The sequence below is a fragment of the Cornus florida genome, unplaced genomic scaffold (assembly GCF_030987335.1).
Source record: "Cornus florida cultivar Cherokee Brave unplaced genomic scaffold, ASM3098733v1 CherokeeBrave_3.0.0_Hap2_Chr09, whole genome shotgun sequence".
NCBI classification, from domain to species: domain Eukaryota; kingdom Viridiplantae; phylum Streptophyta; class Magnoliopsida; order Cornales; family Cornaceae; genus Cornus; species Cornus florida.
The window spans coordinates 61,292,450-61,436,628 of record NW_026775579.1 but is presented as its reverse complement, the minus strand read 5'-3'; the positions used below and the strand labels follow the sequence as shown (position 1 = coordinate 61,436,628).

The following is a 144,179-nucleotide window of genomic DNA, read 5'->3' as shown; positions in this document are numbered from 1 at the left end:
CTGCCGGGTATGGGGGAGAGGGAGTTCTCGTTGAATCCGGGCCCGTTTAACATGAAGGAGCACGTGTTGATTTCGATATTCGCCAATGCCGGTGCCGGGTTCGGTAGCGGAGCGGCTTATGCGGTCGGTATTGTGAATATCATCAAAGCTTTCTACCATAGGAAAATCTCTTTCTTGGCTAGTTGGATTCTTGTAATCACCACTCAGGTCTCTCTCTTTCTCTCACTAATTCAGTATATAAACGGACCTACCTATATATGTGTATACATGTGTATCTGTATCGGCCGAGTATATAATCGGCAGAACCGACTGATTTGTACAGTTATTTGTCCAACATTTATAGGTGCATACATGCATATATATAGAGTATATAATCGGCAGAACCGACTGATTTATACAGTTATTTGTCCAACATTTATAGGTGCATACATGCATATATATATACTGGTGTTTCTATATTCTGGTAAACCTACAATGTTTGTTGTTTATTGGCTAACATTGTTTAACAGACAAACTCTTGAAACTTTTTTTTTTCTTCTTCTGATTTTAATTATATCTTCTTAATTTTTAAATGAATAATGATAGATAATTTAGAGTCGGATAAATTCAAATCTTAGCACAGGTTGATAATTATTATTTTAAAATTAAAATCATTAATAATTTTATAATAACTTCTGTTGCACTTCAAATCATTATTTTTCTAGTATAAAAATTAATCCCATATATATGACCGCCCCATTTAAGGCACTTTTCAGATTTTCTGTATCAAATGATTCAACTCTGTAAATTCTATGTAAATATAATAAGGAAAATACTCAAATCTTCACTATTTTTTATTTGGTAATTAAATATTACATGATAATTTATTATTAATCCACATAGATTCTTAAGTATTGTCCATATATATATATATATACACAAATTGACACAGGGTATTTATGCTAACATGGGCCCATGTGCAGGTGTTGGGATATGGTTGGGCTGGAATTCTGAGGAAGTATGTGGTGGATCCGGCCCACATGTGGTGGCCCAGCAGTCTCGTTCAAGTGTCTCTCTTCAGGTAATAACCTCAACACGGGGTCGTTTAGAACATCCAACACAAAATAAGTAAGAGAACAATTTTGTGTTTGCACTTTGCTTTCGAGAGCATTTGGTTTGACATAGAAATCGAAAAAAATTTAGTTAAAAGTTTGATTTCAAGACACTAATTTGGTGATTCAAAATGCAACAATTGTTTATTTGTGTTTTTGTGTGGTTAATTTAGGTAGTAAATTCTAATTAAAGAATTCTATTCCTGTTCCATTTCCATTTCCATTTTCATTTCCATACTAGATTTTTTAATATGGAAAATATATATGTGTAAATATATATGTACATGTGTGTATATATATGTATATATATTGCTAGGTTTGATTACTTTATATCGTTATTTTTTTTTTCGGAAAGTACTTTATATCGTTATTTTCCTTTTCTATCCTGATGACATGGGAGGTTCCATGGATGATGGACCTGTCATTGGGCAGCCACTTTGGCATCAAAATGGGAGCTTTCCAGAATAAGGCAAATGGACCTCCAAATTGAGGTTTCTTTATATGCTTAGATGGGTCCACAAATTAAATACTCCATTTGGTATTTTTTTTTTTTTTTATATAAGTAATGTTATTATGAGAGTTGACAAGTGCTCAATATTTATGAATATAGACATATTTAACCAATGAATAGAGACTTATTTTTGAAATTTGTGTAAAATAAGTCATTTAAGAACTCTTTTAATTCATTGCTTAAATAGGAAGAAAATCACATCTTTATTTAACCAATGAATAGAGACAGTTTTATAAGATTTGTGAAAAAAAAATCATTTAATAACTCTTTTAATTCATTGGTTAAATAGGAAAGGGCATATCCTTATTTAATCAATCAATAGAGACAATTTTTGAGATTTGTGAAAAAATAAGTCATTTAATATTTTTTTTAATTCATTGGTTACATTCATTGAATAGGAGAGTATCCTTATTTAACCGATGAATAGAGACGATTTATGAGATTTGTGAAAAAAGAAGTCATTTAATATATTTTTTAATTCATTAGTTAAAAAGGGGAGAATACATCTTTATTTAACCAATGAATAGAGACAGTTTTTTGAGATTTGTGAAACATTAGTCATTTAATAACTTTTCTAATTCATTACTTAAATAAGGAGAGCAAATCATGGGATGACACAATTGCATCATTATTTTTATATTGGAAATGATTTTGGGCCTTACCAAATATACGAAAGTGGGACCCTACACTTCCTTATCTCTTACATTAATGACCACTCACTGCCTGACTCTTCGGTCCAAATATCTACTCTTTGAAAGAACTAGAAAACTCAAAAAATAAAAATTTGGGCCAAGAATATTAAAGAAACAAGTTTTCATGTCCAATGCAGTTCCATGTAACTAGGTTTGGCTTTCCTCCTTCACAAGGGGTCTACTAGGCCATGGCCCCACTAAAATTTCGAAAAGCAAAATCTTACAAAATCATTAGTAGTTGTGAAAATAAATGAAATCAATTTAATTGATAAAATTGCAAGAGAAATGAAATCCAATAATTTAAGCAGCTTTCAAATTCAAAGTTCAAGTCTATGAATTAAAATGTATGATCCCCAACTTAACTTTGTTTATGAATTTCCTTGGTTGGGTACATATTTCTAATATTTTCGTGAAAATTCGACTATGACTGCAGATTCTACAAGTACAACTACTAGGTTCCAATCAAAATATCATGCAATAACTCTTCTCTAACACAAGTTATGTACTCATTTGTGATCACATTGTACTTTGTTGTTTTGCTCATGTGTAGCATGTAAAAGTTTTTATTTATTTATCCTGCACTTTATGTGAAAACATTTTTTAACATCACTGCCTTTATTTCACAAGAGATGATCTTTTCCAGTAGAGTGTGCTTTTGATGTCAGCATTTAAGCAGGGAAAACACACACACACACACACAACTGACTGCCTGCCAGTTGTGGTTTGACTGCGGCACCCTAGACAGAGTGGAATGGAAACGTACGATTCATGTATCCGGCTCCAAGTAGTTGGGAAAAAGGCTTGTTGTTATAACTGACTGCCAGTATTTTGATTATATATTTTGCAGGGCTCTTCATGAGAAGGACCATAGGCGAATGACACGTGGGAAGTTCTTCTCAATTGCACTAATCTGCAGCTTCTCCTGGTACCTCTTCCCTGGCTACCTCATCCCCATCTTGTCAAACATTTCTTGGGTCTGCTGGGCATTTCCAAAGTCGGTAACAGCTCACCAGATTGGATCAGGCATGCGTGGACTTGGTCTCGGGTCCCTGACCCTTGATTGGTCAGTCGTCGCCTCATTCCTTGGCAGTCCTCTTGTCACCCCATTCTTTGCCATTGCCAATGTCTGTGTAGGGTATGTTGCAATAATGTACGTGTTACTTCCTGTAGCCTACTGGGGATTGAACCTATACACGGCCCAAAATTTCCCCATCTTCTCTTCACATCTATTCAGTGCCCAGGGGCAGATATATAATGTATCAGCCATTGTCAATGACAAGTTCCAGATAGATTATCCAGCATATGAGCAGCAGGGACGTCTCTACCTCAGCACGTTCTTCGCTCTGACTTATGGCATTGGTTTTGCTGCTGTTGTAGCGACACTCAGCCACGTGGCCTTGTTCAATGGAAAGTAAGTAATGCAGAACTGTTGAATTTAGTATAGGGTTCATTACCTAACTGGAGAAACTTTATAGGGTTTCATTCACAAGCTGTTGTTCTTGTAGACATGCAATGCTGCCTGCTATGTTGTGAATTTTTGTTACCATAGAATAAATATTTTCATAATACAAAACAAAGGACTTATGGACTCATCTTAAATTCTATAGGAACACAAAAGATGATGTACTTTTGACAAAAAACCAGGAAGTCCTCTAAAGAAATTGCTTCCATAGAATACTTTTTATCAAGCTAATCTTTTGGAAAAGATTTTTCTTTTACCAATTATAATCGTTTATACATCTTTATAAAGACAATATCACATCTAAGATTATCAAGACTTATTATGTTGGTCCTCTACTCTTGTTTTTGCAAGGCTAATGAGTAGTTTCTGGCATTACCTTGGCACTCTATTTGTGGGACTAATATTCATTTTACTAGCATTATATCTACTTTATATGAACATATGCAAATTGATGTGCTACACTACATAGGGAGATCTATAACCAGTTCCGAGCTTCATACGGTAGGAAGAGTGACATTCATACAAAACTGATGAGGAAGTACAAGGACATACCTAACTGGTGGTTCCACCTGATGCTTGGAGTGTCATTGGTTCTCTCTCTCGCTCTTTGCATCTTCATGAATGATCAGGTTCAAATGCCATGGTGGGGACTCGTTTTTGCGTCAGGCCTTGCATTGATTTTTACCCTCCCTATCAGCATCATAACTGCAACAACTAATCAGGTAACAAAATTGAATTGGACCCAATACTCTTCTTACAAACTTATTTCTGCAATGTAATTTTTAAATTAGTGGGCGGTTCCTTTAACGTTCTTAAATGTGTGAAGAAAATTTTCTTATCAACTAATATGTGGGCGGTTCCTCTAACGTTCTTAAAATTTACTTCACTTTTGACGCCAGACACCAGGATTAAATGTCATCACAGAGTACATCATGGGTGTCATTTTACCAGGAAGACCGATAGCCAATGTTTGCTTCAAAACCTATGGCTATATAAGCATGAGTCAGGCGGTCTCATTTCTCAACGATTTCAAGCTGGGGCATTACATGAAGATTCCACCAAGGTCAATGTTCATAGTTCAGGTATAACCTCTTTTTGCAAAACCATTATTACAGGAAAGAAAAATAAAGCAACTACGAAAAAAAATGAAAGAAAAATAAATAAAGAGCGGTCACAACATTTTACATTCTGTTTTAGGAACACATTAGTTTTACAATGAATGAGTTTTAAACCTGATGTAATAGCACATCATTATCTTGTGGCTAAATAGATTTGACAAAAATTTAACAGTGCAGTATACTTGAAAAATTAATTTCTAATGTGTGCGAGACAGCACTAATTGGACAGTGTGGTAGATTGTTTTAATTGACTGGTATCAATTAGCAATTTGGTGTAGGCATAGAAGAGTCAAAAACTCGTTAGCTTGATCTTTTCTTTCTTTCTTTTTTTTTTTCCCTGGTAAAACATGTTTTTTTTTCAAATATTTTAGTCTCTGATAGTTATCAAAAAATATATATATATCTTAGTCTCTGATGAATGATAATCTAATTACCTCTTCACATTAGTGTGTGGGAACTATATTAGCTGGAACAATTAATATTGCAACGGCGTGGTGGCTGCTGACAAGTGTCAATAACATATGCCAAGATCAGCTTCTCCCTCCCAACAGTCCGTGGACATGCCCTGGTGATCGTGTCTTCTTTGATGCGTCGGTCATCTGGGGTTTAGTGGGACCAAAAAGGATCTTTGGGAGTCTAGGAAACTATGGTGCTCTCAACTGGTTCTTCCTTGGAGGTGCCTTGGGACCTCTTTTGGTATGGCTGCTACATAAAGCATTCCCGAGTCAGCAATGGATCAAACTGATAAACCTTCCAGTACTTCTCGGAGCAACAGCTGCAATGCCACCGGCTACAACTTTGAACTTCAATAGCTGGATCTTCTTTGGGACGATCTTCAATTTATTCGTTTTTAAGTACCGAAAGGGTTGGTGGCAGAGGTACAATTATGTTCTTTCAGCTGCCATGGATGCTGGACTAGCTTTCATGGGGGTGCTTCTGTACTTCTCACTGAGCATGGAGGACATAAGCATATCGTGGTGGGGCGCTGATGGTGAGCACTGTAAACTCGCTGCATGTCCAACTGCCAAAGGTATTGCTGTTGACGGGTGCCCAATATATTGATTCTTATTTCAGTCACACCACCAAATTAGCCCAAGGTTTGCTTAGATTCTAGGATATTCATTGATAGAAGTAAGTTTCTTCTTAGAATGTTTTTTCGTTTGTTGTTGTACTGCCCATAATGTTAATGTTGGTGATAAATTGAAGATTTATATGAAGAAAGATTTTTCTATGGCATTCCTTTTGCTCTGTAACTTGTTGCATAGAGATGGAAATAATCTGCTGTATTAGTATCACAACTATATTAACACAGCTGTTACACAGCTGTTACAACTGCAACGATAGATATCCAATATTTCTGGTTGAGGCCTATTCATTACAATGGCACATACTTCAGCCCAGACACCTTCTGACCTCGGAGTTGAAGTTCTGACTTTGTCACTTTGCCAATGAAGATTGCACGATTTTGTGCTCCACCTTGTGAAAAATTTGGCGCGGTTTTGAAAAATCCGAATGTATATAATCAATAATACCTTTGCTAGTGTTTGATCCCATCTTGAATCTACTGTTAGACTGCTTCCAATATACGCAGTAATCGAAGAAAGATCAATCATATCTCAAGCCCCATAGCCATAGCTTCTTGTCTAATCTATTCCAGATTCTACAAATGTGCTTCCAACCAGCTTGTAGAAAATTTGAATCTTCTGTATTTCAAGATCATCAAGTCCTTTTTTACTGGTTTTCATTGTTCATACTTTTACTAAATAGGTAAAATTGACCAGCTTAACAAAAATTAAATTCTTCTTTGGTTACTACATATACATTACATATTGGAAGCACCACCACTTTTAAATACATACAGAATGTGTGTCTGATATTTTAGACACTTAACACAAGTTTGAACCTAGGTCACACAATTCTTTTAAAAGGGTGCCACTCTCGCACTCCACGCGCTCTCGCTCCTGCTACCACAGTGCTTACGCTTTCGCAAACTATCCGTGTGACCAGGGACACGGATCTAGGAATTCATATGGGGGGGGGGGGGCAAATTTAAATAGAGGGGTTTTTCATAATTTCAGTGGGGGCAATTTCAAATTTTTTTGTTATAAATGCAAAAAAGTATAAATTTAGAAGTATAAAATGTAATAATAAAAAATTTCAGTGGGCATAAATCTGTGCCTGCGTGTGACATAAGTTTGAACTCCTTTAAGAGTGTAACTCATCCTAAAAATCATAACAGTCTGTATATAATGTTTTCTATGCAATGCCTATACAATTTGTATCAATAACTTGTTATAAGCAAAAATATATAAATATGAAACATGGTCAGATGCAAAAATATGTTTCCACAACTAGTACTAACGTTGATGTTTCAAATTCCTCTAAATCCCAAGAGGTTAGTTTAATGACGAGGTTCTTCACTCACATCCTCGAAGTTGAGAGTTCAATTCCCTTTGGAGCCACCCCAGGTAAATTTTCTAGTAATTTTCGGGTACATGTGGAACGGTTAATTGCATATATTCGGTGATAGATTATGGGGTGCTCTAAGAGGCCAGACACTACCATCGTGAAAAAAATAAAAAGAAAAAAGTATTCCACTAATTATTATACTGACCTTGCACCCCATTCAGAGCTTTTCAGGCACGAAACAGTCTTATGCATGCATGCATTGCATTTCCACTTGATCTGCCAATCTCCAGGAGAGCACACAAGGCATGAAAACACACACAGAATTAAGAAAGCAAGTTAAACACATGGCCATTACTGGTTAAGGTCATTTGAGGACTTTTCAGCAGGGAATTTCTCCTTTTCACTTTTTCACTATTTCAAGAAAATAATAATGTTGTTTTCTTGATGTAATATTGAAGACAACCAAGGGTGTTTTGGACATTTGAAGAGAAAATTTGTTGCTGTTTGGACCTTATAAATAACAATCAACCTTTCAGCTCTTTCAAACTCAGAAGACCTCATCTTGTAGGTAAAATGCATGACCAAATTTTCATATATACATCACTTGTATATCTTCTACTGTATGACCAAATTTGTATATATACATCACTTGTACTCTCTCTCTCTCTCACACACGCACACACTTTCTCACTCTCGCTCTCTCTCTCTCACACACACACAAACATACACATTATAATTACAAATAATAAGTGGCTAGACATAGATGCTATTACAACCATTTAGTAGTATTACAGTGTGTGCTCTAACATAATGTTTCATATGAAAGAAATATAAATTAGTAATTTTATTTTCAATTTTTTTTTTGGGGGAATATATTTATTTTATTTTCAAAAAAATAGTGTTTAATTTTATATACACTTATATAGTGGGTAATTTGCAAAGTAAGGAATGGAGAATCACCAAGAACTAGAATTGGCTGAAGCACAAAGGACTGCAATAAGCGAAGACCTTGTCACGGCAGCCAAGCAGCAACTACAGTTTCTTGCAGCCGTTGATAGGAACCGCCACCTTTATGATGGCCCTGCATTGGACCGTGCCATATATAGGTAAGCACCCCAACAAATTAACTTATTTTTTGTTCGAAAAAAAAAATCTTATTTAAGTTAATTAGAAATAAATATCCTGGAGGGAATTATATATTTTCCCCTATATTCTCAAATTTTAAAAAGTTTAATGCATAAATAAAAGCACTTAAGGTGCAATGTCAAATAATTATATGGTAGTTATTGTAGGACCAAAAGACCAGAGTAAGAACTTCTGAAGTCTTATATGTATGCATTTATAAGGCCAATAGTTCTTGGTTATATACAATTATTTATAATATCCATTTATTTGGAGGTTCACAGATTTAAGTTGTGTTTTGAAAAATATATGCAATTTTCAGGTACAAATTCTTTTGGCTTCCCTTACTAGCCAAGCATTCTGAGTCTCAGTTTTCGGAAGGCCCTTTAGTTGTGCCTCTTGATTGTGAATGGATCTGGCATTGTCACAGGCTCAATTCAGTACGAGAACATACACATATGATTTAGTTCTTGTTACATGGGACTTTTGTGCTAAGTTTACTGATTCTCAGGTACGCTACTTGACCGATTGTAAAGAACTATATGGAAGGATCATGGACAATCGGAATGTTGTATCCTCTGTTCATGGGACTTTTAAGAGGCAAACTGAAGAAATCTGGAACATGATGTATCCGAACGAACCATATGAGCTCGATTTGAGTGGCAACATGGAAACTGTTGCTGAAAATAAAGTGGGAGCTTTAAAAAACACCAAGTATGATCTGGTTTCAGCTGTCAAAAGGCAAACTCCTTACTACTTCCAAGTAACAACATAGTTTTTTAAATTCTCTTTATAACAATATGGAAGATCTACACAACTATATCTAATTAACGAACTTGAATACGTGTTTTATTGATTAGCTTCTTCATTTCAAGTCTAAACATAGTTGTTCGCTCTTGATTTTTGCTTAGTGATGTGATTGTTATCTTTTTCAACCACGCCATCCTTCCATCTCTCCAATTGATTTACCTACTTTATGTATGTGTGTGTACAAATATGTCAATAGGTTTCCAGGCCATGGATGAAGGATGATCGGTTTCTTAAAGGAGATGTGGCACGATATAAGGGGTTTCTGCATTTGATCAAAAGAAACGGAGAGAGGAACATTAACCGCTTCCTTGTGCCAACTTATGATATTGACCTTATTTGGAACTCTCACCAATTGCATCCTGTTTTTTATTGTAAAGATCAAGTGGCAATACTCAGTAAGGTGCTTCAGCATAACGACACAGATTCTGATAGGACTAAAGGTAAGAAGCTCGATGTTGGATCCAATGAAACTGCCAAGCAGTGGGAGGAGGCATTTGGTTCGAGATGCTGAAGGGTAGGGGCGATGTATAGAGGCAGTGCTCCATCTCCTCTCACCATCAACTTGTGTGCATTAAGCAATGTGGGCAAGAAGCTGGTTCAGTCCATTAAGTACCAAGATATGATTCAATTACCCAAGAAAATGCTCGTGGAGGTTGCCTCGAATACCATCTACTTTATTTTCAACACAACAAAATTAAATTTTAGACTTCGAGAGGAAATACTAATTCAAGGCCAAAGAAGAGCATATACATGTTCGCATGCACACAAATAAAAATATAGTTGCTTATATAACCTTAGCTTGCCAATAAAATCTGTCAGATATAAAGGATAATGAAGTTATGCCTTCAAATTCAAAGGGCATGTTATGGTGCTATTTTATATTCTGTAAGATTAATCATCCTGGCTAAGCTTTCTACAGCATAAGGAGATTAATCCTGAAATGATCCTCAACATTACTTAATTGAAGTTGTTCAGCCTGTGCAAAGAGTACATTTTTTCGTTCTTGAACGGTTTTAAACAAATTTATTCTTCCTACTTATGTTTGAATATGAATTTAATTTTAATTTTGTTTTAATGTTTGTAGTTCTTTTTCTCTAATTATCATTCAGGTTATGCTGGAGATTGTTGATGTCAGGAACTTGCCAGCTGGGCATACAGGAAGCCTCATCCTCTACTTCAGTAAGAAACAGTCTGATCTATTCTTCAACACCTGGAGAAGGTTAAGCATTTCATGTGAATCAGGAAAGAAACAGGTTGCGGATTTCCAATGCGAACCAAGTGGAGAACTGCTCATTGAACTCGTGTCCTATTCAGGGTTACAAAAAATGTTGGGGACTACCTTGATCTCCCTACAGGACCCCAATTCGATTTCCAAACTATCAGTGGAAAATTGGTTCGAGTTGGTTCCAAATTCTGGAATTGTGGGTTCTAAGCCGATTAGTCTGCAGATTGCTCTCTCTCTTACTACTCCATTCCCGACACCATATGATCTGCACGTGGCTCAGGCATATCGATTCTTGATAAGTTCTTTCTCACCACTAAGTATTGAAAAACTTCAGTATGCTAAGAGTTGGACATATATTGTAGATGAGGCTGACAATGAGATCATCAGCATCCAGATGAGGTGCACGAAACGCCAACTCATAATCATAAACTACTAGAAAATACTTATGATTTCATTGCAGATATTTACATGGAACAAACATTAAGATGAGGAAATTCGAGTTCAAGCTAAAGACTCTACTCTCCGAGACAACATTCTCTGTCGTCTTCTAAATTTACAAATCCAGATATTTCAACCGAGCCTTATGATCACGATCATCTCAACATTCTATTAGACTGTCTTAGCTACTCACCTTTGTTGCGCGCTCACACACACTCAGGTTTCTTTGAATAGGGAATTCTAATGCAAATCATGAGCCCCGCTAAAATTTTGAATTCACTTATTTACCTCTTGAATGTATGTTCATTGTTTAGGGACCCGAAAAAATCAGAGGGGGCAAAAAACAGCATTTCCAAGAAAGAAGTAATCGGTATGACAAGATCTGGCGAAACGCGTGTTCTTGCAGAGTTTGTAGGAGAAGGATGGTTGCTGATGGGCTCTCAATGGTTCTTTCAACTTCAGAGGGAAGTTAGTGAGGAAGATTGTATGTTTGGGCTCATAGGCAATCGAAAGGTTAAGAGTTTATATATACCATTTTTCGCTTGATTTTACAAGCTTGAAATATGGAAAATGTCTCATTTTAAGGCTCATCTCAAGTTGAAAATGCAAATTATGAAAAAGAGTGAAGCAAATTACCTTGAAAACCATATCGTGAAGGGTCCATTTCACTTACTTATTGATGAATTTTTGCCTTAGATGGTCATTTTTCGTGGAAGGAAACTAGACTATGAACTCAACTACCGTGGGAAGGAGAAAAATGAAAGGGACTTTATGACCATAGTTGAATTTTCTGAAGAAAATCCTTATGGAAAAGCAGTGGCTTTACTCAACTTGAAAACCAGTTTTCTCAAGGTACATTGCATATGTTGTTTCTTTATTTTCTCATTCATAAGATAAAACTTGAAGCTAATACTAATTTAGTTGATTCGGGTGATTGATGAACAGGTTGAGGAACAATGGCTTGTATTGCCTGAAATCACAGTGGCTTTTATACTTTCTGACATCTTGAAGAAAGAGGGCTATGATTGTTTCACTACCAAAACAGAGAATTCAAGAGAAATAGATGGTACTTTTGACAAGGATGTTGAAGTGATGCTAAAAGGTGGTTGTGGCCATAAAAATATGGCGAAGTGCTTTAGTGGATGGAATAAAGCTGGTAGTTGCGGTGGCTGTAGAGTTAGCTGTGGTAGTGGAGGAAGTTGTGGAGGAGGAAGTTGTAGGAGTGATGCTGATGGCAATGATAAAATAATGAAGAGCAATAACTCTAGTGGCTGTGCTGCTAGCTGCGGCGCCTCTTGTGTTGAGGATTGAAACTGGTCCTTGTGGTGGCTACCGCGGTTGTGATGGTGGTGATGGCGGTGGCTATCATGGAGGAAGTTATGGAAATGGTGGTGGTTTTCACAACTAATTAGCATAGGGTGTGACACAGATGAGGAAATTGCCACAAAAAATATTATGTCCTATGAAGTTCTGAATTTCAATAAGCTAAAAATGCAACCTTTATGTACTTACTAGTTACTACTATTGCAGTAATAATGAATTTGTTTACATAATAATGCAATTATACTAGTTACTAAAAGTGATGATGTATGAAGCTCTCATTTTAATTAATTCTAAATATTTTATTATAATAATTGTATTTTAATCCCGGCAAATTAAGGGAGGAGAGTCAAACACGGATACACCCGCTCAGATAGCTGAGCTCTCTACAAGATTATTGAGTAATGCTCATGGAACTCTTGAGTAAGCTAAATAACCTGCAGTTCAAATAATAATACAGTTATAAATTGTTTTACATAACAATGCACTTACGATTGTGTGGAGGGAAAATACTTCCCCACCAATAAAAGAATGACACATCAGCATGAGAGGAGACCACCATCTATATATATATATATATATATATATGAAGACTATTCAACTTCCAACTTGGGCTTCAATATGAATAGTGGGCCGGGTTAACCAAGCACAGTGGGTTGGACTCATTAAGAAGGCCTGAGCAAATAGGACTTCAAGCCCAATTACGAGTATACATTATAAACCCATTTTTTGTAACAGTTTTATTAGAAGGATTACTATTGTTGAGGCGAAATTCGCGCAGTCCGATACGATACCGTTTTCCTGCAAGGAAGAGAGGAGAAGATCGATGAACCTTGACGGCACCGGTGTGGTGCCTGCCAAGAGCTCTCCGACGATCAAATTAGTCACGGAGGTCTAAAAAGAAGGCAGGGATTAATAATAGTTTTTACGTCGTACCTTCTTTAATGGCTTAATGCCCTATTTATGGCTGTCGATTGAAATCAAAATTGTTCCGCTGATGTCGATGGTTGACCTTATCTTCCGCTTGTGCGAAATCATAGGAGATTTATTACCAGATTTGTCGGGATATGATTTAATCCTTTTGACCTCCTCCAGTTATAGTAGGATTATTCTTACTTGTTGAACCACGTCAGGTTTGATTTCATTATTCTTGATAATGAAATCTAATAAATCTTATCGAGGGTATGGTAGGTTTATATTTTTCCCTATTAGTTACCCCCCATTCCCAAGCTTGCACGTCTTGCTTTGAGAATGTAATAAATAATAATAATACTTTTTCTTTTTTTCAACCCCGGTGAACAGTACCCGCGGGTACTATTCACGTAAATAGTAACTCAGGGAATTTTTTTTTTTTTTTAATACCCCTGTGAACAGTACCCGCGGGTATTATTCCTGCGGGCACTATTCATGTGAATAGTAACTCAGGGTTTTTTTTTTTTTTTTTTGCACCCGAGGGAACAGTACCCTTGGGGTACTGTTCCTGAACAGTTTTTTTTTTTTTTACCCGAGGGAACAGTACCCTCGGGTACTGTGTATGAACAGTACCCGCGGGTACTATTCATGAATAGTAATAATAAATTTTTTTTTTTGCACCCGAGGGAACAGTACCCTCGGGTACTGTTCATGAATAGTAATAATTTATTTTTTTTTATTTTTTATTTTTTGTGTGCACCCGAGGGAACAGTACTCTTCCTTTTGTAAGGGAATAAATTATACGAGTTTCACTCCTTAATAAGGGAATTGAACTTTACAAGTTTTACTCAGCTCGTCCCTTTAGTAAGGGAATTGAACTTTACGAATTTTACTCAGCTCACCTCTTTAATAAAGGATTTTTATTTACTATCCCTTATTGTAAGGGGATATTAATTATGGGATTCATCAAACCCAGGTCCTTGTAGTACAGGACATTCATTTATTATCCCTTATATTACAGGGATATGGATTACGGGATTCATTCAACCCGGGTCCTGATAATACAAGATACTTATCCCCTATAGTCCAGGGATATGGATGACGGGATTCATTCAGCCCGGGTCTTTGTAATACAGGACACTCATTTACTATTCCCTTATAGTACGGGGATACGGATTATGGGATTCATTCAGCCTGGGTCCTTGTAATACAGGACATTCATTTACTATCCCTTATAGTACGGGGATACTGCACGTTTAAACTAAAAGGAATTTTATTAAAGACCATCATTAAAAACAAAATAACACGTGATGGAGCTACCCTCCATTTAAAATGATTAACTAAGATGCCCCCAGTCTTTATTGTGAATGACTTGATAAGGCTAATTCCAGCCGCGATACAATTTCTAGTCGGTATACTCATCTGAGTCATTCTCATGATATGTGCTGTCACTCTGGCTGAAGAACGATTTCTTATATTTGGTATTATTTTCATCCCTGGCGAGAGATGCTGGCCTCTTCTTGTCCTCTCCTTCCTTCCGTGCACTCATGGTGTCTTCAACGTTGATGTGTTTTTGCGCTCTGATCAACAACTCTATCATGCTGGTGGGAGGTTCTTTTGATAAGGAGAACAAGAATCTGGAGGTTTGGAGTCCTCCTATGAAAACGGTCAAAGCTACCTTGTCGTCCGCCTCTTCTACCTGCAACATCTCTGCGTTGAATCGGGTGATGTATTCCCTAATCGACTCTTCCTTTTGTTGCTCCACGGTAAACAGGTAGGTAGCCGGCCTCCTATGCCTCTGACCTGCAATGAAGTGGCTCACAAACTGCTTACTCAATTCTTCAAAGGTGTTGATGGTTCCTGGCTTCAACTTGTTGAACCAAACTCTCGCTGATCCCTTAAGTGTAGTGGGAAAAGCTCGGCACATGATTTCATCTGGCACAGCGTGTAAATGCATAAGAGCTTGAAAAGTTTCCAGGTGATCGAGGGGATCTTTGGTCCCATCGAAGCTTTCGAACGAGGGCATCCTGAACTTGCTAGGTAGTGGACATTTCATAACGGCGGGGCTGAAAGGCAAGTTGGTCCTTTGTACTAGGTCATCTACGGCGGCAGAACCTTTCCCTTTCATAGCCTGCATTACATCTTCCATTTTCCCCTTGAGATCCTTGATCTGCAAGTCGAGATGGGTAACTTTCTTTGTCTTTTCCTTAAGACAGAAGGCTATGCTTTCAAGAGGTCGGGAACTCCGTAGGAGAGATGGGTGAACCACCTCTCTATGTCGGGTTCCTACCTGGCTTTGTTCTACTTCAGTCTCATTTTGGGGGGAATGATTATCCCTCTCTTCAAGATTTTCATTACCTCCGTTTGGACTTGAGAGATCTTGTCCTGGAAAGTTTTGTTGAGCCGGTGGAACAAGGTGTTGCAAGAGCTTTGCATTTTGCTGGATTAACTGGTTCATACCCTGACTCAGAGTTTGAACCTGTAGCTCCAACGCTGCAAGCCGTGCCTGGTCATTTGGGACGTCCAGGTTTTCACCGACTCTACCCTTTAACCAGATCCCTGCGACAGTGTTCCTTCGGTAACCATACCGGACTGCAAACGTATATACCCAACGAGTAATTAATTGATTCAAGGGAATCGTGATTCCCACAGATGGCGCCAACTGTTGAGGCGAAATTCGCGCAGTCCGATACGATACCGTTTTCCTGCAAAGAAGAGAGGAGAAGATCGATGAACCTTGACGGCATCGGTGTGGTGCTTGCCAAGAGCTCTCCGACGATCAAATTAGTCATGGAGGTCTAAAAAGAAGGCAATGATTAATAATAGTTTTTATGTCGTACCTTCTTTAATGGCTTGATACCCTATTTATGGCTGTCGATTGGAATCAAAATCGTTCCGCTGATGTCGATGGTTGACCTTATCTTTCGCTTGTGTGAAATCATAGGAGATTTATTACCAGATTTGTCGGGATATGATTTAATCATTTTGACCTCCTCCAGTTATAGTAGGATTATTCTTACTTGTTGAACCACGTCAGATTTGATTTCATTATCCTTGATAATGAAATCTAATCAATCTTATCGAGGGTAGGGTAGGTTTATATTTTTCCCTATTAACTATCAAAGGAAACTGAATCATGTAAATCCTGGGACAAGCAATGTGAGTCCTTTTAGGACTCAACCACTTAGGATTTATTATAAATAGAGGCCAAGACCTCGAACAAAAGATATGCAAGCTTTGCATGATCAATACAAGCTTAAGCTTTGAGTTATTAGTTCTTTTTATTTGTTAATTTATGTTACTGAGTGTTGTGTGATATTCTGTTGATTTTTTAAAGCTAATCAAGTTTTTGCATATGATTGTGATCACAATAAAAGTAACACATAAAAGAGAAAAAAAAAATAAAATGTAGCAATTAGAAGCCTATTAGGGTTTCATATCTTAAACTATCCAGACTCCAGAGTTCTTGTCTAAAAAACAGGACCACAAAAAATTACCTTCATACAAGAAAAAGAAAATATCAAGTGTCATCAACTAGTGAAGTCTTAATTACTTGAATTTTCTTTTCTTTTTTATATAAAATATAAGGTAATGTTATAAGTAGTATTTTAAATTGAGTTACGACACTTAATTGAGTAATCATTTAATATATCTAAAATTAAGTACTGAATTGAGTATTTTAAATCATTTAACATTATCTAAAATTACTCTTCAAGAAGTTTTCGGAATATGTAATGTTTATTAATTGTGCAGTGTGTAGTTGTATAATTATGCAAATTGAGAAATGGGATATTTGGTTGTATTAGTTTTATTAGAAGAAGGATTACTATACAAAGAAACTAGAAGAATGATTACTATCCAAGAAAACTGAATCATGTAAATTCTGTGAGGGACAAGCACTGCGAGTCTTTTTAGGACTCAACCACTTAGGATTTATTATAAATAGAGGCCAAGACCTCAAATAAAATATATACATGATCAATACAAGCTTAAGCTTTGAGTTATTAGTTCTTTTTTATTGGCTAATTTATGTTATTGAGTGTTGTGTGATATTCTATTGACTTTTCGAAATTAATCGAGTTTTTGCACATGATTGTGATCACAATAAAAGTGACACATAAAAGAGAAAAAAAAAATGCTAAATAATTGTTCAAATAAAAAAATAAAAACTACTTTAATATAGTATGTGTACACAAAAATTTTGTAAGCCTGCAAATAGAACCAAAATATGGGCAAAATAAAACTTTTATTAATTTATGAATTTGGAGTATAATCCTTTGTAATTGTCTTTACAAAAAGAATGGTCCTCTGATTCGATTTCCGTTTTTGTTGTTGGTTGGATCCAACGGTTGCACGAGTTTGTTCTTGAATCACCGTAGAATTTTATGAAGAACGGCACGTCATTGGATGTGTTTGTTGTTAATCACCGTGAAATTTGATGAAGAACGGCACGACTTTGGATCTGCTTGATGTTCTTCGCTTTTGGGTTTGGATTCTGAATTTGTGTCTCTGACTTCTGAGTCTCTGGATTTCTGAACTTCTGAATTCTGAATTTGTGTCATTTGTTTCTGGACTTCTGAATTCTGAATTTATTTTTGTGTCTGAATTTCTGAACTTTTGAATTCTGAATTTGTGTCTGAATTTCTGAACTTCGGAATTATGAATTTGTGTCATTTATTTCTGGATTTCTGAATTCTGAATTTGTGTCATTTGTTTCTGGACTTCTGAATTCTGAATTTATGTCTGACTTTCTAAACTTTTGAATTCTGAATTTGTGTCCTTTGTTGAATTTGAGGAAGAACGGCACGTCTTTGGATGTGCTTGTTGTTCTTCGTTTTCAGATAGGAAAGAATTTGTTGAATTTGGTGAAAAATGGCACAACTTTGGATGTGCTTGGTATTCTTCACCTTCCGGTTTGTCCTCGAGATTTCTGGCCCTCTGGATTTCTGAGTCTCTGGATTTCTGGACTTTGAATTTTTGTACCATTCTCCCTTCCTCCAGGTCTCTATTTATAGGCTTCTTGGGTTGATAGGATGATAACACGTGTCATCTCCTGAAAATGATAAAATTATAACTGGGCCGGGCCGATTATATTATGATAATTATTCTTAAAAATAATTATTTCAAAAATATTTTATTAGAAATAATTCTCTTTTTATTTAACCATCTGGGCTGGGCTAATTAAATAATTTAACTAAACCAAACTTGGGCCAATTAAATAACTTAATTAAACATTAGGCCTATATTTAATGGGTCCATTTGTCAACACCAAATCCTACTAAAATTTTAGTGTCTATAAATTGCCTCCATTTCGAGTCCCAAGTTTGACAAGATTTGTAGCCTTTTTCAAATGAAACTTGAAGTATCCAACTTTCCTCCTTTTCTTTTCTTTTCTTTTCTTTTCTTTTCTTTTCTTTTTTTTTTTTTTTTTTTTCACGCTTGGTGGATGATTATTATTATTTTTTCTCTCCACGCTTGGTGGAAGATTTTTTTTTTTTTCACTTTCCGGTTTTTTTTTTCTTCGTGTTTTTAGTCCCTCTGGGACCCATTGTTCATTCGGAACGCGTCTAGTCCATAAGGACCCATTACTCCTTCGGAACGCAACTTGTCCGTAAGGACTCATTATTCCTTCGGAACGCATCTAGTCCGTAAGGACCCATTGTTCCTTCGGAACGCAACTTATCCGTAAGGACCCATTGTTTTTTCGGAACGCATCTAGTCCGTAAGGACCCATTGTTCTTTCGGAACGCATCTAATTCGTAAGGACCCATTGTTCTTTCGGAACGCAACTTGTCCGTAAGGACCCATTGTTCCTTCGGAACGCAATTAGTCCGTAAGGACCCATTGTTCCTTCGGAACGCATCTAGTCTGTAAGGACCCACTGTTCCTTCAGAACGCAACTAGTCCGTAAGGATCCATTGTTCCTTTGGTACGCAACTTGTTCGTAAGGACCCATTGTTCCTTCGGAACGCAACTAGTCCATAAGGACCCATTGTTCCTTCAGAACACATCTAGTCTGTAAGGACCCATTGTTTCTTTGGAACGCATCTATTGTTCCTTCAGAATGCATGGAAGATTTTGATTTTTTTTCCATGAAACGAGAATTTTTTTAATCTTCCATGGAACGAGAAATTTTCGTTCCACGGAAGATTAAAAAGATTTTTTTTTTTTTTTTTCCTTTCGGGGGGTGCTAGTCAACCATGGTGTTTTTTAAGAGTTTCAAACCCCATACTATCACCGTTTTGGAGCGAGAACAGACTCTGAGAGGTCATGTCACTAGCACAGACAGTATCATCAGCAACCACAAATCAACTCAGAGAGCAACGAGATATATAGACGCAGGGAGGCTTTACCAACAGCTCAGACAACGTTATCAACACCCGTTGCCAGAGCGTCTTTATCAGCTATGGATCATCCAGAAGCCATTGATAGAGTGAGACCATACTCCGAGAGGTCATGCGACCAGCACAGACAGTGTCGTCAATAGTCACAAATCAATCCAGAGAGCAATGACAAATATAGTCTTCATTAGCCACAGATTAGACAACAACCATTCAGAGAGTAAGAACAAACTCCAAGAGGTCATACCACTAGCATTGTTAGCTATCGCCAGAGCGTCTTTATCAGTCATGGATCATCTAGCAGCCATTGATAGAGCAAGACTATACTCCGAAAGGTCATACCACCAGCATCATTAGCCATTATCAGTTTTAATGATAATTTCAAGCCGAAGCTCCACCAAAAGATCTCACTCAGTGTATAAGTTTTACTTATGCACCAGACACCAGTAGTCACTTGATATGAAGTTACTGAGTTACGCAAGTGTGCTTATGCATATTTGTCTCAAAGATAGAGCTCTGTTGCAGATGTTGTAAGGATGTAACAGACAAAGCTTGTATGTCTATGCCTCTGTGTGGTGATTTGTTTTTACTTCAACAATATCTTGGTGACAACCATGAATTTTTTTCTTGATGCAATACCTAGAAAACCAAATTTCTCTTTTAGCAACACCTCGGTGGCAAGCAATTTTTTTTGTTCGACGATGAGTCAAAATTTGTTGCAGCAACACTTTGGTGATGACCCGGATTCTTCAGTGACGCATTGGCGGCAAGTCAATTTTATTTATTTCTTCCAGCTATACCTCGATGACGAAATTTTTTCCTTCAACGATAGCTCAACGAAAATCTTTTTTAGCAATACTTTGGCGGTGAGCAGAATTTTTCTTGGCACCTACAGTCTGGCGACGAACCAATTTATTTCTTCGCAACTACACTTTGCCGGATCAAAATTGCCTTTGTAGCTACAATTATGGCGAGGGACCAAAGTTTTCTTTGCAACTACACTTTGGTGGCATGCCAAGTTGACAGGTGCGACGAGCACTTTTGATATCATGCGATGAGCACACTTTGCCCCTTTTTTTTTTTAGGTTAGGTTGACTGAACTTGGAACAAACTTCCAAGATGCCTACATATCCTAAACAGGGATCAAGTCATCATGTAGTTCACAAATATTTTTTTTTTGGCGGACAATTTATACTCGTGCCAAGGAGTTTTTTTTTTTTTTTTTTTTTTTTTTTTTTTTTTTTTTTTTTTTTTTCTTCTAGATAGACAGTTTATACTTATATCAAGGAGTGTCAATTTTTTTCAGGTAGACAGTTTAAGCTCATGTCAAGGAGTGTCATTTTTTTGTTTGGGAGACAGTTTAAACTCGTATCAAGGAGTTCTTGATTTTTTTTTCAGGTAGATAGTTTAACCTCGTGTCAAGGAATGTCATTTTTTTTTTTTAGTATACAGTTTAAACTCGTATTAAGGAGTTCTTGATTTTTTTTTTCAGGTAAACAGTTTAAACTCGTATAAAGAAGTTCTTGATTTTTTTTTTTAGGTAGACAGTCTAAACTCGTGTCAAGGAGTATCATATTTTTTATTTTTTTTATTTTATTTTTTGGGAGACAGTTTAAACTTGTATTAAGGAGTTCTTGATTCTTTTTTCCAGGTAAACAATTTAAACTCGTATCAAGGAGTTCTTGATTTTTTTTTCAGGTAGACAGTTTAGACTCATGTGAAGGAGTATCATTTTTTTTTTTTTTTGGGAGACAGTTTAAACTTGTATCAAGGAGTTCTTGATTTTTTTTTTTTTGGTAGACAGTTTAAACTCATGTTAAGGAGTGCTTGAATTTTTTTTCCAGGTAGATAGTTTAAACTCGTGTCAATGAGTGTTTTTGACAGTTTAGGCTCATATCTGGGAGCACTTCGACAGTTTAGGCTCGTATCTGGGAGCATCATCGACAGTTTAGGTTCATATCTGGGAGCATCATCGACTTTAATAACTTTTTTCAACTTTGCAAGAGTCAGACGACAATCCAAACTTATGCTGAAGGGTATGGGCTATCTCGGCGTCACTTTGAGGATTTTTTTCTTGGTTTCCTTGACTTAATGCCCTTTGTGATTTTGCACTTTCGGTTGAAGTCATTGTTGTAACATGACGCGTTTCTTGATGCAAGTCTTTTGAGATGATACTTATAATGAAAGATGAAGTTATTTCGTCATCCGAGTTAGGAAGTATATTGTCTTCTTCTTCGGACTCACTTCTCTCATCTTCTTGAAGGTTGTCGGATATATCAGGAACCGCTTCCCTAGCACCATTATTTTCTATGCTAAGCTCCATGTCGTAGGCTCGAGTAACAAGCTCTTTAAATGTGCGAGGCTTAATCCCTTGTAGGATATAAAGAAACTCCCAGCGCATGCCTTGCATACATGCTTCAACTGTAGAAATTTCAGATAAACGATCCTTGCAGTAAAGACTTAGAGCTCGCCAACGGTTGATGTAGTTAACTACGGGTTCACTCTTCATTTGTTTTGTATTTGTAAGCTCTAGCATACTAACAGTACGACGAGTGTTATAGAAACGGTTAAGAAATTCTCGTTCCATCTGCTCCCAACTATCAATACCTCCAGCTTTGAGGTCTGTGTACCAATCAAATCAAATGCATTCCCTTTGAGGGAATGAACGAATTGCTTGACAAGGAGATCTCCGTCTGTACCAGCATTGCCGCAAGTCTCAACAAAGTGTTCAACATGTTGCTTGGGATTGCCTTTTCCGTCAAACTGTTGAAGCTTTGGAGGTTGATACCCAACCGACATTTTTAAAATGTCAATTATTTCTGTGTAAGGCTTTGAGTACATGCAAGCACTTTGAGGAACGCCACTGTATTGTTCTCTTATGCGATTCATTATCATGTCTTGAAATTGTTGGACAGAAAGTGAGGTGATGGAGACAGCTTCAATTGTTGGATTAGCGGACACGTCATTTTGATTATTAATTAGAGTGTTCTCTGGCATAAAATTAGAATGAGGAATTCGGCCTTTGTTTGACTTAGCATTGTCGTCACGCAATTTTAATTTTTCTGTCAGCGAGGCAATTTTCAGATCTTGCTCCTTGAGAGAGTGTTGTAATCTTTCAATTGCATGGGCCATAGTCGTCAATTGCTCTTCGTCTGAATCTTTTTGGAAGTCATAGAATCTGACGATAAATTTGTTGAGAATTTAATGTAGGAGAAAGAGATGAGAGGCAGGGGATGTCCTACCGAGTGTGCCAGAAATTTGTACACACAAATTTTGTAAGTCTGCAAATAGAAACAAAATATGGACAAAATAAAACTTTTATTAATTTGTGAATTTGGAGTACAATCCTTTATAATTGTCTTTACAAAAAGAATGGTCCTCTGATTCGAGATCCAAGGGCTGCACGAGCTTGTTCTTGAATCACTGTGGAATTTGATGAAGAACGGCACGTCGTTGGATGTGTTTGTTGTTGATCACCGTGGAATTTGATGAAGAACGGCACGACTTTGGATCTGCTTGATGTTCTTCGCTTTTGGGTTTGGATTCTGAATTTGTGTCTCTGACTTCTGAGTCTCTGGATTTCTGAACTTCTGAATTCTGAATTTGTATCCTTTGTTTCTGGATTTCTGAATTCTGAATTCTGAATTTATTTTTGTGTTTAAATTTCTAAACTTCTGAATTCTGAATTTGTGTCTAAATTTCTAAACTTTTGAATTCTGAATTTGTGTCTGACTTTCTGAACTTTTGAATTCTGAATTTGCATCCCTTGTTGAATTTGAGGAAGAATGGCATGTCTTTGGATGTGCTTGTTGTTCTTCGTCTTCAGAGAGGAGAGAATTTGTTGAATTTGGTAAAAAACGGCACGACTTTGGATGTGCTTGGTATTCTTCACCTTCAGGTTTGCCCTCGGGATTTCTGGCCTCTGGATTTCTGAGTCTTTGGATTCTGAATTTTTGTACCCTTCTCCCTTCCTCCAGGCCTCTATTTATAGGCTTCTTGGGTTGATAGGATGATGACACGTGTCATCTCCTGATAAGGATAAAATTATAACTGGGCCGGGCCGGTTATATTATTGTAATTATCTTTAAAAATAATTATTTCAAATATATTTTATTAATAATAATTATCTTTTTATTTAATCATCTGGGTTGGGCTAATTAAATAACTTAATTAAACAGTAGGCCCATATTTAATGGGTTCATTTGTCAACACCAAATCCCACTAAAATTTTAGTGTCGACAGTATGATTTCCTTTTTGAAAAAAACTTTCATCCAATTCAATCAAAACTTATTTTCATATTTCTAATAATTATCTTATTAGACTCATCCATTTTTCGGGTGATTTAACAACAATTGGACCGGATCTATTTATTTTCGAATTGGGCTTGGTTTTGGGCTAAACCTTTATAGTTCTTATTTCATCGGCCCAACACCAATTACCGATCTGAACGAACACAACGTTTATCACACAGTATACAATCAAAAAACTGAAAAAATTGTTCGATTTGTTGTTGTAAAGACTGATCGCTGAGAGAATCAATAATGGTGAAAGCTGTGATCGGAGAAGAAACCCAACTCAAATTGGCCGAAGATCGCCTCAGCCAATCCGCTGTCCCCTCTCAGGTCTCTCTCTCCTCTCTCTCTCTATAGGTAATTGTATACACTCATACATGTATGTTATTGATAATTGGGAATTCTAAAATGAGGGTTTTATTCTGACGCAGGTGGGTCTTGTAATAGGGAAGCTTAGTTCGTCGTTGGACCGGGGTTTTGTGTTCGATTTGATTCCAACACCTCCAAACGATGCTGGTGAGCCAGCTTGTTCAATTTTGGAGAGTGTCAGAGATGACAAGAGAAAGGGAACGAAAGCAAAATCTGCTACCGAATCTTCATCTTTGGTCATCGACAAAGATTGGGTCGTCGAACACGCTCGTCAGGTCTAATCTCTTATATATATATATATATATATATAATTACATTCGCAGAAACACACGAATTGTAGTTTACATTTCTATCTCGGTTAAATTTGTGTGTATAATTGAAATTCTGAATCCAGTGTATATACACACGTAATTTGTAAAAGAAAAGAAAAAGAAATGTATCTTCTATTGTTCATTAGGCAATTTATAATTTCTTTTGAAATTTTAATTAAGGGGTAATCTGTTTTTCATACTTATTTGTTGTTGAACGACCCTCACCCTTAAGCTTGCTTAACTCCGGAGTTTTGATAGGTAAACGGCTTTAAAACGCGATGTGTAGGGTGATGAACCTACATATAGCACTTCATTCTTCCACACCCGTGGGAATTGTGAGCACATGTAGCTCGCACTAGAGGCTTGTCTCTCACAGGCCTGCTCCCGCCCACCGAGCCTCACAAATTTTTTTTTTCTTTCTATTTTTGTATTGCTTTCTATTCCATTATATACAATTGTGTTCATAATAGGAAGGACATGTCTAAATCTGTTGAACATTTCAAATGGCTTCTATCACCTGATTTTGTGAGGATCAAAGCTGTTTATTTGCATTGAATTTGCTGTCTATGTCATTTGTAAGGTTGTAACTGAGCTGAGCTGAGTAGTCGGTTGCTGAGCTTGGGTAAAATAGTTAACGAGCTTCAGATTATGATCAAGCGTGTCTTGTTCATCTCAGTGATGATCTTGAGTGAGTCTCTAACCAATCTGATGTTAAGCTGAGTTTGGTTTGAGCATTTTAAATTAATGAGTTCGAGACTATGATTAAGATTGCCCCAGTTATCTCATGAGTTCATTTCAAACGAGAACTAAGATTATTGCAAGCAAGCTCGAGCCTCGAGCAGCTGCTTTCTTTCACAGTTCTACGTATTTGGCCGAGAAGGAGAAAAAATAAAAAATAAAAAATAAAAAGAAAATCAGAAGGTATTTTACTTGTAATATGGGCTTTTATTGGGTGTTTTAGTATGTTACTAATAATGTGCCATCTGTCCGTTGTCTTTATACCTACTTAACGTGATTATTTAAGTTTGGTGCTTGTGTTATCTTTAACTTACATTACATGTTGATGTTATTGTTCTATAATTTTTCAATATTGCCATCTTATGTAGCATTCAGTAGTACAAATATGGTCCGAATTTAAGTTCGTACTCAGAATTTAGCAGTTTCGTAATTTGATTATGTATGTTCAGGTCTCGAGAATGCTATTAGGTGGCATGAAGGTGGTCGGCATCTATATATGGGTCAACGAAAGCACATTCAAGAATTCTACCCTAATACTCTGCCAGGTGTTATATTCACTAAAAATGGATTACGTTTGTGTCTTTGTGTCTCTTGCTTTAATTTGAATTTGAACAAAACTAAATAATTCAATTCTCCAAATTTAGGCCAGTCCAGGTCTGGCCTGTCTCAAGTTCATGTAGTCTCTGTCCTTGTTAAGTGCTGAGAAATGGAAACCTACATGTGACTAAAATGATAATCACATTATTGGCTCTTTCTTAATTGCTGTAGAACTTTTGCTTTAATTAGCACTTACGGGAACTCAATATGCCTCCAACTTGGGTGAAATTTCTACGTTTATTTATAAATACTGAGCATATCTATTGTCAATTGTAATTGTTCTTGCAGGCTGTGAAAGGAGTTGCAGAAGCAGCACCCTTACTCCAGACGGATGGGGATGGGAGACTGCTTATTCACATCAGTTATAGTCCAAGGAGGTGACTATTAAAGTTCATTTTCATTTTCATCCAAATGAATTCCTTCTATTAAATCATTGATAAAATAATAATAATAATAATAATAATAATAATAATAATTAATTAATTAATTAATTGTGTAGATGGACATGCCGAAATTGCACACTGGCTTCAAATATTACATCAAGCAATCTACACCCTTGTGATTTCAAAATGGGACGGGTCTTAAATTCCCTTCAAAAGTTTAGTTGCACGTACAACTTTGATATGAGGTAACTGTTGTATTTGCATTTACATTGGAAAACTCTTTATTTTTTTTCCTTATAATTGGAAAGCTCCTTATAATTTTTAAATCATGACATTGTTCATCATATATAGCAACTTGATGAGTTTGTTTGCTTTGGTTCTCTGTGGCCTTTGTTTTACTTTTGTTATTTGTCTAAGGGATGTCATAACCAAGATACATACCAATGGGATGGAAAACAAAATATATCTTTTACGTATCCACCCAGTTTGTCAACCTTTTGGGAAATGATACAAAAAAAACCAAGATATGTTTTCAGATTTAGCTATACAATTAAAACCCGTCATTGCTACAAGGTTATATATGAGAGAGAGAGTTCTGTTGTTTGTACCAAGTATCAAGTTGTAATATGTGTTATCTAATTAATTAATTTGATAAATCTTGAACTTAGTTGTATTTTAATTACATAATGAATGGGGAGGCTATCTTATTTAGAAAATTATATATAGGGTACACATGAAATACTAAGTGAGAACATGGGTTAACTTTGTTTTGAGCCAAATCTTACAACTTTGAAAATAGTGAAGCGGTGTGCCCAGGTTCAATTTCGGCAACACTGCCTTTTAGACATTAATACTTTGTTTTTTAGGTGCAATCAAATTACTATTAAGTAGAAACACTATATGATAATGGTACAAAATAGATGATTCTGAAATTCATGAATGATAATTTAGAAGGGGAGCATCTAGGGGTGACAATTTGTGTTGGCCAGTCATAATCGTGTCCTGTCGTGTTGACCTTATAGTATTCTGTTATAGAGGTTATCTAACCCGTTTTAATAATCATGTCAGGAACTCTTGATACAAATACGACTCCTTTTAATAAATTAGTCGTGTAACTCACTACATGACATGACTATTTAATAACCTATTTAACCCGTTTAAATTAAATGAGTCATCTAACTCGTTTATTAACCTTTTTATTAAGTATAAATGCAAATATAATGGAAAAATTATATAATGGATGACTAACTACAAAAAACGAGGACAATTTAGACAATGCAATACGCATATTGGGTTTATATTGAAATAACACAAATGTACATAGTAATCGGGTTGAAATAGATTACGATTTATTCGTGTCAAATAGACACAATTAATTAAATGAGTTTAATTAGGTTAAACAAGTTGAGCCCCAAACACGAACACGACACAATTAATTAAGTGGGTTAAATGAATTGATACGACACAATAAGGTCAACCCAAACCCGCTAACTTTCTGTCGTGTGCGCGGGTCGTGTCGAATTTTGCCAACCCTAGGAGCACCTTTCAATTTGAAGGCAATCAAAAGTTGGCAGCTTTTGCATTCTAATTATTTTTAGTTTCAAGTATATTGCGGTCTATTAGTATGCGCTTGTTTAAATCAATTGTCATGGCTTGCGCAGACCAGGCATCACTTTATCCTCTAGTAAACCTGATTTAACTATGTAGGTATCTGAACAATAAAGATTCCCTCACTTGACTTATGATACATTTCAAAAACCAACATTTTCCCCCCTAGTTGAGACACCAACCAATTTACCTTATGGGGAACTTTAACCCTCGGCTTTCTACTAAAGAAGGTGTGGAAGTACTACTTGGCTTAGGGGTGGCAATTGGATGGGTTTTGGACTGGTCATGAATGGGTCAATAACCCATTATCAGCCCATTCATAGTGGGTCATAATTGGGTTGGGTGTTAAATGGGTAAGTGAACCCACACCCAACCCAGTAACCCAAACATTTTTAGACACAAATTGTCTTGAGTTATTTTTATTGTTGAATAAAAAAATAAAAATAAAAATAAAAATTTGTTCTTACATTAATTTTTTGATTTCAATCATTACAATTTTTTTTTCTTTTTTATTTAATTTTGGGAAAAGTCACTATACAACTTACTCAACAATATTAATTATATATATATATATATATGTTTAAAAAAAGAATTTTGAGCAGAAATTTTAATTAATTGTTGGTCATTTATTTTCATACAATAAAACAAAAGTTTTTTTTTTTTTTTTTGGCCTGCCAAGAATAAAAGAAAACAAGAAACTAAGAAAAATCAAAATCAATGCTGAAGTAAGCCAAGTTCCCCAAAAGTCCCACATAAGATCAGTACACTGAGTCCTCAAAGCCCATTGGCTGAGAGAGAGAGTTATCACAGGAAAAAAAAAAAAAGCAGACTGGAGAGAGAACGGAGGGGAGGGAAGAGAGAGAAAAAAGGGGGAAGAAATGAGAAAACAGAGAAGAGAGAGGAACGGAGGAGAGAGAAAAAAAGGAAAAGTGATAGAATACTGAGGAGAGAAAAAAATGGTAAAAAAAAAGAAAAGAAAGCATAGAGGAGAGAGAAAACGGATGAGTGGGAAGAGAGAAACGTAGGAGAGAGAAAAAAGGGCAAAGATGAGAGAAAATAGAGGAGAGAAAAAAAAGAGGAGAAAAAAAAAAAATGAATACTAGGAGAGAAAAAAAAGTTTTGTTTGAGCGGGTTAAGATGGGTACCCACTCTTTATCCACCATCGACCCTTGATTGTAATGGGTACCCACTTTTTACCCATTACTGACCCACTCACTTAAATTTGGGTGCCCAAATGATTTAATTTTAGTGTACGGGTTTGGGCATAAATTGTCACCCCTAACTAGGCTAGAACCGTTGGCAGCAACCAACAATTTCATCTTTCCCCCTTGGAATTCTATTAACTCCACAAGCAACTGAAGCTATCTAGTTATCTGTTTAATGTCCCAAGTTTACCCACAAAATAATTCATATAAGTTCCTTAGGGCTTCATATTACTCCTGCCTGAGTTCATTTTTTCCCCCAAAGAATCTTGCATTGTTATAAATGTGATAGGCAACACACAAATTATTTTAATTAACCACTGCATCTTGCTACTTACTGTATGTTTACGAAAAGATGCTAATGACTATTTCCTTGTTTAGCTTGAAGCAAAGTATCCACTTGGAACCAAAAAAAATTTCTAGTTCTTTTGGTCTCTGAATATTTTTTAAGCCACCAATTCTAGCACTAAGAAGCTATTTGAGGTTGTTGTGTCTCATGGGTCAACCTATCTCTTCTCAGATTGCCAATATGCCGTGAGAATGCATCAAATATCAGAAGATTGGTTGACATCCTTCGCCATGGAATCTCAAGTCATGCTAAAGAGCTTAAAGGTGCAAAGGCTTTAATTGATGGAAAGTTGGTAAGAAGTACTTCGACATGCCACTTTGGGAGCACTGTTATTGATTGCTAAATATTTTTTCCTTCTACACCCTGGATGTATTTGTGAATTTATTTTCCTGACATTAGTTCTTCTATAATTTTGAGAAAGCTCTGCCAAACAAAATTTGTATGCGTTTCAACTTAACAAACTTTTTACTGAAATTATTACGTCGCCACTGACCTCTCCTGTATTTATAGTTTTACCAATTTTTCACCAAAAAACATGTTTTCTACTCGAGTAACTTGTCAGATCAAGCTAATTACCCCACAAAACCTTAAGCATTTAAGTGTCTTATTAATTAAATTAATTTCCATTAATTAAACCAAAAATAAACCTAAAGTATCACACTAACCATTATCTACTCTGTTTGCTTGCAGCAGAAATAATGTTCAACCTACTATATTACTGTTCTTTTAGTGGACTATCTCTCATATCAGCTTTGCTTAAATATATAGTCTTCCACTCTCTTTTAGGTGCTTGAGGATGAACAGTTATTAGATGGTTTGCATGAAGTTGAATTTCTTCTACCTTTCATGCAAGATGCATCTATGGAAGGTGCATCCTGACTTTTTATTTTTGGATTAGGTTATTCCTTGCTATGAGCATAATTAGTTATTTATTCTAACATTTTATTTGTTTGTTTATTTAACCATTTTATGTAAAGCATGCAGCCAAAAGGAGGTCCTTGGTGTTCTCATCCTTAGTGGCTCCGTGTGTTCTTTTGCATATTTAAATTCAAAAGAACCATTTTCACAGGCTTTGGCTGATATAAAGGTATTATATAACTTACAGTTTTGGCACCATTCTTGATTTTCAATTGAACACTTATTTTTGCTTTTATATTTAGTGGTAACTTAAATTTGCATTGTGTAGTTTGGTTTCTTGAATAATATTTGTACCTCTATATGATATATCATAACTCTGCTCTGTGTTACATGGACACTCCTATTCCCCTAAATGTTCCTGTGTTGACACAACGTATGAGCTATGTGTACGACATGCGTACCCAAACTGACATATGTGTATGAGATATGGAATCCCCCTCTTTCCATTATATTCCTTTTAATTCTATTTTAAAATAATAATAGTAATACAATTAATTTAAATTATTATTAAATAATAATAGTATCAATAGTTACACTTTTATGTAACATATTATATTTTTAATTGACTAAGACGTGTTCACAGAACCTGCATCCAAGTTTTGGACATATTTCAAGTGGAGTTCCAGGCTTCCTGTATCCTAAGATTTGGGATCCAAGTCAGTCCGACACTTGGACACATACCCTCTTCCTGTACTTTTAAGTGCATGAAGTACCCGTGTTGTGACACTTGGGCATGGGTATGGAATATGAGTCTAACATGTCAGGTCGGGTATTACGCTTCTTTTGTTACATCATTGCTTAAAAATGAGTCAAGTGCCCAAATAGAACACTTTATGTTACACAAAAATGGACCATTTACCCTGGCCAAGAGAAAAAATATTAAAAATATACCATATCCCTGTGTCCACTTTGGGATTTGATAAATCGGATGCTTAGACACGTACCTCCATCTGAGTTACATTTGTGTAACATAATTTCATAAAAGATTCCTTTATCCTTGGAATACAGATTGATAATTGTTATTATAGGAGATTTATTGATTCCTTACCATCTAATGTCTTGCATTGCTTATACAATGCCATATCTTTGAGGGAAAATACCAGCCTTTGATTTTTTCCTTCAAAAATTTAGAAATGTTTTGAATGTTGTTTTGCATTACTCTTGAATAATCTTTTCTCCTTTGCAATCATGAACTTACTTTTTAGGGGGACATCATCATGAGCCTGCAAAGTAGACTAGCTGTCATCTGTGATGAGGCGGATGGAGAATCAGATACTATTGTTGATGGTGGCGAGGAAGCAAGCAATGAGATATCAGCTGGGAAACCTATTCCCCAACTCGACCTGCAATTGTTGAGGTGTGGTAGCTCCTCCAACATTTGTATGCTGTTGTTTTTGAATAGATTTAAATGCAAGAACTTGTGTATTGTTGTTTATGTATCACATTTTCTCTATAGTTAGTTTTTCTTCAATCATAAATTAATAACATCGGACCTTTGAGCCTATGAAGCATGGACGCAGGTACAAATTCTTAAAGACAGGATAGGCTGCAATATATGTGTGTGTGTGTAAAAACAAATAATATGTAGTTCTGTACAAATTTGAAGCAATAATGGTAACTACATATATTATGACTAACATTCATTTATAAACAGAAATGGAGGCAAGCTAGAGGTATCCTTTGTGACAAACGAATACGAAATATATTAAAAGGAAAATTCTATAGAAAGGTTATTAGGCCAGCAATATCGTACAGAGCAGAGTGTCGGGCGTTGAAAAAGACACAAATACAACGCATTTATGTAGCGGAAATGAGGATGATACGTTGGATGATACGAATCACTAAAAGAAATAAGGTAAATAATGTACGTGTGAGGGGAACATTAGGTATAGCGCCTATAAATGATTGAATTAGGAAAAGTAGACTTAGGTGGTATGGTCATATTCAACGTAGACCCAATGATGCAGCTATTAAAAGAGGAAGAGTCGTTTGTTTAGAAGGTAAGCGACAAAGAGGCCGACCAAAGCTTAAGCAGGATGAAGGCTTGAATTAATTAAAAACGACTTAAAAAACTTAAATTTAAGAGAAGACATGGTGCATAATAGGAAAGAATGGAAAAAGAGAATTCATGTGGCCGACCCCATTCATGTGGGATATAGGCAAGGATGAAGATGATGATGATGATTCATTTATAAAATAAAAAATAAAAACGACGGACAAGTATTTTATGAATGTTTCAAATAATTTATCTTTCTGGCTTATAATATTATTAATTACATGAAAAAACTTGATAGTTTTGTTGCATGGACATGAATTTTGGACTACATTAGACATGGTATATCATGCTTTTCTCGACAATTATACTATGATATCATAATACAAAGGCTGCATTTTAATGTTCAAGATGCGTGTATTGGATGTGCTCAAACAGAAAATTTTATTTCAAATTATGAATACACTTAGAAAGTACAGAGTGATTGATAATCTTTTATGAAATAAATTAACAGAATATGAAGCATATAGAGAGAGTGACTGATAATCTTTTGTGAAATAAATTCACAGTTGATGGAACAAAATAAAAGCTAATAATCAAATAAATTAAGAAGAGTAGGAGAGGTTTTATTCCATTTAATAAGATTCTTGCGAACACATGCTGTTGATAGTTCATCAATATTTAATTCTGGATAAAATATGTGATTATTCAATTAAATGCATTTGGTTATACAATTTGGATATAATTTTAAAGAATAAGTTTCTCTTAAAGTGGAGTTTACTTTTAAGTGATGGAAACATCACAACATTACACACTTTCAAACAGGTATTAAAGGAGTTTTCTATTTTCATTCAACACGTGAAGTTCATTCCTACAGATTTTCAGTGCTTATTTAAGTTCATCAAACAACATTGGAAAACAAAGACACGGTGGTTGAAAATTCTCTGATATTTGATGAAGATTTTTTTTGGAGTTGTTAAATTACTAGTGTGGCTAGTGAAATAGACCCAATCGAGTGCTTAGAGCGGATGCCACGGAGCTTATTTTCTGTCTATTATTCTTGTTCAATTACCATCATATCCTTAAGCGACTATGCCTAACAAAGGAAAATGAAACTTGCAAAAGGTCCCAAAACATGCTGAAACACCCTGAAACATCTGCAACAATACAAAAGTCCGGAAGTTTTTCTAAAATGAAATAAGTGTAGTTTGTCGTTTTTTATTTAGTAAAATGAAACGTTTTGGCCTACTTCACCCGACACGAGACGGATTTTATAAATATAGCTGTGTAGGACACATTTAAGTTGTTACTATTGTTACACTTTGCCATAGGTTACAGCATTTATAAACCTGCTGTAGTTGTGTAGGAAGCATGTATTCTGCAACAAGGTGTATGCATTATAAATGTACTGTAAGTTGCTATTTTTCAATTCAACTCCACCTTCGCCTGCATTTTCAGCTTCTTCGTCCTGGATAGTTGCTGGGTGTTGTTTTCTCTTAAATGCAATTCAATGTTGAAATCCAAAACATTGCACATAGCTGATGGTTATTATCATTATTGTTAGATATATATTCCCTGGTTTCTGTTGCTGAACTTGAGTTATTAACTGACGGATTACTAATTTATGCATTTGCTAACAGAGAGAATTGCAGTCTTTCATTTCCTCGTAGAGTCTTTGTTCCTTGGTTGGCGGGTACATATATCTGTGATTACTTACAGCCATCTGAGACACTTGAGGTTTGTAATCACAACTTAATGAACAAAACATCTTGTCATCTGCTTTATAGGAATGGAACATTAGAAGCTAAACATTATTGCATGCTGTTCTTGTAGACTTTATAAAGCTAGTTGAAGGAATGAATAGTCCATTACACTTGAGAAAACATATCATTAGTAATTTATTTTTACCATCATATATGGTATGCTCATTGTTCTGTACCTTCTATCAGCACTAGAAAGTACATGGCAGAAATTAATGGATATGTTTCATGCCTTTTCCACCCCAGATTACACGCTAGTATTTGATTGATCTCATTCAACAACGATCACACTTGTTAATAATAGTAATAATGACGGTGATCATTTATCAGCCTTTCTGACCACCATTGGCGTTAATTGTTGCGACTTCTGTAAAGTTGCAACTTTCCCCTCCTTTTAGAGTTAAAGGTATTAGAATTGTATACTGTGACCTCACAGAGCTAGCTTTTAACTTTTAAGTAACCAAAAAACAATGTAGTAATTAAATCTATTTTTTCCTCCTGGGCCAGTAAATTAAATCTTATTTTGTAAAATATTTGACTTGCCGTTCAGGATGAATAAATTATAATTGCACTCCCATCATTAATGTAGTTGTTCTGAGAATAATAGCATTTATTTATCGCTGATTTTGCATCTTATGTGCACCAGGTTCTCAAAGATCACTGTGTTGAGTTGATGGCCATGGAAGCTCCGACAGATGCTTCAACAATCCTGGAACCAGAAATAGTAGCCCGCACTTTGTCCGCCGAATCCTTTTGGGATGTGGCAGTTCCCTTCTCTTCAACATCTAGTCGGGATTGCTCGACTTCAAAGAAGAGCATAACTGATACAAGCAAGGGAAGTGAGAGGAAGTCTATGAAGTCCCCTGATTTTAATATCATGGCTGCCATTGTAATTCTTATCCTTTCTATTTTAATAGGATGGGTGCTGTTTGTAGTCAGGGCATCATAGTTTACAAGTGAAGATTCATCTGGGAGTTTATTTAGTTCTTCAATTATTATTATTATTATTATTATTATTATTTTCTATAAGCTCATGTATGTGTTCATTTCACACTGTTAATAAGATTAATATAAAAACAAGTCTTTTCTTTCTCTGAACACTGAACTCTTGGCAACTGCATGATCAGGCTTTTCCAGTTCTTCACATTTAACCAATCTATATAGGTTCTTTTGGTGATGCCTGTGAAATTTGTGATTTTGTTGAGACCAGTTTGATTCAAATTGCACTACATGACAGCCTACAGCTATATGCGTGAATTTTACTGATCACTCTATATATTTCCTAGTTGGTAAACGTGCACACATGCCTTTATCGAGGCTTGAACCCTTATCTCCCTTTGGGAGGTAAGAGCTTGATACTGCTAGATCACTAGCCGTTGGTCACTCTAAGAATATTTATCTTGTAATAAATTAATAAAATTAATAATGATCATCCATGCATTCCTTTTGTTCTTTAATCATGATCAATCACAATGAAAAACCAGAAGCTTTACTACATCATCTTTCATGTTTATAGAAAGCATGTAATTTCATTATTCAGTTTCCAATATCTGTAGATACACGGTAATGAATTCTCAAAAAGTGGAACAAGAAAACTTGCATAAAACTAACAATCCGAAATCCAGGTGACCCTTAAGGTAACAAGAAAACTCGTATAAAACTAACAACGGGCAGTCTTTTAATTCATATGGTAGTGTACTAAGAAACATAGGTTGATAATCATCTAAAAGAATCGAATACCATATTACTTTTACATGCCTTTTTTATCCAACCTTATAAATAAAAAAAATTGGAAATGCCTAAAGAAAATGGCATTCATATTATAAGATGGAACTATGGCAGCAGATCATTTTGGAGAGGTATATCATGATGAATATCAGCTCCAGTATCCCTATTTCCCACCATTACCAAAGATGTTTATTTAGCCAAGCTAAAATAAAATGAATGAGAAATTCTGCCACAAATTGCAGAAAAGGAAATTCCAAGTTTGGGATTTATTTAGATCTATGCATAGATCAAAAGATTCCGAAAGTGAAGATGGTGAGAAAGGGCAAAATTGGTCCCACCAATTAAGAAATGATATATCCGTTATCCATTCAAAACCATTGGAGGAACTTCGTAACATTTGATTTCTGTGAGTAAGTGTTGTTGTATGATAGCATGTGGATTGATCAAGATATGGCCTCATATAGAGCGGAATGAAAACATAGGATTCATATAGCCTCTGCTCAACTATCAGTGGATGGTATGGTATTAATATAAATAAAAAGTTTTTTCACACTCAATTTCTTTAGAGATGGAACAACAATACTAGACAACTTTTTGTGGCCAAAGAGAAATACTTAAAAGAAAAATTTTCAGAATTTTTTCTTAAAACGAGAAAAAAGAAATGCATATCTGAACTTGAATTGACTATTTTCAAGGCTAGTTGGTTGGTTGGTTGGTTGTTAGTGTTTGGATGAGATCAGCCAGCACACATATCCAGTTATTCAGTATCAATTGAAACTAAAGAAGCCAACAGAACACCTACTTTTTGCACATTTCACTCTTCACCAAAGGATGACAATCTTTTCCAAATGCACTTAGCGTATGAATCAAGAACCCACTGTGGGTAACAACTGCGATCTCCCTCTCTTTCCTTGTCCACAACCTAGACCACATTTTCCAAAAAAATAAATATTAAGACAACAGGAAGAAAAATTGCAAAGGATCCTGTCACAGACTCACAGCCCTCATTTGCTGTTTAACAAGTAGCCAATGGTTGTAATAAATGTCTAGGCACACATATTATTCAACAGAAATTACGGTAAGGCAATACATGAAAAAAAAAAAAAAAAAAATGGGGAATGCCAAGAGATCATGCGAAATTGTGAAACAGTCTCATGCATGCATGCATTGCATTTCCACTAATTAGTATACTGACCTTGCACCCCATTCAGAGCCTTTCACGCATGAAACAGTCTCATGCATGCATGCATTGCATTTCCACTTGATCTGCCAATCTCCAGGAGAGCACACAAGGCATGAAAACACACACACAATTAAGAAAGCAAGTTAAACACATGGCCGTTACTGGTTAAGGTCATTTGAGGACTTCTCAGCAGGGAATTTCTCCTTTTCACTTTTTCAAGAAAATAAAAATGTTGTTTTCTTGATGCAATATTGAAGACAACCAAGGGTGTTTTGGACATTTGAAGAGAAAGTTTGTTGCTGTTTGGACCTTATAAATAACAATCAACCTTTCAGCTCTTTCAAACAAGTCATCAAAGCTCAGAAGACCTCATCTTGCAGGTAAATGCATGACCAAATTTTCATATATACATCACTTGTATATTTTCTACTGTATGACCAAATTTGTATATATGCATCACTTGTACTCTCTCTCACTCTCTCTCTCTCTCTCACACACACACACACACACACAAACATACACATTATAATTACAAATAATAAGTGGCTAGACATAGATGCTGTTACAACCATTTAGTAGTATGACAGTGTGTGCTCTAACACAATGTTTCATACGAAAGAAATATAAATTAGTAATTTTTTTTCAATTTTTTTTTTGGGAAATTTATTTATTTATTTTTCAAAAAAATAGTGTTTAATTTTATATACACTTATATAGTGGGTAATTTCTAAAGTAAGGAATGGAGAATCACCAAGAACTAGAATGGGCTGAAGCACAAAGGACTGCAATAAGCGAAGACCTTGTCACGGCAGCCAAGCAGCAGCTACAGTTTCTTGCAGCCATTGATAGGAACCGCCACCTCTATGATGGCCCTGCATTGGACCGTGCCATATATAGGTAAGCACCCCAACAAATTAACTTATTTTTTGTTCGAGAAAAAAAAAAAAAAAAAAAAATCTTATTTTTTGACTTCTAAATCTAATTAGAAATAAATATCCTGGAGGGAATTTTATATTTTCCCCTATATTCTCAAATTTTAAAAAGTTTAATGCATAAATAAAAGCAATAGTTTTAATGCACTTAAGGTGCAATGTCACATAAATATATGGTAGTTATTGTAGGACCAAAAGACCAGAGTAAGAACTTCTGAAGTCTTATATGTATGCATTTATAAGGCAAATAGTCCTTGGTTATATACAATTATTTATAATATCCATTTATTTGGAGGTTCATAGATTTAAGTTGTGTTTTTACAAATATATGCAATTTTCAGGTACAAATTCTTTTGGCTTCCCTTACTAGCCAAGCATTCTGAGTCTCAGTTTTCGGAAGGCCCTTTAGTTGTGCCTCTTGATTGTGAATGGATCTGGCATTGTCACAGGCTCAATCCGGTACGAGAACATACACATATGATTTAATTCTTGTGACATGGGACTTTTGTGCTAAGTTTACTGATTCTCAGGTACGCTACTTGACCGATTGCAAAGAACTATATGGAAGGATCATGGACAATCGGAATGTTGTATCCTCTGTTCATGGGACTTCCAAGAGGCAAACTGAAGAAATCTGGAACATGATGTATCCGAATGAACCATATGAGCTCGATTTGAGTGGCAACATGGAAACTGTTGCTGAAAATAAAGTGGGAGCTTCAAAAAGCACCAAGTATGATCTAGTTTCAGCTGTCAAAAGGCAAACTCCTTTCTACTTCCAGGTAACAATATAGTTTTTTAAATTCTCTTTATAACAATATGGAAGATCTACACAACCATATCTAATTAACGAACTTGAATACGTGTTTTATTGATTAGCTTCATCATATATTTCAAGTCTAAACATAGCTGTTCACTCTTGATTTTTGCTTAGTAAAGTGATTGTCATCTTTTTCAACCGCGCCATCCTTCCATCTCTCCAATTGATTTACCTACTTTGTGTGTGTGTGTGTAAATATGTCAACAGGTTTCCAGACCATGGATGAAGGATGATTGGTTTCTTGAAGGAGCTTTGGCACGATACAAGGGGTTTCTACATTTGATCAAAAGAAACGGAGAGAGGAACATTAACTGCTTCCTTGTGCCAACTTATGATATTGACCTTATTTGGCACTCTCACCAATTGCATCCTGTTTCTTACTGTAAAGATCAAGTGGCAATACTCGGCAAGGTGCTACAGCATAACGACACAGATTCTGATAGGACTAAAGGTAAGAAGCTCGATGTTGGATCCAGTGAAACCGCCAAGCAGTGGGATGAGGCATTTGGTTCGAGATACTGGAGGGCAGGGGCGATGTATAGAGGCAGTGCTCCATCTCCTCTCACCATCAACTTGTGCGCATTAAGCAATGTGGGCAAGAAGCTGGTTCAGTCCATTAAGTACCAAGATATGATTCAATTACCCAAGAAAATGCTTGTGGAGGTAGCTTCGAATACCATCTATTTTATTTTCAACACAACAAAATTAAAATTTAGACTTCGAGAGGAAATGCTAATTCAAGGCCAAAGAAAAGCATCTACATGTTCGCGTGCACACAAATAAAAATATAGTTGCTTATATAACCTTAGCTTTCTAATAAAATCTGTCAGACATGAAGGATAATGAAGTTATGCCTTCAAATTCAAAGGGCATGTTATGGTGCCATTTGATATTCTGTGAGATTAATCATCTCGGCTAAGCTTTATGCAGCATAAGGAGATTAATCCTGAAATGATCCTCAAAATTACTTAATTGAAGTTGTTCTGCCTGTGCAAAGAGTACATTTTTTTCGTTCTTGAACGGTTTTAAACAAATTTATTCTTCCTGCTTATGTTTGAATATGAATTTAATGTTAACTTTAGTTATAATGTTTGTAGTTCTTTTTCTTTAATTGTCATTCAGGTTATGCTGGAGATTATCGGTGTCAGAAACTTGCCGGCTGGGCATACAGGAAGCCTCATCCTCTACTTCAATAAGAAACAGCCTGATCTGCTCTTTAACACCAGGAGAAGGTTAAACATTTCATGTGAATCAGGGAAGAAACAGGTTGCGGCTTTCCAATGCGAACCAAGTGGAGAACTGCTTATTGAACTCGTGTCCTATTCAGGGTTACAAAAAATGTTGGGGACTACCTTGATCTCCCTACAGGACCCCAATTCGGTTTCCAAACTATCGGTGGAAAATTGGTTCGAGTTGGTTCCAGATTCTGGAATTGTGGGTTCTAAGCCGATTAGTCTGCAGATTGCTCTCTCTTTTACTACTCCATTTCCGGCACCATATGATCTGCACATGGCTTTGGCACATCGATTCTCGATAAGTTCTTTCTCACCACTAAGTACTGAAAAGCTTCAACATGCTAAGAGTTGGACATGTATTGTAAATGAGGCTGGTAATGAGATCATCAACATCCAGATGAGGTGCATGGAACTCTAACTCATAATCATAAACTACTAGAAAATACTTATGATTTCATTGCAGATGTCTACATGGAACAAACATTAAGATGAGAAAATTCAAGTTCAAGCTACGTACTTGGTTATTTGAATTCGCATTTCCATCAAAGGCATATCAATATATGTTTCTGGAATATTAGGCTCTACTCTCCAGGACAACATTCTCTGTCGTCTTCTAAATTTATGAATCCAGATATCTCAACTGAGCCTTATGATCAAGATCATCTCAACATTCTATTAGACTGTCTTACCTACTCACCTTTGTTGCGCGCGCGCGCGCGCGCGCGCACACACACACGGGTTTCTTTGAATAGGGACTTCTAATGCAAATCATGAGCCCCACCAAAATTCTGAATTCACTTGTTTACCTCTTGAATGTATGTTCAGGGACCCGAAAAGATCGGAGGGGGCAAAAAATCGCATTTCCAAGAAAGAAGTAATCGGCATGACAGGATCTGGTGAAACGCGTGTTCTTGCAGAGTTTGTAGGAGAAGGATGGTTGCTGATGGGCTCTCAATGGTTTTTTCAACTTCAGAAGAAAGTTAGTGAGGAAGATTATATGTTTGGGCTCATAGGCAATCGAAAGGTTAAGAGTTTATATATACCATTTTTCGCTTAATTTTACAAGCTTGAAATAAGTAAAATGTCTCATTTTAAGGCTCAACTCAAGTTGAAAATGCGAATTATGAAAAAGAGTGAAGCAAATTACCTTGAAAACCATATCGTGAAGGGTCCATTTCACTTACTTATTGATGAATTTTTGCCTCAGATGGTCATTTTTCGTGGAAGGAAACTAGACTATGAACTCAACTACTGTAGGAAGGAGAAAAATGAAAGGGACTTCATGACCATAGTTGAATTTTCTGAAGAAAATCCTTATGGAAAAGCAGTGGCTTTGCTCAACTTGGAAACCGGTTTTCTCAAGGTACATTGCATATGTTGTTTCTTTATTTTCTCATTCATAAGATCAAACTTGAAGCTAATACTAATTTAGTTGATTCGGGTGATTGATGAACAGGTTGAGGAACAATGGCTTGTATTGCCTGGAATCACAGTGGCTTTTATACTTTCTGACATCTTAAAGAAAGAGGGCTATGATTGTTTCACTTCCAAAATAGAGAATTCAAGAGAAACAGATGGTACTTTTGACAAGGATGTTGAAGTGATGCTAAAAGGTGGTTGTGGCCATGAAAATATGGCGAAGTGCTTTAGTGGATGGAATAAAACTGGTAGTTGCGGTGGCTGTGGAGTTAGCTGTGGTGGTGGAGGAAGTTGTGGAGGAGGAAGTTGTAGGAGTGATGCTGATGGCAATGATAAAATGATGAAGAGCAATAACTCTAGTGGCTGTGCTGCTGGCTGCGGCGCCACTTGTGTTGAGGATTAAAACTGGTCCATGTGGTGGCTACTGCGGTTGTGGTGGTGGTGATGGCGGTGGCTGTCATGGAGGAAGTTGTGGAAATGGTGGTGGTTTTCACAACTATTTAGCATAGGGTGTGATGCAGATGAGGAAATTGCCACAAAAAATATCATGTCCCATGAAGTTCTGAATTTCAATAAGCTAAAAATGCAACCTTTATGTACTTACTAGTTACTACTATTGCAGTAATAATGAATTTGTTTACATAATAATGCAATTATAGTAGTTACTAAAAGTGATGATGTATGAAGCTCTCAATTTTATTTTATTCTATATATTTTATTGTTATTATAGTATTTTAATCCCGGCAAATTAGGGGAGGGGAGTCAAACACGGATACTGTTGACGCTAAAATCGGTTTCTAAAATCCGATCTTAATTTGATGTAAACCGAGCGTGCCAGAACCAAATATTACTTAAATCGAAGTTGTTCAGCCTGTGCAAAGAGTACATTTTTCGCTCTTGAATGATTTTAAACAAATTTATTCTTCCTGCTTATGTTTGAATATGAATTTAATGTTAATTTTAGTTTTAATGCGCGCGCACACACACACTCAGGTTTCTTTGAATAGGAAATTCTAATGCAAATCATGAGCCCCACCAAAATTTTGAATTCACTTGTTTACCTCTTGAATGTATGTTTAGGGACCCGAAAAAATCAGAGGGGGCAAAAAACAGCATTTCCAAGAAAGACGTAATCGGTATGACAGGATCTGGTGAAACGCGTGTTCTTGCAGAGTTTGTAGGAGAAGGATGGTTGCTGATGGGCTCTCAATGGTTCTTTCAACTTAAGAGGAAAGTTAGTGAGGAAGATTGTATGTTTGGGCTCATAGGTAATTGAAAGGTTAAGAGTTTATATATACCATTTTTTGCTTAATTTTACAAGCTTGAAATAAGGAAAATGTCTAATTTTATGGCTCAACTCAAGTTGAAAATGCGAATTATGAAAAAGAGTGAAGCAAATTACCTTGAAAACCATATCGTGAAGGGTCCATTTCACTTACTTATTGATGAATTTTTGCCTCAGATGGTCATTTTTCTTGAAAGGAAACTAGACTATGAACTCAACTACCGTGGGAAGGAGAAAAATGAAAGGGACTTCATGACCATAGTTGAATTTTCTGAAGAAAATCCTTATGGAAAAGCAATGGCTTTGCTGAACTTGGAAACCGGTTTTCTCAAGGTACATTGCATATGTTGTTTCTTTATTTTCTCATTCATAAGATCAAACTTGAAGCTAATACTAATTTAGTTGATTCGGGTGATTGATGAACAGGTTGAGGAACAATGGCTTGTATTGCCTGGAATCACAGTGGCTTTTATACTTTCTGACATCTTGAAGAAAGAGGGCTATGATTGTTTCACTACCAAAACAGAGAATTCAAGAGAAACAGATGGTACTTTTGACAAGGATGTTGAAGTGATGCTAAAAGGTGGTTGTGGCCATGAAAATATAGCGAAGTTCTTTAGTGGATGGAATAAAGCTGGTAGTTGCGGTGGCTGGGGAGTTAGCTGTGGTGGTGGAGGAAGTTGTGGAGGAGGAAGTTGTAGGAGTGATGCTGATGGCAATGATAAAATGATGAAGAGCAATAACTCTAGTGGCTGTGCTGCTGGCTGCGGCGTCACTTGTGTTGAGGATTAAAATTGGTCCTTGTGGTGGCTACCGCGGTTGTGGTGGTGGTAATGGTGGTGGCTGTCATGGAGGAAGTTGTGGAAATGGTGGTGGTTTTCACAACTAATTAGCATAGGGTGTGACACATATGAGGAAATTGCCACAAAAAATATTATGTCCTATGAAGCTGAATTTCAATAAGCTAAAAATGCAACCTTTATGTACTTACTAGTTACTACTATTGCAGTAATAATGAATTTGTTTACATAATAATACAGTTATAGTTGTTACCAAAAGTGATGATGTATGAAACTCTCAATTTTATTTTATTTTATATATTTTATTATTATTATAATATTTTAATCCCGACAAATTAGGAGAGGAGAGTCAAACACAGATACACCCGCTCGGATAGCTGATCGCTCTACAACTAAATTATTGGGTAATGCTCATGAAGCTCTTGAGTAAGCTAAATAATCTCTCTTCCTATTTTTTTTTTTTTTTTTTCCAGAATAAAATAGTCTACATTAAAGAGCAAAAACATTACAATCATCATTTAGAGAAGCAAGAAGCCATTGGGGATAGACATCCCAATCAACTTCCCCACTCTGATTTTGAAATGCAAACCTACTTAAACAGTGAGCAACCTTATTACAGGACCTTAGACACCAACTCAAAACCCACTTAGGATGAAACTTAAGCAGATGTTTAATGTCATCACAAACCATGGCAGCAAGACAATCAACTGGAGTCAAAGCAACAACCCCTTTGCAGTCACCTTCAATAATAATCTCTTCAACATAAACCCATTGTAACAGTAACTTTAAACCTTCCCGAAACATCACCGCTTCAACCATCTCTGCATTCCCCACATACTACATCACAGTGGTAGCAACCTTAACAACTCTTCCATGAGAGTCTCGCAACACAAAACCCCCACCATAAAAGGATTTCCCTGACACAAAGGATCCATCAAAATTTAACTTCAACTTTCGACTATCTAGAGCAATCCATTTCTGAACCAGATTAGAAGGGTCATCCAGATTTGAACTTGGCAACTCCATGGCATTATCTTGAAAAGAAAACCCTTGAAACTCATAAAAATTAAACATAATTTTATCGAGAATTTTAGAAGGTTCCCATCTAACCCCATTAAAACACCAAGAATTTCTAGCCTTCCATAATTGCCAACAAATAAAAGCCCCCAAACTTAACAAATCAGCATAATTTTCCAGTTGAGACCAAAGACAATTCAAGCGGATCTACACTTGCTTCCAAGAAATTTGAGTTTCATCACCAAAATCAAAATGTAGAAGACTAGCTTTCCATACAACCTTTGCAACAGGGCAGAAACAAAAAAAGATGAGCTATAGTTTCCTCTCTCCCCCTGCACAAATTACATTCTGCACACTCCACTAAACCTCGAGAAAATAGATTCTCTCGTGACAGCACTGCCACATGAAAAATTGAATCTTCCTAAGAGTTTGTAACTTCCAAATACCCTTCTATAAAGGAATAAACTCCTGCTCAATGCTACTGCAAGACCTTCTGTCATCAGATCGGGGACAATCAACCAAATCCAAAGCTACCTTATAAGCACTTTTCACAGTAAATTGGCCATCAGAAGTCGGACCCCAAACTTTCTTATCCGATCCACCAAAATTATAAATAGGAATTTTAAGGATCAGCTTTGCATCTCGATCATTAAAAATACGCTTTACTAAAATCTCATTCCAAGTCTTAGTATCATGAAACATCAACTCAGAAACTTTAGAAATATGACTACCATTTTGATTAGAAGAAACTGTAGGAACATTGGGATCAAGTAACCAGTTTTCCTTCCAACAATTTACTGCCTTCCCATCTCCTATACGCCAGCGCAAAGCTTTAGCAACAACACCTTTTACACTAAAAATACTTCGCTAAACCTAGGAAGTTCTAGAACCACAGCCAGATTCCAAAAACCTCCCTCTAAGAAAGTACTTTTGCTTAAAAATCCTGATAAGTAAAGAGTTATCCCCTACTTCAAACCTCCAAGCAAATTTAGCCAATAAAGCCATATTGAAAGCTTCTAAATTCTTGAAACCCAAACCCCCTTCAGCTTTGGAAGCACACATCGTCTTCCAGCTAATCCAACATACTTTTGATTTTTTCAGGGATCCACTCCACCAAGAAGAAATTAACTGACTTCGAATTTGTTCACACAGCTGAATATGAATTTTAAAACACTGAATAGCATAGCTTGGCAAAGAAGCCAAAACAGAAGACAATAACACTTCCTTTCCTGTTTTTGATAACATCTCCCCTTTCAAAACTTGAGCTTTAGCCCCAATCTTCTTAGATAAAAACTTCAATGATGCTAATTTAGAGCGCTCAAAAATAGTAGGTAACCCCAGGTACTTGTTAACCCACCCTGCTTCTTGAATCCCCATAATATGTCGCAAATTTTCTTTTAACTCTTCACAAGAATTAGAGCTAAAGAAAATACCATATTTTTCATAACTTACCATCTGCCCTGAAAGCACTTCATAAATGGATAAAATGGATTTTAAAGTTACAGCTTCAAAAACATTTGCCCTGCAAAATAGTAGCGCATCATCAACAAAAAACAAACGAGTGAAAAGATCAACCCCTCTACCAATTGAAACTCCATAGAGATGCCGTTGCGCTACCGCCTGTTGTAAGAGTAAAGAGAATCCCTCGGTACATAGAAGGAAAAGATAAGGGGAAAGAGTATCGCCTTGTCGAAGACCTTTTGAAGGTTGAAACAAACTTCCACTCTTCCCATTAATCAACACTGAAAAAGAAACGGTTCGGACACAACACATAATCACTTGGATCCATTGCTCTGCAAAACCTATCTTTGCCATCAACCTGTGAATAAAATCCCATTCGACCCTATCATAGGCTCTGGCCATATCCAATTTTAAAGACATAAAACTTGTCTTCCCTTCGGATTTAACCTGTAAATAATGAAGAACTTTATAGGCCAACATCACATTATCATGAATAAGCCGTGAGGGAACAAAAGCACTTTGATTTTCAGAAATTAGAGCCGGAAGAAAAGGCTTCAACCTATTAGCCAACACTTTTGAATAAATTTTATAAATAACATTACAGAGGCTAATTGGGCAAAATTGGGTTATCCGTGTAGGATTTCTCACTTTGGGAATCAAAGAAATATGAGTGTGGTTCATACTCTTGGGAAGGATAGCAGTGGTTAAAAAAGAATTAAAACCATTCACTAAATCAGCTTTAACAACATTCCAGTTAGATTGAAAAAATAAAGGCGTAAACCCGTCAGTTCAAATAATAATATAGTTTTAAATTCTTTTACATAACGATGCACTTACCATTGTGTGGATGGAAAATACTTCCCCAGCAATAAAAGAATGACACGCGAGTATGAGAGGGGACCACCATATATATATATATATGAAGACTATTCAACTTCTAACTTGGGCTAATATGAATAGTGGGCCAGGTTAACCAAGTACAGTGGGCTAGACTCATTAAGAATGCCCGAGCAAATAGGACTTCAAGCCCAATTACTAATATACATTATAAACTCATTTTTTGTAATAGTTTTATTAAAAAAAGGATTACTATACAAGGAAACTAGAGGAAGGATTACTATCCAAAGAAACTGAATCATGTAAATCAGGTGAGGGACAAGCACTGCCAGTCCTAAAAGGACTCAACCATTTAAGATTTATTATAAATAGATGCCAAGACCTCGAATAAAAGATATACATAATCAATAAAAGCTTAAGCTTTGAGTTATTAGTTCTTTTTATTTGTTAATATGCAGCAATTAGAAGCCTAGCCTATTAGGTTTCATATCTTAAACTATCCAGAGGAGTTCTTGTCTAAAAAACAGGACCACAAAAAATTGCCTTCATACAAGAAAAAGAAAATATTAAGTGTCGTCAACTAGTGAAGTCTTAATTACTTGAATTTTCTTTTATTTTTTATTTAAAATATATGGAAATGTTTTAAGTAGTATTTCAGATTGAGTTAGGGCACTTAATTGAATAATCATTTAATATATCTAAAATTAAGTACTGAATTGAGTATTTCAAATCATTTAACATTATCTAAAATTACTCTTTAAGAAGTTTTCTGAATATTTCTTAGGTGTAGTATTAATTTTAAAATTTATTTTTATATGGTAAATAAAATATCAATTTCATCATGTAAATTTTCATAACAACAAAATTTATAAAACATTAATATAAATAATAATAATATAATAAAATAGATTATTGCACTCCACAGTTGTTCAAAGTCCACCTTTGAGGGATGATTATGTCATTTCTTTGATTAAAAAAAAAAAAAAATTATAGTGGAATGTGAAATATTTTTGGGTAGTGTCACTAGTGTTAGTATAACTTCCGTAATAATAAAAATAAATAAAATTACAAACAAAATAACTGTTCAAATAAAAAAATAAAAAACTACTTTAATATAGTATGATTTCCTTTTTGAAAAAAACCTTTCATCCAATTGAATCAAAACTTATGTTCAGATTTCTAATAATTATCGTATTAGACTGATCCATTTTTCGGGTGATTTAACAACAATTGGACCGGATCTATTTATTTTCGAATTGGGCTTGGTTTTGGGCTAAACCTTTATAGTTCTTATTTCATCGGCCCAACACCAATTACCGATCTGAACGAACACAACGTTTATCACACAGTATACAATCAAAAAACTGAAAAAATTGTTCGATTTGTTGTTGTAAAGACTGATTGCTGAGAGAATCAATAATGGTGAAAGCTGTGATCGGAGAAGAAACCCAACTCAAATTGGCCGAAGATCGCCTCAGCCAATCCGCTGTCCCCTCTCAGGTCTCTCTCTCCTCTCTCTCTCTGTATATGTAATTGTATACACTCATACATGTATGTTATTGATAATTGGGGATTCTAAAATGAGCGTTTTATTCTGACACAGGTGGGTCTTGTAATAGGGAAGCTTAGTTCGTCGTTGGACCGGGGTTTTGTGTTCGATTTGATTCCAACACCTCCAAACGATGCTGGTGAGCCAGCTTGTTCAATTTTGGAGAGTGTCAGAGATGACAAGAGAAAGGGAACGAAAGCAAAATCTGCTGCCGAATCTTCATCGTTGGTCATCGACAAAGATTGGGTCGTCGAACACGCTCGTCAGGTCTAATCTCTTCTATATATTTATATATACATACATATATATAATTACATTCGCAGAAACACACAAATTGTAGTTTACATTTGTATCTCAGTTAAATTTGTGTATATAATTGAAATTCTGAATCCAGTGTATATACACACGTAATTTCTAAAAGAAAAGAAAAAGAAATGTATCTTCTATTGTTCATTAGGCAATTTATAATTTATTTTGAAATTTTAAATAAGGGGTAATCTGTTTTTCATACTTATTTTTTTGAACGACCCTCACCCTTAAGCATGCTTAACTCCGGAGTTTTGATAGGTTAACGGCTTTAAAATGCGATGTGTAGGATGATGAACCTACATATAGCACTTCATTCTTCCACACCCGTGGGAATTGTGAGCACATGTGGTTCACACTAGAGGCTTGTCTCTCACAGGCCTGCTCCCGCCCACCGAGCCTCACAATTTTTTTTTTTCTTTCTATTTTCGTATTGCTTTCTATTCCATTATACACAATTGTGTTCATAATAGGAAGGACGTGTCTAAATCTGTTGAACATTTCAAATGGCTTCAATCACCTGATTTTGTGAGGATCAAAGCTGTTTATTTGCATTGAATTTGCTGTCTATGTCATTTGTAAGGTTGTAACTGAGCTGAGCTGAGTAGTCGGTTGCTGAGCTTGGGTAAAATAGTTAACGAGCTTCAGATTATGATCAAGCGTGTCTTGTTCATCTCAGTGATGATCTTGAGTGAGTCTCTAACCAATCTGATGTCAAGCCAAACTCAAGTGCTTATTAAGCTGAGTTTGGTTTGAGCATTTTAAATTAATGAGTTCGAGACTATGATTAAGATTGCCCCAGTTATCTCATGAGTTCATTTCAAACGAGAACTAAGATTATTGCAAGCAAGCTCGAGCAGCTGCTTTCTTTCACAGTTCTACGTATCTGCCCGAGAAGGAGAAAAAATAAAAAATAAAAAGAAAATCAGAAGGTATTTTACTTGTAATATGGGCTTTTATTGGGTGTTTTAGTATGTTACTAATAATGTGCCATCCGTCCATTGTCTTTATACCTACTTAAAGTGATTATTTAAGTTTGGTGCTTGTGTTATCTTTAACTTACATTACATGTTGATGTTATTGTTCTATAATTTTTCAATATTGCCATCTTATGTAGCATTCAGTTGTACAAATATGGTCCGAATTTAAGTTCGTACTCAGAATTTAGCAGTTTCATAATTTGATTATGTATGTTCAGGTCTCGAGAATGCTATTAGGTGGCATGAAGGTGGTCGGCATCTATATATGGGTCAACGAAAGCACATTCAAGAATTCTACCCCAATACTCTGCCAGGTGTTATATTCACTATAAATGGATTACGTTTGTGTCTTTGTGTCTCTTGCTTTAATTTGAATGTGAACAAAACTAAATAATTCACTTCTCCAAATTTAGGCCAGTCCAGGTCTGGCCTGTCTCAAGTTCATGTAGTCTCTGTTCTTATTAAGTGCTGAGAAATGGAAACCTACATGTGACTAAAATGATAATCACATTATTGGCTCTTTCTTAATTGGTGTAGAACTTTTGCTTTAATTAGCACTCATGGGAACTCAATATGCCTCCAACTTGGGTGAAATTTCTGCGTTTATTTATAAATACTGAGCAGATCTATTGTCAATTGTAATTGTTCTTGCAGGCTGTGAAAGGAGTTGCAGAAGCAGCACCCTTACTCCAGACGGATGGGGATGAGAGACTGCTTATTCACATTAGTTATAGTCCAAGGAGGTGACTATTGAAGTTCATTTTCATTTTCATTTTCATCCAAATGAATTCCTTCTATTAAAACATTGATAAAATAATAATAATAATAATAATAAGTAATTAATTAATTAATTGTGTAGATGGACATGCCGAAATTGCACACTGGCTTCAAATATTACATCAAGCAATCTACACCCTTGTGATTTCAAAATGGGACGGGTCTTAAATTCCCTTCAAAAGTTTAGTTGCACGTACAACTTTGATATGAGGTAACTGTTGTATTTGCATTTACATTGGAAAACTCTTTATTTTTTTTCCTTATAATTGGAAAGCTCCTTATAATTTTTAAATCATGACATTGTTCATCATATATAGCAACTTGATGAGTTTGTTTGCTTTGGTTCTCTGTGGCCTTTGTTTTACTTTTGTTAGTTGTCTAAGGGATGTCATAACCAAGATACATACCAATGGGATGGAAAACAAAATATATCTTTTGCGTATCCACCCAGTTTGTCAACCTTTTGGGAAATGATACAAAAAAAACCAAGATATGTTTTCAGATACCGCTATACAATTAAAACCCGTCTTTGCTACAAGGTTATATATGAGAGAGAGAGAGAGAGAGAGAGAGAGAGAGAGAGAGACAGAGAGAGAGTTCTGTTGTTTGTACCAAGTATCAAGTTGTAATATGAGTTATCTAATTAATTAATTTGATAAATCTTGAACTTAGTTGTATTTTAATTACATAATGAATGGGGAGGCTATCTTATTTAGAAAATTATATATAGGGTACACATGAAATACTAAGTGAGAACATGGGTTAACTTTGTTTTGAGCCAAATCTTACAACTTTGAAAATAGTGAAGCGGTGTGCCTAGGTTCAATTTCGGCAACACTGCCTTTTAGACATTAATACTTTGTTTTTTAGGTGCAATCAAATTACTATCAAGTAGAAACACTATATGATAATGGTACAAAATAGATGATTCTGAAATTCATGAATGATAATTTAGAAGGGGAGCATCTAGGGGTGACAATTTGTGTTGGCCAGTCATAATCGTGTCCTGTCGTGTCGACCTTATAGTATTCTGTTATAGAGGTTATCTAACCCGTTTTAATAATCATGTCAGGAACTCTTGATACAAATACGACTCCTTTTAATAAATTAGTCGTGTAACTCACAACATGACATGACCTATTTAATAACCTATTTAACCCGTTTAAATTAAATGAGTCATCTAACTCGTTTATTAACCTTTTTATTAAGTATAAATGCAAATATAATGGAAAAATTATATAATGGATGACTAACTACAAAAAACGAGGACAATTTAGACAATGCAATACACATATTGTGTTTATATTGAAATAACACAAATGTACATAGTAATCGGGTTAAAATAGATTACGATTTATTCGTGTCAAAAAAACACAATTAATTAAATGAGTTTAATTAGGTTAAACAAGTTGAGCCCCAAACACGAACACGACACAATTAATTAAGCGGGTTAAATGAATTGATACGACACAATAAGGTCAACCCAAACCCGCTAACTTTCTGTCGTGTTCGCGGGTCGTGTCGAATTTTGCCAACCCTAGGAGCACCTTTCAATTTGAAGGCAATCAAAAGTTGGCAGCTTTTGCATTCTAATTATTTTTAGTTTCAAGTATATTGCGGTCTATTAGTATGCGCTTGTTTAAATCAATTGTCATGGCTTGCGCAGACCAGGCATCACTTTATCCTCTAGTAAACCTGATTTAACTACGTAGGTGTCTGAACAATAAAGATTCCCTCACTTGACTTATGATACATTTCAAAAACCAACATTTTCCCCCCTAGTTGAGACACCAACCAATTTACCTTACGGGGAACTTTAACCCTTGGCTTTCTACTAAAGAAGGTGTGGAGGTACTACTTGGCTTAGGGGTGGCAATTGGATGGGTTTTGGGCTGGTCATGAACGGGTCAATAACCCCTTATCAGCCCATTCATAGTGGGTCATAATTGGGTTGGGTGTTAAATGGGTAAGTGAACCCACACCCAACCCAATAACCCAAACATTTTTAGACACAAATTGTCTTGAGTTATTTTTATTGTTGAATATAAAAATAAAAATAAAAATTTGTTCTTACATTAATTTTTTGATTTCAAGCGTTACAATTTTTTTTTTTCTTTTTTTATTTTATTTTGGGAAAAGTCACTATACAACTTACTCAACAATATTAATTATATATATATATATATATATATGTAGAAAAAGAGTTTTGAGCAGAAATTTTAATTAATTGTTGGTCATTTATTTTCATACAATAAAACAAAAGTTTTTGTTTTTTTTTGGCCTGCCAAGAATAAAAGAAAACAAGAAACTAAGAAAAATCAAAATCAATGCTGAAGTAAGCCAAGTTCCCCAAAAGTCTCACATAAGATCAGTACACTGAGTCCTCAAAGCCCATTGGCTGAGAGAGAGAGTTATCACAGGAAAAAAAAAAAAAACAGACTGGAGATAGAACGGAGGGGAGGGAAGAGAGAGAAAAAAGGGGGAAGAAATGAGAAAACAGAGAAGAGAGAGGAACGGAGGAGAGAGAAAAAAAGGAAAAGTGAAAGAATACTGAGGAGAGAAAAAAATGGTAAAAAAAAAAAAAAGAAAGCATAGAGGAGAGAGAAAATGGATGAGAGGGAAGAGAGAAACGTAGGAGAGAGAAAAAAGGGCAAAGATGAGAGAAAATAGAGGAGAGGAAAAAAAGAGGAGAAAAAAAAAAAAATGAATACTAGGAGAGAAAAAAAAGTTTTGTTTGAGCGGGTTAAGATGGGTACCCACTCTTTATCCACCATCGACCCTTGATTGTAATGGGTACCCACTTTTTACCCATTACTGACCCACTCACTTAAATTTGGGTGCCCAAATGATTTAATTTTAGTGTACGGGTTTGGGCATAAATTGTCACCCCTAACTAGGCTAGAACCGTTGGCAGCAACCAACAATTTCATCTTTCCCCCTTGGAATTCTATTAACTCCACAAGCAACTGAAGCTATCTAGTTATCTGTTTAATGTCCCAAGTTTACCCACAAAATAATTCATATAAGTTCCTTAGGGCTTCATATTTCTCCTGCCTGAGTTCATTTTTTCCCCCAAAGAATCTTGCATTGTTATAAATGCGATAGGCAACACACAAATTATTTTAATTAACCACTGCATCTTGCTACTTACTATATGTTTACCAAAAGATGCTAATGACTATTTCCTTGTTTAGCTTGAAGCAAAGTATCCACTTGGAACCAAAAAAAATTTCTAGTTCTTTTGGTCTCTGAATATTTTTTAAGCCACCAATTCTAGCACTGAGAAGCTATTTGAGGTTGTTGTGTCTCATGGGTCAACCTATCTCTTCCCAGATTGCCAATATGCAGTGAGAATGCATCAAATATCAGAAGATTGGTTGACATACTTCGCCATGGAATCTCAAGTCATGCTAAAGAGCTTAAAGGTGCAAAGGCTTTAATTGATGGAAAGTTGGTAAACATGCCACTTTGGGAGCAATGTTATTGATTGCTAAATATTTTTTCCTTCTACACCCTGGATGTATTTGTGAATTTATTTTCCTGACATTAGTTCTTCTATAATTTTGAGAAAGCTCTGTCAAACAAAATTTGTATGTGTTTCAACTGAACAAACTTTTTACTGAAATTATTACGTCGCCACTGACCTCTCCTGTATTTATAGTTTTACCAATTTTTCACCAAAAAACATGTTTTCTACTCGAGTAACTTGTCAGATCAAGCTAATTACCCCACAATACCTTAAGCATTTAAGTGTCTTATTAATTAAATTAATTTCCATTAATTAAACCAAAAATAAACCTAAAGTATCACACTAACCATTATCTCCTTTTTTTGCATGCAGCAGAAATAATGTTCAACTACTATATTACTGTTCTTTTAGTGGACTATCTCTCATATCAGCTTTGCTTAAATATATAGTCTTCCACTCTCTTTTAGGTGCTTGAGGATGAACAGTTATTAGATGGTTTGCATGAAGTTGAATTTCTTCTACCTTTCATGCAAGATGCATCTATGGAAGGTGCGTCCTGACTTTTTATTTTTGGATTAGGTTATTCCTTGCTATGAGCATAATTAGTTATTTATTCTAACATTTTATTTGTTTGTTTATTTAACCATTTTATGTAAAGCATGCAGCCAAAAGGAGGTCCTTGGTGTTCTCATCCTTAGTGGCTCCGTGTGTTCTTTTGCATATTTAAATTCAAAAGAACCATTTTCACAGGCTTTGGCTGATATAAAGGTATTATATAACTTATAGTTTTGGCACCATTCTTGATTTTCAATTGAACACTTATTTTTGCTTTTATATTTAGTGGTAACTTAAATTTGCATTGTGTAGTTTGGTTTCTTGAATAATATTTGTACCTCTATATGATATATCATAACTCTGCTCTGTGTTACATGGACACTCCTATTCCCCTAAATGTTCCTGTGTTGACACAACGTATGAGATATGTGTACGACATGCATACCCAAACCGACATATGTGTATGAGATATGGAATCCTCCTCTTTCCATTATATTCCTTTTAATTTAAATTATTATTAAATCTATTTTAAAATAATAATAGTAATACAATTAATTTAAATTATTATTAAATTATAATAGTATCAATAGTTACACTTTTATGTAACATATTATATTTTTAATTGACTAAGACGTGTTCACATAACCTGCATCCAAGTTTTGGACATATTTCAAGTGGAGTTCCAGGCTTCCTGTATCCTAAGATTTGGGATCCAAGTCAGTCCGACACTTGGATACATACCCTCATCCTGTACTTTTAAGTGCATGAAGTACCCGTGTTGTGACACTTGGGCATGGGTATGGAATATGAGTCTAACATGTCAGGTCAGGTATTACGCTTCTTTTGTTACGTCATTGCTTAAAAATGAGTCAAGTGCCCAAATAGAACACTTTATGTTACACAAAAATGGACCATTTACCCTGGCCAAGAGAAAAAATATTAAAAATATACCATATCCCTGTGTCCACTTTGGGATTTGATAAATCGGATGCTTAGACACGTACCTCCATCTGAGTTACATTTGCGTAACATAATTTCATAAAAAGATTCCTTTATCCTTGGAGTACAGATTGATATTTGTTATTATAGGAGATTTATTGATTCCTTACCATCAAATGTCTTGCATTGCTTATACAATGCCATATCTTTGAGGGAAAATGCCAGCCTTTGATTTTTTCCTTCAAAAATTTAGAAATGTTTTGAATGTTGTTTTGCATTACTCTTGAATAATCTTTTCTCCTTTGCAATTGAGGAGGCCGGAAGTGACATGGGCCAGATATGACCCGCGAACATGGCATCCGGTCCGAGCAGATGGGTCAAGCCCATAGAGAAATACTGCCATATGGGCCGAACGCGAATAGCCCATCAAAGATGACCAAAACTCACAGAGGAACGGGCCCAGATCTAGCAGTCCATTAGTGTTTGTAAGTATCTATAAATATGAGAAGTAATGGATAGAGAAAGGGGGAATTCTGTTGAAGTGTAAAAGTTCTAGAGAGAGAAAGAAAATATGAATTTCTTGCATCTTCAATTGGCGCCGTCTGTGGGAATCGTTGAAGATTGATTGATCATTTATCAATATCGCGTGGATTCAGACCAATTCGTGGAGACGAAACTCGATCTTTGGGAGTTGGATCCAGATCTGAGCGATTGTGACCTATTCTGGGGGAATTTTAGTTCCTGTTGCTTTGGCGGAAGTGGCTTCAGATCTACGCAACAACGAGTTGTTCGATTGTGGCCGGATCTGACGGATTTAGAATTCAGACAATTCAGATCTCGTCAACCGCAAGCATAATTCGGAGAATTCGAAACCAGATCTGAAAAATTCGCACTCACGAAGCTCAGATCTACTCACGAACTTGAGATTAATGCCTTTACTCCGTTCAGGAATAATGATAGGTGAAAGCTCCAATCCGATGGAGGCTGTCCAGCAAACGAAGCTTGAGGAGTTGATGAACTTGATCGAAGCTCTCAAAAAAGAGAATGCAGAATTGAAAGCTGGAATGCAACATCAGCAAATACCCGCGGTTCCGCGTCCACTTCCGGCCGGTGAAGGAGGTATTCAATCTAATATCGCACGTCAAGGCGAGCAGGACGAGAACAATCAGTCAGCTCTCCACCGTGATGAAAGAAGGATGGACGATTTGCCGCTAAATGTTCGTCGAGTTGAGGATCACGAAGGATCGACTCACGTTGATCCGTGACATGAGCAGATCAGACAGAACGAAGCCATGACCTTCGATCCGCATCGGGAAAGGTTCAACCGAGAGGAAGTGATAGAGGTTGATCGCCGCCGAGTTGTATCGCCTTGGCAAAGAGAGCTCATTGAGGAACGGTCGTTCGATCCGTCTTACCGGCCCTCCATAGCTACAATCACTCATCGCGGTTCGGAGAGCAGATCTGTAGCTCATAGAGCTACCGCTGGGCTCTAGAGAGAGAATGAAGCACTCCGATCCGCGGCTCGGACGGTTGATTCACCATTCACTGACGAGATCCTGAATGCTCCGCATCCAAGGAAGTTTGCTATGCCAGTCTTTATTCTCTTTGATGGAACAACCGATCTGATCGATCATGTGTACCATATCCAGTTGAAGATGGCCCTGAATACGGAGAACGACTCTTTAATGTGCAAATGTTTCCCTACAAGTCTAGCCGGACCAGTGGTTCAAGAACTTGCCTAGGAGCTCCATTGATAGCTTCCGAAACCTGTGCGATCGGTTCATAAGCCAGTACTATGGGAACAAGCGTCCGTCGAAGGACATCTCGAGCCTATTCACAATGAAACAGCACAAAGATGAACGTCTCCAGGCTTTTCTCACCAGGTTTAATCTCACTAAGAGTATGGTGATCGAATGCCACCCTTCTACAGCGGTTCAAGCCTTCAAGTTAGCCATGACACGTGGCACTCCGTTCCATACCAGTCTGGTAGTGAACACACCGACGACTATGGATGAACTCAATGAAAGAGCCGATGGCTTTGTGCGCCTAGAAGAAGAGGAGGCAGCCAATGCTCGGACAGCGTCGGTCGTGTCGACCAAGGAAAAGTCCAAGGCAAAGATCAGGCAGAAGCAGGCTCAGCCGTAACGTCAGACCTCCTGGAAGGCAGAAAAGAGGTCCAGGGAGGAAGAGCTGATCACTCCGCTGAAGGTCACTCTGGCGAGACTATATCAGGAGAACAAAGATAAGTTTCATCCACCACTGCCAATTAGGCAACCCCTCGAACAGAGGGATCAGACTAAACATTGTGCTTTCCATTCCGATTTCGGTCATCAGACTAACGAATGTAGGAATTTGAGAAGGCAAGTGGAGATGTTGATAGCTAGAGGGGAGTTTGCGAGTTATGTTCAAGGCTCGGCGATAGAGCAGAATCGACTGATGGAGCAAGTAAAAAGGAGTCAGAAACAAAGCTCCCACAATTCACAGCCAGTTCGTATAATCAATGCTATCCACGGTCGACCCGAGCCCAACGAAGATTCAGATGAGCTACTCCGGACGCGCCTACGGCAGGCGCAGATGAAGAAAAGGGTCAGCAGTGTGAATACTTTGCACCAACAGATCACATCGATACAGATAAAGTTCGACAGGACAGACCTGCAGCGTGTTCAAGTCCCCTATGAAGACCCGTTGGTAGTCAGCTTGACAGTGGCGGACTGCCTGGTGCGCAGAGTTCTGATCGATCCCGGAAGTAGTGCGAATGTCATGCCGAGGGACACGTTTGATCGGCTCGAGATTAAACCAGAGAGGCTCAAGCCCACTGGAAATCCCCTGTTAGGATTTGATGGCAAGAGGGTGGAGCCCATCGGAATGGTGGAAGTAGAAGTTCAAGCTGCAGAACGAGCTCTTATGGAAACTTTTGTGGTTGTGGAGATTCACCCCTCGTACAATCTCCTGATGGGAAGAGGATGGATTCACAGAGTCCAAGGTGTACCCTCAACTCTGCATCAGGTCATGAGGTGCCTCGGACCCGATGGAAATAAGGTGATAGACATTCGTGGGGATCAGGTTGCGGCCAAAGAGTGTTATTCCGTCACACTAAAATATGCTGGGAAAGGGAAGGCGCCTGTCCGTTCGGCGAGCCCCAAATAGCAATTACAGGAACCTCCGCCCAAGCAGAATAGGGTGGAGGAGTCAGTTGACTTGACCGAAGAGCCCCTTCTGGATGTGCAGATCGGTCAGTCTAAGCCAGAGCAAACTACCAGAGTAGGAGTAAGACTGACCAGGGAAGAGCAGCAGGAGCTAATTGACTTCTTGTCTCACAATGCCGATGTATTTGCATGGAGTCACCTAGACATGCCTGGAATTAATCCCTCCGTATCCTGTCATTCCTTGAATGTCAATCCCAATTTCAAACCAGTAAAGCAGAAGCAACGAAGATTTGCTCCAGAACGTAACCAAATCATAGCCGAGGAAGTTGATAGGCTGCTCGATGCGGGATTCATCAGAGAAGTGCACTATCCTGATTGGTTGTCCAACGTCGTTGTCGTGCAGAAGAAGAATGGGAAATGGCGAGTATGCATTGATTTCACCAATTTGAACAAAGCCTGTCCGAAGGATAGCTTCCCGCTGCCAAAGATTGATCAAATGGTGGATGCCACCACCGGGTATGAGCGTTTAACCTTTCTGGACGCTTATTCAGGTTATAATCAGATCCCTATGGACCTGGCAGATGAAGAAAAAACTTCTTTTGTAACCGAGCGAGGGACATACTGCTACAAAGTTATGCCTTTCGGACTGAAGAACGCGGGAGCAACTTATCAAAGACTTGTTAGCAAAATTTTCAAGGATCAAATAGGAAAGATTGTGGAAGCCTATATTGATGACATGGTGGTAAAGAGTAGGAAGAAGGATGATCATCTGAAACATCTGCAAGATGTATTTGATGTGCTGAGGCGATATGGGATGAGGCTCAATCCAACCAAGTGCTCGTTCGGTGTGAGTTCCGGTCAGTTTTTGGGACACGTGGTCAACCGCAGAGGCATCGAAGTTAGCCCCGCTCAAGCAGAGGCTTTGATTAAGAATGCCGAGCCAAAGACGATCAGAGAGGTGCAAGCCCTCACAGGACGAATAGCTGCATTAAGTTGATTCATTTCTAAGTTGTCAGACCACTGCAAGCCGTTCTTTGACACGATCTGGAGTCATGGAAGATAGGTCTGGGGGGATGAACAACGACAAGCATTGACCCATTTGAAGGAATATATGCAGAATCCACCAGTCCTGTCAGCCCCGGATCCAGAAGAAAAATTATATCTATATCTTGGAGTATCTAGTGTTGCGACAAGTGCCGTTCTGATTCGTTGCAAGGAAGGGGTGCAACACCCGGTATTTTATGTCAATAAGACAATGACCAAGGCAGAACGAAGGTACTCGAAGGCCGAACGGGTGATACTTTCACTCGTAAACGCAAAAAGAAAGTTGAGGCATTATTTCGAATCCCACCCTATAGCTGTTCTAACAACTTTTCCAATCAGAGTGCTTATGCACAAGCCAGAACTCTCGGGCAGAATGACAAAGTGGGCCATAGAGTTAAGCTCATTTGACATAACGTATGAGCCGAGAACAGCTGTCAAAGGACAAGCGGTAGCCGATTTCCTGCTAGAATGTGACTCTGAGGATACGGAAGAAGACCTTAGATGCGGCTCTTGGAAACTTTATGTGGATGGCTCCTCTAACCAGATGGGGGCAGGAATTGGGGTTAAACTGCAAACCCCAGAGGGTACTTCTTTGAGTCAAGCACTCAGACTTGAGTTCCGAGCCACCAATAATGAAGCGGAATACGAGGCGTTGCTGAATGGGTTAAAGTTGGCCAGAGAGTTACAGGTCAGAAGTTTGACTGTTTATAGTGACTCATAGTTGATTGTTCGGCACGTAAATGGTGAGTACGCGACCAAGAATGACACGATGGAGGCATATCGTTCTGCCGTTCTGCATAAAGCCAAGGACTTTGCAAAGATTGAATTCATACAGTTACCGAGGGAACAGAACGCAGATGCGGACCGGTTAGCATGTAGTGCTTCGAGTTCTGGCGAGACATTGGCGAGGGTGATTCCAATAGGAATACTGACCCAGCCATCTATTTTTGAAGAACCTTTGGACTCTGACCCTTGGCAAGTCAATGTCATACCGTATGAACCGAGTTTGATTGACCCCATCATCACTTATATTCGAGATGGCGTTTTGCCTATACAAAGGGATGAAGCTAGGAAAATCAAAAAGAATGCTGCAAAATACGCCATCGTGCAAAACCAGCTGTACAGAAGGTCCTACTCTGGCCCATACTTGAAGTGTGTCACCCTCACAGAGGCTCAGCAGGTGTTGCGAGCTATTCATGAAGGCGTATGTGGCAATCATTCTGGGGGAAGATCGTTAGCGCACAAAGCAATGACACAAGGGTATTTCTGGCCGAACATGTCAAGAGATGCGGAGGAGTTCTCTCGAAGGTGCGATAAATGCCAACGGTATGGACCATTAATCCACCAACCACCTGAGGAATTGCACGTAATGGCCTCGCCATGGCCTTTCGCGCAATGGGGGATGGATGTGGTCGGTCCTCTGCCAACTGCAAGAGCTCAGAACAAGTATGTGCTACTGGCCACGGATTACTTCACTAAGTGGGTGGAAGCAGAACCATATCCAAGCGTGACTCAGACTCATGTGAGACGATTTATCTGGAGCCATATTATCTGCCGTTTCGGCGTTCCAAGGTCAATAATCATGGATAATGGCACGAACCTCGACAGCAAGCAAGTAAGAGAGCTGCTGGAGGAGTATGGAATTAATCAGAAGTTAGCTGCAGTAAGTCATCCCCAGGCCAATGGACAAGCAGAAATTACAAACAGAACAATTTTCGCCTGCATTAAGAAGAAGCTGGAGGACCATAAAGGGAAGTGGTTGGATGAGCTCCCGAACGTCCTATGGGCTTACAAAACCACTCCAAGGCGGCCGACTGGGGAGAGCCCGTTTGCAATGGCGTATGGTACCGAGGCGGTTATACCGGTTGAGCACTTGGTCCCAACTATCAGAAGCTTAGCATGGAGTCGAAATCAGAACGACAGAATGTTAAGATTGAACCTCGATATGATAGACGAAAAGAGGGACGCTGCAGCAATAAGGTTAGCATCATACCAACAAGTATTGGCGAATAGTCACAACAAAAGAGTGAAACACAGAGATTTTGCCCCTGGCGATCTGGTTCTGAAAAGAAAGGTGGGGATAGTCAAAAAAATGATGCTACCCTGGGAAGGCCCATACAGAATTGCAGAAGTCATAGGGAAGGGGGCATATACATTAGAGACCATGGCGTGAAGGTTGGTCAGCAAGCCCTGGAATGCTACGTCTCTGAAGAGGTACTATCAATAAAAGCTAAGTTTCAGTTTTATTGGATGTTGTTTGTTTTCAATCAAGTACGTATGAATGTGCAAATTCCTGAGATTTATAAAAATAGCTTTCCTTTTCAAAGGGTTTTAAAAAATGAAAAGCCAAGTGGCAAGTGGCATTCTAGCTGAGCGCCAGGCACTTAAACAAGATAAGTGGCAGCTGGCACCATAAGCCGAACGCCAGACACTTGCTAAAAAATGAAAAGCCAAGTGGCAAGTGGCATTCTAGCCGAGCGCCAGGCACTTAAGCAAGATAAGTGGCAGCTGGCACCATAAGCCGAACGCCAGGCACTTGCTAAAAAATGAAAAACCAAGTGGCAAGTGGCATTCTAGCCGAGCGCCAGGCACTTAAGCAAGATAAGTGGCAGCTGGCACCATAAGCCGAACGCCAGACACTTGCTAAAAAATGAAAAGCCAAGTGGCAAGTGGCATTTTAGCCGAGCGCCAAGCACTTAAGCAGGATAAGTGGCAGCTGGCAACATAAGCCGAATGCCAGACACTTGCTAAAAAATGAAAAGCCAAGTGGCAAGTGGCACTCTAGCCGAGCGCCAGGCACTTAAGCAAGATAAGTGGCAGCTGGCACCATAAGCCGAACGCTAAGCACTTGCTAAAAAATGAAAAGCCAAGTGGCAAGTGGCATTCTAGCCGAGCGCCAGGCACTTAAGCAAGATAAGTGGCAGCTGGCACCATAAACCGAACGCCAGACACTTGCTAAAAAATGAAAAGCCAAGTGGCAAGTGGCATTCTAGCCGAGCGCCAGGCACTTAAGCAAGATAAGTGGCAGCTGGCACCATAAGCCGAACGCCAGGCACTTGCTAAAAAATGAAAAGCCAAGTGGCAGGTGGCATTCTAGCCGAGCGCCAGGCACTTAAGCAAGATAAGTGGCAGCTGGCACCATAAGCCGAACGCCAGGCACTTGCTAAAAAATGAAAAGCCAAGTGGCAGGTGGCATTCTAGCCGAGCGCCAGGCACTTAAGCAAGATAAGTGGCAGCTGGCACCATAAGCCGAACGCCAGACACTTGCTAAAAAACACGCACACGACAAAGTTAATATGAAAAAATATTGAAAGTGGGTTTGAACAGAGCGTAGCACAAAAAAAAAAAAGAGGAGAAGAAGAAAAAAAAGAAAAAAGAGTTTTATCATCTCATTCATAATAAGCATTGAGGTTACAAAAAGTGAAGCATTCAAGTCACATAACTACAAAAGAGTATGGAATCGAAGAATCTGGAAGAGCCCTAGCTAGCTGCCTCAGTACCGACAGCCTCCTGGTTGTGCTGATCCACCTCCTCGTTCCCGTCAGCCATCTCACCCTCACGAGGTGGGGAATCGAGATGAATAACAGAGTCGTTCTGCTGGGGCCCAACGTCAGCAGTGACTATGGGAGATACCACAGTTGACGAAGGAAGAGCGATTAGAGGCTGAACGGTAGGAGGAGCTGTAGTGATCCTGGAGGAAGCAATCTCCTGACATTCATCAAATATGTGCTCGGCTTCGGTAGGTTCTGGGTCAACATAGACCCCCAGAGGGTCAATCCCTAGATCCTTATCAATTTCATCCGGAGTTGAGCTGGTCTGGCCCTCAGCCGGAACTCGGTCGGAGAAACCATCTCGGAATCCCTGAGCATATCTAAGAGCTCCAACTCTTGAGAACCGAGCATGAAGAGCCAGCATTCCACCATTCACTCTGCTAATGGTATCAATCAGAGCGTTGCGCTCGTCCAAAGCTCTTTTCTCAAAAGCCATCCGAGCAGACTGCTCGTCAGCCAGAAGGCGCTGGAGCTCTGCCTTTTCATCTCTGATTGAATCACGTTCAGTCTGCCAGACACTCTTCTCAAGCTGGAGGGCATCCTTTTCATCTTGAAGAGAGTCGGTTTCCTTCTTCAGAGCATCTCTTTCTTTTTCGGTTTCTTCAAGTCGAGCCAATATCTCGGTGTTCTTGCTGGCAAGAAGGTCGTTTTCCTTATTAGCCACATCCAGGCTATCAGAGAACTTACGGGCCCTGGCGTTCCCCATTTCCACCTGTTTCTGCATAGCCATCATACCGAACAAAGTCTGCATAGATATGCATGGATACTGGTTAAACCGATCGCCTGGTCGGACGAAGGCAAGAGCAAATAGTATGAGAGGATTCATGAGTTAGAAAATAAAAGTCACCTCCATGGCAGATTGGGGAAAGCGGCTAAACACATCCTTTTGTGACAGACCCTTCGCCGCCTCAAGGTCTTTTGGAGTCCACATGCTCCTATAATACGCCATGGCGGTCTGGCCATCCTTCAACATGGACTCGTTCGGCTTCACGAACGTCCCATCTGTTCGGGTGTATCGAGGAGCCCATGGTGGTAAAACAGGAATAGAGGCAGAAGCTGAAGCAGAAGCAGAGGCACCAGCTGCAACAGGCCCGGAGGGGGCAGGAGCTCTGATTGGGCGATGCAAGAGAGCGCTCGGCCCAGAGACTCGGGTCCTTCTTGTAAGAGATTCCTCCTCAAGGTTGACTCCACCGTCAGGATGAGGTCTTTTGCCTCGTTCTTTGTCCCGAGCACCCCCAGCGGCAGCAGGGGTAGTAGTGATCTGTGGAGATGTGCTCGGGTTGGTAGCAGGGGTGCTGACAACAGGATCAATAGCCACTGTACTCGGGATGGTGTCAGAGATGGTGGCTGAAGAAGAGGCTGATGCAGGAGAGGAGGTTGCTCCAGCAGTAGAAGTGGCTGGGGGAGGATTTTTCCTCCTACCAAAGGAAGGAATCTGAAGCCTGCTCATTGTATAGCCGAGGGATGAGAGCGCTAGAAGGTTGTCTGAAGTGAGGAGGTCTGAGCAAGAAGGAATATCGTTCAGAACGTATTTCTTCAAGTAATTACTCCTATCCCTGCAAACACTGTAGCTCAAGTCATCACAAGGTATGCCTAAGGAGTGACATAAGAAAGTACAAAAGCGAGGAACACATGTTTCGCAGGGACAATCGTTTTTATGAGATTTGAATTTCTTATACGAGGAGACAGAACAGACACCAAAGGCGCTCGGGATTGGGTAATCCTCTGCAGCCGGCGAAGACCAGGCCCCACTAACACCCACAATGTTATCCCTCCAACCCTTTTCAGATTTGATTGTATCCGTACATATGGACATCTTGTCGATAGGGTAGAGGTGGTAGAATGGCTCGTCAGTTCGGATTTTACTGACCTTATAGCAAAGAAGAAGATCTATGAGGTCAAGATCCAGACCTCTGTCACGAATCAACAGTAACATAACGGATATGATTCTAAAGAAATTGGGGTTTACCTGCAGGGGGGATACCCAGTCTATTGAAAACATAGTTAAAGAAGGGATGCAGAGGGAACCTAACGACATTCAGTTGAAGGTTAGTAAATAAAACCTCGCCGGGAAGAAGGCTGACACCGGTCATAATATTAACATCCTTAGGGCAAACCCTAACTTGGATGTTGTCAGGAAGTCTAAGTCTCATACGAAGAACATCTAGATCTACAACCATGGTGGAAGCGATTGAAGGATCTAAAAGAGTAAAAAGAAGTCTGCCGAAAGTAAAAAGGAACAAGACTAACCTCTGGGGTAGAAAGCAACAAAGAGCACTGCAAGATCGCTGGAAGAATGACTCTTGAAGAATTTCACCGGATGAAATTTAGCACTCTTCTAAAAAGATGAGCGAGAGATTTGACTGATGATGGAGAGAGATGGAGACGGTAAAAAGGCATGAAGTGGCATTCTAGAGCCTTATAAAGGCGAAGTGGACCCGAGGGCCGAAGCGTCAAGGAGGCGAGAAGTTTATCGAACCCCGGAACATTGATTCCGGATCCGACCGTCCGTTCCCCCATAAGGGTTTCTCGAGCCGTCAACATCATGATGAGACGCCTTTGATAATTACCCCCTTATTAAACAAGGAGTAATTATGGGGGCAGTTGAGGAGGCCAGAAGTGACATGGGCCGGATATGACCCGCGAACATGGCATCCGGTCCGAGCAGATGGGTCAAGCCCATAGAGAAATACTGCCATATGGGCCGAACGCGAATAGCCCATCAAAGATGACCAAAACTCACAGAGGAACGAGCCCAGATCTAGCAGTCCATTAGTGTTTGTAAGTATCTATAAATATGAGAAGTAATGGATAGAGAAAGGGGGGATTCTGTTGAAGTGTAAGGGTTCTAGAGAGAGAAAGAAAAAATGAATTTCTTGCGTCTTCAGCAATCATGAACTTACTTTTTAGGGGGACATCATCATGAGCCTGCAAAGTAGATTAGCTGTCATCTGTGATGAGGCGGATGGAGAATCAGATACTATTGTTGATGGTGGCGAGGAAGCAAGCAATGAGATATCAGCTGGGAAACCTATTCCCCAACTCGACCTGCAATTGTTGAGGTGTGGTAGCTCCTCCAACATTTGTATGCTGTTGTTTTTGAATAGATTTAAATACAAGAACTTGCGTATTGTTGTTTATGTATCACATTTTCTCTATAGTTAGTTTTTCTTCAATCATAAATTAATAACATCGGACCTTTGAGCCTATGAAGCATGGACGCAGGTACAAATTCTTAAAGACGGGATAGGCTGCAATATATGTGTGTGTATAAAAACAAATAATATGTAGTTCTGTACAAATTTGAAGTAATAATGTTAACTACATATATTATGACTAACATTCATTTATAAACAGAAATGGAGGCAAGCTAGAGGTATCCTTTGTGACAAACGAATACCAAATATATTAAAAGGAAAATTCTATAGAAAGGTTATTAGGCCAGCAATATCGTACAGAGCAGAGTGTTGGGCGTTGAAAAAGACAAATACAACGCATTTATGTAGTGGAAATGAGGACGATACGTTGGATGATAGGAATCACTAAAAGAAATAAGGTAAATAATGAACATGCGAGGGGAACATTAGGTATAGCGCCTATAAATGATTGAATTAGGAAAAGTAGACTTAGGTGGTATGGTCATATTCAACGTAGACCCAATGATGCAGCTATTAAAAGAGGAAGAGTAGTTTGTTTAGAAGGTAAGCGACAAAGAGGCCGACCAAAGCTTAAGCAGGATGAAGGCTTGAATTAATTACAAACGACTTAAAAAACTTAAATTTAAGAGAAGACATGGTGCATAATAGGAAAGAATGGAAAAAGAGAATTCATGTGGCCGATCCCATTCACGTGGGATATAGGCAAGGATGAAGATGATGATGATGATTCATTTATAAAATAAAAAATAAAAACGACGGACAAGTATTTTATGCATGTTTCAAATAATTTATCTTTCTGGCTTATAATATTAGTAATTACATACTTGTCAAAAAAAAATATTAGTTATTACATGAAAAAGCTTGATAGTTTTGTTGCATGGACATGAATTTTGGACTACATTAGACATGGTATATCATGCTTTTCTTGACAATTATACTATGATATCATAATACAAAGGCTGCATTTTAATGTTCAAGATGCATGTATTGGATGTGCTCAAAACAGAAAATTTTATTTCAAATTATGAATACACTTGGAAAGTACAGAGTGATTGATAATCTTTTATGAAATAAATTAACAGAATATGAAGCATATATAGAGAGTGACTGATAATCTTTTGTGAAATAAATTCACAGTTGATGGAACAAAATAAAAGCTAATAATCAAATAAATTAAGAAGAGTAGGAGAGGTTTTATTCCATTTAATAAGATTCTTGCGAACGCATGCTGTTGATAGTTCATCAATATTTAATTCTGGATAAAATATGTGATTATTCCATTAAATGCATTTGGTTATACAATTTGGATATAATTTTAAAGAATAAGTTTCTCTTAAAGTGGAGTTTACTTTTAAGTGATGGAAACATCACAACATTACACACTTTCAAACAGGTATTAAAGGACTTTTCTATTTTCATTCAACACTTGAAGTTCATTCCTACAGATTTTCAGTGCTTATTTAAGTTCATCAAACAACATTGGAAAACAAAGACACGGTGGTTGAAAATTCTCTGATATTTGATGAAGATTTTTTTTGGAGTTGTTAAATTACTAGTGTGGCTAGTGAAATAGACCCAATCGAGTGCTTAGAGCGGATGCCATGGAGCTTATTTTCTGTCTATTATTCTTGTTCAATTACCATCATATCCTTAAGCTACCATGCCTAACAAAGGAAAATGAAACTTGCAAAAGGTCCCAAAACATGCCGAAACACCCTGAAACGCCTGCAACAATACAAAAGTCCGGAAGTTTTTCTAAAATGAAATAAGTGTAGTTTGTCGTTTTTTATTTAGTAAAATGAAACGTTTTGGCCTACTTCACCCAACACGAGATGGATTTTATAAATATAGCTGTGTAGGACACATTTAAGTTGTTACTATTGTTACACTTTGCCATAGGTTACAGCATTTATAAACCTGCTGTAGTTGTGTAGGAAACATGTATTCTGCAACAAGGTGTATGCATTATAAATGTACTGTAAGTTGCTATTTTTCAATTCAACTCCACCTTCGCCTGCATTTTTAGCTTCTTCGTCCTGGATAGTTGCTGGGTGTTGTTTTCTCTTAAATGCAATTCAAAGTTGAAATCCAAAACATTGCACATAGCTGATGGTTATTATCATTATTGTTAGATATATATTCCTTGGTTTCTGTTGCTGAACTTGAGTTATTAACTGACAGATTACTAGTTTATGCATTTGCTAACAGAGAGAATTGCAGTCTTTCATTTCCTCGTAGAGTCTTTGTTCCTTGGTTGGCGGGTACATATATCTGTGATTACTTGCAGCCATCTGAGACACTTGAGGTTTGTAATCACAACTTAATGAGCAAAACATCTTGTCATCTGCTTTATAGGAATGGAACATTAGAAGCTAAACATTATTGCATGCTGTTCTTGTAGACTTTATAAAGCTAGTTGAAGGAATGAATAGTCCATTACACTTGAGCAAACATATCATTAGTAATTTATTTTTACCATCATATATGGTATGCTCATTGTTCTGTACCTTCTATCAGCACTAGAAAGTACATGGCAGAAATTAATGGATATGTTTCATGCCTTTTCCACCCCAGATTACACACTAGTATTTTGATTGATCTCATTCAACAACGATCACACTTGTTTATAATAGTAATAATGACAGTGATCATTTATCAGCCTTTCTGACCACCATTGGCGTTAATTGTTGCGACTTCTGTAAAGTTGCAACTTTCCCCTCCTTTTAGAGTTAAAGGTATTAGAATTGTATGGTTACTGTGACCTCACAGAGCTAGCTTTTAACTTTTTAAGTAACCAAAAAAGAATGTAGTAATTAAATCTATTTTTTCCTCCTGGGCTAGTAAATTAAATCTTATTTTGTAAAATATTTGACTTGCCTTTCAGGATGAATAAATTATAATTGGACTCCCATCATTAATGTAGTTGTTCTGAGAATAATAGCATTTATTTTATCGCTGATTTTGCATCTTATGTGCACCGGGTTCTCAAAGATCACTGTGTTGAGTTGATGGCCATGGAAGCTACGACAGATGCTTCAACAATCCTGGAACCAGAAATAGTAGCCCGCACTTTGTCCGCCGAATCCTTTTGGGATTTGGCAGTTCCCTTCTCCTCAACATCTAGTCGGGATTGCTCGACTTCAAAGAAGAGCATAACTGATACAAGCAAGGGAAGTGAGAGGAAGTCTATGAAGTCCCCTGATTTTAATATCATGGCTGCCATTGTAACTCTTATCCTTTCTATTTAATAGGATGGGTGCTGTTTGTAGTTAGGGCATCATAGTTTACAAGTAGGATGGGTGCTGTTTGTAGTTAGGGCATCATAGTTTACAAGTGAAGATTCATCTGGGAGTTTGTTTAGTTCTTCAATTATTATTATTATTATTTTCTATAAGCTCATGTATGTGTACATTTCACACTGTTAATAAGATTAATATAAAAACAATTCCTTACTTCCTCTGAACACTGAACTCTTGGCAACCACACGATCAGACCCTTCCAGTTCTTCACATTTAACCAATTTATATAGGTGCTTTTGGTGATGCCTGTGAAATTTGTGATTGTGTTGAGACCAGTTTGATTCAAATGCACTACATGACAGCCTACAGCTATACGCATGCATTTACTGATTCACTCTATATATTTCCTAATTGATAAACACGCACACATGCCTCTATCGAGGCTTGAACCTGAACTCCTTTTAGGAGGTAAGAGCGCCTCTATCGAGGCTTGAACCTGAACTCCTTTTAAGAGGTAAGAGCTTGATACTGCTAGACCGCTGGTCCGTTGGTCGCTCTTAATGATCATCCATGCATACGTTTTGTTCTTTAATCGTCACAATGAAAAACCAGAAGCTTTACTACATCATCTTTCATGTTTATAGAAAGCATGTAATTTCACTATCCAGATTCCAATTTCTGTGGATACACGGTAATGAATTCTCAAAAAGTGGAACAAACAAATTAACAATCCGAAATCCAGGTGACCCTTAAGGGCACAGCCTTTTAATTCATATAGTAGTGTACTAAGACACATAGGTTGATAAAATGCTAACCATGTCATCATCTAAAAGAATCGAATACCATATTACTTTTACATGCCTTTTTTATCCAACCTTATAAATAAAAAAATTTGGAAATGCCTAAAGAAAATGGCATTCATATTATAAGATGGAACTATGGCAGCAGATTATTTTGGAGAGGTATATCATGACGAATATCAGCTCCAGAATCACTATTTCCCACCATTACCAAAGATGTTTATTTAGTCACATCACCATCTGGATACTTCTCATTCGCGACATCACTTGGAAGATCGGGTCCACAAGGAATTTTCCCAGGATAATCAGTTGTTGAAGAATCCGACCCTATCATACTGCAGAATGGGAGAAAATAAGTGAAGTGTCATGAAGAAAAGAAAGGAGCAAATTCTCTAGATTTTCCAATGACGTACCTTCTGTCAACAAGGACCAGTGACCGAAGTTCACAATTAGCAAAGCTGAACAAAAAGAATGCGGAAAACATACAATTAGCTATACAGACTGATGATTTTCAGTGTTCATGCAAATGAATAATGTGTGTTGATTGATTCATTACCCTCTGTACACGGGCTTCGTTTTATACCTATTGAAAACTGGGGCAACCAGCCAAAAACGGTTTTTACCGTCGAGTGATAATGACAAATAGCCAAGCTAAAATAAAATGAATGACAAATTCTGCCACAAATTGCAGAAAAGGAAATTCCAAGTTTGGGATTTATTTAGATCTATGCATAGATCAAAAGATTCCGAAAGTGAAGATGGTGAGAAAGGGCCAAATTGGTCCCACCAATTAAGAAATGATATATCCATTATCCATTCAAAACCATTGGAGGAACTTCGTAACATTTGATTTATGTGAGTAAGTGTTGTTGTTTGATAACATGCGGATTGATCAAGATATGGCCTCAGACAGAGCGGAATGGAAACATAGGATTCATATAGCCTCTGCTCAATTATCAGTGGATGGTATGGTATTTAGTATAAATAAAAAGTTTTTTCACACTCAATTCTTTAAAGATGAAACAACAGTACTAGACAACTTTTTGTGGCCAAAGAGGAATACTTAAAAGAAAAATTTTCAGAATTTTTTCTTAAAACAACGAGAAAAAAGAAATGCATATCTGAACTTGAATTGACTATTTTCAAGGCTAGTTGGTTGTTAGTGTTTGGATGAGATCAGCCAGCACATATATCCAGTTATTCAGTATCAATTGAAACTAAAGAAGCCAACAGAACACTTACTTTTTGCACATTTCACTCTTCACCAAAGGATGACAATCTTTTCCAAATGCACTTAGCGTATGAATCAAGAACCCACTGTGGGTAACAACTGCGATCTCCTTCTCTTTCCTTGTCCACAACCTAGACCACATTTTCCAAAAAAATAAATATTAAGACAACAGGAAAGAAAAATTGCAAAGGATCCCGTCACAGACTCACAGCCCTCATTTGCCGTTAAACAAGTAGCCAATGGGTGTAATAAATGTCTAGGCACATATTATTCAACAGAAATTACAGTAAGGCAATACATGGAAACAAAAAAAAAAAAAAAAAAGGAAAGAAAGATACGGCAAAAGGAAATGCAAGGGATCGGGCGAAAGTGTGCCACCAGACAAGTTAAATATGTAAGACAGCATTTGATGTTCCAAAACCTAAAATTCCGTTTGATTCTCCATAGCAATTGAAGGCCCAATATAGTCACAGAATGATGTTAAAAAAAAAGTTGGAACTTCTATAGCAATGATATATTTTATAATGTAATTAACGAATTAGACTGTTTCATATGCCATCTAATACTTGACTAAATATTTCAATTTAATGAACAACCAACTGCTAAGAATATAAAAGAAAATTGCAATGTAAACTCAACCTATGCAATGGAAGCTGGGATTTAATAAGTCAGTTAATGCAATACAAAACCACAAACCAGTTATGACATCCTGTAACTCATTTATGTCACCCATACATCTTCAGAGTGACTTTAGGTAAAGGTTTAGCTAAAAAATAAAAATAAAAATCAATATTTCAGATCCATGTTAGAACTTGTGTTTAAGTACGGTCAAGCTGTTTTGTCTTTCCTGAGATTGATAAAACCAATTTCAAGAATTGAGCACTTGATATATGTCTTGCAATAACTTTCAGTCCTACACATTTTGGTGCAATAGATAAGCCATTACCAGTTCAAAAACTTCATTCCCCTGGCAGCAAGATCCTCATTTTTCTCTCTAACGTCAGCCTTCCACAAAATGTCAGCATCGCTTTCTATCTAAACAAAATTCAATTATTATATGAAAAATGATTTCCAACAACCAGAGCATGTTCCAACTGACTGAAGATAATAATTAAAAATAAAAATAAAATTAAGTCGAGACCAATTGTTAGCAGATTAAATAACAATTATGGACAAGTACTTGCCAGTGAATAATCAATTGCAGGGAAAAGAGACTTATACTCGCTAATGCTTCTCCTCTTATCACATGGATGAACTCCCTGCATTAAAACGACAACATTAAATTAGCTATTCAAGGATTTAGGTGTCAATTAAGAAAGGAAAAAGAGTGAGATCAGAAGACTGAGAACTTCTATTTATTACGTGTTCCACTTATTTCTTTATGTGAGAAATTGGATATCAGGAACTGTGTGCTGAGGTCAATAGTATATAACAATTCTTGTTTCTGTCATACAAGTACTGCAATGAAAAGGTCCTGCATGATATGCAGCACTTACATATATTCACATGCTGCATGGCAGCATAGACATAGCTTAATGATGTACTTGGCTTTACTTAACCAAACCAACAGTAATTTTAAAAGTGTGTTAGAATTATAAAAATAAAAATAAAAAATGAAAACCACAAATACCATTTTAACAGCACCAAGAAACGACTATCTAAAGCAAATAAGCATATATTTGTTTAATGGGAAAAAAGAAATAAAAAACACTGTCAATTACAATTATACCATTCATATAATTGCTTTCAATGTCTATAACATACAACTGCAGTGACTGCTTGGAGATTGGAAGCATTCAATAGAACTATTTTGAGATGTTAAAAAGAGTAGGCAATTTTACTCTCCACACCAACACAGAGAGAGAGAGAGAGAGAACACGTTTGTCAAGTCTACAAACATCAACAAAATCTACAAGTACTAGTACTTCTGCAAAATTCAACTTTGATGCTATAAAGAAATACATTCACAGCCTTCTACAGAACTACACATTCACACTCAAGTGACTCAACACCACAAACAATAGGTTTTATATAAACTCTTAAATTATTTCTATTACATATATTTTCCAAATTTGTAGTAAGTTGATTTATCAACATTTTTAAAAATTTACCATAATTGAAAACTAGGGAACTAATCATTGACTTGACATTCCTGACAAAAATCTAAAGTTTTCATCTTGGATATCCAACAATTCACCAACAAGAATTTCTTCTTGGGCCGAGAGATGGAGAGGTTGCATGTTAGGTATAAATATAAACACACAAACACACACACACACACACATAACTGGCATTGATATTGAATAAGATCAACAAATCCAGATGCAGAAACTAGTTAATCTTCCACTTTTAGGATTAACATAGAATGAATAATTCGGGCATGTGAAAAAAGGAAAATGGTATACTGCTAGTGCTATGGGTTTGAATCTAAGAGAAATTCTTGAAAAATCAAACATTAAAAAGAAATACATAACTTTACAGAGAAGTAGAATTGAATTCTATCTAATGAAAGAATGATGACCCTTATATTTCTTTTTGGTAAGTGACAACCCTTATATTACACAACAACTTGTGTAGAAATTATAGTCATGAATACCAAACAAGAAGTTGATTGAAAATTGAAAGCAAGTCTTATTTTTTTTTATTCAAACTCAAAACTAGAGTTTTATTTTTAAATTTTATGAAGAGATATGTTAAGCCATTGATCAAATATCCAAAACACGCGATATTTGATGTGCACCATATAAGAACCACATAAGTAGTTTGTGAGCGATATTCTTTTTTAATAAGTTAGAGATACCGATTCTTACACGTAGGTTATAGCTCATTTTAATATTCTAAATGTCTAATAGTATTAAAAATATTGAGAATCAAAAATAAATATTTTTTAAGAGATATGACAGGTCTTCCAACCTCAATTGCCGACTCCTCCGAATACAACGTGGTTGAATCACGTTGGAACTCTTTAAAAAAAATCCCGTAAACATCTCTCTCTTCGACTCATTCCCAACCACATTGTATTCGGAGGAGGAGTCGGCAATTGAGGTCGGAAGACCTATCACTTCTCATTTTTTAATTCTAAAATTTTCTTTCTTTTTCTTCCTTTTGGCAATAATTTTGAATTCTCATTATTCCAAATTTGAAACATCACCAACTAATTGTCTAGAAGTTGTATGTCAACAAGTCAAAGGACATTAACAGTGTCTAACTGAACTTCAAAAAGGAAAAATAGAGGATTCAAAGATTATTGTTATCTTTAGTTATAATGCCATTCCTCCCATCCTTTTGGCCATCCACTTGCAGGCCATTCAACTAGAATCAAATCAGTCTTACCAATTGGAGTTCTGTTCCACATCTGATGCCATCCTATCTAATTTAAATCTAAAACATGTCTTCATCAACACACTATAAGCACCATCCTAAACTGATGCCTCAAGTAACAAGACATCTCTCAACAGGTAACGTCCCCACACTAACTATTCCAGTGAGAACTTCAGGACATCAACAAAAGGAGGTAATCAAAGGGAAAATACAACATACATCAAGGGGAAGACTAACAATATCAAGAGTTGTTTAGTTCATTTCTTTTTGTGTAATCTACTTTTGGGTGGGTATCTTCAGGCCACACATACAGCTGAATAAGGGGGTATTTGAAATTTTCATTTCACGAGTTCACAAGTTTTATACATGATTAAAAAAATAAATATTCCACGCAATTTCATAACCTTTATTAAACGCTACATACCAAATGTTCTCTGCAAAGCTCCACTGCTATGAACGGTGGGCAATTTAGACTTGAAATTGCAGGATGGTCACTATACCCAGCATTTGCCACCATTAGTGGAGGTACATCTATCCCATCTGTGTAACCTTCACCTCCAAAAACTCCAACAGCCGTTTGCATGGTCCTACAATGAAGCCATAATCATAACCTATATTACACCACTTCAGGCAATTGAAACATGTAAAATCCATCAAAAGACTGCAATGAGTAAAAGAGCAGCCAAAGAAAGTGATTCATACTAAAGACTCAACCTATTCCACTTTGCAAAAATAAAAAAATAAAAACTAGAAAAAAAACATTGGTCGGATTAAATTATAAAAAATGAATTATTGAAAAGATTATTCCTTCAAAAGCATTCTACAATTTAACAATATAAATTGAGCATGAAATTTACAGTTTTCTTAAAAAGTAAACGATAACTTATAAAAAAATATCAGAACAAGAAAACATGAAGAAGGTATACAAGACCCTCTTGCCAAAGAACAAAAAAAAGTGTAACATTTGACTTTTTTTTTAAATAAAAATTCGCAATGGTATCACAATATTCCAGCAAAGAAATGAATAACATTAATAGAAAACACCATCATACAAACAAAAAAATCTTTCAAATTTACACAGGCAGACACAGGTAGCTCCCCATCCAAATGTTATACATTTAGACACAAATTATAGGTTAATCGCATTAAACTAACACGATTAATTAAATGGATCTAATCTGGTTAAACGGGTAGAGCCCCAAAACACAAACATGACACGATTAATTAAATGGATAAATGAGTTGATATGAACATGATTAAGGTCAGCTCAAGCATGTTAATTTCTTGTCGTGTTTGGGTCGTGTTGGCGGGATCATATCGAATTTTGCCACCCCTAGGAGCACCTTTCAGTTTGAAGGAAATCAAAAGTTGGCAGCTTTTGCATGCTAATTCCTTTTAGTTTCAAGTAAATTGCAATCTATTAGTATGCACTTGTTTAGATCAGTTGTCATGGCTTGAGCAGCAGATTCAGTCCAATTTAATAATATAAAAAGTGAATCAGCAAGTTAGTTAAGATGTTTGTAACATGATATATGGTACAATGTCAATCTTCCTCTATTCATAATGCATTTAATCACTTACCAAAATTATAGATAAAGATTGAAAATTGTTGGAATGGGCTATTTTTATCTTCTGATACTCTATACATACTACTGCTGCTTTTTACCATTTGATCATGAATCGCTTTCCCCAACTCACTTCAATTCTGTAGTTACAGCACAGCATCTCACTTTTGGCTAAGCAAACAGCTAACTGCTTGGCTTAACTCACTTGGTTCAGTTCATTGCAAATCTTAATTACAATGTAAAAGATTCAACAAGAATCAGAAATTGTGACAGTTAATACCTTAACAATGGGGAGGCGATGACTAGTTCAATTTTCTTGGAAAGTCCTGTTGATTTGACATGCTTGCGCAGATTATCAACCTGTAACAATACCACAAAGCTATTATGAAACAATATTTTTTCAATAAAAAGGGAATATTTGAGTCAAGAATATACCACACGAAAAATAGAAAAAACAAAAAACAGGGTTCAGCAAAATTTCTCAGTAAATTCTCTTTGATTAAAAGATGTTTCTACTAAGGACAATATTTGAATAATGTTATAAGATTAACAAAGTGAAGTAGACCATATCAGACTGAGTACCTGCTGCCAGCCAAGAGGGGTAAGTTGTGCATCCATAAGCTCCTCAGACAAGTATGCTTTGTGGTCTTTTTCACCTTCTACATTGTGAATTCCTTGTGCATGCCTCACCTATATGTATTATTTATCAGAACCAAAATTCCTTTGGCAATGCAAATTTTAACGCAAGAACGAGCATCGAGATAAACTATGTTTCAGCGTCAAGTCCACAAACTGCAAGATTTGTTCTACCATTCAAAACAGAAATGAGAATTAAGATACAAAATTGGAACGGACCAGGTGAATAGTTTTACAGCGGTGCAGCGGGTACAAACTTGGTCCTGCAGTGACATCCATGTCTGCATGTGACATAAAAGAAATAATAGGTTATTAAGAAGGTAACAAATGAGCAGCTTTGGACAATGCTAAGTAGATGAAGGAATCATGACATTAGCATTAAAAAGGAAATAACCACACATCCGAATTTCAGGTTCAGAGAAAAAAAAATATATAAATGAATTCCTTAAAGAGGGTGCTAGAAGGAAATATTAGAAGGCAAAGTAAGTGATATATGAGGTTTAAAAGCATGCATTTAGACCATGAAAGAATATGATAGCTGAGAATACAAAGGTCTAACCCGAAGACTTAAGATAAAAAGAAAAAGATTTATGTGAATTAACTTTGTGCATGAGCAAAAAAATTATCACGGTGCATTTAAGGAAATCCAACCAAATTGCAATGTTCAAAAATCTAGAATATATATGTAATACAACAACAATTCAGAATAACAAACCAGTTTGTTCAAGATGGCAAGTGGATTATGTAAAAGCTCCACAAAATACTAATATATATATATATATATATACACTCATACATACATACATACATACATACACATTTATACAAAATCAAATGCATTTTACTAAGAAATACAAGAGTTCTTTGTCACTTAAGCAACATAACCAAGATCATGCTACATGATATAGAAACTAGCACAAAAAAGTCGAAGGAATCCCCATATTGCCAACACATTCCAATTAGAAAAGCAAAACGAACCTCATTTCAAAATAATTAATATCAAAGTCACTAAAAATCAAAATTGATCCAACCAATCAATTATAAACTTCCACCAAATTTCAAAATTATAAACCAATAGAACAGATCAATAAATAAAAATACACAGGCATATAAATATATATATATATATATATATATATATATAGAGGGAGAGAGAGAGAGAGAGATTAGGAAGTGTTACCAGAAAGAGAATAGGAACAGAGAACAGAGAACAGAGAGACGAAGAATTGGTGGTGTGGGTTTAAAATAAGAGGGAAGTTGGAGTTCTAATGCAATGGGGTTGAGGTTGAAAATGCCAAAATGGTACTATAAATATTAGGGGTGGTTATACTTATTAATGGAAAAGAGTTAATGCAATTTGTCATTGTAAGACACTAGCGTGCGCCATGTGTTAATTGGTCCCTCAACATACATAAGGGTCCAAGTCCATTATGTATGTGTGTGTGTGTATATATTAGCAATTTGATCATCTCATGTGCATTGGACAGTTCAGCATATATGAGATCACTCTTGATATATAGTGGACCCCACTACCTGTGGGTGATTTCCACCCTCCCAGTGCACTGGATCGTCTAGTGCGAAAAGGATCTGGATTCATAAATCAGGACCAACGTTAGAAGACCTGTGAGATCTATCTAACAGGATTTGGATTCTTTCTAACAGTTTTTCTCTTCTAGCATCTTCAATGTTTTGGATGTTAATTTTTACGTAGAGGGTGGGCCTTCTTAATTGGCAAATCACCAAACCATTGGACCAGTCATACAAGTCAAGCGGATCAAGTTTTTAAGTCGACAAAAATGGGTGTGGGAGCTTCTTGCCAAAGTTTATAAATTGAGGATGGATTTCCTAGTTAATTTTAATAGTTCAATTGTGAGTGAGTTACTTTAAATGAACCTGATATAATCACAATTGTTGCTTCTAATTTTCAAATTCACTGACCCAAATGGATCCACAAAAGTCCGAGCTAGAGCCTAGAATTACCACATCATTGCAGGCCGAATTTTTACAAGTCTAAGAAAATGATAATCTGTCTCCCCTTTGTGTGCACTCTGGTGGAGTTTCTCTTTGGTACACTCTCTTTGGAGACACTATTCAAATAAGAAATGAACTATAGGGTCTATTCCTCAATATTTATTGCGTGAATGTCATGGATGCTTTTATTTAAATATATTTGAATTAAGATGCAGTTTATTTTACGCAATCCGAGTTATTTAAAATTTCAATGAAAGTAGGCTACTGATGGTTTTGTAGCCTATTGATTAGGATGGTGAATTATTAGTAAATTGGTTTGTGTTAAAGATGAGTCGAGATTTGTACTTGAGGTTTGGTAGAGAGGAGAAGAATGGAAAAACTTCTAAGTAGTAAAAAATCAATATGGTAAATATATAATCACACTTGTTGCATGCCTTGTTGGTCACGTAGAAGCAGTGGGCTAGAATTACATTGTCAAAACTCTTAACAATATATGACCATGTTTACTTTATTGTGAAACTCTGTTTTTGAAGTTTTTTTATTTTGAATTAGATCAGTGACTAAAATTTTATATGCAAATACAATTCCACTAGCAAATGCTAGTTGCATCTTGCAAAACATTACTAAACTCATCACTATAAACTAGACGATCTAGATATATATAGTGAATCAGCTCAACTAATACTAACGAGTATAATAATTTGGTTCAACAATATAGTTGGCATCAACTAAGAAAAAATATATATATAGTTGGCATCATAAATTATGGGCACATCATTTTGCAAAAATAAGCTAAAACCACAAAACCATTGTGTCTTTTTTGGGTTCATATCAAGCCTTAGAAGATAATTTCAAAAGGGATTAACACTGAAAATGAAATTGACGACTAACTACCACTTAACCTCAATTTAGAAAGCAATTGATGGGAATGGTGACTAGCTAGCTACCACTTAACCTAAAAATGAAATTGATGAGTAGGTACCACTTAACCTCAGTTTTCAGAAAGAAATTAATGGGATGGTGGTTAGGATCATTCAATCATATTATTTTTTAGTTAAAATCTGATTTGGACAAACCATAGTGCGGCCACGTCCTTTTTGTGTGCCTGTCATCATCATCAATGCTAATCTTGCCATAATCAAACTCCGACATTTTTTATATAACAAAATTTGGGTCATAGCAAATCATTGTGCATTTAAGGAAATCATGGTGCATTTAAGAAAATCCTATCAAATGGCAATCTTCATAAAAGAAGGAAATCCTCTTACAGATTCAGAATAACAAACCAGTATATATGTTCAAGATGGCAAGTGGATTATGTAAAAGCTCCACAAACTACAAATATATATATATATATACATACAGACAGACACATTTATACAAAATCACATGCATTTTAGAAAGAAATGAGATACTTCTTCGTCGCTCTAAGAAGAACAAATCCAGAATTAGGCAACAAAACCGAGATCAAGGTAAATGATAACCACGGAATGGTCACACATTCCAATTAGAAAGGCAAAACAAACCTCATTTCAAAACAATCCAAGATCAGAATTATCTACAAATCAAAATCGTTCGAAATCACAAAGTTCAACCAAGTTTCAAAATTACAAACCAATAGCACAGATCAATATATAAAAACACATAGACACACACATGTATACGCGAGCACGGATAGATATATATATAGATATAGATATTTGTAGAGAGAGAGAGAGAGAGAGATTAGGAAATGTTACCTGAGAGAGAAGAGGAACAGAGAGGAGAGAGACGAAGGATTGGTGGTGTAGGTTTAAAACAAGTGGGAAGTTGGAAAATGGAACTACTGCTATAACAAGTAGTATCAGGAGGGTTGCTGATACTTATTAATGATGGAATGCAACTTGTCATTTTGAGACGCTGGCGTGAGCCGTGTGCTAACTCTCTCTCCCTAACTATCCAAGTTTTGCAAATTTGTTTATTGGGGGGCTCGGGGCTTCAACAATCTAAGGCCTTGTGAGACGTGGAACTCTCTCTCTCTCTCTCTCTCTCTCTAACTATCTCATGGAACAATGGCAGCAGAAAGTTGAAGGAGTTTTGTCTTTCCTTCCACATTCACTGCTTTGGACCACACGAGAGAGTCCAGGTGGCGATTTGGCTTTTAAGTGTTTTTTTTTTTTTTTTTTTTTGGGAGGAAAACGTAGTGCATCAGCCAACCTGTGAGTGGATCCGGTGCGGTGCAGTGTTGCATCGGACGGCTGCAGTATTGCATGGACGGCTGCGATCGTACTTTTCTCATCACGTTTTACTTTTTTTTGATAGAGAAAATCAAGATATTTACATGTGAATAAATTTGTCGGTAGGATGTCCTTTCGGTATATGCACTTTTTCTCCAAACTTATTTCACCAATAATATATATATATATATATATATATTTAAAAAGGCCCCCGAAATCGGGACGGGTATGAAGAGTCCCGATATACATTTTTTTAAGCAAAAACAATTCAGATTTAAACAAGTTTAAGATAAATTTTGTAAATTCTTTTTAGTATAATCAAATATTTAATAATTATAATAACAAATTTATTGTTAAAATTTAAATTGATTGTAAGAAATAAAAAAATATAATATAAAATATATAATACTTACTAAACAGGGCAGGTTTGGAACCCTGCGCAACCCGTCCCAATAGGTGCAGATTAAATTGACATTATACTTGTAGAAGCATTTTAAAAAATGGTAAGTGTCAATTTGCAAAGCATAAAATATTTACATAGTGTGAAGTGGGTTATGACAAATTATATCAGTCATTCCCCAATAAAAAAATGAGAGACGCGCACAAGTTCATACCGGTCAGACCAACGAGGACACTGAATCCCAACAGAGGTGAACCCGAAAAAGAAGAATGTGCAAAATCGACGTGTTAGGTAGGTCGTGACAATGCATTACAAAAGTATAAAAGATCCAAATCCCATAAGAAATAGGCTGTAAATCTATACCTTATATAGGAATAATTTGATTAAGTACATAGGATTACCAAAGTCCAATGCTATTTTTTCACATTTAAAAATAAAAATTGAAAATTTTAACATTTTAAAATCATAAAGTGGTACGTGTGTTTCTCTTGCCAAAAGTAGAAAATAATAAAGAAAAAAAAAATCATATCATTAAAAATATAATTCATTTCCTTCTTTGACCGTTTGACTAGTATGAGAGTTATTTGCCAAAGTTGTACCAATTTTTTTTGGCATAATGTGAAAAAGTTAATTTTTTTATTATGTTATTTTTTAATGTTCTTAGGAGAATATTAGTATTAATTTAAGTTTATTTTTGCATGTGGAAAAGAAACATATTCATAGTTTTATGCCGTAAAGTGTATATAAGATATTCTAATTGAGAATCTTCATGAGCATACTCATAGATTATTCCAAAAGCATATAGGAAAAATACAATACAAGCATATGGAATTTGTCAGCTTAGCTTAGCTTAGCTTAGCCTTCCCAAATAATGTTGGAGGACATGCATTCACTTTTGTAACCTAAAAAGTACCGCTACTTTAGGAAGAAATCATGGCTCACTCTTCAAAGTTAAACACATGCTATATATATTTCAATATACGTATTTATGAATAAAAATTAATTTTTTATTATTTCGTCAACACTTAAGATCAATATTTCTAAAGTGTTGAATTTTTTCTTTTAAAAAAATTGACATTATATATATATATATATATATATATGTGATCACAAGTGAATCATGCGGAATATCGATATATGTAATATAAAAATTATTACAATAATAACATAATTTTATTTTTAAAATTATTTCAGAGTAAGTCTTAATATATATATTAAAAATGAATTAAAATTATATAATAATATTACTCAATATATTTATATAAAAAAATAAAAAAAATCGCATATCCACCTATCTATGTGTATCGAAAACTATATATTGCAATTGGCAAATATATAATAAAATAAATTATTGTCAGTAATGATTTTTTTATTTTTTCCCGAAATTATCACACCAACGTAAAAACATTTGATATCGGCGCTGAGATGGGCCCGCTCTGAATTTTTTGGGCCTGTTGGGTTGGGTGGCTTAAAATGTTGAGCCCATACAACAATGCTACTTTCTCAGCCCATAAGTCAAGTTTAGGCTTCGTTAATGAGGTTTAGAAAAATGTTGGGCCTATACCTCAATGCCACATGCATCTTCCCCCAGCAGTTTTGCTTCCTAAAGTGCTATACATACTTCGCATAGATAGTCCTCTAGTGACATTTATCATTGGACCCAATTACTTGTAAATTGCAAAATCTCAAACCATTAAAGGTTAAAATGGTCATATGAAAACCTGTAATCAAGAAGGTGAGGGTAGCTGTTACAAAAGGAGTCTTGTCCTCGGATATAAAATGTAATAGATATAAATGGATTGAATGTGTAGCCCCACCTAATAATTTAAATTTTTGGGTCGAATTTCAAAGCACTCGTCCTATTACAATTGGTATCAAAGACAGACTCAATCCTTAATTCGATATCACGCCAAGTTCTCCCGGAACACTTATAATATCAACTTATATATATATATAACAATAATAATTTGTTTTTGTTCTCTCCCATCAAAATAAATTTAAAAAAAAAAAAAAGGAATTTTCTATATTTAAATTTAGAAACTTGTTTATTTTATTATTATATTATTTTTGGGCTCATGTGCATACATGATTTATTTCATTAAGCCTAATCAACATAATTATTTTCAGTGTTACAAGCAAGGGCGGAGCCCTTTGTGGGCCAGTCCAGGTCCAAAAATATATATATTTTTTACTACTACTACTACTACTTCCTACCAGCTGTAGCCCAACCTAAGTTGCCCAATCCATGGTAAATAGCCCAGCCCACTAGCCCAACAAACCAAAACTAATCCTAGAAGAAGACCTAAGTACCTAACCATTCAAGGCAAATACAGATTCTGGAAACATATACACGCTCAGCCGAGACTCTTTATTGGGTATTTGGGTGGAAAGAAACACTAGTATACAAGGGTGGAGCCAGGATTTCAAAGTAGGCAGGGCTAAAGATAAAAAAATTTGAAGAGTACAATAATTCTTATGACAAAAATATGTTATATATATTTAAAAAAAAAACAACAACGATGATGCTCTCATAAATTAAATCAACTACATCATATGCAGCAAGTAACCTGCTGAAGATGAACCCTCCGATCTTTAAGAGAGTCAAATTCATTAACTACTGAATCTATATCAATATCTTCAGCAAGTTCTCTTTCAATGTTGAGAATCATGCAATCTGCAAGAAATTCATCAGCCATCTTGTTGCAAAGTTTAGTTTTGACACGCTTCATTGCTGAAAAAGCTCGTTCTGTTGTTGCTGTAGAAACAAAAAGAGTCAATATGAGACGAATCAATCTATCAATCAGATAATAAGTCTCTCTCTTTCTTGTTTTAGCTAGCATTTTGCATAAATCAGAAATGGTGGACAAATTCTGAAAACTCGGATGATGGAGTACATCAATCTTATAATGTTCCAACTGGCTTTTCAAAGCATGCATCTCATCTTGAAAATCCTTAGGATAAAATTTCTTTGCAAGATCGCAAATATCATCAACTTTAAATGATTTATAAACATCTTTAGGATCCAAAGTTGTGCCAAGAATAAGGAGTTCCACTGTACTTTCAGAGAATCTCTGATTTAACTCCATCAATTGAAAATCTACAGCAGCATTAAAAATATCAACTTGATAGTGATGATTAAATGTAATACTATCATTTTGTTGACAAGAACGACCTGTACCCACCATATAAGAAGCACTCATATCAAGTACTACAATGTCATGTTTTTTACAAAATGATTCCACATTTTGAAAGAAAGTATGCCACCCATTTTCTCTCAAATTTTGAAGGAGTGCATTCGAACTTGAAACTAGGTTCATAGCATTTACAATGTCTTGAGTTTTTTGTTGTAGTGCTTGACAAAGTATATTAATAATTTCCATTATCTCACACAACAAATGCAAGATAAATACAAATTTAAATGGAAACATTGCCAGATAAACGCCTTTTGCTTCCCCACATATAGAATTAGTTGGTCCATTCTTTGAAAGATTTTTAATAATTACACGAGATGGACCAAATAAGTCTATCAAGCTACTAACAGAACCAAAATGAGAGCTCCATGGAGTGGCACCTGCTCGTTGCAAAGTCTTAATCTGATTAGCTCCTTTACCACTCTCAAGTTCACTAGTAGCTAATTTATTAGTAGATAAAATCACTTGAGTTGATTGTAACTCGCTATGACGCTTAGGAGAAGCACTGACAAGATTGACAATAGAATTCAACTTTAAAAAGAATAGCCATATATCTTGCACATCTTTGGATTCAACAACTAATGCTAGTTGTAGTTGGTGAGCAAAGCAGTGTACATAATATGCATATAGATATTCTTTAAGAAACAATGCTTGTAATCCATTCCACGCCCCACGCATATTGCTCACTCCATCATACCCTTGGCCTCGCATATTATCAATTTGGAGATCATAAAGAGTAAGGACATTTGATATTTATTTTTTAAGAGTTAAGGCAGTGGTGCCTTTAATGCCTACAACTCCAAAAAATCGTTATTTAAGCAAACCATTCTTATCAACAAATCTCAATACAATGGCCATTTGCTCTGTATTAGACAAATCTTGTACTTCATCAACCAAAATACAAAATTTTGCATCCCCAACTTCTTCACGAATCTTACGTCTCACCCTATTGCCAAGAATATGTAAAACCTCTTTTTGAACCATTAGCGAGAGGTACTTTGCATTTTTTGGTGCATTTTCTAAGACAACTTCATCAACTTTGTCATTTAACTTTGCTAAATGCTTTATGAATTCAATAAATTTGCCACGATTCAAAGATTCAACGGATTCATCGTGACCTCTAAATGCACATGTTTGGAATGCAAGCCACCGAACACTTTCAATTATTGTCTTAAGGCGTAATCAATTATTTACCACCACATCTCTAGATGATACATTCAACACTCTGTCAATATGTTGCAAATGATTCATTAAAGCATCTGAAGCTCTTACGGCACATAAGTGAAATGAATTAGGACCTCCCACATTTTGCAAAAGAGCACACCTAGGTTCATCATTAACCCTTTTCGAACTATTAAACCCCTCGATAGTAAAAGTAGGACGAGATGGTAGATTAGTTTCAAAGAGAAAACATGACAAACAATATGCTTTATTTTTCTCAGGAGAATACTCAATCCAAGTGAATTTTTTATACCAATTACTTTGAAATCGACGAGATTGAGTTCTATCTTGAGTGGAAGGAAACACATGGAGATTTAGTTGATAAGGTCCCCTTAAGATATAATTTCGTCGAAGCTCAACAGGTTCATTAACGAAGTGTTTCCATATTTGAAGACGCAAGCTAGGAATATTAGTATATTAGAGAAAACATATTGACAGAGTATTGAATGTATCATCTAGAGATGTGGTGGAAAAGAATCGATTACGCCTTAAGACAATAATTGAAAGTGTTCGGTGGCTTGCATTCCAAACATGTGCATTTAGAGGTCACGATAAATCCGTTGAATCTTTGAATCGTGGCAACTTTATTAAATTCATAAAGCATTCAGTAAAGTTAAATGACAAAGTTGCTGAAGTTGTCTTAGAGAATGCACCAAAAAATGCAAAGTACCTCTCGCCAATGGTTCAAAAAGAGGTTTTACATATTCTTGGCAATAGGGTGAGACGTAAGATTCGTGAAGAAGTTGGGTATGTAAAATTTTGTATTTTGGTTGATGAAGCATAAGATTTGTCTAATACAGAGCAAATAACAATTGTATTGATATTTGTTAATAAGAATGGTTTGCTTAAAGAACGATTTTTTAGAGTTGTAGGCGTTAAAGGCACCACTGCCTTAACTTTTAAAAAAGAAATATCAGATGTCCTTACTCTTTATGATCTCCAAATTGATAATATGCGAGGCCAAGGGTATGATGGAGCGAGCAATATGTGTGGGGCGTGGAATGGATTACAAGCGTTGTTTCTTAAAGAATATCCATATGCATGTTATGCACACTACTTTGCTCACTAACTACAACTAACATTAGCTGCTGCATCCAAAGATGTGCACTACTTCTCCTAAGCGTCATAGCGAGTTACAATCAACTCAAGTGATTTTATCTGCTAATAAGTTGGCTACTGGTGAACTTGAAAGTGGTAAATGAGCTAATCAGATTATGTGATACCCCCGGATTTCCGGATGCGGGTTGGCCAGGCCCACGCCCGACTACCCGAGGATATCAAACCAATTAGCAATAATCGAACACAGAATATAATTAAGATAAACATGAGTAAATAAAATTCGCTGGAAAGAAACTAAATGAAAATCCTTTATTAAAAACTTTAGAATAAATCTTATAAATAAGAACTAGTCTGTTACATCTAACTTCTCCAATTATAATACAACTCGGGAATCCATCTGATGGACCCCTAATCAAAAGCCAATACTGGAAAGCGAACAACTAAAAAGAAGTCCACTGCTAAACCATGAAGAACCTCCTACATCGTCGGAAGAATGAGTAGTCGTCTCTGCTCAGCACGAACAAGCTCTAAGACCTGGAACTGTCCGTTACCTGAAAAATAATAGTGGGTCAGGCCCACGAACAAGTTCTATCCTAACTACAATCCAAACAGAGACCCGATACGCAGATACATCCTAAACGTCTCAAACATATCTATATAGTCCGTAATAGATAAATATATATCCACACTACATGACTCTCGCTAACTATGCTGAGGGTCTCAACCTGAATAGAAGGTAACATGCAATACGTACCTGAGTGGGCATGACTACCTAAGCCTAACAGGGTATACCTCAACTATGATACCCCCAGATTTCCGGATGCGGGTTGGCCAGGCCCACGCCCGATTACCCGAGAATATCAAAACAATTAGCAATAATCGAACACAGAATAATTATATCAAAAGAGATAAATAAAATTTGCTGAAATGAAAACTAAAAGAGTAATCCAATATTTGAAAATCTCAGAAAAATAACTCCATTGATAAATAAGATATTTCAGATACAACTGATTCACCACGAACACATATCGTTCTCCAATACAACTCGGGAATCCATCTAGTGGACCCCTAAAATAACTCACTGAACTCAAAAGACGGGAAACAAAACCCAAGTCTACACACAAAATATACTCCTATGTCATCGGTGGAGTGAACAACTGTATCTGCTCAGCACGATCAAGCTCTGCAGCCTGGAACTAACGAACACCTGTAAAGAATAATAGAAGAGTGGGTCAGGCCCATGAGCAAGTTCTAATCTAACTGCAATCCATACAGTGACCCGATACGCAGATACACCGTAGATACCTCACAATATCTATCTAGTCCATACATATATATATCCACACTATGGGACATTGACTGAACTACAATAGGGGTCTCAACCTGAATAGAAGGTAACATGCGAAAACGCACCCAAAGGTGGGCATGAGTACCTAGACCTAACAGGGTACACCTCAACCTACTATAGCTAGCTACGCATCCACTGCATATACGCGTCCTAACCAACGAGTCTGAGACTCAAGCTCATCTCGTGATACCATAATCATATATTTAAAGTCCATTCAAATCCATCCATAGGAACTCCAATAAATCGTTCAGCTTATTCAGCTGCACAGACTTATATAAGGAATCCAATAAGTCATTCAGTTTATTCAACTGCACAGACTTAAAAATAAGGAGAATTATGTTTTTATAATTCGTGCCCTTCTTCCCAAAATAGGTAGGACTGAGTACTCTGAATCAGTCTGTCCCCAGTATGCCACCGTCCCATACCGGTACATACAATCCACAAAATCCATATAACTGATAGAACATGTAAAACTGTTCACCAATTTAAAATCCATAAGGCAGGAATTAGCATTTTAAGCTAAACCATACCTAGTATGCCACCGTCCCATACCGGTACATACAATCCTCCATATCCAGGTAAATTACAAGGCATAAATAATAAGCGCGTAATTTATAGTCCAAAACCAACCATCCACATCGTTGTAGAATAGTATTTAGTATTTCAACAACTTAAAACCAAAACCATGTAATTTACAGACTATGAATGATAGTACAGCAATTTAAAATCCAAAACCAATATCCAATTAATTGCAGAAGATTTTTAAATGTTTCAGCAATTTAAATCCAAGTGTTAAACCATATAGTTGCAAGAAGTAAATAATAATTCAGTAACTAACATCCAGAGAATGCATAGATCACCTCTAATATACCAATGACTCTATCATGCATTTAGAATAAATTCTATAATCATATTATAGTCCAATAAATTACTAAATTAATTTAAGCAATTTAATTCCTTCCATCCAACAACAGGGTACTAAGTTGTATACTTATATTCTGTTTTATCGTTTAGCCAGAACCATGCACTATGCCCTAAGTCCAATCTATTAATTTAAAAGACTTAACTGTGCTTTTAAACTTAATTTAGAATCATTATATAACACCTTAAATTGTCACATTAAAACTAGACAATTAATTTCCTTCCAGCAGTTAACCGACGCGTAGGGGTTGAATAGCACACTATTAATTCCATTAATATAAAGAGGGTATTTTATGCCATTCAAGACCTTAATTACATCTTAGAATAATTATTGAAAACCCCCATTAATGTTTCAAAACTGTTCATGAACCCAAGTGCTCCAACAGTAAAGTTTTTACGCCTTAAAAATAAATCAAAAATGAATTTCAGAAAAGAGCCTGCTCAAAGTTTCTAAGGAGCAGGCTCTCAGAGCCTTTTTTAATGCATGGAGCTGGCTCCATGGATCCTTGGAGCCGGCTCCATGGGAGACGTCTCTCTCCTCCGTGAAGCCGTCTCTTTCCCCCTCTGCAAGCTTCAATCCGTTCCTGCTCTGTTTCAATCCGTTCTCTTCACCTCTGGTATATTCCTAACACTCAATTGGTATTTAAATCTGATCTTGGGAGTTTAATTAACATCCAGTAGCATCCCATTAGTTTGTTACAATATTTGAAATCAAATGCAGAGATTTATACAAAGCCATTAAACTAAGATGATTAAATTACAATACTGAAACTAATTGGTAGGATCAGTTCTAATCTATCCCCTCTGTCCTTCATTACCCCTGAACTTAGGAGTCCTATAACATCCCATTAACATCCCCATAGTTTGTTTACAGTAAACAAAAACAAGTACAGTACACCAAATACAATAGAACTATCATGCTTTAAAGAACGGAACTGGAAACAGTCATGCAAAAATTATATCAGTTTTAATTTCCACACAAACATACCATTAATATAGCATACAATAATATGAAGCTCCAGTTAATGATTTGTTAAATCCTAGAGGCTACCTAGGTGCACAGAACACAAGCCAGAGGGAAGGAGGAAGATCAGAACTTGCCTCTGTAATTGTTGGTTTGCTTTCCTCTGTTCTGGCCACACTGAAATACTGCTTAGCCTCATATTACTTCTGTTCTTCCCTTCTCCTAGGTCTGACCTTGAAGCTTCAGTCGAAAAGCTCACAAACTTGCTATGTTCTCTCAAAACCTCACTCTGTATCTCTTTGTGTTTTGATACGTGAATAGGGTTCTCCAACCCGTCCTTCAGATTATAACCGTATATATATAGGCATAGATAAAACCTAATTCTAATGATAATCTAATACAGAAAACCTAGATTAAACCCTAATCGGCCATAGGATAAAACCCACGTTATAACCCTTGTCTACTTCCAACTACTGGACCTCTTAACAGAAAACCTAAATAATTATTAACGTAATCCAACAAAAATTAACTAACTTATTATATTAAAATTACTTCAACTAATGAAAAAAAATACCAAACACATTTAAATAAAATAAAACAATTCAAAAACACCAGAAAACAATTAATGCAAGTATACCTCCATAATTAAACAATTAAACCACAATTAAATCAAATAACAAAGTCAAACAACTACACACTTAAACAACTAGTCACATAAAAATGAAATAAAAATACCTAAAATTCCAATTTTATCCTTTTTAAAACTAGGGGTATTACATCAACCAACATAGCTAGCTACGCATCCTACTGCATATACGCACCCTAACCGTCGACTATGAGACTCAAGCTCAAATCGCGGTACCATAATTTATATATATAAATTCCCATCCAAACCAATGTAGTGCCGCTCAACTGATTCGTTGCCATGACACGACATAAAATTATGATTTAAACGTTTTAATTAAATCCCTACTCCAATTATATATATAAGTTCCTTCCAAATACAATGTTGTGCCGGTCAATAGTTCATTGGTCAAGACACAACATATAATCAGGATTTAAACGTTTTAGTTAAAATCCTATCCATCCCAACGCAGAAATATAAACAACCATCCAGTATGTCGTTCAGCTGTTTTAGTTGACAGGACATGAAACCATGTAGGATTTAACTGTTTTAGTTAATCCATTTCGTATGTATGAATGGGTTAGAATTAGTGTTTTGATCTAATCCGTCCCTCTGTATGTCACCGTCCCATACCGGTACATACCATGCATATGATCCGTAAATGATGCATCATTATAAGCAGTACATCAAATAAAGTCCACATTATCCATATAGTTGACAAACACAGAATTTAAACAAGTCATCAACTAAATATCCAGAATCCATCCATGTAATTAAACGAGACAAAGTTTACTAATTCGTCATGTTATAATCTAGCATCCATCCAGGTAATTGGCAGAAAATATATTTAATTCTTCAATTAATTCCAAGCCAACGTCCAATTGAAGTCCAAACTCTAATCCAAATAATTGCAGTGTAATGCTTAAAATTACCGCAACTAAAGTTCCAAGCTTAAATCCATGCATTGCATAAAAGTATTTAGTATTTCAACAATTAACATCCAGGATATGCCTAGATCAAACTTGTTAATTAAATGATCCTAGCATGGCACCCCAACAAGATTTATAAATATATACATATTCCGTTAAATTGCTAAAACTAATTTAGGCAATTAAACCCCCTTTATCCGTTAGTAGCCTACACCGTTGTATACTTCTCTACGGTTAAATCCATGAGCACAAGGAGACTAATTATGCATATTAGGCTCTAAAACAACCCATTATAATTTTCGGAGTCTACACTACAATCCGTTAAATTTTTAAAACAAGATTTAGCAAATTAGTCATTCCTATTCGTTTGCAGTGTGCAAAATTGCATATTTTTACACTGTTTAATTTAATTGCTCTATAAACCAAATTTCCCAATTAGAGAGTTTAAAACCCCTTGAAATTACTCTTAAAAATTTTATTTCAGTCCTTGCGACAATTTAAAGTTCCAAACAGTGCCCAAACCATCAGATTTCACGCATAAAAGGGGAGCTGCTCTTAAACTAGTTGAGCAGGCTCCAAAAAATGATGGAGCAGGCTCCAATATTCATTGGAGCCGGCTCTAGAAGGGTGGAGCCTGCTCCACTTTTCCTAGAGGCGGCTCCACTCTTGGGGGGAGCCGGCTCCTTCTTCCATGGAGCCGGCTTTCTCCCTCTCTGAGAACCGTTTGCGTTCCTGCCACTTCTACGGCCTTCTGCACCGTCTCCAGCCGCTTCCACCTCCTCTGTTCTTTATTAAAATTGAACCTAAGGGTCCAAATTTCATCTTACATCATTCCAGTTATTTATTTAAAACAGTTTGCATTCAAAAGAAACATATAAACTATTACCGATTCAAACATGCTTACAAATCAACCACTGTCCCAAACTTTCCAGAACAATTTCAGTTTAATTTCAACACATATATCTACGTAATTTAACCTATATAAAATATGTAAGATCCATTTAATATCTAATTAAAATCCTAGAGATATCTAGGATGCACAGAACACAGGCCAACGGGAGAGAGAAAGGAGAAAACTTGCCTTAACCGTCTCTGAATTTTTCGATGAAATCTCCGACGACCATTCCACCTCTGTTGCTCTTGGTTTTATCCATGAGCCAACCACTGCTCCTCCTCCTCCTTGGTTCAACCCTAGCCTAAGGCAAAACTCTAGACTTCCTCCCTTTATCTCTCTCTGTAATTCTCCCTGTAACTCTCTGTTACTCTCTCTGTTTTTCTCTCTATCAACACCGTACGTATATAGGGTTCTCAACCCTTTTTGAAGACATACTACAGTATATATATAGGCACTAATCAAAACCCTAAGCCTAATCTTAACCCACCATAAAAAACCTAATTGAGGCCCAGTTTAGTCGGCGTGAGATAGTAAGAGACTAAACCCTATTTTTCATTACAACTAGGAATATTCCATTAATCCAATTAATTCCATTCAAAAACCAATAAAACATTTACACAATTAAAAAAAACTATTTAATTTAATTAAAAAAAACAAAAATACAAAGAAATAATCAAACAAGTCAATTAAATAACAATTTATCAATTAAATCAATTAAAAATACAAGTAAAGAAAATAATTTATTTAAATCCACAAAATAAAACAAACACTTAATTCAAAATAAAATCAAACACATAAACAATTTGACACATAAGCACCTAGCCACAAAATTAAAAGAAAATTGCACATAGAACAAAATTTAAATTTCAAATCTCATCATTTTGAAAATTAGGGGTATTACAGATTAAGACTTTGCAATAAGCAGGTGCCACTCGATAGAGCTCTTATTTTGGTTCTGTTAGTAGCTTGATAGATTTATTTGGTTCATTTCGTGCAATTATTGAAAATCTTTCAAAGAATGGACCAACTAATTTTATACGTGGGGAAACAAAAGGTGTATCTTGTAATGCTTTCATTTGAATTTGTATTTATCTTGTATTTGTTGTGTGAGATGATGGGAATAACTAATATATTTTGTCAAGCATTGCAACGAAAAACTCAAGACATTGTAAATGCTATGAACCTAGTTTCAAGTACGAATGCACTCCTTCAAAATTTAAGAGAAAATGGGTGGCATACTTTCTTTGAAATGTGGAATCATTTTGAAAAGAACATGACATTGTAGTACCTGATATGAGTGCTTCTTATATGGTGGGAATAGGTCGTTCTTGTCAACAAAATGATAGTATTACATATAATCGTCACTATCAAGTTGATATTTTCAATGCTGCTGTAGATTTTTAATTGATGGAGTTAAATCAGAGATTCCCTGAAAGTACAGTGGAACTCTTTATTCTTGGCACAACTTTGGATCCTAAAGATGCTTATAAATCATTTAAAGTTGATGATATTTGCGATTTTGCAAGGAAATTTTATCCTAAAGATTTTCAAGATGAGATGCATGCTTTGAAAATCCAGTTGGAGCATTATAAGATTGATGTACTCCATCATTCGAGTTTTCAGAATTTGTCCACCATTTCTGATTTATGCAAAATGCTAGCTGAAACAAGAAAGAAAGAAACTTATTATTTGATTGATAGATTGATTCGTCTCATATTGATTATGTTTCTATAGTAACAACAGAACGAGCTTTTTCAGCAATGAAGCGTGTCAAAACTAAACTTCGCAACAAGATGGTTGATGAATTTCTTGCAGATTGCATGATTCTCAACATTGAAAGAGAACTTGCTGAAGATATTGATATAGATTCAGTAGTTAATGAATTTAACTTTCTTAAAGATTGGAGGGTTCATCTTCAATAACTTAGGTTCATCTTCAATAGGTTACTTGCTGCATATGATGTAGTTGATTTGAAATATGAGAATATCATTGTTTTGTTTTGTTTTTTTTTTTTGTTTTTTTTTTTTAAATATATATAACATATTTTTGTCTTAAGAATTATTGTGCTCTTCAATTTTTTTTATCTTTAGCCCTGCCCACTTTGAAATCCTAGCTCCACCCCTGGTTAAAAGTCTTAAGAGAAACTCTACCAAGAGAAACACAAAAGGCAATTGAGGTATTGAATGTTATAAAAAGGTTAGATTATTGTTTTCCAAATGCTTGGATTGCATATAGAGTATTATTGATTATCTCAGTTGTATTTGGTGAGAGAAACTTTTCAAAATTACAGTTGATCAAATCTTATCTACAGTCGACGATATGTTGAAAAAACTTAATTGGAGCACTTAATTGACAATTTTGCAACTCAAAATACAAGACGATCACATTTATTTTGATATGAAGTTGAATTTTGATTTTTGTGACTAAGTTATGTTGAATATTTCTTTTAATATTTTGATGTAAACTGGATCGTGCCCTTTATAAAGCACCAAGATCGGGTTTTGTTTTGTGTGTTTTCAACATTAATATATTTTGTTTTATATCGTCTCATTTTAATGAAAATTTCACACTCTTATAAATTTTTGGCACATTCGAACCTTTATGTATAAAGGGTCTTGCATTTGAAAGTCCGCTTATGGCCTCTTAAACTTTTGAGAGTCTTAAGGCCGGCCCTACGGAGGAGTCCAGGGTGTGTACTTGGGTAAATAGGATGGCCTGACTGCAATGAGGGCGTTGCGAATTCAGGTGGGGGTCCGTATGGGAAATGTAATGGGTTCTAGTATAAATGGGCTTAAACTTTTGGGTTGTATTGCAAAGCACCCCGTTTAAGCTTTTGGGTTGGAATGCAAAGCACTCGACCCGTTACAATAGCCCACTTGTCCTTAAGAAGCATGAATACTTTTACTGAGTGATATACGTACCTATATCGTGTTCGATACTTCCTAAACGAATCTATAATTTTAAGATATATATATATATATATATTTTTTTTTTTTTTCACATTTCAGCTTCATGTTTCTTGGTGTGCTTCTCTTTCGATTGCTCAGAGATTTGGGGTAGTGCTTTTTAGAAATGTTGATTCTATGGCTAAGGTTGAGTCCATTGTTCATGGAAATCAATGGCGTTTCCCAGAGTTTTTCCTTCCTTGGCTAGTGATTTTATTTCTAGATTGCAGATATATGCTGGTCAAGACATTATTCTTTGGCAGCATGAAGTTTTTTCTTTGAAAGCAGCGTGGGCAGTATGCAGATCGTGGGATCAGAAGCTGAAATGGTTTAAGCTTTGTTGGAAGGGTTGTAGACCTCGGACTGCTGTGGTTGTTCATATTATTATGCTGAATAAAAATATTTCCTTTGTGAATTTGCAGAAGAGGGGTTTACAGGTGCTTTCAGTGTGTCATAATTGTTTTGCTAATGCAGATTTTAATGCTCACTTGTTCAGCATTGGCTAATAAGGTTTGGAAGGATCTGTTTGAATTGTTTAAATATCCGTTGCAAAACTTTATCTCTATGGATCAGATTGTGGATTGGTTCCTGCTTAATGCTTCTATAAAGAGCGCTAAATCTAAGATTCTTAGGACTGTGTTTTCAGTCACAATTTGGATAATTTGGAAGGCTCGGAATAAATCTTTGCATCAAGGTATCCAGGAAGATGTGGATCATTTAGTCAAGCAAATTATTTGGGAGATCCTTCTTCTTCATAACTTTTCTCTCTCGGAGCTGCTTGATTTATTCAATTAGCTTGATTGCTCCAATTTTTTGTTTTGGTTGGCTTGATCTGGAAGTGCGCTTGTCTACTTCTATATTAGTTGTTTGGAGAGATTCCTCCTTTTTTGTACATATTTTCTTTTGTTTATAAAACCACCCATTCAGGAAAAAAAAAACACACCACCCCCTCAAGAAATTGTTTGCACCTAAGAGGATTCGGGACAAAGTTCTTATCCGCTTGAGCCAACCACTTGAGTTTAAAATATATTTTTTATTTCTCACATATATCTATTACTTCTCAAATACTTTAATTGAGTGACATTGTATCCGTATCACGTCAGTATCGGATATCGATACTTTTCGGATACTCGCGGATACATATTTGACAGTTCCTAAATGTATACTATAATTTAAAATTTGTTATTTTTTTTATTTCTCACACGTATGATACTTCTTAGCTAGAAAGTATGGATATACTTGTACATGAGTAATATACTGAGTACTCATATTATGTCCGTATCGAATGTATTCATAATTTATATATATATATATGTGTGTGTGTGTGTGTGTATTTCACATGCACGTATCCGATACTTCTCAAATACTTCTTAGATCCTTCGTCAACCACGAATCTAATATTTCTCAAATACTTAAAAACACATCTTTAATAATTTTTGAACATTAAAATGTAATTTTTTCAATAATAATTTCATAATATATATATATATGGTTAAAATTTTCAATATATATATATATTTTTAAAAGTATTAAGATATATATTATAATTTATTAAAAATTTAAGTATTGAGATATATTTGTATGTTGTATTTAATTATTTTTTATTTAAAACAATTTAATAATTATATTTAGATTTGTAATATTGTAAAAACAAATCCAAATATTAATTTATGGTATGTATAAAAATATTATTTTTTATTTTTTATTATTGTATAATAGCCGTACTGATATCCTATTTTTTTAAGATTTATCATATTATTGTACCGTATTGTGCCTATTCGTATCTTATTTCCGTATGGTAACCCGAATAAAAATAAATAAATAAATTAAAAGTCAACCATAGAGGTAGCATGCATCAACCTTAAACAAGAAGCTAGCTGGATAAACAGAAATGTCAACAAAGAATTAATGCATAGCAATAATCATATACATACATTCAAATATAACAAAATTGTCGTCTCATTGATTGCTTCACCTCACAAGCAATAATATTTAGCTAAATGTCATCAATCAAGATATTGCAATAAGTTCATAATTCAATGAATGTGAGGTTGACAAGGTTGAAACGAGAAAAAAATTGAATAATTATTCTTTATTTATCTCTTTAAATAAGAGTATCGTACATTTGATTAGTCTAGATTATCTCACGAATTAGTGTAAATATTTTTTCTTATTGTATAAAGCATTAGACATAACTTCACGACAGACTTTTAAAATAAAAAATAATATTTAGACTTATAATTCAAACAAAAGGGATAAGTCTAACATTTATTTGTAACAACGTGAATATATTTTAAGTGGAATGTATGATAATCTTTGGGGTACCCCCCTCAAGCTTTAAATCTAAATTACCGGCTAGAGGAACAATATTTTGTCAATTACATTTGTGTGAGGTAAGAACATTGCATGTGGTCAATATCCCACTTGCGGAAGTCTTGGAATTCAAACAATCCACATCACAACAATAAAATAAAATATTTTTTTTTCAAGTTCTTTCATTGAAACCTTAGTCGGCGAATATATAATGAATTCAGGAAAATATATATATATATATATATATATATATATATATATATAATGAATTCTGTTTGTATCAATGGATTCAATGGTATTGATTGATTCATCAATGCAATGACATTGAAAGCCATCATCTTTCACAATCTCAATTTGACCTTCTCGTCTATGAAACCAGTTTGCAGCAAGTCGTTGCTTCAAACCACGAAATTACTAATGGCTATGAATTAGCCTAAAACCTATGAAAGCTGCACAAAGTTGAGAGAGAGACAGAGTAATCAAACTATTAATTAGTAGGAATAAAGCAGAGCTCACTCTAGGTTATAGATCGACTAAAGAGAAACATGAATGGTCAGAAAATTTCTCTGCATGATGCTTCTAAGTTGTGAAGCCAAAATGTAATAAGAAAACAACAACGGATACACACACATATATATATATATACACACACGCACACATAGATATATAGAGAGAGGACTCATACACTCCTATAATAATCAATGTCATTATACAAAATCTAATTTGGGAGTAGCAGTGCTACACTAGACTCACCCACAAAAAATTTCAAAATTCTTATTTATGGTCTGTCAAGAATAGTGATTTTGTAAATAATCCTAACCTGTGGTCCTCGAACTAAAAAAGAGTCAAAATCCAATTGGCCCACCTAACAATATCCATAACACTTATTGGCCCAAAAATAGGGACTTTAGAAATAAATATAACTTGTATTTTGCATTAAAACTCATAGAAAATTTCAAGTTGATTATTTTTAATATTAATTACTTCTAAAAGCCAAATCTCGTGGAATAGAAAAGTACATTGATTATTACTGTAATTTTTTTTATTTTTTATTTTTATTGTTAAGAAAAATACTCACACATTCACTTTTGTAACCGTCAACCTTTTATCTTGTAAAGGTGAAAAAATACTACTCGTACCAAACTACATGGACTTTGATTAAAAAAAAAAAAACTTGTGAAAGAGTATTTTACTAACACATTAGGAGAAGAATTCTAATTTTTCCAAACATACATGTATCATAGTTCTATTATCTATTATCGTATTAGCTTATTGATAATTCAAGTTGTATATTTGTACAATTTTTTTATTTCTTTTTTCTATTATGTCAAAGACAAGTTGTGTAGTTGTGCATCTGATGTTGCATTAACTTAGAAACCCTCAAACTAATGGACTTCTGTTCTTTATAATTGTTAAGAATCGATGTCATGTCTATTAATTTATACAAATAACTAGCAATTAATTACATGAAACATGTTCTTCTACGAAGATCGATACTTTATTTTTTATATTGCCCAAATAAATACAAAAAATGTGTTGCAATCTTAGAAAAGACAAGGTTAATTTAGATTTGATTATAGTGCGACCATTAAATTATAAAGATTATGAGTAGGTGTTTAAGGACTAATTTTTTTAAAAATACTAATTTGATATGAATATATATAATAATATATATAATTCTCTCCATCTCATAATTTTAAAGTCTTTCCATCTTAGAGTCACGAAAATTCTCTCCATCTCCCTCTCATGCCCTGTCTCATTCCATTTCCTAAACTATTATATATATATATATATATATATATATATATATATATATATATATAATAGTTTTTTTTCTAGCTCTCCCAGCTTCTGTTATTTTTGATCTTTTGTATATTTGTTTCCTTGTAAACTTTACGTTATGTGCACCTGAACACAATACCCCAAAAGATTTGAAGTTAATTTTTTAATTTTCAAACTAATTTGAAGTTAATTTTTCAAACTAATTTTAGTTATTATTATTATTATTATTATTATTATTATTATTATTTTTCAAACTAATTTGAAGTTAATTTTTTAATTTTCAAACTAATTATTATTATTATTATTTTAATGATTGGCACAAAATTTACAGATACTACTCACGTACCCATTTTGTTTCTTTGAAAACTCGAACTCTCATCATCTGCTTTGAAAGATAAATGAGACACTTGTATTCCTTGGTACCAATTCTCTTTTCATAATATCGATATCTAGTTTTTCTTATTTCTTTTAATTTTTCTATTTTGGGTTTTATCTGATTGTTGGACTTGAAAACAAAAAATTCATGCATGAAGCCAGTAATTAAATTCGAGCAAAATCGAGCAATGCACAGTCTATATATTAATATACACTTGTTTAACCTTTAAAAAATAACAATAATAATTTTCTCCCTGCCTTGATTTGAATGGCTGATCCAATGGTTCGGTGATTTGCCAACTATATATAAAAATTAACGAATCGGATAAGATTCTCAAAGTGTTTTTTTTTTTAAAGCGGAGATTAGTTAAGGCGAAGCCTCGGATACCCAATCATCCAAAAGAAAAAATTAAGAAGATCTCCGATTTTGTTAGATAATAAAATTTACACATCCCTAGTGTTGACTTTGAATGACAAACTCGGATCCTCTACCGTGTACTGAATGCTATATGAATGGATGGAGATTATTTGAGGCTAATGGAATCCCATTCAATTAGTGGGATCCACTCTTTTCCAAGAGTGATCTCCAGAAATCACCCACAGAAAGAGTGACCTTCTGCGCATTAGACCGTTCAGAAAAGATCCAAATTATTGATTTATATATATAGATATAGATATATACACACACAATAGTTTTTGAGTCTAGCCTCGTTTTCTTGCAATGAAAAGACTCGTGAGTTGACTGACATGTACACAAACAGGACGCCATTTTAGTGTCTGCTTTTTTACCCTGCACAACATAGATATGCATGGAAGGCCAATGCGCGCAGTATATTTATATCTACTTTTACAGACAAGAAAAGAAAGCAATACAAAACACACACATGCACACACTTATATATATATATATACACACAGTATAAACATAAATTCCCTTTCTTCATCCTGCACATGCATGCATGTCTATATATATATATTTATATATCTATCAGTCGTCTATGATACAGACTTACAGCGTACAGACTTACAGTCATAGTATTATACAACTGTGTATATGTATATTATATACAGTATATATATATATATATAGATCTGTTAAAAGTCAGGCGACAGTACATTTTTAGGAGCACAGAGTCTCTGAGTACAGTGTACGTGGCATTTGAAACCCTGCGTTAGAGGGAACAAACAAACAAAAACATTAGATGACAAAAATGTCCTGTGCAAGTGTGAGTGAGAGAGATCAGCGGTTTTGTGTCGATATTGTGGGCTCACACAGTGGTTCTGACAGAGACCACCAAAACCACCTTCCAAAAACCGCTGCGGCTCAACCTCCCAATTACTAGCTGGCTGATTTCATATATATACATATACATATATACATATATATATATATATATATATATATAAATGTATAAAAAATATTTATTTTATGAGTAGAAGATCATCGTAATGGCATCATAATACTATCCCATACTCAAATAAAATTATTTAAGGTTGTGGTCTCTGTATATTTTTTAAAATTTAATAAGCATAGTTTGACAACTTATCGATTCGTTTGTAACTTACTTTTTTAAAGGTTTTATATCGGTACATACTTCTTTTAATCTGTTAATTTAATCATTTTATACTAATATTTGTACGAATTTATTACATCGCGATCAATACAGCAACACAATTCATGAAACACATTCACAATATTATCATACATATGTATATAAATAAACACACTATCTATATATGTATATGTATATGTATCGTATATATACATATATACGCACACACTATCTAGGCTAATGCCTAATATTGGTGGTTGGAACTTTTAATTTATTTTTCTTTTCTTTTCTTTTTTGGCATTTTTCCTCCCTTTACGTACACTCAAGGGCATGCAAAGTTTTTACACACGCAGTTCATATAGACCATGTGTGTGATATCAAGTCGGCAAAATAAATGGACTCAACAATGTGCCTATAGAAAACGACCATTATTTGACATATTATCTCATATAATCTTATCTCATCAATATTTTTGCATCAACGTACAAGTCGATTATTCACTTCGAAAAGAATAATATATATAATTAAAAATAAAGCTCTTTTTTTTTAAAAAAAAATAATAATAATAATAAGTATTCATACACATATTCATCGCGTGACTTGTGATTCGAATCTCTTTCTTTGTTTCCTTTGAGAATCGAGAGAGATTATAGTATTGGCACCCATTGTTTTGTCTAAGTTTGATGATGGGTACGTGAAGTTGTTTAGTACATTAATTTAACCATTCATGAGGATTAGATTGATTGAATTAATCATACGACGAAAGTGCTGTGTGTAATGCATGGGTCGGGTCACCTGATTTGATTGAGAAAAGGACACGGGCTACATGTCCCTCTCTATTGTATTAATAATAAATATTTACTTTGTGCAACAATTAATTAGGACACTGAACACCCAAATATGAATTAAAAAATTATTCAATTACCCAAAAAAAAAATTTAATTAGGACACATAGACGTATTAAAAATATGCATATAGTGTAATGAAATTTCAATTGGAAACTTAATCATTTCCTTGTGGATTGAAGAAGTCCACAGAGTTAACTGGATGAGGGTAAAAGGGGAAGAATAAAGTAAAAGAAAGATAATTGAGATGAATTTATTAAAAAAATGAGTTATATTCGAACTAAGAGGCACATGTCTAAGAGATGTTTGTGCTTGCAGTTTTTATGGAGATTCCTTGTATACGTTTCACACGTGGGGTGTTTACCTAGAAGCTAGTGACTAGTTCATGTAATTAAAATTTGAGTAATTTATTGTACATTTTTGTTATAAATACCACACCGAAGTAAAATGGGCAATAGAATCAAAAAGTTAACATATACGGGTTTGATGGCAAAACTCATAAAATTAACTTTTTGATAATGTTGAGTTTGGAAAAGAAAAATTAAATCGATACTTAAAATTTAAAATTAAAGAAAATTTAACTCAAAATGTAAATTAAATTTCATTCTATTTTAATGGTAAATTACTGATTCAAAGTTACTAAAGAAAATGATTCTTCTATTGATTTATTGAAGTGAATTACCAGACTTACTTTTTTTACTTGCTCCATTTATACAATAAATAAGGGAGTGAGATCATCCACTTATTTGTATTGTACATAAACAATCAATCAAAAACTTTCGATTAAGTAATTTACTGTAACAGATCAAAACAAGTTTTCTAATATACGCCTACTTTATTTTGGTAAAGTATTTATAATCGTTTGCATCATTGATTGACAGCGTTTATATATAAAAATTTAAATCTTCTTACATATGCCCTTCTGAAAAAGAGTTTATATATGCTTAAGCATAGATAAAGTAGGATTTTTCAAAATATTTGAAATTATTATTATTATTATTATTACTTTTTGTTAGGCTGATCATTTAATAAGAAATGTTAATTTCTATTAATTTTCCCTCTCTTCACTAAGATAGCTAAATTGGAATAAAATGTAGACGCCTACGACACTGATACAGAATAAGTAATGGTGAATAATAATAATTTAGAATCCAAGCGCCATTGTTCAAATAAATATGATAATCTTATATAAACCCTAATCTCGCAATGCTAGTTAATCTTTGAATTAATATCTAATTAATCCTCCATCACAATCAATATATGAATATTCATACAATATTCTGTCATATATACAACTCATAAATTCCAAAAGGGACCAAAAAAGCTGTAGCTCGATTTGGACATGGCTCTATGTCGCAATCTTAGGGTTTATCAGTTTTTATTCCATTAGAGCTTTACCTACCAAGAAAAATGATAATAAGAACAATGTAAATAACAGTAACAACAACGACAATAGACATTTCGTTATGATAATGGTTGTAATAGGGTCATCATCACCATTATTAAAATAATTATTGGACTATATGTTAAAAAAAAATTATTGGACTATATATAGTCTTCTGCATAAAAGTGCCTCTAGGTAATATGGCCTAGTCTTATAGACCACATTGGCCAAAATTGGTGTAAAAAAATAATAATTAAGTATTGGATATGTATATATTCTTGTACTTGATAAGACATGCAGTATGAGCCACAATGGATTAATTAAAAACTTTTTTAGGTTTCAGTGAATGTGTGTGTGTGTGTGTGTGTGTGTGATTAGTATTGTTTAATTTCTGCCAGGTGCAGTGGGAATGAGATAGAGACGTCACTAGTCCTGAGTAGTGCAGAAGAAATGAATATATTAGTAATGACTAATGAGAGAGTAATTAAAATATATTTTTGTCACTAGAAATTAAAGTGGAAATTATTTTATTTTCACACTTTTGCAAATATGCCATTAGTGATGTCATTTGAGAGTTGCATCTTACTCCCAACTTGTTAAAGTGCATTAAAATAAATCTAAAAATCAAAAATTAAAAGAATATTGGTTGTAAAATGATAAAAGTTTCCTCAATGATTAAAAAGAAAAAGAAAAATAGGACTCTGTGTATAAATATACCATGCAATATGGATAACCCATTTGCATTACAGTCTATTTAAGGATTAAAAAATATTCAAGATCATTTTGATTAATAAGGAAGGGTATTGTAGAGATTTCAAGTTCAAAAATGCCCATTTTAGTCATTAATTATTGTAACGGCCCACAAATGGTAAGGGGGAATCTGCTTTTTCCTTTTAGGGGTAAATGGCATTGACAGTTCCTGAGATTGTGATCAATGTCACACGGTTAATAATTGTTTTTACATTGATATCCACTGAAGTTTAAAAAATATGCATTGACACTCTTCCAAATTTTTGAAACTATATGAGATAATCTTTTAACCCTTTGATTTATCAACAACTCCATTTAAATAATAAAATTACAAATTTAACCTCCTAACTAAATTTAATAAACCAAACTAACTTATTCATCTTTTCTATACATATAGATATGATTTATATATAATAATAGTTATTCTATCATAATCACTGCCACAATATAAAAATAAAAAAAGAAAATTAATTTTTTAAAAATAGTTAGATAATTGTACATTGCCCTAACCACCACCGCAACATAAAAATAAAAAATAAAATTATTTTTAAATAACCAGATAACTGTACATCACCATAACCACCACCGTAATATAAAAATAAAAAAAATAATTATTTTTGAAATAACCAGATAACTGCATGTACATTATCATAAGCACCACCGCAACATAACAATTAAAATGAAATTAATATTTTTTCTAAATAACTAAATAACTGTACACGACCTAGACTCACCACCATTACACCCAAACACTACAGTGGAAAAAAAAAAAAAAAAATTGAAAACAACCATGGCCAACCCATACTTATATTTGCTAAATGCCACCAGAACCACCACCACACCAAGACAACATCACCAATACACCCAGACTCTACCAAAACCATACTAGAAAAAATAAAATTTTTGAAACACCCTGATAACCTAGACACCACCACAAGCACACCACAACAACCACCACCAGAGTAGGAAAAATAAAAACAGCCATAGCCAGCTCAGACCCACCACAACGGGAAAAAAAAAAAAAAAAGAAAAAAAGAAAAAAAAAGCCATGTTTGAGATCAGGAAGAAAGAAAAGGAGTGTCGGCGGTTAGATACTAAAATGAACCCAAAAAAAAGAAGTTAAAGATTAGGGTAGAAAAACAGGCTTAATGATGAGGGTAATTTTGTCAATTAACATGACTGATATTTTGTAAATTAATTGAATTAAATAATCAGGGGCAAATATGACATTTGAAACTACAGGGGGTGTCATTGTTAAAAAAGCCGTTGACTCGCATCTGAGTGACATTGATCGAAACCTCAGGGGGTGTCAATGCAATTTATCATTTCTTTTAAATACTATAAAAGAGTTTGGGTAATTTGCACTCACACTCCTTGAGATTTGGGTCAATACCACTCAGCAGCCGGTCAACGCACTAGTTTACATTGACACCCCCTGAGGTTTCAAAAGTGTTCATACATAACCCCCTATCTGAGAAAATGACTATTTTAACCTTTGACTTGATTAACAAATACATAAAAAGTATAAAATTACTAATATAACCCTGTAAACTAAATTTTGAAGGACCAAAAATACCCTTCATTTTACATCTATCTCTAACCCTACACAATACATCTCTATCCTCAAGGTTCTGTAACAAATGCTCTAGCAGAGAATAGTGCTTGGAGGCGGCGCCGTCGAAGAGAGGTTCGACAACGGTGAGGTTGGAGGAGAGTGTGGAGGTGGCGCCGTCGAAAAAAAGGTTTTCTTATAATAAGGTTTTGGAGTAGAGCTGTGGCAGAGAATAGCGCTAGCCAACGTCCCCAAAACAAGCCACTGTTCTGAAGGAATTGCCGATTTGCTCCCCGATCTGAAGTGTTAACGTGTCGAGGATGTCTTGATCGCTATCGCCGTCGAAGAGAATAATGTGTTGCCCTTGGATGAGTTACCGTTCGACTGATTCACTCAACCAACCGCCGAAATTGATGGCGTCAAGCAATGGTGGTGCTGTTTAGTGACGTTAAGGTGTTGTGGCAACGGCGGATTTAGCGATCTTAGCTTGGTCAGAGTTAGTGACTTTCGATAATTGCTTCACCGCGAAGTATTTGGGTGAGTCTGACTTTAAGCGAGAATGGGATCATTTTGGCGGTGTGCGTGCGTGTGGGTGTGGCGGTGTATGGAGGTGGCGGTGGTGAGTGGGAGGGGATTAAGAATATTGATTAGGGTTATTTTTGTTAATTAATAGGTTTATGGGTAATATGACTTTTGAAACTTCAAGAGGTGTCAATGTAAACTAGTGGGTTGACCAGTTGCTGAGTGGTATTAACTCAAACCTCGGGGGGGTGTGAGTACAAATTACCCAAAAAGTTTTATGCAAAAATAAAAGTTTATAGGTGTTCTTTAACAAAATTGTGAAAGTTCAGTAATTTTTTTTTTTTTTTTTTAGCCCATTATTCTATGTTAAGAGTTTTGTAGTAAGAAAAGTAAAAAAAAAGCCAATAGAGATTACAAATTTCAAGCCTCAAAATCGGCATGCTTGGTTTGTAATTCTAAAAATAGTTCTTAGAAACTCAAAAATAGAGAATAGTTTTCAGAGAATTATAAAAAACTGTTCTTTGAAAAAAAACATTTTTATAACTGAATTTTTAAAAAATTGAACCAAATAAAATTTTTTGTATAGTTTTCAATTTTCCGATAACAGAAAATTCTTTCCATAGTTACAAACCAAGTTGTCTACTTCCTATTCGATTTTCAAGATTTTCAATCTTTCATACTCACACTCAAATATTAACACTCTTTTATACCCAAGTACAACAGAAATTAGAATTTGAGTCCATGACCCGTAAAACCAAAACGGGTTTCACTTCTTTTTTTTCACAACAAATATTAAGGAATGAGAAATTAAGGTGAAAATTATTCTACATTAAAGAGTTTTGGAGTAAGAAAAGTGAAGAAAGAACAAAACAGGCCCACCAACTCATTTTGAAATTGTGAGCTGAGCCAAAATATGGAGGCAAATTGGGACCCAACTCAGCTAATTTTTTCACACACACACACACACACACACGGATGGAGAGAGGGAGGGAGGGAGGGAGGGAGGGAGGTGTGTGCTTTTATATCTGTTGGTGACCAATTAATACTGCAGAAGTTTATGCATACAAAGAACCTGACAGGGTCTATATGTATGATGATAACACTCCATCCTTTTCGGTTCAGACAGAAATGTGGGTCAAAGTTTTCAGAGAATTCCAAATTAAATATTAAGTCTTGTTTGATATACCAGATTTCGGTGAAAAAGACATTAAATCACCTAGAGAGAGAAAAGAAAAAGAGATTCCATTTTAGTCTTTAGCCTCCATAGCTGCTCATAAACCACAACAAAATACGTAATACTAATAATTATAATACTCAAATTAATATTATTTAATAGATTAATACTTAAAAACAAAAAATCAAAAAGGTAACCTCCTTTATTTGTCTTCCTATATATTCTCCCACTAGCTCCCACCTTCATCTTATCAAGGTGTCTCCTTGGATGATGTGTGTGTGACTGTGTGTGAGAGAGATAGAGAGGATGGAGTGTTACAATGAGAATGGTTTCTTGGAAGAGTTACTAGCCCAAAGAAGTGATTCCTGGGAAACAAACATTCCTGCAGGAGTGAATGATTTGAACACAAATGGGTGGAGTTTTGGTGGGTTAGAAGATTACCCATATCCCACAATTCTATCAAACACCCCATCCTTCGAAGATCAATTCACCATGCCAATTGATCATCAGACGCTGAATTGCTCCCCATTCAGTGAATTCTATGAATTCTCAGCTCCGGAGATGACTGACAATTCATCCAACACCACCAACAAGCTGGATACGCCGCCGTTTCCCGCCCACCAAGAGGACTACTCATTCCCAATCTTGGAGGACAAAGAACTGGGTGGGCTCCAGAATCTGGAGGTTCTTCAAACTGCTTGTAAAATGGAGCCAATCCAAACAAGTCATGAAGTCCCTGCTTTCAACATGGGCAGTCTGTGCCAGGAGAGGAAGAGCAGCAACAGCAAAGTCAAGAAAATGGATGGGCAGCCTTCCAAGAACCTAATGGCGGAGAGGCGGCGGAGAAAGCGGTTGAACGACCGGCTTTCGATGCTCAGATCTGTTGTTCCTAAGATCAGCAAGGTAATCAACAACACCCCATTTGAAAATTTTGTGTTTTTTCATGTTTTCACAATGTATATTCCATGCCCAAATGGAGACTAATTTTTTTTTTTTCAACAACACCCATTTGATGATTTTGTGTTTTTTCATCTCCTCAGTGTATAATCCATGCCCAAATGGAGGCTAATTTATTTATTTATTTTTTTCAATAAAACCCATTTCATGATTTTGTGTTTTATCATGTCCTCAGTGTATAATCCATCCCCAAATGGAGGCTAATTTATTTATTTATTTTTTTCAATAACACCCATCTGATGATTTTGGGTTTTTTCATGTCCTCATTATATAATCCATGCCCAAATTGAGGCTAATTTGTTATTTTTTTTTTTCATGTTGTCACAACTTATAATCCAAATTCCCAAATGGAGGCTAATTTGATTTTTTATTTTTATATATATTTTTCAATATTTGTGTTAATAGATGGACAGGACATCCATACTTGGTGACACAATAGATTACATGAAAGAGCTGTTGGAGAGAATCAACAATTTGCAAGAAGAAATTGAAGTGGGTTCAAAAGAGTTGAACATAATGAGCATTTTCAAGGAAGTTAAGCCTAATGAAGTGGTGGTCAGAAATTCACCCAAGGTATGGTGGTCTCTCTACAAACACTCAATTTATTTTTATTTTTATTTTTATTTTTATGGTTTAAGCTTAAACATAATCAGTGTTTATTTTTCAAAATGTTTTCTTGGCAGTTTGATGTGGAAAGGAGAAATATGGATACCCGAATCGAGATTTGTTGTGCCGGTAAGCAGGGACTGTTGCTATCAACTGTGAGTACCTTAGAAGCATTAGGCCTTGAGATTCAACAGTGTGTTATAAGCTGTTTCAATGATTTTGCATTCCAAGCTTCTTGCTCAGAGGTACAAATTAACTCATTTAATTCTACATTTTTTCTTCAATTACATTACACATACATACATATATATATATATATATATATATGGATATATATAATTTGATCATATATTGTGATAGGAAGTGGAGCAGAGAGCAGTAATAAGTTCAGAAGACATAAAGCAGGCACTCTTTAGAAATGCAGGATATGGAGGAAGGTGCTTTTAGAGATGATGATGACATTAGAAAGGAAAAAAAAAAGGGGAAAGATTTCTGAATCTCTGTGCATTTTCAGGGGCTTTGCAAGTGAGAGAGGTTGTAGTGATTTTGTCTTCTAGAATAAAAATGGTTTCTTTTATTAAAACCATCTCAAAAACCATTTCTGTAATATTTATTTCAAGTGCAAAGTTTGTTATTTTTATTTATTAATTGTTTAAAAATAAGATCAATTGGGTAACTGGCCAAAAGACCAAAATACCCTTGCTTACATGAGTGATGGGTAGCGTTTTTTTATCTGCAGTCCCATCCCACTCCCCTAATCAACCTGGCTTAATTCCAGTCTGGATGATGCGTTTTTCTGATAATTGTGCTTTAGCCATTGTATGTCCTAGATGCCGTAGACAGAGAGAAAAACAAAATTTTGATATTATTTTATACAAAGTGACGGTTCTCATAATCAATTAGACTTTTTAGACTCGTTAGCATGAATGTTAGAAAGGGTTCAAAGAGCTCATTTTTCTTGTATAGTTATTTGTTTCCCACTTGTTCTTCTGAAAGAAACACACAAGCACCAGACTCGAAGGTATATTTATATATATATATATATATAACATACACATTTTCAATGTTTGCCAAACAATGGGGAGAGTTCAAATGCAAGGCCCTAGGACAAAGTGCATTATTGCATTGTCACTATTAACTTGCAAAAAGAACAAAAAGGAATAACTCATCGAAACCATCCGAAATAACTTCATGTAACACTCGTGCAAGATTAGACATAAAGAAAATGAAAAAAGGCAATTTTTTTTTTTTTTTTTACTTTATACCCCCATAATTAAATTGGCACTATAACACAACTTGCAATAAAATTCTGTCCTCAATTATTTCACAAAATTCCTGAATTTGCCACATGATTGTAATTCTCCCTCCGCGGCACTTGCAAAGAAAACGAGGTTGTTTTGGCTCATGCTATGGTTAATTGGAAACAGTCTCTCCGTATGCAGAAGTAAGATCGCGTAATAATCAATTTTACACTACGTCAGAAGCTGTGACAACGAATTTAGAATTCGTGGAGCTAGTATGGACAACAAAAAAACTGAGAATGATGTATGTATGAGAAAAATAGTGAGTGATAAGAAAACAAGGTTATTTTGGCTCATGCTTAGGGAGGATGGTAATTAGGAAATAGTCTCTCTATATGCATAAATAAGGCTGCGTAACGCGTAATAACCTACACTGTGTCACAAGGCGGGATAACGGATTTGGAATGCGTGGAGTGAGAGTGGATGGCTAAAAAATTGAGAATGATGTATGTATGAGAAAAATATAAATAAAGCTGCATAAAGCCTAATAACCAATAATACACTATGTCATGAGGCGGGATAGTGAATTTGGAGTGCGTGAAGTGTGTGGATGGACAGCTAAAAAATTGAGAATGATGTATGTATGAAAAAACTAGTGAGTGATAAGGAAAATGCAATGACCAAGTACACTCATGTGATAAGGAAAATACAAGGATTAGTTCACTTATTTTCTAAGTGAAAACTATTGATGTTCTTTTATATATATATATATATATATATATATATATATATATATATATATCCTCATATGGCTAGGCAAACCAGCAGAGGCTGATGGGGAAGTGTTCTGTTATGTAAGGGAAGCATATTGTGTGTACCCCTAAACCATGTGCATGTTTTGAAGCACCTAAATGTAAAAATAACAAAACCAATCTGTGGATTCACAAGAAAATAGTAAATTGGCCACTTCAACTTTTTCTTTTTTGAATTTATTTATTTGTTTATTTTGTTTTGGCAAGGTAAATGAATTTGTAATAATTAAAAATATATATACAATTATGTGTTCCCACCATGCTTTAACACAATTTTGATCTCATGGCCCATTGGGAGATTATATTGGCTCTAACATAATTAAAACATTGCTTTGCCTGGTTTGATTGTGAATCTTTTGATATGACCCTAAAAATGACCTGACTTTTAAGAAAACCAACTTGTGCTACTAAAAGCACCCAATGGCAGGAAGAAGCTTGAATATTTCCACCTAGGATCTAGGAAGATGCTGAGATATTACCACACAGGATCCACCTCAGCACTGACCGCACAAAACTTGTCTTGATCATGGCTAATTAAAATTTTGTTGTGTTTGGAGTATGGAATTCTGATAGGGAATATCTAACCAGTTAGGAACTTCAAAGGACATGGGAGTCCAAGAGATTTGATAGGCTACAAGTGATAAGGAAAAACACAATTATTCTTTCTGATGACATCCTGCTACATAACACTATCATTTAACGTTCTTATAAGAGGAGAAATCAGACAATTCAAAAGGTACGACACAAATTCCTAAAAAAGTCCTTTCACCTTCTTTCCACCCTCTTGATCTAGCACTAACCTGATCGTCAGAGGCTCTTAGACTGGTACCACACCGGTACCCCTCGATCACCTTTCTCTTCCTTTTTTAGGTACGACGTTGTTTCGGGTCGCCGCTGGTTTGGTACTCCCAAGCATAATATTATGACGTTAAAAACAGGCGCAAGTAACAAGTCTTATGCAATGGGAATAGGCAAAAATCAATCATGGCTAACCTTGTGAATTAATAGAGATTTAGCATAACTGCCAAAACCACTTGAAAAGGTGATGTTGAAGTACCGAGTTTACAAATGAAGATGGCGATGTGAGACTAGCTCATTATCTTTCAAGAGTAATGCTACTCACACCACCGAGTACATAAACCTAAACAATGTGAAGAAAAAATAATAAATATATTCACAAGGATCTCACATGATTTGTTTTTTTCTTCCTCGACGAGGCCCCACATGATGTTATATCTAGGCCACTTATGATTAAGTTTTTAGTTTTAAAATATGATTCAGACAGTTCTAATAAGATTTCAATATTGAACAAAATTTTAATTTTTAATTAATTAATTTATTTATTTCAGGTTCTGTTTGGAAGTATGAAATCCACCTTTTGGAGTTTGAGAAAAATTTATGAGCACCATTTTCCTTCCCTCAAAAAACATAGCATATGGGTTTTTTTTCCTCATGACATATGGGCTTTATTTGGGAGTGTCGGGATTATATAATATATATAGGCTTGGATAAAGGGCTTTATTTGTGAATGAATGGACCTTTTTCACAATGCAGATATAAGATTGGACTTTATTATAAAATCTATCCAAACTGAGCCTTTTCTTTTCTAGGAACTAACCATATTGGGCCTTAAACCCTATGTTGTAATGTTGTATACTTGTATGGACTTGTTTGAGCTTCGTCATTAGAAATTAATTATATGATCCCGAGCAATGTGGCACATCAATAAATGCGTTATAGATGTGTAAATTTTAATTAATTTTTTGTTGATGTGTCACATGATGATTGGTCTATACTAATAGTTCAGGGATCATGTAATAATTTATCCTTCCCTAAAGGATGGAAGTGATCTCTGAAAAAATCCATTTAAGGAGCCTTGAATTCGAGTCTGTCTCGCTTAGTTACATGAATTATGCTCAAGACTTTTTATCAAGTAGCATAGTTCAAGGGTCATGAAATGGAGTGGGTTTAATCCGAGATTCAATTCAAAGTCCATTTTAACATAATTGGAGCACCAACAGGCTTGTGACATAACGGTACAAGACTCATATTTTTTGAAGGGAGGTCAAGGATTCGAACTTCAGTGGTCGTGATTTTCGATTCAGATCACGATATGAAAACACGTATTGCTCTGAGTTAGAATAGTTTGGTTTATTTCCTATTATAGTTTTAATGCAACACCACATGAACCATTAATTCAACAAATAAAAAAATGATATAAAACAAAATGTAATTTTCTTATTTTGGGCTATATAGAATCGGAACTTGAATTGGAATTGGAGAAAAGTTTAATTCAAAGTTATAGAAAATTGAACTAATTTTTTTTTTCAATTCCACCGATTTCAAATCTAAAACTACATAATTCTATTCAGCCGAACATAATCTTTTAAGTATTTATATTATAAAAAATGACATCGATCCCATGGAGAATAAAAAACAGTATTGTGGGGAGAAGAAATAAGAATGAGATCGACCAATAGTGCTCTAAACTGTGGTACTATTCTTTGTTACATGACATAGCATAGTGTTGTTTGGATGTCCAACAGTTGAAAGAACTCAAAATATCAAATCCAGTTGGCCAATTCCAAAACTTTCACATGCCATTGTTGATCTTGATTTTTATATCACACATTCCCTCTAGTAAGCTGAAAGTGGAATTAGAGGATGCTGGCTTGATGGAGATTGAAAATGACCATAACCTAAATTTTGGAACCAAGTCCAAATGGTCCAATCGAAAAACTAGTCTAGATTGAAAATGACCATGACCTAATTATACAATCATCATGCAGGCATATCTTTTTGTTTCGGACAAGGAAATCTCTTAAATGCCCGGCTCTCGACTATTGCTATTGCGCTTATCCATAGGTGGATCTCATCACAGCTTTGTAGTGGGATCCACCAGCATTGTGGGTAGTAGTAAGAGTCAGTAACCGGGGCATGCATCATAATATATAAACTCAATCACTAGCATATCTAACGAGTGGGTGCTTATTAATTTGTTTAAAAATTTAAGTTATTAAATATTACTATATACTTATTTATTTATATTTAATTACTCTACTCTTTTATTTGGATCTGACGTGGAACAAATATCCTCTTGTAACACTTACTATCATCTCATGTTTGTCTATATAAAATGATATGATGAGACAAGTGTAGATATTGGGTGACAAGTGTTGCAAAAAATTATTGTGCTTAGTTGGCTTTGTTCGAGTCAAACTTTTAGAGTAGATATTGGGTGCGTCAAGCATACCATTTGGTATATTCCGTTAGAGTGTTTCTCAAGTTTATCATAGTGCTTTATTTGAGGTGGATAAAATCTTCAGTTGATGTAGACTTATGAAGAGATCTTTGTTCGAGGTGGAGTTATGAAGAAACACGTCAAGACGAATTTTGAGCCAAGGTGGAGATTGTTGGTGATGATATGGACTCTACAATCTAACACGGACTCTAATAGACACGGGAGCCAGGGAGTTGGATAAGTTACAAATTTTTTTTTTTTTTCCTAGTTGGGACTCATACACACTGTCCACTGAGGTTCGAACCCCTGATCTCCCTTTGGGAAGTATGAGCCTTATACCACTAGGTCACAAACCTATTGGTTTGGATAAGCTACAATTAATAAAGCGATATGGATAAATAGTGGTTCTCCGATCCGTATTGAACAAGTAAACGGAAATTAATCCCCTTGTTAAATACTACAACCTACCTTATAAAAAAGGTAGTTAGCCAATCCAAAAGGTACGCCAAATATCCCTAACAGAGTCCATTCATCTTCCTGGCCTTGTACTAACTTGATCGTCGGAGATTCTTGGGCTGGTACCGCACCGGTGCCTTTTCGACAACTTTTCCTCTTCTCTGCAGGTTATGACGTCATTCTGGGTCATGACAGAATTTTGCATCATTAATTGGTGCCATCTGTGGGAAGCGATATTAGTTTCCTAGAAAAACAATGGTTCAGTTGTGATCCGGAGTCCAACTAGGAAAAGGAGGCCAGCACCCCTCGCGTCTTGACGGTGGAAGCCATCATCAACAACATGACGGCGGAAATCAGTCTCAGCATGGTGATGGCAGTCACCATCAACAACATTAAGGCGCAAATCAATCACATGGTGATGACAGTAGCTGTCAACCACATGACAATGAGAACCAGTCGCGTCACAACGATGGTCATTAATCTCATCATGACGATAATTAACCTCATCGCAGGAATAATCGACCTCGCGCTAGTTAGTCTCATGCTAGAGAAGATCAGTCCGAGTATGTATCCTGTCAACAGAAGGCGCCCAGGCGTGTTCTAAACGATGGGAAAATTGTCGTGTTGGAGCAACAGGTTCAGAACCTTACTCAAGGTATGAATCAGTCGGTCCAGCAAAATGCGGCAATCATGCAACACCTAGTTATCCCTGCAGTACCCCCTAAAGGTAACGATGACAGTGACAAAGTAGAACATAGTAAAGTGGGAGGCCGACAGAGACACCTGCGCACTTCCACGCCTCGTTCCCGGGATATGTCTGATAATGGAGAACGCACTAAAGCAACTTACGTTGATCAGCAGATCCAAGATCTCAAATCAAAAGTGGAAGGAATTGCCCAAGCCCTAAAAGGAAAGGGTCCCGCCATAGTTGATGACCTTGTTCAAAAGACGAATCTACCTTTTAATCCTCAGATCATGGCCCTCCCATTACCAATGAAATTCAAGATTGATCGGTTGATCAACTATACATCAACCTTCGCAATAGCACGAATCATTGTAAAATAGGGCTATTGGTCGGGTAAGTCGAACCACAGGGACTGCGCTAGTCTTACGGCAACCTTAGTGTCTAGAATCTTTCTAGAATGATGAAGGGTTTATAAATGTTTTGTTGTTTGTCACTTAAGCTAAGAATATTGAAATTGCATAAATTAGAAACTTGCAAGAATTAAAAAGAAATGAAATACAAATAGAGAAAAACTAGGGAAATGAATCCGCTCCAACCCTATACAAATTCTAGATTGAGATTAAATTGGGAAAATCAACATAAATGATGGTCATGACACATAACAACCCTTGGTTGCTATACTATCCTCAAGAGGTTCATTAAATCAAAAACAAGAATAATCCATCAAAGATTCACATGCTTGAACTACCTAAACTAGGGTGTAGTCTTCAACATGCTCCCTAAGCCAAAGATTATCAAGCCCTTAATTAAATGATGAGAGCACACAAAGTTAAGAATCAAGTATAAACCATCAAAGGGCATCCTAAGCAATGATTTATCAAAGTTCTCAAACTCCATGCCATTAAAACCATTCTATGATCTAACTTCCATTGTCACTATGGAAATGCAAGCAATATGATTAGGAAGAGAAACCATCTAAGACAAGATGAATAGCTCAAAATAATCATGTATAGACATTAGAATTCATTACAACACATATGATGCTCTAGATCATAAAATCACCAACAATAATACATTGAAATCCCAAAAGTAAAATCTACACTAGAACATGCTTACAAGGGAGGGGCTTCATCACCTCCCTAGAGAAGATTTAGTTACCCATAGGAGCAATGGAAGAAGGAAGAAGCTTGAAGACCTCCTCCATTTTCGTGCTCCCTTCTTCAAGCTTGAAGAACTCTATCTCCTTGCTCTCTTCTCTCTCTTCTAATCTTGTAGAATATGGGATAATGATATGTGTGGCCTTCCTTGCCTTATCTACCACCAAAAGGTCACCAACCAACATCTCCAACCACTTCATTAAAGAGGAAAGCAAAGTGAAGAAACCAAGGTGCAAGTGGGCTGAAATGAGCCATTTCCGAAGGGCATTCTGCCCAAAATTCGAGCACTCTAAGCAAGGCCTCGAGCACTCGAATTTAGTGTAAAAATGCCCATGCTTCACTTGCTCCGCTCAGACCTACTTTGGTTAAACAGCCATAACTTTGGACTCCGAACTCCGAATGATGAACCGTTTGAAGATTTAGAAAGCTAATTCAGAGCTCTAAATATTTTATGTTTTGGTGGAGATCCAATTCTCAAGGATAGTTGGTCGAAAATGAAGATCAAGGCAGAATTTCATTGCTGCCAGGCAGTTCTGCGCGCCTCTGGTAACAAGGCCATAACTCTCTGCTCCGAGCTCCGAATGACAAACCGTTTAAAGATTTGGAAAGCTGATTCAGAGCTCTAAATCTTTCATGTTATGAGGGAAGTCCAGTTCTTGAGTTAGGAAGGTCAAAATGGCGAGCAAAGTTCAGGATCCACTGCTGCCAGAAATTCAGCCTTGTGCCTTTTGATGGCCAAAACTCCACAAAGCCTTGATTTTGCTCCTTTTTTGGCAAATGGACCTGAAAATATATACATACACACAAATGAAGATAATCTACTTAATTAAACAAACAACGGACTTAACTAATGCAATTTAGGGCGCTTAAATATACAGTATTCAGCGCTTATCACACCCCCAAACTTACATTTTGCTAGTCCCTTAGCAAAACTACAATGAAAAACTTAATGAAAAGACAACCATGGGCATGCTACTACAAAAATATCATCCATGGTAAAATGAGATAGATACATAGCTCAAATACAACTTGAAACAGACAAAAACTAGAGATGGGGTCATTGGGAAGACTACCTTGCATATATGAAGCATTGATACAAAAATTGGCTAAATACATTTCCACATACATGCATCAACATCAAAGTCTATATAAATAACTCAATTATCATCTCGTGAAAGGAAATCAACTCTAGCTTCAGTGAAAGTGAATTGGATTCTCAACATGCGGCTTTTACTTTCTTTTCCAATTCCAAAGCACAAGTTTGCAAATCATTAAATTCCCCTTTAAATGAGGTCCCTAAGGCATGATTTTATTTACAAGACAACTTTTGTTGCTTGTTGACAATTTATTGTAACTCATAAGCGAAACATAGAATGGTTGTGCAATGCTGAAATCCCTTAAGCTTTCTAACCAACCTATGTAGCAAGCGTTAGGCCAACAACTCCCAAACCAGATGGCTTTAGGGTGTTAAGTGTAGAGACACTCCATAGGGCTTAATAGCTCAAGTTGGAAAGGCTACGAACTCCAACGAACCATGTTTATTACCAGTTTATTTTTTTGAATGACCGTGCAATGTTTAAGTCCCTTAAGCTTTCTAACCAACCCCTGTAGCAAGCGTTAGGCCAACAACTCCCAAACCAGACGGTTTTAGGGTGCTAAGTGTAGAGACACTCCTAGGGCTTAATAACTCGAGTTGGAAAGGCTACGAACGTCAACTGATCATTATTTTCTTTCTTTCTAAGTGTTTTTTTTTTTTTTTTTTTTTTTTTTTTTTTTTTTTTTTTTTTTTTTTTTTTTTTTTTAGATTCATGCCAAAAGTATTCATCCATTAGGTTCATCAAATCAGATTAACTAGGGCAAGGTCATGGTCAATCAAGTTGCATGCCTCACAGTTAAGTTTCCAATGTGCATCTGTGCATTGTGAAGCTTAAAAGAGTGTCAAATCCAGCGAGAATTTAATTGAGACATTTATACAAACTAATTTGAATCTACATGATCATTTCAACTTAAATTTTTCTTTATTTTCAAAAATGTCAATTGCTTCTATACACAAGGTATTAAACATATGCTTCATCTCCAACTAGTGTCAAGTTATATTATCATTGCTTAGCAAAAATGCAAAACCAAAAATGCATAAATGCACCCCCAAACTTAAATGTCACATTGTCCTCAATGTGAGGAGACAAGTAAATCAAAATAAGAGCAAAAAAGGGGGGAAAGGAACAATAATACCAAGTGGAGTGACGACGACGTAGATGGTCAGCCATGCGAGTGTGCAAATGCGTCCCCCAAACTTGGACATGAAGACCGATCAAAACACAACTAATGTACACAGGTAAAAATCAAAACATAAATAAAAAGAAAAACAGGACTTATTTATTTATATATATATATATATATATATATATATATATATATATATATATTTTGTTATAATATTATTATTATATATATATAGGATTATGTTTTTTTTTTTTTTTTTGGAATGAATGGCATGCATGAGTTGGTGGTGAGTGAGAAGGTGAGGTGGGTGAGGGTGGATGCCGAGGGTGAAGGGGATAGAAGCCAAGGTGGGTTGGTTTGGGTTGGGTGGCTGCATGGTTGAGAGTGGGGAGCATGCATGGTTTGCATGCTTGGGTGGGGAGGTGTGGGTTGTTTGGTGGAGAATGGAGAGGTGGGGATGCCGAGAGGGTGGCATGAGAGAGTGAGGGGCATGCATGCATGGGCTTGCATGCATGCATGCAGGAGGGTTGAGGTTGGTTGGCATGGTTGAGGAATTTAAGCGAACACCTGGCGTGCACCACAAAAAGGAGAAGGTGAAAATGAGTGGGGTGGAGGAGGAAACCCAAAAAATTTGGCAAGATAACAAGCTCTAGCATAGAGCAACATCAACAACAAGCAACCCAAGCATCAACAAAATCACCGACATGCAATCCCATCCTCCTTATGATGAAATAAAGACAAGGAAAGGAGAAAAAAAGGAAGCTCCAGAATATGAAATGGGAACTGCAGAGATGTAGGGGTGGTGGCAATGTGGGTGGGCTGGTGGTGGATGAGAGATGGATTGGGTGTTGTGGGTAGAGAGAGGAGGTGGTGGCATGCATTTGGTGCATGGAGGGGTTGGTGGGTGGTGTGCCGAGAGAAAGGTGGTGTGAGGGGGTGAGGGTGTGGGAGTTTTATGGGTTGAGAGGGAGGTGGAGTGGGGAGGTTGGTTGGTTGGTGTGGGGAAAGGGAGGAGCCGAGAGAGAGGGAGGTGGTTGTGAGGTGGAAGAGGGGTTGGTGGTGGTTTTGTGGGTTGAGAGGGAGATGGAGCTGCGAGGGAGAGAATGGGTTTTAAACGAGAGAAAAGAGAGCTTGGTTCGAGCACTCGAAGGCCCACTTCGAGTGCTCGAAATTGGGGCAGAGAGTTGGGTGATGGGCTAGGGTGCTGGCATGAGGAGTTCGAGCACTCGAAGCTTGGTCTTCGAGTGCTCGAAAGTGGAGCAGTGGGTTGCCGAGAGAAGATGGGTGTGAGTTGGTTGAGGTGCAGGGCATGGTGAGGGTTGATGGTGGTTGAGGGGTGGTGAGGTTGGTTGTGAGGGTTGGTAGGAGGGTGGTGGGATGCATGCATGGGTTTGGCATGCATGCATGCAGGAGGTGAGCTGGGTGGTGAGGTGGGTGGTGAGGTGAGAGGTTTGGTGAGAGGTTTGGGAGGGATGTGGCATGCATGCATGGGCGTGCATGCATGCAAGGGTGAGAGTGGAGGGTGGTATGAGGGAAGATGGGTTTGTATGGTGGATGAGAGAGAATTGGTTTGGTGGTGCAGAGAGGAGATGATGTTGGTTAGGGTGGGAAGGTTGGTTATGCATGGTGTTGTGCATGCATGGGGGTATGCATGCATGCATGCAGGGTGGTGATGTGGTGCATGGCCGAGAGGGTAGATGGTGTTAGAGAGGGTGATGGAGGTTGAGAGGTGTGGCATGCATGCATGGGCGTGCATGCATGCATGCAGGGTGGTTGGGAAGGATGTGGTGGGTTGGTGAGTGAGTGTGGGTTTGCATGCATGCATGGGCGTGCATGCATGCATGGGAGGAGGGTTGATAGGAGGGGTGATGAGAAGTTTGGAGGTTTGGCATGCATGCATGGGCGTGCATGCATTCATGCAGTGTGATGAGCTGGGTGGTGAGGGAGGTGGGTTTGGTGTGTGGATTGGGAGTTGGCTGCGAGGATGGGAGTTGGAGCACTCGAAATGGCCTTTTCGAGTGCTCGATATTGTGGCAGAGAGTGAGGGTTGGCTGGGGCATGGAATTCGAGCACTCATACCAGAATTGAGAGTGCTCGAAATGAGGGCAGTAGGTTCGGCAGTATGGGTGGAAGAATTTGGAGCACTCAAATTGGAAGCTAGAGTGCTCCAAAAATGGGCAGTGAGCTTGGGATTGATGGTGAAGACATCTGGAGCAATCCAAATGGAATTTAGAGTGCTCCAAAATGGGTAGTAGCTCATGGAATTTTGATTAGATCATTCGAGCACTAGAATCTTGGCCCAGTGAGCATTTTGAATGGATGCAATTGCTGAAACAAATGTGTCAAACTTTGCAACATCTTGCTAATGCATGAATATAATTGGAAATTTTTTTCAAAATGTAACACATTTCCAATGTATGGATGAATTTTGAACTTTGCAAATTCATTCCATTCCAATGCATGGATGTAAAAATTTTTAAACGTGGCATGCCATTCCCATGCATGGAAAGATTTTTAAAGCTTTGCATGGCAGTTGGAAAAATATTTGAAAACTTTGCCATTCCCATGCATGGAAAATTTTAAAATTTTGCACATTATTCCAATCTAATGCATGGATGGATTTTTGAAGCTTTGCATGCATGGAAAGAAATTGAAATTTTGCATGGGACAATGCATGGGGAATTTTGAAAAATTTTCAAACATTGCAAATGCATGGAAAAAATTTTAAACAGTGCAAGAATTTCAATGCATGGATGATTTTGCGAAAATTTTCAAGAATGTATTACAAATGAGACATTATGCACATGAGTAGCATTCCCAAGATCCGATGAAATTGCTAGGAAGCGATGGAAATTTCCGGGAATGAAAATTAGAGTTGAGAAGGTCTAAGAAAAATCAAATTTTTGGCTTTTCTAAACCATTTCCCAGAAAATTTTGCAAGGCACGAGCAATTTCAAAAAGAAGGAAGCTTGGAAATTGAAAGAATTGCTTCCCTTGCTTTGCTAAATTTAATGTCGATAGCTAGACGAAGTTAGAGCAGGTACTAATCCTCAAAAATCTCGATAGCTAGACACACCGAGATCAGGTTAGTCCTCCTTACCCTATACCATGTCTCTCAAGAGATTCAAGCTTCCCCAAATAGGATAATTCTTTTAAAAGCGAAGGAGGAAGAGCTTGAAGACAAAAGTGGAAAAGAGGTAGCGGAAAGACCTCAACCCACTCTTCATCCTCAATGAAGAACTTTGGATTATGGGGCTTATTTGGATTATAGGAAGATGGAGTAGGTGAGAGTGCACCTAGCAAAGGCTTTTGAAGGGTCATATTGAGCACGGGAATGCTCGACAACTTATCCTTCAAAATTTCAACATCCTCCTCACACTTATCCGGCGGTTCGGGCTCAACAACTTGAGACAACTCAAGAGAAGGAATGAGATGAGATGCAAGCTCCCAAGAAAGAGATACATTTGATGTTGACCAAGGAAGATAATGAATAGGTGGATGAATATTAAGCAAAGAATTCACCTCTGAAATGGAATTGTCAACATTAAAATCCTCACAATTGAAATGAGCCAAACAAGCTTTTAGAGGATCCTCCATTGAAGGAGGTGCATCAAGCAAAGGATTATTTAGGGGTTGTTCTAGAGTTTTAAAGGATGCAATCTCATCATCTTTTTCCTCATTTTTAACCACAAATTCTTCCATTTTATGAGTGGCAACAATTTGATCTTCAACCACTATTTCATCATTTTCATATGTGATGACCACTTGATCATTCTCATGATGAAAGTTACTAGGAGTAATCTCATCATTCATAGAATTTTCTTTTGGATTGGCCATAAATTCAAATGAAAATGTTTCCTCCTCTTCATGATTTTTAGCATTAATCCTTTGTTGAATTTGAGATATTTGGTCATCTATCATTGCACTAACTTGGGACTGGTGATATGGTACCACTTGATTGATAGACTCTACTGTGGATTGCATGCTAGCAAGGGAGGCCAATAGTTGATTGTTGGAGTCCATCATTTGCGTGTGCATAGACTCCATCATTTGTTTGTTAGCAACAATTAGCTCATCCAATGGAGACGGTGGAAAAGGAGAAGAGGGCGGGAAAGAATGATCATTGGGTTGAAAAGGTTGCATATGAGATTGTGGGGTTGAATTTCCTATGTCATGCCACAAGAAGTTTTGTTGGTCTCCCCAACCCGAGTTGTAACCATTGAAGTATGGATTACTACCCGGTTCAAAGAAATTTTCATTTGGTTGCTCTAGATAAAAATCCGAGAATTGTCTCGTTGGAAGACAATCTCTTGTATGATGTGAATTACTAGAGCAAAAAGCACAAAACGCATGTGGTGTGTAGAATTGAGTTGGAAGATAACTACCCTCCATCTAGGACTTAAACATCAACAACACACAACATAATCAACACAACAATTCTTTATCATCAACTCCACATACAATGATCCCTTTCTCCTCAATTATCAACAAGATAGGAAATAAATGGCCACGACAAGGACCGATGCTTTGCAATATAGTAAAACAAAAATAGCCTCGACAAGGGCTTCACAAGCTAAATTAAACACATACACAATATTCACAATGCGAAACTAGAAGTCACGAGACTTACCTGGGGGCCTCTAGACTTACAATTTGCTAGCGTTCCCCACGGCGAGCTTCGCGTTCCTAGAATCTCACTTACAACACAAAAATGGTTAAACCACACAAGAAATATTCACAAAACACAGTATTCACAATCAAACTAAATTTAACCCTAGAACTTTGGTCGCTAAACCGTTTGCAGTCCCCGGCAACGGCGCCAAAAATTGATCGGTTGATCAACTATACATCAACCTTCGCAATAGCACGAATCATTGTAAAATAGGGCTATTGGTCGGGTAAGTCGAACCACAGGGACTGCGCTAGTCTTACGGCAACCTTAGTGTCTAGAATCTTTCTAGAATGATGAAGGGTTTATAAAGGTTTTGTTGTTTGTCACTTAAGCTAAGAATATTGAAATTGCATAAATTAGAAACTTGCAAGAATTAAAAAGAAATGAAATACAAATAGAGAAAAACTAGGGAAATGAATCCGCTCCAACCCTATACAAATTCTAGATTGAGATTAAATTGGGAAAATCAACATAAATGATGGTCATGACACATAACAACCCTTGGTTGCTATACTATCCTCAAGAGGTTCATTAAATCAAAAACAAGAATAATCCATCAAAGATTCACATGCTTGAACTACCTAAACTAGGGTGTAGTCTTCAACATGCTCCCTAAGCCAAAGATTATCAAGCCCTTAATTAAATGATGAGAGCACACAAAGTTAAGAATCAAGTATAAACCATCAAAGGGCATCCTAAGCAATGATTTATCAAAGTTCTCAAACTCCATGCCATTAAAACCATTCTATGATCTAACTTCCATTGTCACTATGGAAATGCAAGCAATATGATTAGGAAGAGAAACCATCTAAGACAAGATGAATAGCTCAAAATAATCATGTATAGACATTAGAATTCATTACAACACATATGATGCTCTAGATCATAAAATCACCAACAATAATACATTGAAATCCCAAAAGTAAAATCTACACTAGAACATGCTTACAAGGGAGGGGCTTCATCACCTCCCTAGAGAAGATTTAGTTACCCATAGGAGCAATGGAAGAAGGAAGAAGCTTGAAGACCTCCTCCATTTTCGTGCTCCCTTCTTCAAGCTTGAAGAACTCTATCTCCTTGCTCTCTTCTCTCTCTTCTAATCTTGTAGAATATGGGATAATGATATGTGTGGCCTTCCTTGCCTTATCTACCACCAAAAGGTCACCAACCAACATCTCCAACCACTTCATTAAAGAGGAAAGCAAAGTGAAGAAACCAAGGTGCAAGTGGGCTGAAATAAGCCATTTCCGAAGGGCATTCTGCCCAAAATTCGAGCACTCTAAGCAAGGCCTCGAGCACTCGAATTTAGTGTAAAAATGCCCATGCTTCACTTGCTCCGCCCAGACCTACTTTGGTTAAACAGCCATAACTTTGGACTCCGAACTCCGAATGATGAACCGTTTGAAGATTTAGAAAGCTAATTCAGAGCTCTAAATATTTTATGTTCTGGTGGAGATCCAATTCTCAAGGATAGTTGGTCGAAAATGAAGATCAAGGCAGAATTTCATTGCTGCCAGGCAGTTCTGCGCGCCTCTGGTAACAAGGCCATAACTCTCTGCTCCGAGCTCCGAATGACAAACCGTTTGAAGATTTGGAAAGCTGATTCAGAGCTCTAAATCTTTCATGTTATGAGGGAAGTCCAGTTCTTGAGTTAGGAAGGTCAAAATGGCGAGCAAAGTTCAGGATCCACTGCTGCCAGAAATTCAGCCTTGTGCCTTTTGATGGCCAAAACTCCACAAAGCCTTGATTTTGCTCCTTTTTTGGCAAATGGACCTGAAAATATATACATACACACAAATGAAGATAATCTACTTAATTAAACAAACAACGGACTTAACTAATGCAATTTAGGGCGCTTAAATATACAGTATTCAGCGCTTATCAAAGATGCCTCATCTTGACAGTTTTAACGGAACTCGCGACCCCCTCTACCACTTAGAAACTTTTAAGTCCCTCATGAACTTGCAAGCCATTCTAAATGAGATCATGTGCAGGGCTTTCCTTACAACACCCAAAGGGTCAGCCCGGGTTTGGTTTAATAAATTGAAGCCAGGATATATCAACGACTTTGATGAACTCAGTAAGTAGTTCATAAGGCATTTTATTACAGGGAGGAGACATCAAAAGCCAACTACTTATCTGTTGAATGTTAAGCAAGACAAATAGGAGTCGTTGCATGATTATATTGGCCAGTTTAATACGAAAATGTTACAAGTTGATGAGGTGGATGATAAGGTTGCCCTTACAGCCTTTATGGGAGGGTTACAATCCTCTAAGTTCCTATTTTCCTTGTCAAAAGACCCACCAAACAACATGACAGAGTTATTAATAAAGGTCCAGAAACATATGAATGCTGAAGATGCCATGAATTTAAGAAAAGGCAAATGAGTCGACGACAAGAAAGAAGACAAGAAAATTCCAGCTGCTAGCTCCAAAGACTAGAGAGACACTAAGTTCAGAAAGCCTACCAATGATAAGCCCCTTAGGGTACCCAGGGGGTAAGATAGCTATAAAAACTTCACTCCCTTGAACACACCGATCAGCCAGATCCTCTTGCAGATCCAAGATGACCCAAGTTAAAATCAAATCCAACAAGGAGATCTAGGGACAAATATTACCAGTTCTATAGAGACTATGGACACAATACTGATGATTGCTTCGACTTGAAGAACCAAATAGAAAGCCTAATTTAACGGAGGCAGTTGCACATATATACCACTGACCGTAAAAAAGGTGCAACTCAACTTACCTGTGAGAACAGAAAAACAACCCTCCTGGCCGCCCGTTGGGAAAAATAAATGTGATTTCGGGAGGATATGCGTGTGGGGGAGAATCAAGCTCAGCGCGAAAAGCCCATGTTAGGGGAATTCGGAGCTCCACAGGAGTCAATAAAGTTGAGATTCATGAACCCCCAGCGAAGTCTCCTAGAGTGGAAGGCCAAGACATTACCTTTTCGGAACAGGATGCTAAGGGAATCCAGCAGCCCATGATGATCCTTTAGTAGTGACAGTAGTCATGGCCAACTACGCAATCCATCGCGTACTAATAGACAATGGTAGTTCTGTCGACTTGTTATTTATTGAAGCATTTGCACGATATGTATTGGCTGGGAAAGGTTAAGGCTAACGAAGTCCCCCCTTGTTGGTTTTTCTGGAGAAAAATTTTTCCCTTTAGGTGTAGTCACACTTTCGTTGACAACCGGGACCAGTCCGAAACAAGTAACCGTGATGGTAGATTTTCTGGTAGTGGACTGTCCGTCTACGTATAATATAATCTTGTGGAAAACGACTTTGAATGTAATGAGAGCCGTCACTTCCACGTACCACCTATTGATGCGGTTCCCTGTAGAACAAGGCATTGGTGAGTTAAGAGGTGACCAAGTAACAGCAATGGAGTGTTATGTCGTCGTTTTAAGAACAAAAAAGTTGCAGGAAACATTGGCCATTGAGAAACCGTAAGGGGTAACTGAGAAGGAACCCACTCAAAGGGCGGAACTAGTGGACGACCTCGTAGAGATAGATTTGGATGAACAAAGAACCGGAAAAAAAGTGAGCATAGGGTCACTACTCAACCCACTCATCCGAGATTCACTTGTTCAGCTTCTCAGAGACAACAAAGGTGTGTTTGCATGGACACATGATGATATGCCTAGCATAAACCCTTTCATTGTGCAACATCGACTTAATGTGGATCCATCTTTTAAGCTAGTTAGACAGAAAAGGGGGGTGTTTGCTTGTGATACCCCTCGATTCTAGAGCCACGGGTAATCAAGTCCGAGCACAGAATACAAGGGATATCAAACAATTAATATTTAAATAAGCATTTGAATATAAAAAAATAAATAATTAAGAATTAAATAAACAATAAGCTGAAGGAAAACTAAATAATAAATCCCTATTTTAAAATTCTCAAATAAATAATAATTAAAAATCCAATAATAAAATCCTCCAATCCTCGAATACTAGTAATTAATTAAACTACAACTCGGGAATCCATATTGTGGACCCTTAATAATATCCTAACTGAAATAACTGAACTGAAATAAAACTAATAATTAAACCATGAAGAAGAGTTCTATGTAGAGTCGGAAGAGTGAATGACTGTCTCTGCTCGGCACGAACAATCTCTAAGGCTGGAACTGACGAACACCTGAAAAATAATGGTGGGTCAGGCCCACATACAAGTTCTAATCTACTACATCCCAAACAGAGACCCGATACACGTACATATCCTAATTAATTCAACAATAACTAAATAGTCCATAAATAGATATATACACACTAAAGAAACCTCATTAGATTATAGAGTTGTCTCAACCTGAATAGTAGGCAACATGCAAAACGCACATACAATGGGCATAAGTACTTAGACCTACCGGGGTACACAACTACACTATATCTAGCTACACATCCCTGGCAATATACGCACCCTAACCACTGATCCTGAGACTCAAGCTCATATCATGGTGTATAATTCTATATGTAAAATCCGTCCTATCCAACCATCAAAATAACCTTTCCAATTAATATTTCAATAATATGTCATCCAACTATTCCGTTGACCTGATACGAATAAGTAGGACTTAACACTATGGTTAATCCGTTCCCTTATTTAAAATAGGTAGGACTTAACTCTTAAGTTAATCCGTCCTTAATATGCCCCCATCCCATAATGGTGCATTAATCCATATCATAATCAAATAAAAGTTTCAAATCCAAGGATAATGTCAATAATGTTTACATATAACAATCCAAATAAATATGATATAAATCATATACACATCATTTGCATTTACTTGAGCAAAAATATAAATTCCAAATAGCATGCATTTAATTTACATCACAAGAAATTAACATGCATCTCAACTAAATTGTACATCTCTATGTTCTGATTAAATTAATTTAAATCTAACAATTGATTAAAATAATTAAATCCAAGAATATTTAATTGATTAAAATAATTTAATCCAAGAATATTTAATTAATTTATCTCTTTTAAAATTAATTAAATTCCATACTTAGCATGTAAACTTAAATCATGCATTCTAATTCTTAATGAATTTATTAAATAAATATTTAATACTAATCCATCAATCAAAAATAATAATATCAGTTTAATATCACAATATTAATTAATCTAACTTTTAAAATATTTAGCGCATAACTAACATTTTTTTTATATACCAAATTCCTTTCTAATAATTTGAAACAATATCAAATTATTATAAGTTGAATTTTCATTATGGCTTACGTAGAAATTGAAATCTCAATTGCAAACTCAATGTAACAAACTGAAGATTCCTAAAACTATTCTTTCTCATTCGGCGTGCATAGAAAAAAATAAAATCTCATTATCATTTAAATCACATTCTGGATTTTCTTTATTAAATCAATTATCAATAGTTTCCTCGTTCGGCGTGCACAGATTTATAAAGAATGCCTTATGACTGCACCCACATATGCATAAACTGATTCATGCATCAATTAAATAACATAAATTAAGTTAAAATCAAGGCCACCAACAGCGTAGGCAGAAGAAAACAAATAATTAAAATCCATTATTGAAATATGAACTGAAATTCCTAAATCAATTCATATAATTAGATTCCAATTAATTTATTTAAAGAATCTAGAATTAATCTAGCATGCATAGAGTATGAATCAAAGGAGAAGAGAAGAATTAGAACTTGCCTTTAGAGATTTGATAAAAACCCTAGCCTCCTTATTCCTCTTTCTCTTCCTTCTTTATCTCTCTAAAATATATTTCGTGATTTATTTTCTAACCCCTTTTACTAACCTATAGTTATATATTTATAGGCTAAATAAAATAACCTAATCATTTTTTCCAATCCAAGTTAAACTAATAATAAAATAAAAATAAAATTTCAATACTAAAAAGGTAATTAAAATATATTTTATGTACAATCTATGTGTAATCCTTTTTATATATAACATATAAATATACACATCAGATTATTACTAAAGAACTTTCCTTATATATATATATATATATATATATATTATATATACATATCTAACCGTCCATGGATACTTATCCATACCCGTCAAATCCCTTATCCAAGTAGTCCATGGAACCCAATTGGTTGATCCATTACTACAATCCATATCCAATTCCTTAAAAAAATATAAAAAATAAAAATAAAAATAAAACAATTAAATTCCTAAACACACAATTTCATTTAAACAAATAAATCAATTAACACATTTAAACAAATAATTAAATCAATTAAACAAGTAAATAATTAGCTAAGAAATCAACTAAATAATTAACTGCAATTAAAAATAATTTTAAAAAAAATTACCGAGACTATCCTTTTAAAATCAGGGGTATTACATTGCTCCAGAAAAATTCCTCGCTAAATTAGAAGAGGTCGAGAAGCTCCTAAAAGCCGACTTTATCCGAGAGGTACAATACATTGGCTGTCAAATGTGGTCCTGGTCAAGAAGGCAAATGGCAAGTGGAGGCCTTGTGTTGATTACACAGATCTAAATAAGGCTTACCCAAAGGATAATTTTCCTTTGCCGAGGATCGATATGTTGGTTGAAGGAATAACAGGACATGAGTTACTGAGCTTCATGGATACTTACTCCAGATACAACCAGATCCCTATATATGCTCCTGATAGTGAAAAAACTTCTTTTATCATTGACAGAGGTATATATTGCTACAAGGTGATGCCATTCGGGTAGAAGAATGCTGGTGCCACCTATCAGAGACTGGTTAACACAATGTTCAAGCAACTGATAGGGAGAAACATGGAAGTATATGTAGATGACATGTTGGTAAAGAGCCTGAAGGCTGAAGACCACATAACTGATTTACAGGAATCTTTTGATGTGCTTAGGGCCCATAATATGCGGTTGAATCCAAGCAAGTGCGCATTTAGGGTATCCTCAAGAAAATTTCTGGGGTATATGGTAAGCCAAAGGGGAATTAAAGCAAACCCTGAGAAGATTCGGGTAATACTAGATATGAGATCACTTAAATCAACTAAAGAAGTTTAGAGGCTAGCGGGAAAGGTAGCAGCTTTGAACAGGTTAATCTCCCAAGCCACTAACAAGTGCCTTCCTTTTTTTAAGATACTAAGAAAGCCTTCGAGTGGACCCCAAAGTGCGAGCAAGCATTCATTGGACTCAAAGACTATCTTAACGTACCACCATTGTTGTCCCGAGCAATTTTAGGAGAAAAATTATACTTTTACCTACTAATTTCCCCTACAGCGGTAAGCTCAGCATTGGTCAGGGAAGAAAACGGTATTAAAAAACCGGTATATTATACTAGCCGAGTACTTCGGGGAGCAGAAGAAAGGTACCCGGTAATAGAGAAACTAGTGTTTGCACTGGTTGTGGTTGCAAGGAAACTCAGACCATACTTCCAAGCACATACCATAATAGTGCTGACTACCAACCACTAAGGCAGGTCCTCTACAAGCCAGAGACATTCGGATGCCTTATGAAATAGTTAGTAGAGCTCGGTGAGTTCGATATCCAATACAAGCCAAGGGTACCAATAAAAGGCCAAACACTTGCTGATTTTGTGGTTGAGTTTTCTTCCTCTCTAGAAAAAGATGGGGTCATAGCCCCAGCTGAAATTGATCCTGAGAATCAAATGCATTTGGAGGATATTTGGTGATTTTATGTTGACGGTTCATCCAACGCCCGAGCCTGTGGGGCAGGATTGGTGATTATATCACCAGAGGGAGAGAATCTGAAATATGCACTTCGATTTGGTTTTAGAGCTACCAATAATGAAGCAGAGTACGAGGCTTTGATAGCAGGATTAAAGTTAGCAGAAGCTCTCAGAGTGTAGCAATTAAAGGTGTTTACTGATTCTCAGTTGATTGCAGGGCAAGTTGGTGAAGAATATGAAGCCAAAGATGACAAGATAAAATTGTACTTACATAAGGTAAGGGGCCTAATTAGTCACTTTAAGAAGTTCACAATCCAGCAAATACCCGGAATTGAGAACGAGAATGCAGATGCATTGGCTCGACTAGCAACCGCAGTGGAGCTTGGGAGTATTAAGCTATACCACTTGAGTACTTGGAAAAGCCTAATGTATCCAAAAAGCACAAGGAAGTAAACCAGTTGGCACTAGGCTAGAGTGGGCAGACTCAATAGTCAAGTACCTTAAGGATGGGGAGCTACCATAAAACCCGGTGGAAGCTCAAAAGGTACGGATCCGAGTGCCCATGTATACGCTTATCGATGGAGTTCTCTACAAAAATTTTCGTTGCCCTTTTTACGTTGTGTCTCAGCAGAGGAAGCTCGTTATATTATGAAAGAGATACACGAAGGCGCTTGCGGAAATCATGCAGGGGGCAAATCCTTGGCTTACAAGGCAGTTCATCAAGGCTATTATTGGCCCACTATGTAGAGAAATGCACTGAAATTTGTAAGGAAGTGTGATAAATGTCAACGATTCACCAATTTCCCTAGACAACCACCAGAGGAGCTAGTGCCGATGTCAAGTCCATGGCCCTTTGCTCAATGGGGAATGGGCCTGATTGATCCACTGGCTACAGGGAAAGGGCAAACCAAGTATGTTGTTGTAGCAATTGACTATTTCACAAAGTGGGTAGAAGCTTAACCACTGGCCACCATCACTACAAACAATGTCAAGGACTTTGCTTAGAAGTCTATAGTATGCAGGCTTGGAGTTCCTTAAGTCATTGTGTCAGACAACGGGAAGCAGTTCAACTGTGTTGTCTTCAAAGATTTTTGTTCCCAGTTAGGAATAAAAAATCATTTCTCATCACCAGGGCATCCGCAAGCCAATGGGTAAGTGGAAGTGGGCAACAGAACAGGACTCAGTTTAATTAGGAAGCGACTTGAGAAGGCGAAAGAGGGGTGGCCAGAAGAGCTGCCTGGTGTATTGTGTGGCTTACAGAACTACATCAAAAACCCCAACAGGTGAAACTCCGTTTCTTTTAGCCTTTGGGAGCGAAGCTGTAATTCCAGTGGAAACTGGTGTAACAAGTTTCGGAACCAAACACTACAATACACTCCAAAATGAAAGAGAACTGGCTGTCAACTTGGACTTAATCGAAGAGAGAAGGGAACAAGCTCAAATCAGAGTTGCAGCCTATGAACAAATGATGTCTCAATATTATAACTCTCGTGTAAAGAAAATGAGGTTTCAACCCGAAGACCTCGTCCTATGTGGAGTGACTAAGGCAACTAAGGAACCCAACGAAGACAAACTTGCCCCTAATTGGGAAGGCCCTTATAGGGTTATTTATACAAAAAGACAAGACACTTATTAACTAGAAACATTAGGGGAAGGCAACTTAACCACCCTTGGAATGCAGAGCACCTGAGGAAATACTATCAGTAAAGTTATAATTCAATATTAATGTTAGTTTCTAGTTCTTGTGATGTTTAGTGTTAGTTCTGTTAGTTTTGTATCAATTCATGACTTAGTCTTTTATTTTCAATAAGCCTCAAGGCAAATGATGGTTTTAATAAAATTCATTTTAGGTACATCAACTCTTGATCAATGATCTTCATTTTTATTTTTATTTTTATTTTTTACTAGCAACGTCCCCGTATTACAAGGGATGATAAGAAGTGTCTTGTATTACAAGGACCCAGGCTGAATGAATCCCGTAATCAACGTCCCGGTATTACATGGGATGATAAAAAGTGTCTTGTATTATACGGACCCGAGCTAAATGAATCCCGTAATCAATGTCCCGGTACTACAAGGGATGGTAAAAAGTGTCCTATATTATAAGGACTCGGACTGAATGAATTCCGTAATCAACGTCCCCGTACCATAAGGATAGCGATAAGTGTCCCGCATTACAAGGGCTGGGTTAAATAAAACTTAAAGCCAATATCACGTATGATATGGAATCTTAATAAAGTTTCCCACAATGCTTAAACCCTACATAATGGGAGTTTGATATGATATTTGAAAAGGAAATATTCGATATTACAGCAACGGAAGGATTGAAATTGCATAAAGGGTGGAGCCTAAAACATAAAGCTACTCTTCGTCCTCTTCTTCCTCATCCTCTCACCTATGGTGTACTGTGGGGAAGTTACCGGGAAAGCCTTAAAGATATCAAAATCCTTGTCTGAATATTCTTCACAAGTAAGGGATCGAAAACGCTCAAAACCGTTGTTAAAGCTCTGTGCTTCATAAAATGCATATTCCGCAGAGTCTTTGAACCTTGCAACGGTACATCCTCCCTCAACCATAAGTTTGGTGGACATTTCAGCGTTAAGTTCTGCCACACGTAAGTCAAGACCTGTCTGTGCTTCTTTCAACTTTTGAGTTAGGCTTTTTTTAGCAGCCTCTGCTCGAACTCGGAGCTCCCTCTCTTTTGAAGTTTCAACCAAGCTCTATGCGTAAGCTGAATTGAAAGAATGAATTTCGGAGGTATAGTGAGCCTTTGCTCTTTCCAGTACCGTTTCAGCGGTAACAACTCGGTGTGCAACATCTATAAACATGGTAGCGCACTACAATATAAAACAAGAGAAAGTGAGATTGTGAATATGAAAGATAAAGTTATATAAGACACATATAAAGTACTCACTCGACCCAATTCATGCATTCTATGTTGCAAGACAATTGGAATGGGAAAAGCGTCCAAAGTATGTAAGTTTTCAGGCAATACGAATTGGTCCATCCTGTCTGCGGCAAAACCAGGATCTCTAAGGATTGACATTGGGGCATGAGGCAAGACTGTGATGCTACCGAATTAAATTGTACCATTGGAAAGGTCGGTCGTACATCTACAAAAGTTGTCTGGCTCCCTGACGGTTGTGCATCTACAAAAGTTGTTCGGCTCCTAGACGGACCTCCTTGAGCAAGAAGAGACTAAAAGGGGTTACAAAAGGGATTTCCCCCTGTCATTGGCTGAAATAGTGCTTGCGTGGGAACCCCAGAAGGAAAGGCGAGAATAGTCAGTTGAGGCTCCATCTGCAAAGAAAAAGTTTTGTCGGTGACCCATTGTCCCGTGTTATTCCTTTTCCTCCTGCTACTAGGTGATGATAAAGGGCTAACACCCTGGCCAAGTGACGCTGGTATGCCTACGAGACCAAAGAGTATTGAAAGAATAAGTTATGTAGAATATATATGCCAATCGTGAAAAAGAAAATAAATTACCTCTCTCTGTTAAGCATGGTGGTGGAACGCCATGATCTATGGATGCGAAAAGCGCAAGGGTCTCAGAATTTACCACTTGGCTACAACTTTTGCTATAATAGTTGAGGGCCTTCTGCATACGAGCATTCTCAACTTCGCTAAGGGCGTCCTTATCTTTCAACCCTACCAGTAAAATATAAATAAGCCAATAAAGGACTAACAAGAAGTTGTTATAAGAGTAAATAAGTCAGCTTACCAGTGAAGTCAATTTTACCCCATTTCGTATCACCCTCGACTGTTTTTCTTCTTCACTGGCATTTGGGTAAAATTCCCACACGTCGCCTGATGTAAAGAAAAATTTCAACTATCAGTTTCTATCATACTGCGGAAAATCAAGGAGCAAAACCCCTCTCTTTTCGTCATGTGCAAAGTTAATCCAGTATGCTCACCATTGCGTCCTAGGGTGATAACAAGATAAGAACTTTTTCAGTGTCAAAGGTGGATTCCCACACAGGTACCAAAGAATTATGCACCCGGTCACTGTCCTCCATGCATTGGGGGTAAGTTGACAAGGAGCGATAGAGAAAAATTGAAGTATTTCTTTGCAAATATGAATAAAGGGAAGTGCAGGCCACATTCAAAGGCAGTCTCGAAAAAACAAGTCTCCATGCCTTGAGGGGCATCGCAAGACCTTTTGTGAGGCTCTGCATGGTGGAGGACAATGTTTTCCGAAAAAGAATGTCTGAGTTTTAAGCGGGCAATGCTTTCACTAGTCATGATAGAAATTTCCATCTCTGGTCTGACTGGAAGAGTTTTGCTGTTGATATCACGCTCAATAACATTTTGTTGAACAGGGGGTTGCACACCATCTAATCGAACAAGGGTGTCCATATTACCAGAAGATCAACAAATAAAAAGAGAAGAAAGAAAAGGTCAGGACAAGATAAAAAAAAAAAAAAAAAAAAAGGTGACTTGTTGATTCTTTGAAGATAATCAACTGCCTTATTTATAGAGAAAATTGAATGTTGCAACGGATGGAAATATGAACGTTAGAAAAGAATATTCTCATCTCTTGTTGACTTTGTGCTGTGCCATCAGACAGACAAACAAAACAAAAAAGCAAGTTGTTTTTGTTGTGCAATCAGATAGACCAACAAGACAATGTAATAGACTCTTGTTTTATAAGGTGTGTAATCAATGTAATGCAAGGAGCAAGGTTGTGGCTGTTACAAATAGCAGTGCAGTTATCTACAAACAAACAAGTAGCAATAAGTTCAAACGATTATTTATTATTAGTACAAGCCAACAACAGGCTTGTTCCTGCAAGTTACAAGAAGGGGTTACAGGTCTACAATCTGCAAGCTATCTACAAGTACCTACACTTTACAAAGCTGAATTTTATAAGCTTGAAAAAAAGAAAGAAAAGAAAAGAAAATAAGGTTTGTCACATGAGACGTACAATTACAAGCGTGGCAGCTAACTACAATGCTTATTAGTGTACAACAGTGTACTTATTTTTTTTCCTGTGGAAGCAATAACATAGGCGCGCTACAAATCACGTATTAATACAATGCACGTGCATACGCGCACTTGTTAATGCCACTTGGTTTTTTTGTCCTGCTGCATGCGCCTGTATTATTACAACGAAAGAATGGTTCTCCGATCCGTATTGAACAAGTAAAGGAAAATTAATCTCCTTGTTAAATACTACAACCTACCCTATAAAAAGGGTAGTCAGTCAATCCAAAAGGTACGCCAAATATCCCTAACAGAGTCCATTCATCTTCCTGATCTTGTACTAACTTGACCGTCGAAGACTCTTGGTCGGTACCGCACCGGTGCCTTTCTGACAACTTTTTCTCTTCTTTACATGTTACAACGTCGTTCCAGGTCGTGACAGAATTTTGCATCATTAGTTAGGTTTGTGGCTCAAATTTGTATGCGGAAAATTAGTTTCCTTTTTCGTTTTGGAAGGTTGAAATTTTTTGTTAAATCAATTGACTGAGAAATTATTGGAGATGATCAGACCTTCTCAAGCATGATGATAATGAAACACTAATGTTCAACATGATAATCCAAACAAAAATACAGACTTTTAGGCATGTATTCACTTTCCTTAAAGTATTATTTGTCCCTACTCAAATTGAGTTTGCTAACGGGTTCTGGAGCAAAACACTCCCAGGATATAACGAAGCCTAAATTCCTGTAGTTAGCAATACTAAAGGAATTTCCTGAACACTCATTGAAACTGTTATGACTAGATACAAGAAAGAGAACAGAAAAAAGTGATTTTAGAATGTTCTACACCATCGCTATTTATAGACTTCCAAAAAATGCAAACCAGAAGTCACGTATCATCTAAATAGTTGCAACCTATTCAGAAGGTGCAAAACAAAAGTCATATATCATCTGAATAGTTGCAACCTATTCAGAAGGTGCAAACCAAAAGTCACGTCTATATATATATATATATATGTTACAATATATTCAACAATTCCCCACTATATTGTAATATATTAAGTATCCAGTCGATGTGATATTATCACGCATACGAGAAGGTATCTTTCGATTTAAACCTTCAATTAATGTACGTATTTCAAAGTTTTAATGAAGAATAATAGTGGCCTTAGCTTAAACCAAGTCTTCTTTTTTATTAAAACCGGAAATACCACACATATGATTCTATCCAGTTTCTAGGAGATGTTCATATTTTCTTTAGCACTATTATGGCGATACGCTCATCCTGGTTTCATGAACATTTACAATAGTAAACCCTAATAACCCTTACTAGAAGCGGCACCACTTTTATGCTCACATAAGAGAAGTACCAATATGTGTCCCTACTACTTTAGACACTTCACGTAATTTGAACTTCTTTAAGAATATATAACTCATCCTTAAATTGTAGTAGTCTACACTGAACATCCTCGAAGGGGCAGTTTATAATTATTATTATTATTATTATTTTCAGTGCTTATACAACCACATATCTATAACTTGTTATTACCCATTAAACTTTGGCAGAGTTGTGATTTTCCATCAGAACTTCTTGATCATCCACAGATTCATAAGTCTTGTAATGTGATTTATCATTACAAACATGGATAGTAGCCCCAGAATCAAGCCACCAATATAAAGACTTAGTTGCTGTTGCCATGTTCAATTCAGTTATCATACCAATTTGCATTGCAGACACCAAAGCAACAAGATTGAAAATCTTCTCTTCCATTACATTAGCGCTATTTGAATTGTGGACTTTCTCTTTCTTTTCATACTTTTTGTACTTGCAATCACGAATAAAATTTCCTTTCTTTCCACAATAGAAACATGGTCCAGGAGAATTTTTATTCTTATAAGGATGACTCGTTTTGAAAGTTCCTTTATTTTGCAACTTGAGACTTTTCTAATATTTATTTGATTTGCCTCCATCTATATAATTTATGTTGGAAGAATCTTCAACATAATATTTCTTATCACAAATTCGAGTTTCTTCTTCAATTCACAAATGCTTCTGTATTTCTTCCAAAGTAAATTTCTTAGTCTTATGTAGAAGTTTCTTTCTATAATCATTCCAACTAGGAGGCAACTTTGAAATGATAGCCCCTATTTGAAAGGATTCTAGAAGTACAATTTTCACTTCATGAAGCTTTGTGACTAGAACTTGTAATTCATGAACTTGATCTAAAACTGAAAAATTATCAACCATTGAGAATTCAAAGTACTTAAATATTAAAAATTTATCTGTACCTAGTTTCTCAGTTTTGTACTTAAATTTTAGTGCATTCCAAATTTCCCAAAGAGACTTCATAGGAGTATAGAGATCGTAGAGTCGGTCTGAAAGTGTGTTCAGAATGTGACCTCTGCAGACCAATTCATCTTCCTCTCGTTTCTTCCTATCTTTAATCATTTTCTCTATATTTTTATCAGTTGACTCTGGGAATGGTTAGAGATTTGGATCCAGAACATATGAGATTTTAAGAACAGTGAGTAGGAACATTAATTTATCCTTCAAATGGGTAAAGTTAAATCCATCAAATCGATATAACTTCACAAACTCTTGATTCATAACCTTGAACGTAGTATTGTCTGATATAATCTCCATCCAAATAACATTTTAAGATTATTAAATCAATTGATCGAGAAATTATTGGAGATGATCAGACCTTCTCAAGCGTGATGATAATGAAACACTGATGTTCAATGTGATAACCCAAACAAAAATACAGACCTTGAGGCATGTATTCACTTTCCTTAAAGTATTATTTGCCCCCACTTAAATTGAGTTTGCTAACGGGTTCTATAGCAAAACACTACCAGGATACAACAAAGCCTGAATTCCTACAGTTAGTAATACTGAAGGAATTCCCTAAACACTCATTGAAACTGTGTTATGACTAGATATAAGAAAGAGAATAGAAAAAAGTGATTTTAGAATGTGCTACACCATCGCTGTTTATAGACTTCCAAAAAGTGCAAATCAGAAGTCACGTATCATCTGAATAGTTGTAACTTATTCAGAATGTGCAAACCAAAAGTCACGTAGCATCTGAATAGTTACAACTTATTCAGAAAGTGCAAACCAAATGTCACGTCTATATATATATATATATATATATATATATATATATATATTACAATATATTCAACATTTATAGAGGAAAGTATATCCCATTATGTATCTATTTTAGAGTTTTGATCATTATCGTAACTTCTTGTAGGCAAGTTGAAAATACTTGTCCAACAAGGAATTGGATTTGAAGATTCTATAAATAGGATGGGTATGAGAGGTTTGAGAGAGAGGAGAGAGAAAAGATGTAAGGGGTTTAAGGGTAAGTGTTGTGAAGAGAGGAGAGTGTATACATGTAGCCTCAAAAGAGATAACGAGTAAGTGAGTGGAATTTTGACATGTGGTTGTATATTCTTTTCCTTGATTCATAATAGTGAAATCTTTCTCTCCCATGGACGTAACCCTAAAGTTGGGTGAACCATGTAAAATATTGTGTTGTGCATTGATGTGTGTGATTGTTATCTCCATATATGCTTGTGTTGATGTCACGTAATGGGACGATGCTTCCACTATGTGTAATGAATGAGGAATTTAACTTTCAACAACAGCAAACCATTGAGTGGGTTGGAGGGAGTTAATTATCCCCAACATACTTGACCAATGAAAATTATTATAGCAGTTAGTTGAGAGCAATTTTTTAAAATAAGTGTAACCAATTTCATAAAATTGTATATTTTCATTGGTCAAACATATCAGAGACTTTGTATGTCTGGCGCATTGAATATCTTTCCGTTTGTGCCTTTGTTCCTCCCCCTTATTGGGCTAGCCCTATCTTGGGTATACTTAACAATATACATCATTTACCTTACGGAAGAAAGAAAAAAAGAAAAAGAAAAAAAAAAGTGTTGAAAATTAACTGAAAAAAGAATAGGGGTGGCCACAAATCGGATCATTCTAATTCGATTAGCTCCCAACGGATTAGAAAAATCTTAATTGCCACCGATTTGTGGGATAACGGATCTGATCAGATCTGTGGGATGACAGATCGGATCGGATTCGCGGATTGGAGTTTTTATTAAATTGTCCAATATTGTTTGTTTTTTAATAGCCCAATAGATAAAATTTCAATTTATCAACATTAATTCATATATGTAATGATCATTAAGTAATACATTATTTGAATATATATATCTTGTGAATCGGATCGGATCGGATCGGATTCGCAGGTTGGAGTTCTTCTTAAATTATCCAATATTGTTTGTTTTTTAATAGCCCAACAGATAAAATTTCAATTTATCAACATTAATTCATATATGTAATAGATCATTAAGTAATATATTCTTTGAATATATACATATATATATATATATATATATCTATCTTGTAGGTCGGATCGGATTTTAACTGCCCAATTCATGATTAGATCCGTGAGCTATATATTTAATTTTTTTTAATCTCCACCGATCCGTGAATTTGAGATCCGATCTGTACGGATCTGATCAGATTCGCGGATTCTCGAATTATTTGCCCACCCCTAAAAAGAACATAAGCAAAAAATCACACACATTTATATGGTTCACCAATTCACTTAAAACTTGAGTTACATTCACTGAGTTGCAACGATTTCAGTGTAACAATACAGAGAGTTTATAATGAATTTATATTACAAGTCCTATTAGAATTAGGGCTATATAATAAATGGAAAAACATAATAATACTCTCCAAAAAATTTTTGAAGGGGGACAAGCCATTGAACCCTCCTTATGGCAGGGACTCTATGTTTGAAATTTTTAAATATATAAATAATAAAAATTAGTTATGGTCCTATGCATTACGTTTTCTAAAATAGGATTGTAATGTAATTATTGATACTTGATGGATTGGATTGTACTTTCTAATTTGGTGGTCTAATTAGGAGTATGGTTTTATACAGTTGGATTGTGGTTTTCTAACTTATTTTGTATGATTTAATTCTACTTATTTATAGTTTAGTTTCCATGATAGGAAGGGAGACTTAGGTATGTTTATTTGTAAAGAAGTCGTCCCCCCCTATTGTTGTTATATATAAGGGTTTTAAATCCTTGTTCAGCCCTATCGAATGACAACTCTCAGAAGAGGGTAAATCACTCTAATTTTTTATAGGATCACAAAGAATTCTAAGGCTATCCTCCAAAATCTAAAGGTATATGTGCGTTAATCATCAATCAGGTATAAGACTAAATTATCTCTTTAATTAATAGTAGTAATATTGATTTCTACATATAGATTATTTGATTAAAACTCAACAATTGGTATCAGAGCTAGGTTAGAATAAAGGGTTTTATTGTAAAAATCAAAGGGTAAAGAATTTAATATACATACAATATAGTTGCACGAGTGTTTCGCTATTTTCAATTTATCGAATTAAAATTTATATATTTGTTCCGAATAATCATCGATCTGAATAAATGGTTATATATATACACACATAACAGTGAAAATAAAAAATTGATTCATTAAGGGTTATGACATTATGATAATATGATAGTTTGTTTCTCGATTTTCGATCATAAATTGTTTTATGTAGTGATTACTTTTCGGAGTATATACACCCATGATTGTATATATGTATACTTGATGAATTGCATAAAATTAGAAAAGTTGCAAACCTACTAACATAAAGATCTAAATATATCCATTGCATTGAATATTTTATTGATTTGAATGCTAATGAGACAAAGGTTAAACTGAATGAATTTCTTTAAACAATATATTTTGTATTGTTGGAATGCAATATTCCATTACATGAAGATAAATATTAATGAATACATGAACAGAGTACATTGGGTGCTTAATTGTTTATGTTTACAGGATACAAAATATGTTTCTTGTTTTGAAAAGTTTATTCATTCATTTTTTTCATGTAATTATTTGTCAAGTAATTTATGTATAAAGAGAACAATTGATTAATTCAAGCTTTTGGTGTATTAAAATAATATTTTTTTATTACATACATCAATATTGTGATATATATATATATATATATATATATATATATCAGCACATCATGAGATTTTAAATCTCAATTTTTGTGCGCAATTCATCAGAATGCATATATTTTAGTTGTTTATCCTTTATGCATAAATTATAGACTATGGTTGACTGTTAAACCTTTGGAGCTTAGAATATATATATATGGTGAATAGAGTTCTTCTATGAGGTTTTTACTTCCAATAGAAGCAAATAAGAGAATTGAATTTGAAAGCTTTTAATAGTTTTTGTTTGTTGTTTTGAGAATTCAATACCCACTCGTGTAACCATTCCGACAAATACACATATAGCTACCGTGATGATGATACACCGTATGTCACTACCATGTTTTTGGTAAATGCTTTAAAAAATTTATTATATTATTGTTTATTAAATAATACTATAATATTACATATCATATTATATAGGGCTTTGGATGTTTTAAACCTCGTTGTTGATATTTATGCTACATGTATCGATATAAGGTATATATCTTGAATTACATGTACAAGTAAACTTTTAGTTTAACATGAAGTTGTGTGGCCATTTAACCATGCTCTATGTCCAGTACTTTTATTAAGTAATTCATGATACTTGTTCAATTCTAAGTTGAAAAACTTATGGGGGTTTGCTTATGTATTATTGATATGATTGATTTAAATATTCAAGTACTTTAAATTATTTATTGGATGTATAATATACATGCATCAAATTTATTATTGTTTTCTTTTAAATAAAGTATAGAAAGAACTAAGATTTTTTTAAATCTTGATTGATGTACATGTTATTATATTGTTCACTGTAATTTCTTGATTTATGTATGAGGAGGCTTGATTTTATTTTTGTTAAAGCCGTTTATTTAACAGTGAAATCCAATGTTCCATAATATTTGGGTTTAGTTTATGTGCATTATACAGAATTGTTGAACTTAAATAAATGAAACTTCTGCAACATAGGTTCTTCCCTGGGGATTAGGAAGACCTGACCGTTTCAGAGGTGGTAGCCAAAGTGGGTGATGTCTGCTAAAAGGTGACATACTCATGGAGGTTATTATTCTTTGGAATTTTAAGGTATAGGTCTTATTGAGGTCTCATAGGGAGCTTACCTACAATAAGACATTAGTTCTGCCAAAAGGTGATCAATGTCTTAGTGTGGACAAAATAAGTAGAATAATTGAGAGTGTTTGTATTAAAACTGAATAACCCTCTTGCCAAAAAGTAGTGAAAGTGTTTAGCAATAATTCAAGTATAATCAACTAGGTCTATGTGCGATTTGATCGTAGGTTTGGGGGTAAAGTAAAATCTAAATTTCTGCCAAAAGATGACTTTTTGATGCTATTTTATCTGTTCCCAGAGAGTGGATGGTTTTTGCACATAGTAAAATACCCTCAGAAATTTGGCTTAAAACCCTAAGCACGAATTAAAGTAATAATCCCTAAAATTATGACATATTATTTTATATGTTGTTTATGTGGTGTTATTCAATATAACATTTATTCAGGTTACAGATGCTTCCACAATTTAAAGATAGCTCATAGGGATTGAACCATTGAATGGTTAAAATTATATTGCCTAGAAGACAGGTTTTGATATTATATTGGGTTTCTTG

The 144,179-nt window shown here is 36.0% G+C and overlaps 7 protein-coding genes and 1 pseudogene across 12 annotated transcripts in view; 6 read left to right on the top strand and 2 right to left on the bottom strand.

Annotated features, from left to right (window-relative positions):
- Positions 1-5,936, top strand: part of LOC132272691 (oligopeptide transporter 4-like) — a 6,248-nt gene extending 312 nt beyond the window's left edge. Inside the window, exons 1-6 of the mRNA XM_059773790.1 lie at positions 1-207; positions 963-1,060; positions 3,142-3,705; positions 4,226-4,478; positions 4,656-4,838; positions 5,322-5,936. The exon at positions 1-207 is cut by the window's left edge and continues 312 nt beyond it. Coding sequence (XP_059629773.1) covers positions 1-207; positions 963-1,060; positions 3,142-3,705; positions 4,226-4,478; positions 4,656-4,838; positions 5,322-5,936 — 1,920 coding nt within the window. The remainder of the gene's footprint in view (positions 208-962; positions 1,061-3,141; positions 3,706-4,225; positions 4,479-4,655; positions 4,839-5,321) is intronic.
- A 2,153-nt stretch (positions 5,937-8,089) lies between these two features.
- Positions 8,090-12,189, top strand: LOC132272689 (glycine-rich domain-containing protein 1-like; annotated as a pseudogene).
- Positions 12,190-23,923: 11,734 nt separating this feature from the next.
- On the top strand, positions 23,924-35,070 carry LOC132274080 (uncharacterized). Of its 2 annotated transcripts, none has more exons than XM_059775244.1 (11): positions 23,924-24,074; positions 24,176-24,388; positions 25,612-25,707; positions 26,048-26,136; positions 26,259-26,387; positions 29,473-29,593; positions 30,088-30,169; positions 30,279-30,388; positions 31,425-31,576; positions 33,865-33,949; positions 34,619-35,070. In XM_059775244.1, the coding sequence occupies exons 1-11, from the start codon at positions 23,994-23,996 to the stop codon at positions 34,919-34,921; spliced, it is 1,461 nt and encodes a 486-aa protein (XP_059631227.1). In that variant the 5' UTR covers positions 23,924-23,993; the 3' UTR covers positions 34,922-35,070. The 2 variants fall into 2 exon arrangements, with proteins under 2 accessions (XP_059631227.1, XP_059631226.1); XM_059775243.1 differs by having other exon boundaries at positions 33,853-33,949.
- Positions 35,071-37,381: 2,311 nt separating this feature from the next.
- Positions 37,382-41,692, top strand: LOC132272688 (glycine-rich domain-containing protein 1-like). The gene is made up of 8 exons (XM_059773789.1): positions 37,382-37,780; positions 38,157-38,274; positions 38,346-38,597; positions 38,843-39,298; positions 39,758-40,272; positions 40,696-40,894; positions 41,078-41,233; positions 41,327-41,692. The coding sequence occupies exons 1-8, from the start codon at positions 37,623-37,625 to the stop codon at positions 41,690-41,692; spliced, it is 2,220 nt and encodes a 739-aa protein (XP_059629772.1). The 5' UTR covers positions 37,382-37,622.
- Positions 41,693-48,049: 6,357 nt separating this feature from the next.
- On the top strand, positions 48,050-69,621 carry LOC132274079 (uncharacterized). 5 transcript variants are annotated; one of them, XM_059775241.1, is made up of 11 exons: positions 48,050-48,189; positions 48,293-48,505; positions 49,743-49,838; positions 50,179-50,267; positions 50,384-50,512; positions 53,635-53,755; positions 54,238-54,319; positions 54,429-54,538; positions 65,916-66,067; positions 68,372-68,467; positions 69,144-69,621. In XM_059775241.1, the coding sequence occupies exons 1-11, from the start codon at positions 48,109-48,111 to the stop codon at positions 69,409-69,411; spliced, it is 1,437 nt and encodes a 478-aa protein (XP_059631224.1). In that variant the 5' UTR covers positions 48,050-48,108; the 3' UTR covers positions 69,412-69,621. The 5 variants fall into 5 exon arrangements, with proteins under 5 accessions (XP_059631224.1, XP_059631223.1, XP_059631221.1 ...); XM_059775240.1 differs by having other exon boundaries at positions 68,384-68,468; positions 69,155-69,305; XM_059775238.1 differs by having other exon boundaries at positions 68,372-68,468; positions 69,155-69,305.
- Positions 69,622-70,125: 504 nt separating this feature from the next.
- LOC132274077 (phosphoglycerate mutase-like protein 1) lies at positions 70,126-80,959 on the bottom strand. The gene is made up of 10 exons (XM_059775236.1): positions 80,666-80,959; positions 77,175-77,236; positions 76,902-77,009; positions 76,600-76,679; positions 75,179-75,341; positions 72,614-72,692; positions 72,380-72,464; positions 71,445-71,564; positions 70,616-70,660; positions 70,126-70,537 (listed from the first exon to the last, which is right to left on the bottom strand). The coding sequence occupies exons 1-10, from the start codon at positions 80,814-80,816 to the stop codon at positions 70,423-70,425; spliced, it is 1,008 nt and encodes a 335-aa protein (XP_059631219.1). The 5' UTR covers positions 80,817-80,959; the 3' UTR covers positions 70,126-70,422.
- A 3,132-nt stretch (positions 80,960-84,091) lies between these two features.
- LOC132272687 (uncharacterized) lies at positions 84,092-85,444 on the bottom strand. The gene has a single exon (XM_059773788.1). It carries the CDS (start codon positions 85,442-85,444, stop codon positions 84,092-84,094), a length of 1,353 nt encoding a protein of 450 aa, XP_059629771.1.
- A 22,663-nt stretch (positions 85,445-108,107) lies between these two features.
- Positions 108,108-110,097, top strand: LOC132274076 (transcription factor bHLH93-like). Its single transcript, XM_059775235.1, has 4 exons — positions 108,108-108,793; positions 109,253-109,420; positions 109,531-109,698; positions 109,814-110,097. Exons 1-4 carry the CDS (start codon positions 108,197-108,199, stop codon positions 109,898-109,900), a joined length of 1,020 nt encoding a protein of 339 aa, XP_059631218.1. The 5' UTR covers positions 108,108-108,196; the 3' UTR covers positions 109,901-110,097.
- The last annotated feature ends 34,082 nt before the right edge of the window (positions 110,098-144,179 follow it).

Coding starts and splice junctions, on each gene's coding strand:
- LOC132274080 (XM_059775243.1), top strand. CDS start 23,994: ATGGTGAAAGCTGTGATCGGAGAAGAAACCCAACTCAAATTGGCCGAA. Junction 24,075..24,175: donor AATCCGCTGTCCCCTCTCAG/GTCTCTCTCTCC, acceptor ATTCTGACGCAG/GTGGGTCTTGTAATAGGGAA. Junction 33,950..34,618: donor AGCCATCTGAGACACTTGAG/GTTTGTAATCAC, acceptor TATGTGCACCAG/GTTCTCAAAGATCACTGTGT.
- LOC132272688 (XM_059773789.1), top strand. CDS start 37,623: ATGGAGAATCACCAAGAACTAGAATGGGCTGAAGCACAAAGGACTGCA. Junction 38,275..38,345: donor ATTGTCACAGGCTCAATCCG/GTACGAGAACAT, acceptor ACTGATTCTCAG/GTACGCTACTTGACCGATTG. Junction 38,598..38,842: donor AAACTCCTTTCTACTTCCAG/GTAACAATATAG, acceptor ATATGTCAACAG/GTTTCCAGACCATGGATGAA.
- LOC132274079 (XM_059775241.1), top strand. CDS start 48,109: ATGGTGAAAGCTGTGATCGGAGAAGAAACCCAACTCAAATTGGCCGAA. Junction 49,839..50,178: donor CTACCCCAATACTCTGCCAG/GTGTTATATTCA, acceptor TTGTTCTTGCAG/GCTGTGAAAGGAGTTGCAGA. Junction 54,539..65,915: donor AGGCTTTGGCTGATATAAAG/GTATTATATAAC, acceptor CTTACTTTTTAG/GGGGACATCATCATGAGCCT.
- LOC132274077 (XM_059775236.1), bottom strand. CDS start 80,816: ATGACAAGTTGCATTCCATCATTAATAAGTATCAGCAACCCTCCTGAT. Junction 76,680..76,901: donor CCCCTCTTGGCTGGCAGCAG/GTACTCAGTCTG, acceptor GTATTGTTACAG/GTTGATAATCTGCGCAAGCA. Junction 70,661..71,444: donor AAGAGTGAAATGTGCAAAAA/GTAAGTGTTCTG, acceptor CTTTTTGTTCAG/CTTTGCTAATTGTGAACTTC.
- LOC132272687 (XM_059773788.1), bottom strand. CDS start 85,444: ATGCGAGGCCAAGGGTATGATGGAGTGAGCAATATGCGTGGGGCGTGG.
- LOC132274076 (XM_059775235.1), top strand. CDS start 108,197: ATGGAGTGTTACAATGAGAATGGTTTCTTGGAAGAGTTACTAGCCCAA. Junction 108,794..109,252: donor TTGTTCCTAAGATCAGCAAG/GTAATCAACAAC, acceptor TTGTGTTAATAG/ATGGACAGGACATCCATACT. Junction 109,699..109,813: donor TCCAAGCTTCTTGCTCAGAG/GTACAAATTAAC, acceptor ATATTGTGATAG/GAAGTGGAGCAGAGAGCAGT.